Source organism: Musca vetustissima, unplaced genomic scaffold (assembly GCF_032173495.1).
Source record: "Musca vetustissima isolate MV318-11 ecotype Yass unplaced genomic scaffold, APGP_CSIRO_Mvet_v1 utg19615, whole genome shotgun sequence".
Taxonomy (NCBI): Eukaryota; Metazoa; Arthropoda; class Insecta; order Diptera; family Muscidae; genus Musca; species Musca vetustissima.
In genome coordinates this window covers 318689-432877 of record NW_026883489.1, presented here as the reverse complement: position 1 = coordinate 432877, position 114189 = coordinate 318689, and the positions used below count along the sequence as shown (strand labels likewise).

The window sequence follows — 114189 nt, the reverse complement described above, 5'->3', positions numbered from 1 at the left end:
TATCGACAGTAAGTGTTTTTACTATCTCGGCCGCTTCCAGGATTCTATGATAGGCAACATACTCACTATGTTATGTTGAGGATACTAGCGTGACCATAGTTCAGCGATTTCCAGACATCCGTTTCTCGGAGCCTCAGGGGACATCTGGCCGCCCGGTAGTCAGGATCGAAGCCGATCGCTGTACTGAATTTAATTTTGTCAGCAGTATTTTTTTGTTGACACCCTGCAACCATACAAGGCAGCAATATGTAAGAAGGGGGAGAATGACCGTCACATACAGCCAGTGTATGGTCTTTGGCCTTAGTCCCCAGCTCTTACCTATGGAATTCTTACAAGAGTAGAGTGCTATCAGTCCTTTCTTAGAGCGTTTCTCAACATTCCTATTTCACGTTAATTTACGGTCAAGAATTGTAGCAAGGTATTTAGCTTCTTCAGAAAGGGTTAGGATCACTCCTCCCGACGATGGCAAGCGGAAACTAGGAATCCTATGTTACCTAATGAAGATCACCAATTCTGTCTTAGTGGGTTTTACACCAAGACCTTTGGCGTATGCCCAGTTAGACAGAGTTGAAAGGGCACCCTCCAAAATATCTTAAATTGTCATTAGAAAAGTACCACCAACCACCAAGACTACATCATCAGCATAGGCTACAACCTTTATTTTAAGATGATCGAATTTCAGCAGTATCTCATTTATCACCAGAAGCCACAGAAGGGAGATAGTACTCCCCCTTGTAGGGTGCCTCTGTTGACAGATTTCCTCACGGAACTCTCTCCTAAGTTTGAGTTGATAATTCTGCTTTCCAGCATTCTATCAATCCAGTCCGTTAGAAGTTAGGGGTTACCTGAGTTTACGAGAGCAGAATGGACGGCGTCTAGCTTCACATTGTTAAAAAATCCCTCAATATCGAGGAACGCTGCCAAAGTGTAGCCAGAGGACTCAATGCGTCCAGCCACCTTATGTACGCCTGTATCCACTGATTTGCCTTTGATGTATGCATGTTGGGAGCTGCTAAGTTTGCTTTGATCAATAGTATGTCTAATTTCTGAGTCTAGTAACCTCTCTAAAGTCCTTAGTAGAAAGGAAGAGAGACTAATCGGTCTATAGTCCTTTGGTAGTGATGTGAGCCTATGTCGAATCAATTAAAACAAAAAAATTCTCCCAGGGGCATTAATCGTCTGAAAATACAAAACATTTTGTTATGTTGAGGTGTTTTGGTAAATCTCCGAAAATGGAGCGAAACGGAGATTTATCTCTAATTGTTAGTATATGGGTTCTCCGATGAATATTACAACGTGCTGCAAAATGGTGGACAATATAAGAAGTCAATTAGGCCGTACTAAAAAAAGGTTACGATAAATATTTATTTCTATATATAATTGGCGGTCAAATGTTTAAAATCCTTCATATATTTTATTCCATTTGACACAATGTAGGGTACCTAAAGGAGGTACACATATCATAAAAATCGAAACTTGTATGACATACAGAATACAAATGTTAGTACTTTTGCCACTAAGACGTTGTGTCATAATATATGTACACATGTACGTATGTACGAGTTTGTATATTAGCACGTACGTCTGAGTATGTTGTATGTCAAAGCTTGTTTCAGTTTGTCCGCGTGCTGACAATAGCAAAATTCAGCTGATTTTGTTGAGACATATAATTCTCGTTGGTGTTTTTTCGTTTTTTTTGTTTTTTGCAAAGACAGCAATAGCAACAACACATTCGAAACAAAAAGTAAATAAATAAAACATTTTGTTTTATTATGTCATTAAACTAAATTTAGCAATCAATGTATTGAACCAAAACGACTCTCACACACAATTTTGTGTTGTTGTCGGTTGATTAGATGGAGGGATGGATGGATAGATCGATGGTTGGCCATACAGTAGCGGCAACGGCGACAGCATTTGCATTTGTAAACATGAATTCAGTTTTGTAGGAAACAATAAAAATGTTCTCACTTTGATATTCGTCGGATTTGAATTAAGCTTCGTTCGGAATGAGACGACGTCATCATTTCACATTACGGCTGTTGTTATAAACAATCAACTGAGATAAACCCGTTAATTGTATTTTTATTTACCAACAATTTGGCGATTCTAACGATGTTCACGCTTGTTTGTTTTTGACTTTCACCACACACACAGACTGAACACAATTTTATTCCTCTTGAATGTGTACAAAGTTCATAGTGCCATTGAAAAAAATAATAATAAACTAGTTTAACGGGTTTTTATGAGCTATCATACACTATGGGGACAGAATACACATAAAAATTATCATTGATCGTACTAATTTAGGTCTAAAATGTATTAAATTTTATTTATAGGGTTTGCCTGTGGCTATCGAGCCAATGCAGCAGTTCTCAGGCCATTACAATTTAATGTCTATCCGAATGTATACTATTATGTCAATAGGATATAGCATCCGATTCTGATCAGTCGTATTGCTCTTGCATTGTGAAACGAAATCCATACTAGAGTTGAAGAACAAAACGAAATGGACGGACGGACCATTATAATTTGTAAACACAATACATGCCACAGTTATGGGCCAATTTTGCATGAAGGATGGGTTCTGGCCAATGAAGACCCCTATTGTTTTTGGTAAAGATCGGTTAATTTTTAGGGGATGAAATGGACCAAATACTTAATTTTTGCCGCAATTACGGCCCGAACATCGCGAATTTTTAAATGGAGAAGGGGATTTGGCATACCTGATTTGATAAGGATCGGTCATTATTTAGCAGGTCGAATGGACCCTGAATTTTGTGTGAAAAATTACAAATTTAGTATTCTATGGCATAGAATTAAAACATTTACTGTGGTAAAAATTTTTTGTTCAGCCCTCGATTCGTTTGAAGTATTTTTGAAATTTTTTTAATTCAGAACATTTCGATATACTGCACTTAAGAAATTTAGTGTGAAAATGGAAAATTACTGCATGCAATTTTTCAATAAATAACGGTTTTTATGAAAATACATCGACTACAAAGTGGCCATATAATTAAAACATTGTGTGATTTTTTACTTTAATGTATTTTTTGAAAATATTTTTAAAAAAGCTCTTTAAATTAGTTAAATTATGTAAACTAAGCACCGAAAAAATCATTTACTGAAAATTTTTTTTGAAAAAATCTGTAAAATCTATCAAAATTGCCAAAAATTTGTACAGTACACCTTACATTCAGAAAATAACACTTATTATAAAAAATAAAGGTCCGAATGCACCAGCAATTGCTAGAATTAGTAGAAAACAATAAATAATTCTCAAAATAAATAAATATTTAAATTAAAAACTGAAAAATGGGAATTAACCTAAATGAACGATTCGATTTCGATAACCTTTATTGAAGAAGGCCGGAATATTTTTGCAGTATGTGAGGAAATATCGATTGATATTGGCATTTATTATATCAAATCGATTGTTCGAGTTGTACAGAATATATTTTATCAAAAAATATATCAGTCACAACAGATTGAACAGAGATCAACGCCTATATTGTCGAGTAAAAGTTTCTGCCACACAATTGCATTTTTGATGCTCAACACAAGACTTTAAATATTTGTCAAATTGTAAAATTTTTATTTCTTTTAGGCTAAAATAGATTAAATGGAAATTATTCTATTCAAAAAATATTATTTTGGAAAAATATTGTCATGTTCAATAGATTTTAAGCGTCAAGAGTTAACCATCAAACGTGCTGCTGTGTGCCAGAAACTTTTACTCGTCAATATAGGCGTTGATCTCTGTTCAATCTGTTGTGACTGATATATTTTTTGATAAAATATATTCTGTACTACTCGAACAATCAATTTGATACAATAAATGCCAATATCAATCGATATTTCCTCACATACTGCAAAAATATTCCGGCCTTCTTCAATAAAAGCTATCGAAATCGAATCGTTCATTTAGGTTAATTCCCATTTTTTCAGTTTTTAATTTAAATATTTATTTATTTTGAGAATTATTTATTATTTTCTACTAATTCTAGCAATTTCTGGTGCATTCGGACCTTTATTTTCTATAATAAGGGTTATTTTCTGAATGTAAGGTGTACTGTACAAATTTTTGGCAATTTTGATAGATTTTACAGATTTTTCAAAAATTTTTTTCAGTAAATGATTTTTTCGGTGCTTAGTTTACATAATTTAACTAAATTAAAGAGCTTTTTTAAAAATATTTTCAAAAAATGCATTAAAGTAAAAAAATCACACTATGTTTTAATTATATGGCCACTTTGTAGTCGATATATTTTCATAAAAACCGTTATTTATGGAAAAATTGCATGCAGTAATTTTCCATTTTCACACTAAATCGATAAAGTGCAGTATATCGAAGTGTTCTGAATTAAAAAAAATTCAAAAATACTACAAAGGAAACGAGGGCTGATCAAAAAATGTTTACCACAGTAAATGTTTTAATTCTGTGACCACCACTGTATATATTTACTCTTGAAGAACACCGACCCGAAAAGTTGACAGTATATCTAAGAAGAGTGACCTTTAAATTGTCCGTGTTCGTGGTAGTTGTGTAGAGTATCGCATGGTCGACCCCGTCCGACTATATCATTCCGCTCACTGGTTCTATAATAAAATTATTCAAATTTTAAATTTTTTAATAGGATTCATCTAATATCAATACTCATCCGAACTTACAATGTTGGTGGAGTCGGACGTACCTTACATTCGCTTACATTGTCGGTGATTTCGGACTCATATGAGGGCCTAGGCCATCGCTGTGTAATTGTAAGTGGAAATTGTGTACAGGCCTACATTGTAAGTGGTCTCAGTTGGAAGATGTATGTGCAAAAAAATCCGCAGGGTATATAGAAGACCGGTATTTTACACCCTCTATACGACATAAATATCGTTATATATGCGGATGATTGTAGTGATAACGTTGGGTCCTGCCGTTAAGAACGCACGTGAAAGGTTGAACATCTGTTTCGTTGATTTAGTAGACTTTTTCCACTCGAGTAATATGAAAATATGCGCAACAAAATCTTCGGCCACATTTTTAACCACTTAGACTACGAAGATGGAAATGCACACAATTCCGAACACTAACTACCCCAGCATGTACGGCGTTTTAATCGTCAGCATGTTTAAAGCATTCGCGCAATTTATTGCTATATGTGATAAGTTAAAGTATAAATAAGACCCTCAAATAGATTGTCGACAGCACTTGGGTAGCATACAAGGAATTTTTCATTGCATTTTATAAAACAATAGATCGGTTTGTGGCTAGCCATATGGTTCCAGAATTATCTGCGAATATATAATAGTGCTACGCAATGGAAAAGTATTCAGACTTATCATCTCTTCATGACATCGGTGGACAGACATTCTACATGATTTGTAGTACCCGCTCGGATGGATGTCATCCCAACCATCATATCGAGCCATATTCGCCAAAAAAAACGTAACACTCAAATTTGAACTATAGTTTAAAACAAAAGTTTATAACAAAACTATAGTTCTAAATTTCAAAATAATAGCTTTATTAAATCTGAATTTATTAAAAGAAACTTTCTACTGTAAAATTTCAAAATTGAGGGTTACGTTTTTTTGGCGAATATGGCTCGATATGACGGATTGATTTCTCCTACCCACGAGTTTCGATACGAATCTGCCTGATCCGAAGTGAGGTCGTCAGCAGCTACCTTGGTCGGTCTGTCATATGGCTTCCGCTGTCTCTGACTACGAACCTTGGAGTTTGGCTTTCCAGAGGAAGTTGATGCCTTCTCTTTACTAGGGGTTTTCTCCGCCGTTTGTTGTCCAGCGACAGCCACATATGAGGTAGACGGGTCAGCCAGACGCAAAGTCATCGTCTTCTTGGGTGAGGGTTGCAGACCTTCTGATGAGCGGATGCGCTTTACAGATTTGCCCTGTGGAGTGGCATTTGCTCTCCCAGGAGACGATGGTTCCTTACCGGATTTTCCCTTCTTCCAATTCCGACCACTGGTGGATACACCCAAAACTTCACCTTTGTCGCCAGGTGTAGAATCGGGCTTTGATCAACCTTATAGGTGACATTTTGTGTCGGGATGTTCTTAGTAGCCTTTTCCTTTGTCTTTTGACTAGGGTAAGGCTTCGATCTAGGCTTCAGATCAGAAGTCGGCTTAGCACCTTTGTGGGCTTCGCCGATTCCACTAATTCACTCGATTTAGAGGTCTCCTTGGAGATTTTTAATCGAGCAGTTGGATTCGGGAGGGAGATCCTATCCATCTGAAGTTCACGATGGAGAGTGTGGAGATAGATTATTTCGAACTTCCTTACGAATCTCATCTTGCCCTTGATGAGAACCTCCCTCTCCGAAATCAAATTCGCGTCTCGCCCCACGAATTTGCGGAGATACGAAACAGCACGTTTGTAGTGCTACGCATAAGTAACTTTATTATTTTTGCTCTTTTTACCCATCGTAGTTAATTAATTAGGGTAGTGCCCTTACCATGATCCATTTTGATCCACGAGGGATCCAAAGATCCCTAAGGTTTCCACGAAGTGCAGAGAAAAATGGACTTAGTTGACCTAGGTCAGTTTCACTCCACCCGGGATGGGAAGGGAACATATTAAATAGGATCTCTGGTGCATATTTCGAGGAGTTATAGTCGGGTTGACATTGTTCGAATGAAGATGTTCAAAAAACATGTTTCGTAGGTGTCTCAATCGGTATAAAAAAATGTATCGATTGATTTGATTGCCCGGAAAATTGTATTAATCATGCTGGAAAATACTTTCAGAAACAGTAAAACCATTATTGATTATATAATATACGCATTTTAATTATTAGACCAGATATAATACCGACAATAAAGTTTTATTTTTCTGCATTCACGTGTTTCTCGATGTCGGATTTATGCTTTTGTTGATTTAATAATGGGCAGTATTACCCCATAACAGCCTGAAACCCACATTAACAACAAGTGTCAGTTACAATTTTATTATAGTGGTGGTTTTGGTTTTGTGAAAGATATATTTATTCTTATAAATCTGTGCTAAGTTTTTTAATGTTAAGTAGTAATGTTGTTGTAGGTTTTAATTACAACATTAAGCTTTTATGATTTCTAAAACTTCAATAAAATGTATTATGGTAATATATATTTTCTTTATGATTAATTATAATACTGACAGGTATTGACAAGGGTTGTGGGTTTCGTCAAAGACCGCTTAGATACAGTAGCGATCAAAAAAACAAAAATTAGTTGAAGGTATTTTTCACACATAACACACACGTTTTTTTTCTATGCCAAAAATATGTGCAACAACAACAATAATATTATTTGAATTTAGAAAAAAATGTGACTCGAAAATTTTGTTAGCGCTGTGACGTATTTGTTTCCCCCTTGTTTGCTTTTAATTTTTTGCAAAACCTATGTAAAAAACAAACAAAAAGTTTTTTGGCAACAATTCAAAACACCGTCGCACCGAAAAACAAGTAAAGACGACACAAATTAAGATTTTCTAGATTTTACGTAGAAAACAAAAAAATAGAAAAACTTAACATCAAATAAAACTAAAAATATAAATATATTTTATGGAATAGATAAATTTAGTTCAAAATTATTATTATAGCAACAATCACACTTCGAAAGATGTTAATGACTTTGTGAACAAACATTAGGTAAAGAGAAAAAATCGAGGACAAATTTTCCAATATTTTAATCTTTGCAAAAAAAAAGATGAACATGAAAAAAATAAGCTACTATATTTACTGAATTTATTATTCTCGTTTTCGGCCTAAACAAATTCGTTTTTGGCCTAAAAAGTCATTGAATAATTTCTGTTTTACCACGTTTACTAGGGTAGGAAGAAACAGAGGAGAGCAGCCTTGCTTTACTCAAGATATACCACCCCCTAACTTGAAAAACTGGCTAATTCAGAAGAATTATATCTCATCATACTACTTTCACCAACAGACAAGGTTTTGGAAGGACTATTATTACCAAGCATGACTGAATACATATAATTAGCAACCGATTTGCATGAATTCCGCAAAAGCTCATAGTACATATCCTTTTTTCATGTACAATTTGGCTGCAGGTCATCTTAGTCCTAAAGATATATTCCAATATTATGAGGGTTTGGATTAAAATATAGTGGTTAAATATTTCTGCAGATCTCACATCAGACTTTGTGAACTCTCGCTAGTACAGGGTTTGACCTTATTATTCCAAACGTACACTTCCGGAAAGAAGATTTTTCGACCACCTTCAACAGTGTTAACCAATAAGGAAAGTAGAAAAGTCGGACTGGGACGACTATATGATACCCTTCACCACTTTGGGTTCTGCATATGTCTCCTAACAGACTCCGATTTTTCTAAAGAACATTGACATGAAATTGAATAAACTTGAATATGTGATCTGTATGCCTTTCTGGGACGTATGCTAAATTTCCTTTCACTCGGGCAAGTTTAGAGTAGTTTACGTACAATGTGACAAATTTATGTAAATCAATTTACGCAAACTTGATACACGCTATTCGGTAGGCCGCACTCTTCAAAATTTAATCTCAATCAGACAAACGTTTGAAATATATATATATATATATAAGCGGTATCTGCATCTCCACCATTTTCAATAAAACGCAATAACGTTATTCTAGTCTCAATTCGATACCTTGTGCAAAATGGTGCACAATTTACCAAAAAATCCAACGAAAATATATATGGGAGCTATATTTAAATCTGAACCGACTTCAACGAAACCTGCCAGGGATTAATTTATATTAACATTGGATATTTAGTGCACAATTTACATAAAATCGAAAGAAAAAGACATATGGGAGTTATATCTACATCTGAACCTATTTTCACGAAACTTTTCACACATCATTCTAGACGTAATTCATTACGCTGTGCAAAATTTCGTGGAAATCGAAAGATATGTAGGGTCTTTGGTACACCATTTACATTAAATCGGACGAAAACATATATGGAAGCTATATCTTAATCTGAACCGGTTTTTTACGAAACTTTACACACATAATTCTAGACTTAATTCAGTACGCTATGCCAAATCTGGTGCAAATCGAAAGATAAATAGGGAATTTTTTTCAGCATTGTCCTTATATCGGTCGAAAATATATATGGGGTCATAAAAGTGACCTGTACTTTGTTTACAATTTAACATGGACATCCAGACGGACGGACGGACGGACATGCATAAATCGACTTAGAAAGTGATTCTATGCATATTCTCAAAAGGAACCATGTGTCTATCTCGTTTCCCTTTGCCTGTTACAAACATATGCACAAAGACATAACACCCTGTACCACAGTGTGGTGAAGGGTATACAAATTCAGCGATTTATAACCCATATGCAACGCCAATGTAGTGTCAAATGTAATTAATATGTGGTGAAACACTGTTCCGACACCCAAGAAAGTCGGCCTTGGACTTGTATAGAGAGCCTTCTTATAAATCATCAACGATCATACCAGTTCATCAGAACAACAAAATTATGTAGAATCAGCCTATACAGTTTACACAGTTCCTGAATATGGAAACAACGAGGGGCTTAAGGCTAGATTGCTACAACAAAAACTCTGCTTTGAAAATGACTGCCTCGCCTCAATGAAGACAAATGTCGAACCTTGATAAATTTGAATTTAATTTGTAGATGCAACTTCGCATTAACTGCGATATAAATAAAGTTTACCAACATACGGCCTTATAAAGTCCAATATGCCTGATGAACCCCTTTACCAACTTGGATCATCAAGTGAACATTAAAAGGCATGGGAAAATATAAGTGTCTCAGCGGACGTTTGGAGGCGCATATCTCAGGAAGTATAGATTTCCACAGGACTATTGTTTCAAAACTGTCCTACGCTACGTTTTCAAGGTCCGCAGCTATTGTAAGCAGAAGACAAATATTCGGGTATTGATATTTTCTTCTTTGAGATATGTTCGATTCATTCTATTACATATATATGTTTCCTCCAATTTCGTATTTGTGCTACACAATATAAATATCCTAAGTGGCACTAGGTATCATTCATATATTCAGCTTGTGCCATATTTGTATTTTCTCTATTGCTTTATTTCAATTTATCAATTTATTGAGGAAGACATTTCCATTTTTTTTTTTTTTTGTATTAATCTGTACAGTTAGCCGACGTCGACATTAATAAATAACCTCCCACTCCTACTGACGCCGTACGGACTTTGCCGATTAAATTTCATTCAGCATGTCAGAAAGCAACAAACCATGAATGGAATTTTGCAAAAGATATCTACTATAAGGGAATTATTTGCGATTAAATCACCTACCTACCTATCGGCTGTTATCTAAAATAAAATGTGATACAACCACAAATACATACATAAAGATATGTATGTAGTTCCATGCTATAGGTACTAATTAAAATACAATTAAATTGATTAGATTACAAGTGGGATAGTAGTGGCTGATATCTAAGGCTGAGGGGAAATAGCAATAATGGAAGAAGAATGCGAATGAAAAATAGAAAGTAAGATAACCACTAACTATAGTATGTAAATAACAACGTAAATGTAGGTATGTATGCTTGTTCGCAACACAAACAGCCAGCACAATTGCATGTCGGAATATGCAAACCAATGTACAAACAAACAAGCTCACAACCGAGAACAGTCATTGAGAGGTGCAACAATAGAAAATGGAAATAATCGGCAAATAATCTACTTAAGACTCACAGAAACAAAAACAGAACCAAACCAAACAAACCACAAGCCATGGCGTAAAAGAGAAAATATGCATAGATAAGTAAAAAAAAAAAACAAAAATTTAAAGCCTCCACTATTGCGTCCATGTTAACCTACATTCATCATCGTGGTAATACTGTTGCCAGCGAACGAAATATGGAAATGCAAAAATCCTTTCACAAATCCATTTCACCAATATATTCATTCCCACACATACCCAGCCAGCCATCTAGCGAGCAGCGACCGGTCCGGTATTATTAGTGTTTATGGCTTTGAACTTGTTTCAAAGGTCTTCACTTTCGAACCGAGAAGTGGCCAGACGGAGCAGCAGCAGCAGATACACAATGGTCGAACATTTCAAGTTCATAATGCAGTGTGACACTCAACACAACCACTATCCTCACAATGCATTACTGCCAAACAGAGATCCCCTTTCCAAAACAAAAACAATAAACATCAAAGTCAAGTTGGATACGCTTGGAGCCTTATAACACACAATCGTTCATATAAATGGCCATTAAAAAAAGAAGACAAAGACTTACCCTGAATATTTTTGATTAAGGAACAATTTTTGTTTTTGTTATAAGTACACGCACACACGCACAACTATTTTAGAAATTATTTAATTTTTTTATATATCTTTTTTCAAAATATTCATATGTTTGTTTTTTATTTTTTTTTTATAGTTTCAGATTTATTTGATATATTTCTGGAATATTTTTTAAACAATTTCCTTGGCTTTATTTGAAGCATCTCACAATCTTACGAGCAGTCAAATATACTATACCGCTCTCAATTTGCAGTTGCTGAGAGAATACGGCATGAAAAAAACGTGCTGCTTTTGACAGCTAACAGATGGCAAACAATATTGCCAAACTCTTTCAAAAAAAGGTTGCAAATCTTGCAAATTTTTTGTTATCGATAACATGTAACGGATATTTTTGATTTGAATTAGTAAATCGAAAAAATTAAAATTATTATTAACGATATTTTCTCAAATTAACGGACATGGCATAGTTATACAAGGTAGTCTCATGCAGTCATATGTTTCCAATTTTTTCATAAACTTGCTTTTTATAGTATTAAGCTTTCAAAATTTAAAGGGTCGTACCTAATTTTTTGCGCTCCGTACAAAAATACTCACCTTTATAGGTTTGTAAGACGTCCGTATTACCCAAATACGCAAGGACTTTATTTGCATTTGTGCCAATTGAAAACGGCAAAAATGGATGAAAACATTTTTTTAATTGATCGAAAAATGTTTACATACATAGAAAAACAAATTTTCCAATGACTAGAATTCTATTTTTAAAAAACAAGGTGTATTTAATAAGGTGTATGCATCAGATACAACAACAAATATTTTACAAAAACAACATTGTTCTTATAGAAATTAAATTGTCATGCTGACAATAAGTTTTTGACAAAAATAAACAAAAACAATTATTAATTTATTTTTGTCAAGAACTATTCTTTTAGGAATTATTAATGAATTTGAGTATTCTTGGGTTATTGGCGGTATTAAGCGAATGAAAAATAAAGTTTAAGAACTGGTCGCGATTAATTTTAAATTTCCCACATGCAGCCCATGGCTCCTTGTGATGTTGTTTATATATCTATTTTATATATGGAGTGGCTTCAAATTTTGCCTTCTTAAAGAAAATTGTATGTCCTTCAATTTCAATCCCCGGCCAAAGACTAAATCATGGAAATTGTGTTAACCGTATAAAATCTTTCTATAGGAGTATTTAACATCCGCCGAGGATTGTGACAAGCACCAAGGGACCGATTCCAATATAGGCTAACATAATCTCCTCGATTTCATGAGTAGCTAGGATTAATGGACAGATTTCCACACATAGCATAAAATATGTGGACCAATCGGCGAACGGGTTATAACTGATTTAAGCATAGGTTTCCTTTCTTTAATTTTTATTATTAAAAAATACTACATTTAAAAGTCGTACCTAAATTCATGCGTATGCGTACAAATTTATTCACCTCAAAAGTTAAATACACGTATTTCAATGAATGTTACCCAAATACGCATTGCGTATAAAAATACAAGTTGAAAATTTTCAACATTGACAATTGAAAAAAATTGTTCTCTATACATGTAAACATTTTTCGATCAATTAAAAACATATTTTCATCCATTTTCGCCGTTTTCAATAGGCACAGATGCAAATAAAGTCCTTGCGTATTTGGGTAATACGGACCTCTAACATACCCTATAAAGGTGAGAAGGTGAGTATTTTTGTACGGAGCGCAATAAATTAGGTACGACCCTAAAGACTATTTTTGAAATCGAAATGTAATATTGAAAATGTTTTTGACAATTTACTTTACAAACAAAAAGGAAAAAAAAGGAAAACATATTTTGTTTCATTTATTGAAAATATGCCAACCGACATACATACAATTTTATGAAATTTATTTTTCACATTATTTAAAACTGATAGATGAGTTTCAAATTAAAGAGGGTTGCCATCATAAAATTCTCAAATGATTCCACCTTCTGTAATTATGTCATGATTAACGGAGTACTAAAATAGAATGTAAATAAAATAAATTATTAGCGACACAAAGAAAGACCCAAAATGAACAGTGATCATGGTATAATTATTTCAAGATGGGGCATAGCCATAGTACAATACTGTGAAAAAAAATTCCACTTATTGTACCATGGGTTCTGGAACAGAGCATTTCTAAGAAATTGAGTTACTATTATGGTACAATTCATGGTATAATAATAGAAGGTAACAGCAAGTGTTGTTGTACAAAAAACGATACAACAACCACATGGAAATTTGTTGTTGTAAGTTCTACTAGTGTCAACTCATTTGACAGAAAAATGTAAACAAACAAACAAATTATCATCAAATTATCTTTATTTTGAAAATGAAATATTTTCGAATTCTCAAAATAAAAATTGAAAAACATGAATGAAAATCTATCAAATTTATATTTCTATCGCTTCTACATCTTTCCTATAATTGAGCCATAGCCATATATATGTTTAACACATATGAAAATGCAGGGAATAGCGAGTTGTTCCTTGAAGAAAGATTTGCTTCCTCAAACTTTCCCAGCAGGCAGATTGAGTAAGTTGAATGCGGGAGCACATTTAATAAAGAACAATTACAAATTGTATGCGTTCCCAATTTTCCTGTTGGGTGATTTTTAAAAACATAATGTTACGAATATAAATTTAGATTTAAGTTACTTTAGATGAATTCCGTTAATTTAAGAATTTGAATTGTAACGTAAATTTCTACTACGCAGTTTATTTGAATAACTTCACAACAACAACTACTGTATAGATTTTTCTACATCCTTCCATTTCCTCTTTTATTTTCTATTTTGTTATTGACGTACAATTCTTGTTAAACGTCATCATTGATGATCGCTTAATTCCTCTTTCTTTGTTACCCCCTCACCTGTATATGTGTTGTTATTGTTTACTCAATGTAAGTATGTGTTGTTGTTATTGTTTACTCAATGTAAGTTTGTATGTGTGTTTGTTGCATGTGTTGTTGTATGTGTTGTTGTTATTGTTTACTCAATGTAAGTTTGTATGTGTGTTTGTTGCATTGTTCGTGATCTAGGTGTTACCAGATCGTCTAGAAACTTCTGTAGCTACAAGCAAGGCTCATATAAATAGGGGAAATGGAAAGGCAGTGAGTCAGTTGTGAATCAGATCGCGAATTGAAACCGTCGTGTAAAGTAAAATGCAAAGTAAAGTTGTGTGAATAAAATCATTGTAATAATCGTAATCCGAAAGAACCCGCGTTTTATTTGGTACGAATTGTATCGGGAAATAAAACAACGTCTACACGGGAATAAGTGAAGTCCAAGAACGTAACAATTGGTGTCGGAAGTGAGATTACGATAATACTACGATGAAGTTTAAGGATCTACGAGTGGAAGACTTGAAGAAGGAGCTCAATAAATTGGAATTGTCCTCTACTGGTAACAAGGCTGAGCTACAAAAACGTCTGTTGGATGAGTTCGAGCGCCGTGGTATGAACATCGATACATATGAGTTTGACAGTAAGGATGAAGTGGATTTATCGGAAATGGGCGAATCCAACGGTGGGGAAGTCTCGTCAGTAGCTGCCAGGGGTGACGATTTCAGAGAAATGCTGGCTAAAATGTTTGAGGAAAATTCCAGAATGTTAGTAGAAAACACGAGACGAATGTTCGAACAGAATTCCAGGAAGTTAGATGAAAATTCGAGAATAATGAACGAGAAACTCGAGAACATTACAGAAGTTATTGGAAGGAGAGTGGAAACCGTGGAGGTCCAAATTAAAGAGTTGGATAAGAAAGTGCAGTCGGTTGACGAGAAGATTCTGTCTGTGGATGAGAAATTTCTGGCCCACGACCATAGGTTTACGAATCTGGAGAAGAAAATGTCGGAACTGGAAATTAAAGGTGGTCCGGTGCGAGTTCCTGATAACACACTAAAAATCAAACCTCCTGTATTCGACGGCTCTACGTCATTCAATGTTTTCAAGTTACAGTTCGAGACAGTGGCTTCTAGAAATTCGTGGAACGACAGCGACAAAGCGGTTGCACTACTTCTGGCATTGAAGGGCAGTGCTGCTGATGTTATACAGAGTATTCCTGTCGCTTCTAGAAACAACTATGAGGATGTTATTGCTGCACTGGAACGTAAGTACGGTGGCGAACATAAACAAAACATATACCTTATGGAACTAAGGGGAAAAGTACAGAGGGCAAACGAGACGTTACAAGACTTTGCAGCTGAGGTGGAACGTTTGGTGCTAATGGCGTATCCAGGAGAGAATCACCCATTGGTGGACCGTATTAAAATCGAAACCTTTGTGAATGGCATACGTGACCCTGAGATTAAATGTGCAACATATGCGTCACCAAAAGCGTCATTTGCCGAAACCGTGTCGTTTGCCTTTGCCCAAGAGACGGCAAGAATGATTGTTAAGCCCCAGACCCACAAGATTAGCCAACTGGAGACCGAATGTTGCGAACACAAATCTCTCGTTAACTTGATCAAGGACACCATGAGGCGGGTAATAGAAGAAACAAAGTTTGTAGGGATGACTAAGCACAGGGTTAGATGCTACAACTGCGATAAAGCAGGTCATATTGCGCGCGAATGCAGAGCTAAGCGCAAACGATCCAGGTCATCGTCACCACCTCCAACGAAAGATGGTAGAAGAATGTCCACCAATGAGTCACCGTTAAACAGAATCGAGCACAGAGAAGGCGGAAAACACGGTAATGCTGATGCCCTGTCTCGTCGGCCATGCAAGGTAGAATACAGCCACTGCTCAAAGGCTGAGTGCAAAGAGAATATCGTGGATGTCCGACGATTGCAGTTTGAGTCGGGAGAAGATTGGTCGACGGAACAACGAAGAGATCCCATTCTGGGCAAAATAATTTCGGCCATAGAAACGGCCAAGCGACCTAGTCGCAAAGAAATTACCTCCGAAAGCCCTCTTTTAAAATCTTATTGGGCCCAGTGGGACAGTCTGCTTATAAAAGATGGTTGCCTATATCGCAAATGGGAAAGTGAGGACGGTAAATCTCACCGGAATTTGATCGTCGTCCCAGACTCCAAAATAAGATATGTCTTGTCGGAGTTTCACGATGGGCCAAGTGGAGGACATCTTGGCATAGCAAAGACGGCTGAAAAGGTAAAGCAGAGATTCTACTGGGTCGGCTGTCAAAAATCCATTGCCGACTGGATCGCCAATTGTGAAAGGTGCATAAGAGCTAAAGGTCCAACACGGAAGAGTCGAGGCTACATGCAGCAGTATAATTCAGGAGCCCCTTTTGAGAGAATCGCAATGGATGTGGCTGGACCGTTCCCAACAAGCGACTCTGGGAACCGGTATGTCTTAGTGGTCATGGATTACTTCAGTAAATGGCCAGAGGTTTATGCTATTCCAAATCAAGAAGCCAGGACAATTGTGGATGTGTTCAGCAAAAATTGGATTTGTCGCTATGGTGTTCCATCGGAGGTTCATTCCGATCAAGGTAGGAACTTTGAATCAGCGATCTTCAAGGAAATGTGTGACTCCTACGGAATCAAGAAAACCAGAACGACGCCTCTACATCCACAATCAGATGGCATGGTGGAAAGATTCAATCGCACCCTGGAAGAACATCTACGGAAAGTGGTGGACAGTGGCCAACGAGACTGGGATGAGTATATTCCCAAGTTTTTGCTGGCTTACAGATCGGCCATTCATGATTCCACATCCCGGACCCCAGCCAAAGTTCTGTTCGGAAATGAATTAAAGCTAACTGGAGACTTGATATTCGGTGCTACCCCAAACGATGTGAACCAAGATGAAGACAGTCAAAACTCTCTTAGTAAAGTCCACGATGCAGTCCGACATCGAATAAAAATGGTTAGCAACCGCATGAAGGCAAGGTACGATCGAGCGGCAAATACCGATGGGTTTCAAGAAGGGCAACTGGTACTATTGTTCAACCCACAACGAAAGAAAGGACTATGCCCCAAATTGCAAACGCACTGGGAAGGACCCTACAAGATTGTCACGAAAATAAATGACGTCGTTTATCGCATCCAGAGTAGCGACAGTCCCAGGTCGAAGATGAAAGTTGTACATTTGGAGCGGCTGACCCCCTACGGAACGGGAACTGTGCCTATTCGGGACGAACAGGCTTAAGCGGGGGGCAATGTTACGAATATAAATTTAGATTTAAGTTACTTTAGATGAATTCCGTTAATTTAAGAATTTGAATTGTAACGTAAATTTCTACTACGCAGTTTATTTGAATAACTTCACAACAACAACTACTGTATAGATTTTTCTACATCCTTCCATTTCCTCTTTTATTTTCTATTTTGTTATTGACGTACAATTCTTGTTAAACGTCATCATTGATGATCGCTTAATTCCTCTTTCTTTGTTACCCCCTCACCTGTATATGTGTTGTTGTTATTGTTTACTCAATGTAAGTTTGTATGTGTTGTTGTTATTGTTTACTCAATGTAAGTTTGTATGTGTGTTTGTTGCATTGGTAGATTGTTCGTGATCTAGGTGTTACCAGATCGTCTAGAAACTTCTGTAGCTACAAGCAAGGCTCATATAAATAGGGGAAATGGAAAGGCAGTGAGTCAGTTGTGAATCAGATCGCGAATTGAAACCGTCGTGTAAAGTAAAGTGCAAAGTAAAGTTGTGTGAATAAAATCATTGTAATAATCGTAATCCGAAAGAACCCGCGTTTTATTTGGTACGAATTGTATCGGGAAATAAAACAACGTCTACACGGGAATAAGTGAAGTCCAAGAACGTAACAATAATTTGTCAAATTCATATTGACACTAGTATTACGTTGGAATCAAATCAGCTGGGACTTGCTGTTACCTTTTATAATTGTACCCATGGGAACACATACAATTTGTAATTGGTCTTAAATTAATGTGCTACCTTGATGTTGCTGTTACCTTCTATTATTATACCATGAATTATACCATGGCATAATTACACAAGATAGTATCATGCAGACATATGATTCCAATTTTTTTATAATTTTATCTCCTTCGAAATGTACGCACAACACGTGTTCAGTGGCAATAAATACAAAATATTTATTATCTTGAAGTTTCCAGCCTCTATAAATACAATTTGTAACATCTATAGGTATAAAATAAGAGCATGCCATAATTATACAAGGCGCAGACATATGTTTCCAATTTTTTCATAAATTTGCTTTTGAAAACATTCAGCTTTCAAAATTTAAATGAAAATATTTTCCTTCGAAATGTACGCAAATCTTGTGTTCAGTGGCAAACATTTTTGAATCATTTATATTTCTTAAAAAATTAATTTGCCTGCCTATAAAACCTATAAATATAAATTGCAGCATTCTTAGTTAAATCCTGAGAACAATATGGAGCCTTAGAAAAACTATTTTTTTTTTTAATTTGTTGAAAATTTACCTATCGCCATGCGTAACATTTTATGCAATTTATTTTTCATTTTATTTCAAATTGATATATGAATTCCATATTAAAAAGGGTTGGTCAATTTCTCAAATGAGACTACCTTGTATAGTTATACCATGTCTTAAGAGCAATATTAGTAAAAAATGGAGATATTTGTTTACATATCATATTATATCATTTATATAATTATATTAATTTATATATAATAATTATATTAATTTATTATATTATTTATTCAAGTGCAACTTATGGTGGTACTTGATTTCCGCACGGGTGCTTCTTCCGTTCTCTTCTGACTCCTTTGATTCGTAGGGAAATAGTTCCGTTTGGCTCATCTGATATTGTTGTTCCAATTCGTCCGATTTTCGAACTAAAATACACTAAGCCTAATCTTTGTTTGTTTGTTTTGATTCTGGCTTTATCAGTTACATTTTAAATCTATTTCGTCCAATTCCGTGACGCCGTCAAAACTTTAAGAAACGCCGGCATTAAACGGCTGTGTTTCCAATCAGAAGATTGGATCGTCCGCAGAAATGATTGAATCTACAGACACTCAAAATCCCGCAATCAACAATACTTTATCCCCAGTATGGTGTAAGTAAACCAAACTTTTGCAATTGTTATTTTGACAGTGTCTCTTTTTCTGTCCAGTTTCACCAAGTTCCAACTCGAAATCCCCTGCTGACTCCAATGTACTGGCTTGTAAAACACGTTTAGAAACTATAGCAAAGACTGCCGTGGAACATTTTCAAAAATGGTGCCTCACAGATAAACGTGGTCTACAGTTGTGCCTACATATAGAAGCTATAAAAACCAAAGTATTAGAACAAATGACTTCGACCACCATGGAAGCTAAGAGTAACGAGGAATTTACCCTGTACCCAGCATCGATGAAACCACACTGTAACAATTTATTAATTATTGCAACAATATGCAGAGATATTTCCGTAAAGACAAAGGAATCAGTTAAACAATTAAAAGCCTTAAGTAAACTACCTGGGAGCTCTAATGAAATATTCTACCGCTCATGGCAGTTAAATGAGTTTGTGGAATTTTTATCAGAACTAGCAGAACGTTATGAAAAGGAGGCGGAAATTCGATTAGCAGTGGCGGGTAAGACTTCCGAAACCTTTAATATGTCTATTTCAAATAATGCTTTGTATATTTTTAAACTTAGAAAATCTTCCCCACTGTACAACAAGAGCTGATCTTATACGTTGGACGTCTGCCTGGGAATATCCCCAATATGTTGATGCCTATGTCCATAGCTTATTTAAATTTTTTAACGAAGAAATAGAAAATAAAACAAAAAATTAATGACACACATGTACATTTATTTCTTTGTTTATGAAACATTAAAAAAATTTATAAAAAACTAGTTTAAAAATTAAAAAAAAAAACATTTAAGCAGTACAAAAAGCTATTTCGAACATCTTTCGATATTTTTTAGTTTAGTTCAAAAACAAAAATTAATAAATTCATTTGGAGCAAAAGCCTTGTAGCGAGATGTTTTCTGTGGTAATACAAATTCGTTTGATTTCAATCTTTTAGTTTTGTGCAGCAGCCAGTGCCATGACAGTGAAACGCAACTCCTCGGGGTCGCGAGCCATAAATTCCTTGCACACACGGGCAGCATCTTGCACAAAGGTTTCTGGTGTAGTGGCACCATGTTTTACGGGGAATGATTTGCGACCATCTAATTCGTACAAAGTTCCATCGACATTGACCAAGGCAATGAAATGATGATAGACCTTTTCCTCAGGATTGGCTGTTGTCTGGCCCTCCTAAAAATAAGGTAGGTATCTATGTGAAAAAAATTTGCAAAAATTCTTGTTTTTCATCAATTCGAAAGTTTTGGGTACAACTTTAAGATACCGATGAGAATTTAGACCCTTTTTCCGCTAAACAACCCCATCCCAACCATAGATAGAATTTATTTTTAAACATAATTATATTAACATTATCATTTCTCAAGAATATCCGATACTTACATTTGCCAAAGCTTGATGGTCCTCAGCCACACCAGCATCATTCTCCAAAGTTTTACCTCTTTCTTCGGGAGATAAATCTTTGGCTTTTTCCAAGAAGTTTTTCAATGCGCCATCTTCAATTTTAACGCTGTGTGGGAAAGGTAAAGTACAATAACAAAAAAAGGCAACAATATTTCAACACCAGCAACATACTCTTCGTTATTGGCCACACTATGGATAAGGGCAACGGTGCCACAAGCATTTGAGGTGAACTGACGCATATAGAACAACGATTTGGGATAATCTTGTGCCTCTGCGGCCAAACGTTCATGTTCTTCGGCCCGATGTTGTTCATATTTCTCCGAACATGGGAACAACAGTATTATCGATTTAACGGGCTTTGGAATCCATTCCAACATTTCCGGTTCCAAGCCAACAACATCGGTAAGGGCCCATTCCTTGGACACTCCCAGTTTGTGTATGTATTTAGTTAAAACCTACAAATATTAAACCGAGTCAAATTATTTTTTTTTTTATCGCCATATGACTCATCATGGTGTTTAAGTAGTGACGCCTTATGGTCGCCAGGCATTACCACCAACCATAATTTTTCTTTTGTTAGGATTTTTTAATACCTATCTACAACAAATATTCTACAAATAATTTTATTTAACTTACATCGGGATTCGATTCTAATGGTGTCCAAACTGAAGACATTTTCGATTAGATCAAAAGTTTCCAAGTACAAAATTTCAATAAAAAAAAGAGTCCTTCCAAAAAGATTTTCTTTTACAAGCAAGAAAAATGCCGGTTTTTCGGTGGGAGTTAGGATGATAAGTAAATCGACTTTTGTATAGCAGCTACTATTGTTCTTGCATTTTCTTTTGTTCGGAAAGCTTTTTGTCGGCGTTTCAACTAAATTGCAGCGTTTGGCGAAACTGCATTACGTCGAGCTTTTATGGCCAGGAGAGCGATACCCAAAGGACGACCTTGATGGAATCATAATAGAGTTTTAAAATTTTCCACTTTAGCATCGAAAACGGTCCACGAGTTGATATATATAAGTCCCATCTCATTTTCGGTATATTGATGGTTCTATGCATATTTTTCAAGAAATGTGGCGATAATTAGGCATTTCTGGGTTTAAGATGATATTCGATTTCTTGTCAGAAAACGTTTAATATAGATCCCTTTTCACACGCGGTATTGCATTAAATGTTTCAAACTCGTCCTCGTCCGACTTTGATTTTTTTTATTTAAAAATATTTATCTGCTTACAAAAGGAGTAAAAATTAAAGTCACCGATTGTTATTACAGCTAATCGTATATTTTTGTTGAAGAAAACAACATAACTTCATTACCGAAGTTACTCTACGGATTTGGAATATATTCCAAATTCTGAATGGTCTTCCAAAATTTGTTATGCACCGCGAGAATGATCCCATTATTCGTAATCCAAAATCTCCGCGGCAAAGATAAGTTAACCATGATAACGACATATATTACCAGATTCCGCTTCAGCAAAATAAAACGAGTTCGATTTGTTTCTGCCAATAATAAAACAAAATAATACCATCGGTCGTTCCAAGGCCTATATAAGGTCGGATAGTAAGCACAGCTGAGTATAAAGTTTGCTGTCAAATCATATTTTGAAACCTATACATACCATGGTCCAAATATCAGGTCATCCAAAAGGCGAATTCATTTAAACGTACAACTCTGCACCTAAATCTATTGTCAAAAGTTGTGCTTGGAGCTAAAGTCCTATTTTGAAATTATTGTTTAAGCGCGCACAACACAAATTGGCCACCATACACTTTTTCGTAAACAATTCAATTTGTTTTCAAGATTTGAAATCTATTTTTCATATTTTTACAAATTTATTTTTGACATTTTTGTGTATGTATACTATGGATTTTTATTGGAATTCAAATCAAAACAACATAGTTTGACAAAATATGTAGATATCAGCTGTCCTTACTGGATACCCTATTATATAGGCCTTGATACATACATACAAAATTATGTTAGATGTCAAAACGAAAATATATACGTCACGTTAATCGTGTTCACAAATCCAGTGGATTATATTGAACGTATACGCAATGGAATTCACATTTTAGATCGAGTGGATTTCGTAAATCTAAACGTACCTTAAGTGTTTTTTGTGTTTTATGAACTTGCTTGCGAGCACCCTGCAAGGGTTTTGAGCTGCATATTCCCGCTAATAAATTTCCTGAATAAGACAAGCATACCCGATTAAAATTTTTGAATCCTCTAATGGACTTTTCTAATAAAATTTTTCACGAGTGTTATAAAAGTGAAGTGATTTTTTTCTACTGGTGGTTCGCGTAGTTACATCCATCGTATTAACATCATCATAAAATTGCAACATCCTCCTCATAAATTTCATCATCGTCAACATATCATAACCTGCATATTCCCGCTCATACATACAAAAGTTCTAGAACTTTCAAGCGTTCGAGGATAACGGTTTGTGGCGATCATACGGTCGCATCTTTCTAATTACTGTACTTTACGTTTGTTGTTTGTGTAGGGGTACCGTCGTTTTGTATTTGTTGCAGTAAAGAGAGTATGCGAGAATGGAGGAGGGAATAAATATTCCCACTCCACCAAGCAAGCCTGATTGTAGGCAGGGGAGCAGAGACAGAAGTAGGAGTAATAACAGAAATTGCAAAGTGGCGTCAGTCCAAGTAGTTCCGTCAAGTCAACCAGCAATGAGCCAAATCAAGAATAATTATAGTTTTAGATATGAGCGTGATCATGTGGTTCCATATTTAGTCTATGTTGACCGCGTTGATGCCGTTGGCCGTTCAGCGCCTATAAACACTATATCTCTAGTGCAAATGATGAACGAATTTGGAATTCCTGGTATTATGAGTGTTATATCTGCAAAATTTTTGCAGATATAAAAAAAAAATAGTGAAAATAGTTTTTAAAGGTCTAGAGCTTCCGAAAACGATGCGTTTTTTCGAATATATTAAGAGAGTAGTCAAGCACTTCATCTCCTTCAGTACATGCTACATATAAGTGTTACCGGCATAATCATTTTGCGGAGCACTGCAAGCACTTATGTCATGCAGGAAAGGTTTCGCTATTCATGAAGAATCTGAAAAATGTGCAGAAGAAATCGTGTCTAGCAATTGTAAGGAGATGCAGCATACTAACTTTAGAAGATTTTGACTATTGAAAATTTAACACAAGGAGGCACAAATCAAGTATAAAAAAGGCTTTACAAACAAGTTTCAAATTCTGGACGAAAATTTGGATGTGGCTTTCCCTCCTTTAAGAGCAGATATGGCAGGTTAAGGAATAACGCTTAGTAATGCTATGGAGTCAACCAAATCATTGCATAACTTCAGCTCTTTTGCGAAGGTGGCCAAGAGCAGTCAGAATCGGTCAGGAGAGCTGGCGAACGCGGTAAAAAAACAGGTAGGCGTTGAGGTCTGGTGAGATCTACCAGATAGGAAACGGAGTCAGGAGAGAAATCCCTGACTAACAGTCAAGCGAGAGTCCTGAATGCAATTAAAGATAAACTTGTCAGACAGATTATTATAAGTTCCAGTCTACATGACAATGAAGGAGCTGTTGGAGTAAGTTCCTTAATTTTTAAATCTTAGTCCAAATATGCATGTAGCATGAAAATACTGCAATATAATATCCAGCAAACGTGAAAATAAGGATATGCTGGAACTTTTCTTAGAATATGAAAACATCAATATTGCAGCAATATCTGAAACCTGGGTTAAAGATAATTTCAATGGAAACTATAATTTCGTCAGTAAAGCTAGGTATGGAGGAGTAGGGATCCTACTGAAAAGAGAGATAAAGTTTGCTTTAACCAACATAAACACCAAGTAGGTAGGTATTGTATGTATTAGCACAATTAACCTCAAAAGAAATGTGAATGTAATATCAGTTTACATTCAACCTAATCTGCACCGAGACCATTATCGGCAATAGCCTAGAGTGTATTCGACTCAGCTTCCAGAATTAGTGAAGTCACTATCATAATTTGTGATTTTAATGCGAAAGCAACGTCATGTGGTAATTCGGTAACTGACACGCAAGGCGATATCGCTCTAACACTAGCAAATGAGCACGATTTTAGCTGCATAAACAACGGGGACCCTACTTTTTCTATCAATACCTGTCAATCTGCTATAGATCTCACTTTTATCAATACTGCAAGTCTTCAGGTCAGTTGGATAACGAGAAACACGAACATTTCAAAGAGTAATCACCATCCAATTGTTGTCACAATTTTCAATGATTCAAACATACTTAGACATGCATGCAGTGAAGGTTCTTTGCCAAATGAACACAATGACTATTGGAAATAAATTGGAAGATTTCTACAAAAATGTTAATAATATCGTTCAAAGTAACGAAATTCGTCTGGACTATAGAAACAAGTATGTCCCTAAGCCCTGGTAGGACGAAGATATAAAGTCGGGTACAGGCAAGAAGAAAGTACGAAAGTACAAAGGCTTGGTCTGAATCTCTGGAACTTGCCGATATTGAGAGATGACTTTTCCGCATGTGCGAAAAAAGAAGAGGAAAAACTTCAGGACATTTCTTAGCCAGCTGAACAATCCTATTTCAAGCAAGGAGATGTGGTGTAACCTTAAGAATGTTAAAAAGTGTGGAAAAGACAAACCGGTTAATGACTCATGGAATCATGAACAAAAGGAAGAATTTCTTTATTTTTTTAATACAGCAGTCCACCTCTGGTTGTAACGACACACCCATAGTCTTCGGAAACTTTATAAGCCAAAGGCCTACTTTGGATATTAAGTGTTTTGACGCTAGGAGTCCTACGACCGCAGCAGATCCGGATGGTGTATCGTATAAAATGATTAGCAGTCTAAATGTAAGTGAGAAGCAAACGTGTTTCAATATTCGGTTGAAATATGGAACACAGGTAGTTTTCCAAGTGAATGGAGGAGAATTAGGGTTTCTCCGATCCCAAAGAGGAACAAAGACCCAGGAAACATTCAAAATTATCACCCAATTGCACTTATGTGCACATCACAAAAACTTTTGGAGAGTGCCACCAGGAAAATGATTCTTCAGTTTACCGAAGATAATCGGATAATTTCCTCTAGGTCATATGCGTTTAGACCGGGCAGATGTATGTCCATGTGCATCAATGATGTGATAAACACCATTCTATAAAAAATCTGGTAATCAAGTGGTTGGAGGCATTGAGAAGGCGTACGATTATACAAACATAAATCAGTTGGCGACTATACTTTATCGTAGGAGGTTCAATCCACATATAATAAAATATGGACATCTTCCAGTTTACGGATGATTTTTTCTTGGTGTGCCACGACAAAAACTTTCAGAAGACTAGTGAAATTCTGACTGAAAGTATCAGCAATTTATATGAAAACTGTAAGCAGTTAGGTCTGAGTTTTAATATGAATAAAATTAACACCATTCACTTCTCAAGAAGACCTAAACAAATGAGTATATGCATAAATGGTATTTCGGTCATACAGGTGGCAAACATCAAATATCTGGGTCTCTTAATTTCTGCTGGGGGTTCTGCTAAGATACATATCGAGGAAGCTACATCATTAACAAATAATGTGAACAATTTCCCCACAGCACATAAACTATTTGATCAACGGACTCATTGATATCATTAATACAGCGGGTATAGATTACAATTCCATTACATCCCTGGTCATGCTGGGATTGGACCCAATGAACTGGTGGATCAGGCAGCGAAGAATTCACTATTTATTGACACTTGCCTGAATTTAAGTGGCAAATATAGGATGCTATTAGCAGAATTCAATCGTCAATTTGTGCAGAATGGGCTGTTGAATTCAGATCCATAGCTGAACGGAGCTCCTCTCATTTTTTTAAAATTTTTCTCAGCCTGTCGCTTTTTTACTTGTTTTCCAGGAGACTTGCCAAAATACTTAAAGATAAAAAACGTTATATTGTTTTTGTGAAGCACATTTGGACTATTTCAAGATTTTAAAGAACATTTTGAAGTGAATTATCTTACAAAATTATAAAATGTGTTGTGTTTTTTATTTAAAGGCGGATTTTCTTCTTTAGTGACGTATTGTAACGGGTTGTGTACATATGACAGACGTCAATTTCTTCAAAGGAGAGATCAGCATCCTGATCATTCAAGCAATACACAATGTGTGGTTGACTAGATTTCTTTTCATAGAACGTCTTCATCCTCATCAACAAATCTTCTGCTAAAAGCCAATATCCAATCCCAATACATTAAGTTAATATATTTTTTCATTTTTTCAGACGGGTCTACGATCCAAGACGAAAAATATAGATTTACATATTTGTTAAAAAAAACTACAAATAAATTATATTCTTAAAATATTAATCACATTTTATTTGGAACATGTTTTTTCTGTAACAATTATAATTCATAATCTTAAAACCTAAAAAAGTAATAATTTTAGTGAATCTCATTTGTACTAAACGAATGATTATGATTTAAGTCTCTTTCAATGACTATAGCGTGTGTCTTTTTATTATTAATTACGAATATAAACTGGTATTTATTAAAAATATTTTTTTTTCAATTTGTCAATATATATAACATGGGGGATATTCTATTTGGTAATGTTTAACACTACAGGTACAATTTATGTTCATGTATTACTTTCGTAATTTCCAATAATATACAGCCATCATAACTCCCAGTGCTGTTACAGAACCCATAAATATATATGATGTCCATTTATAGGATTTTTTCGATTTCTTTGTTTCCTTTGCGTTTAATGAGGATTTTTTATATTTATTCGAAATTATCTGTAAAGAAAAAATATAATAAAATATTTGTAATTAAATGGAATAAAAAAATATTTAAGAAATTGTTTCAGAACTATCTATCTTTAAGTCATGGCATAATTATAGGTTCGTTCGTTTACTCAATAATTTGTACGAATTTGTACAAATTATTACAAAATGTTGTTCGTTTACCCAAAAGTCCAGTAAAAGAGAGTGAATTGAGAGAGCAGATTTGACAGTTGTGTTACTGAGTATTTGCAAATTCTTACAAGGAAAATTTACTCAGTAAGAATTTTCTTGTACCATCAGCTGATATTTAATCAGCTGTTTTGTTATGTTTTGTAAACAAACAAAAAATTGATCTCAAGAAAATTGATTGTTCTGTGAATTTTATTTTGATTTTGTATCATTAAATACCAAAATGGATGAAGAAAACGCAAGTATTTAAAAATAAGAGTAATAAGAGTAATTGGCGAACGATTTTTTAGGTTCCAAATCGAAACAAAAAAGTGTGCATACCTAACATGTCTGGAACACCATCGGTTATGTCCACCCCCATATCAATTGCAGATACAGGAATAACAGGTCACAACCCTTTTAAATGTTTATGGGGAACAAACAACATCAATTTTCCGCTTGTTATCCATTTTTCTAATAAAAATGCTGTTTTATAGTTTGCGCCAATTTGTTTGTTGTTTTAATCAGCTGTGTCGAAACAATCTTTTTACTGGATGTTGTTCGTTTACTTTTTGCAGTTTTCTCTCTTGAAAAGGAAAAATTCGTATTTACTCTCTGCAAATTCTTACTGAGTAAATATTACTGGGAAAGTAAACGAACGAACCTTATATCTGTCATTATGCCATGCTTTAAGTGAGAAAATATTGCTAATTGTGAAAGCGGGAAGCAAGTGTTTTCATGGTTTGGAATATGACAAAAGAAGTTAGTTATTACTTACTAGAAGGAACTTTACTCACCTTATACAATAGGTTCGTTCGTTTACTTTCCCAGTAATATTTACTCAGTAAGAATTTGCAGAGAGTAAATACGAATTTTTCCTTCTCAAGAGAGAAAACTGCAAAAAGTAAACGAACAACATCCAGTAAAAAGATTGTTTCGACACAGCTGATTAAAACAACAAACAAATTGGCGCAAACTAAAAAACAACATTTTTTTTTTAGAAAAATGGATAACAGCGGAAAATTGATGTTGTTTGTTCCCCACAAACATTTAAAAGGGTTGTGACCGGTAAGTTTTAACTATTTAATGATACAAAATCAAAATAAAATTCACAAAACAATGAATTTTCTTGAGAACAATTTTTTGTTTGTTTACAAAACATAACAAAACAGCTGATTAAATATCAGCTGATGGTACAAGAAAATTCTTACTGAGTAAATTTTCCTTGTAAGAATTTGCAAATACTCAGTAACACAACTGTCAAATCTGCTCTCTCAATTCACTCTCTTTTACTGGACTTTTGGGTAAACGAACAACATTTTGTAATAATTTGTACAAATTCGTACAAACTATTGAGTAAACGAACGAACCTAATATATTACAAACGAGAAAATAATTGGACTCCACTAGGAAAGAATTTACTGGGAACACACACAATAATTTTAACTGATTTCTCGGAGTCATATGTTTTTGGTGAATACCCCTAATGTTTACATCCATATTGTCATGTATTTTATTTGTCTAAACCTTGGCAACCATAACCATTGATGTCTTATCACTTTGAATTTAATCTTGTTACTGCTGACCGATTCTACTCTTAATTTCATTGTTAAAGATGTTATATTCCGGAAGAAGATTTCTAGTTCCCATATTAAAAAAATGCACACGAGCCTATAGCGATAATGTGACACCAGTAAAAATGGCCTATAACCTGTTCGAAGGATCCAATACCGACATGTCACGACCACCGTTGGTAATAATGCATGGTTTGTTTGGTTCGAAACAAAACTGGAGGGCAGTTGGAAAAGCGCTGCAGGCGAAAACAAATCGCAAAATCATTACGGTTGATGCCCGCAATCATGGTGATTCTCCCCACACCGCCGAACATAGTTCCATGCATATGGCTGCTGATATAGTTCATCTTATGCAACAATTGGACATTAAGAAAATCTCCGTCATGGGACATAGTATGGGCGGCCGAACAATGATGTATATGGCTCTCAAATATCCCGAATTGGTCGATAGTGGTGTTATTGTCGATATATCGCCGCTGACATTGCCTAGAGATTTCTATGAAATGGAACAGATTTTTAATGCAATGTTAAATTTGCGTGTACCCACCGATTTAAATATGGCCGATGGTCGTAAATATGCCGAAGTGGAAATGAAGAAGGCCGTTTCTTCGAAGGAAACCATTGACTTTATATTATTAAATTTAAGAAAGAATCCTGATGGCACTTTCCGTTGGGCAGCAAATGTTCAAACTTTGTACAATCATTTGAGATTATTTTCGGATTTTGAATCCCATATTGCGGGGCTGCAGCCATATAATGGTCGTACGATGTTCATTTGTGGCAATAAATCAAATTTTGTTGATCCCAAAAGTTGGCCACAAATACAAAAAATATTTCCCAATTCTGATATACATTGGTTGGACGCCGGTCATTTGGTGCATTTTGAACAACCGGCTAAATTTGTTGAATTACTGGTGAATTTCTTAAAGCAATAAAATTTTATATCTGTTGATTTTTTGTATATATTTTTCTTTTAAATAAAATTAGTAAATATTAAAAAAACAAAAATATCTATAAAACTCGTGTGCGTTCATAAATGTTAAACTATGGCCAGACCGTTACATGGTGCATAAGTGAAAATTGTCTGTAAGTCGATCTATAATTTCTAGGAGGCATTTAAGAGACAAAATACCCAAAAACAAGTCAAAAATAATTTAAAATGGCCGGGCAGAACTTTTTAAACATTTTATACAGGTCCACAATAAAAATTCCAAAATTCAATCGAGACCTTTTTATGGGGACTATTGTCTGCTAATCGGTTGTTTTACGCTCTAAGAAAATTATATACCAAATTGCAGACTAAGGTTGGGATCCTGACAAAAAAAGGACAAATTTTCTACAAAGGATTTTTATCTTTCTAAAATGTGGAAGGTCAAATTACAGACATTTCGATGGGAATATGTGGCTTTATCCTTCTAACTTTATACTAGGTTTTAAGTCAAACCATGGACTTTTATGGTTCATTTCTACACATATTCACTAAAATTTACTTATTTTAATATTTATCGACCGCATGGGCCAAAAATGTACTTTCATATAATTCTGCAATTTTCCCGGATTATCTAATAAATTTAAATGAACAAAACAAGTCTTTTTTTACAAACCTCTTCTATGCTTTTAATTTCCTTGTCAATGTCATCGGTAACGCCATACAACTCATTGAGGGCCTCCAACACAAAACGGCTGGCGAAAGATTTCTCACCCACGATAACATCATCCGGAGGCATAATTTGTAATTTATAATTTGCAGCCGCCAAAGCAGAACGCATTGTTTCCAAATGCTGGTTGGCATTGTTAAGGATTTTGCGATTATAGGTGTAGGCTTCTTTCAAATGGCAGATTCTTGAAAGAACACAAACAGGCACACAGAATATTAACTATAAATATTATTCTAAATAAAATTACAACCCAACTTACTGTTCGTATGATGGATCCTGATTGGGCAATTGTTCAAAGAATGCCAACAATTCTTCACGTTGTTTACGTTTATTGAAGCCCATCAATTCAAGGTCATCGTGAGTCAACGACGCCAAATCCCTATAGGATATATCCTCGGCTATTAACTTTTCCACAAAATCACTACTATTATCACCCTGGGTAGCCAGCAATGTGGTCAGGATTTCACGATTTGCCTGAGTGTCACCTTTGGGCTGGATAAACTTGTGGCGGTAACGTAAGAAACCACTATCGCCATCATAAAGTACTCCCTTAGTCTGGAATTCTTTGTTCGATTCGAATTGTACCGCCGGTACATTGACCGAAACCATTGAATTTTTAATTTCCTCCATTATCGATAGAAATGGTTTACTTAAATGTTTTCGTTTTTTTCGAATGCAGGCTATAACAACAAAAACATCGAAATTTTTTTGCACAAAACAAATGGTGGTGATACAGGGTTGCTAAGTAAAATTGTTGGTGCATTGTATGGGTCTATTTTTCAATTATTTTTGTAAGGTGATGTAGTAAGGTGTAGGTTAAAAACGCAAGTATTTGATACTTGCACCTCTAAATTGAATGTTGAGTCTGCTCTGAGGATGGCTTTCACTCTGGCTGTATTAACTGCATCAGGGTGTACACTATTCGGATAAGATCGATAACCGTCTTGATCTAGAGGCTCTATTTTAAGGGGGAAACACATACAAGGCAATTCGGTTTCGAAAATATTTTTTTTCATTTGATGTCAATAGTTTTTTCACATTTAAATAAATATAAAATGTCAACAAATACGAAACACAAAAACGAATTGCCAGAAAATTGTCGGTACGAGCAATTTTTTCCATTCCCCTTGCCCCTCTCTCCTACAGTCAAAGACTTGCCGAAGTAAACTCGCCTAATATAAATTGGGACTTACACAAGGTAGTCTCATGCAGACATACGATTCCAAATTTTCCATATTTTTTTGACAACATTCAGCTTTCAAAACTTAAATGAAAATATCCTCCTTCGAAATATACGCACAACACGTGCTCAGTGGCAATAATTACAAATGTTTATCTTGAAGTTTCCAGCTATAAATATAATTTGTATCATCTATAATTATACCTTAAGAGCAATATTAATAAAAAATAATGGAGACATTTTTAATTTTTTTCAAGAAATATGTCATTTGACATTGTCAATTCCTGAAATTGAATATTAGGGTTGGCCATAGATTTTTTAGTAATATATAAAAAAACATTAAGCAAATCCCCTAATGTCAGTTCCATTACATATACGTAAAATATAATCCACTGGATTTGTGAACAGGATAAATGTGACGTATACGCAATGGAATTGATTTTTGAGACCGATGAATTATCTCGGTAAAATTGCACAATTTAAAAATATTTATTTCGGTACGATTTGGCACCAAATATTGAAAACATTTTTGAAGTAGAGACCCTGAAAATTCTTTTTGCAAAAAAAAAAACAGGCAGAAACCTTGTTTTCTGTTATTCTGTTGCTGTTCCTGATTGTGTTCCTACAAACAAGTCGAATTATCAAATAGACGATTTACATAGCCCTGGCCGGTGTTTATTTAAAGTTTTTGTCCGAATTTAGACCTAGAGATCCCCGTATTTAAAACACTTTTGTTTTGATTCTGCCTTATTATCAGTTTTGTTTTGCTCCGCATTTCTTCTAATTTTACGGCGACAATTTTTGAAAATCCCGGCTATGTAGTTACTTTTCAAGATAAGAATTTTTTTAAGCACACGTCTCCTTCTACCCATTGATTAATTGGTGTGTTCTTCCGCTTCTTCCGCGGCTGTAATGGACTACTAATTTAATTAGCAATCAAAAAGTCTACATTAATAATTGATTTTTGAATAAATATCGATAAAGGATGACATATATTACGGTGGCCTTAAATGGCCTAATTGCGGTTGGAGCCTATTTTATGGCGGTACGCATTATACCCCGCTTCAAGGATATGTTCATCAAGGCAAATCTCTTTGGCAAGGATCTATGCAAGAGAGACAAAAAAGAAATGTAAGTATTGGAAATATGCGGGTAGAGGAGAAGAGTTTTGTAAACAATGAATCTTATTTTTACAATTTGACAGACCAGAATCTTTGGGAGTTTTGGTGGGCTGTGTCTTTTTGGTGGCAATGTTTTTGTTTATACCCGTACCGTTTACATTGGAAGAAGCAGCTGCTATGGATGTAGAAACTGGTGGAAAACCGGCCACATTTCCCCATGAAGAATTTGTTGAGTTGATTGTCGCCCTATTGTCAATATGTTGCATGATTTTGTTGGGTTTTGCCGACGATGTCTTAGACTTGAGATGGAGACATAAACTGTTGCTGCCCACAATTGCCACATTACCATTATTAATGGTATATTATGTTAATTATAATTCGACAACAATTATAATGCCGAAGTTTGCAAGAGGCATTTTTGGTTATTCCTTAGATATTGGTAAGTCTTCTGACCTTTAATACCCCTTATGAAAACATAAACAATGATAATCGTTACCTATTTGTTGTAGGTGTTTTGTATTATATTTATATGGGAATGTTGGCTGTGTTCTGCACCAATGCCATTAATATATTGGCCGGCATTAATGGCCTAGAAGTTGGTCAATCTCTGATTGTTGCTGCTTCAATATTAATATTCAATGCAATTGAATTGTGCCTGGGACACCAAGTCGATGGTCATAAGTTCAGTGTTTATTTAATGCTACCATTTTTGGCTGTATCATTAGCTCTGTGGAAATATAATAAGTAAGTAGAATTTCTCAGTAATGTCAATAGATAAGGTAATGTTATCGAATGTTTTTTTTTTTCGAAATTTTATCATTAAGAAGTTTCGATGGTTTTTTTTTTGAAGGTTAATGAATCATTATTTGCTTCAATCATAACTTTGTCTATAGTTTCTTTAATGTGAAGTTGAAAGTTAGCATAGCTACACATTTCCTGTAATTGAGCCGTGGCCAGGTGTATGTGCAAAACATATGAAAATGTTAGAAATTGAATACGAAATTATATTTAATAAAGAATAATTTCGAAATAAATGTGTACCCAATTTTCAGGCTGGTCAATTTAAAAAGCATAATTTGTCATATTAAAATTGCCACGAGTATTACGTTGGAATCAAATCAGCTGAGTATTGCAGTTACCTTGTATAATTGTGCCATGAATATGAAAATATTTTAATTTAATTTGATTTTAAAAAAATGTAATCAGCAGGTACTATTAACCTACCTCCTGTTATTGTACCATGTTATTAGATTTAAGGATATTTAACACTGGGTACCAATGGCAAACCTAAATTTGTAGTTCCATAAATGAATTTTGTGGTTTGTTATCTACCTAGTGGTAGAGAAACACTGTTCTTGCATGAATGCACTATCTCCCTTATCGTTTCTCTCTTTACATATATCAAATCATATGGTATGTGGCAAGGTAGATATACAAGGTAGCCGCATCGGCGAATTTCTACAACAAACATCGGTTGTTGTATTTTGATATGTCAAAAATATTTTGCCAAAACAAACGGATTTTTTACAAAAATTCTTGTAGAAAAATTTTAATAGAAGTATTGCCAAAAAAGCTCTTCGAAATTCGGAGATTTTCATTTATAATTTTGTTTTTTAATTTTTTGGTTGAACATTACAACAACATTTTTGACATTTATTTGTCCAACAGCTGGGCCGATGCGGCTACCTTATTAAATATACCTTGGTATGTGGTGTGCTAAAGAAAAACGAAAAAAGAGAATTTCAAAAATATAAACAAAAAATTAAGGGTGGATTTTTTATCCAAAATGAAAACAAAAATCAGCTGTTCGTTGAAATCCAACTCAGCTGTAGATGTCAAAAGTCAAACATATGACATACACTTGTCTACCAGCCACATTCAACCCCTCCTCAACACAGATGACTATAGAGACATCATACGGACGGTCGTTAATAAAACGACCCCCAACTGCTGCTGATGAGACCAATAAACTTCTGACTGCATCATCATCCCCATCCCCCGAGTTCAAAACCATATGATACTCAGACGACGAAGAAAGAAGATACAACTGAGAATGTAACGACGAAAAAAAGACTGATAAAAAGAACCTGCAAAGAATCAGCACATATCGAGCTGGCTGGTTGGTTTGTTGGTCACATCGCACAAAAGCAACGGAAAAAAAATTTCCTTTGGCTAAAGAATAAAATGAACAAAACGTAGAAGAAAAAGTTTCTTTTACTTTGTCATTACTACAACTACTACGACTGCTGCTACATGGGTGTGTGCTGGAGAAAAATTTATACAAATTATTTTTTGTAGTGACAATTTCATCGGGGAAAAATGAAATGGATTTAGTAAAATAAGCGCATAAAGAAACCTCTAAGAATTATCCATCTCCGAAATATAAATGCATTTACGTTTGGCTTCGAATCACCATCAGCAGCAGCATGGGTGTGATTTGGTTACTACAGAGTCGACAACCGAGTACCGAGCAGATACAATGCAGTTAATTAAGCAACCCTTGGCAGGGATGTCAGGTGGACAACAGCAGTACCAGCAAGCACAACATCTTCAACACCAACAACAATCTATACCGAAACGAACAAAACGATTTTTTCTATGGACGATACTGTTAATACAATTTGCTTTTATTTTATGTTTTTGGTTAATGCAATTGGGTTTAAGTGGCCGCCTTAAAGAGAGCACAGGACTGATGATGTTGGTAAAACCAACACCACACAATGTAAACGAGGAGGAAGAGGGACGTATCAATTTTATAAAACCTGCAGCAGAATCCTTAAAGGATATCAACAATATAGTTAGTAGTGTAGCATCAAGCAATCAACACTTTCAATGGCCTTCGAGAGATTTGAAATTCCAACAAGATTTTGAATTGCAAAAAGCAACTGCAAGGTATAACCTTACCGAGGCTGAAAAACTAATGTATGACGAAGCGTCGTTGTGGTGTTTCAAGGAGGGCACATCAAATGATACACAATCCGCTGCTAATAACAATGATGGTGCTAATGAAACTTGGCCAGACAATTGCCCCTGCCTAGCCCAGTGGCATGGCCAGGATTGTGGCCAACCTGAAGTAATATGGAGGGCCCTGCTAACAGCCAAAAAATCATTTAAATTACAAAATCCCACCCAGTCCGAAGCCCACCGTTTAGTCTATATGTTGGAAGGTCATTTTATAAGTATGGATCTATTGGAGTTGCAAATACAAGCCGTCATAAAGGTTGTGGACTATTTTATAATACACTATAAGCAGCAATTGCCTGTAAATATGAACCATTACAAAACAATTAAATTTAAACTAAAACAAATGTTACCCGAACGCAATTACATGCTGTATCATTGTAAGTTGCCAAAACTTAAGAATTGTTCCTCGGCCGATGTGTATCGCCAGTTTAGACAACAACAATTGTTAAGCAATGCCATTAAACCCACAGATATATTTATTTACACTGACGATAAGGTCATTTTGAGCCATCGAGCACTAAATTTTCTCAAATACTACAGTTCCAATGTACCTTTAATACTACTTCGTTTGAAATTAATTATCTATGGATTTTATTGGCAACATCCGGATTTAACCAAACTCGACGGTCTCATAAGCTCGTTTCAACAAATCGATAACAGCAACACCGATCCCTTAAAATTGAAAGCCACGCTACTTCACAACCGTATCAACACGAGACAACAGGAATCGCTAGTAATTGGAGATTTGAATCATTTTGGTGGCTGGTATTGTAAATATTGTCAAGAACCGGAAGAAGTTATCACCGAATTACAACAATCTATCGAAGTGACGAACAATACGAACAGTAACACCCCGCCGCAGATATTGGAAAATCTTGTAACATTTCCCAAGGACAAGAAACATTCGCTGCACATTGACTCGACATATATACAACAGTTAATTTCCACTGGCCTCTATTTGAATGATGGCTCAACGCAATTGGTCAAAGTTCGTCGTTTTGCCGATAAATATTTTGCACCCAGCTATGCTGTACAACAGAGTTGGAAATATGGTCATTTATTGGTAAATATATACGAATCATTAGACGATGTCTTAGACGATGATAATGAAATGTTTTAGTATTTAAGTATGAATACAATAGTTAAATTTAATTTTATGCAATTCAATGGAAATTCTATTATGTAAAATAGAAGAAGAAAAGGAGGGTGAAACGAAGAAGGAAAAATGAAAACACTCACTCACTAATAGCAAAGAATTTAGTATTGAATTATAGTATTTTCAAAGGACAGTTGTGTTGAACAAAATTTGTATTAACTAAGTGGACACACTTCAATAATTGAGAAATTGTTATCAAAAGCAAATGAACGTGAGTTGATCGTTACACAGATGAGTGGGTTTAGTTTAGCAAATTACGGTGTAAAAACATTTTTAAGGCCAACGTAATTCCTTCTGGTCTCTGATTTCTTTTTATTGAAGGACTGTCCTATTTTTATATCCTCAGCCTTATGGCTGAATATATTTTCACCAAGCCCGTATAATGTGTCAAGATGTGACTTGTCGCTTCAAAACGTGTACTACCAACACCAATAATGGACTAAAATTTGAAATATTTGTTATTTTCATATGAGGGGACCGGGATTACCTTTTGCATCCAAACTTTGCACATTGTAATATTTTTACGGCCCACACCGTCTGATACGTCCTCTAATAGCAAAGGGTATATATTTTAAAAACTTCTAAATAACATATGAAATGAATGGAGAATCTGATTTGAGCCTTTTTGTCGACAAAAATTTAATGGCAGTTATGTAGAATTGGGATTAGTATCAGGTTTTCGTCATAAGGCAAAGCCATTGCTTTACATTCGATATCCTTTATTAAAAACGTCTCCTCATTGTTCGTATTTTTCGCATCAACCAAATATATTTTTAAAACGTTGACAAACTACAGAGTCTTTCTCGTCATGTACAAAATTTTATTATTTTTATTGGTATATAATTGTTTATATGATATGAAGTGCATGACATTGGATCATCGATCGTCTCAATAGATTTTATATGGAGAAGGTTATGTACATAATACGATACACTATTTGATCCAAAAATTACCAGAAATTTTTCGACAAAAAGATTAAGTAGTGATTGTGAAGTTTCAATATTGGTTTTGTATTTCTTTGGACAACACATCCCAGTAGTTCGAGTAACTAGTTATGAACTAGATATTTTACTAATTACCTGTAACTACCACTAGTTACCACTTCATACCCTAGACTGGTGAATTTAACATGGGTATGTCATTGGGGAAGTCAATTGTCCCCTACCTACGTTACCATTAACCAGCAATTTCGGTAGATACAATTTTAATTCTTCTTAATAGGATTGTGTTTAAAAAAAAACTAAAGTGAGTTTTTCTTCCTTTAGCGAAACTCGCGTAACAAAATAAAACGTTAATTAAAGTTTGCTGCTAGAATAGAACTGAATCTTTATTTGTGAATTTAAGTGCAATATACATAATTGTTTACTTTAATTTTAGATACATCGTATGCTTATTGTAATATGATTATTCTACTGGTCTTTTGATTCGATCGTATGATTATTGTAATATGATTATTCTACTGGTCTTTTGTATGATTTTGAAATACGATCGATTGTGTGATTTGCAAGAAGGGTGTGGCTTTTTTTTTAAATGACAGATGGTACGATAATTGTAATATGAATATATTGCCAAGTCATTGGAAAGGCATTTTGGTTTGGGTTATAACACCCCCGGACGAAGACTCTTTCCCGTGTTCCAAAGGAGCTGAGGGGAAGGGGATAGTTACTTTTACTGTACTTGATCTATATTTTACATACAGATACAATGCTATAATAAGTATAATTACAGCTGTCAAGACTATTACTGTGTAATTAGTTACTTTCTGTTCAAATTTATTAATATGATGACACTGTATTTCCTCTAAAGAATCATATGAATCATTTATCATATGTACGTCTCTGTAGGGATTTGGAATTATTAACATGTTTTGAAACATTACTTTATTGTACCATTTGTCCAATTTTACTTTGCAATTTTCTATGATCAGCATGTGATTTCCAGATAATTTTAATGGGTATTTGTTACATGTATGATTAACAATTTGATTAGTATTTATAGCAATTATAATATTTAAGCCAATCTCGACAACTTCTGGTTTAGTATTTTGTATATAATGACATTTCATGAGCTTATAATTAAACAGATTGGATATACAATCATCCTCAACTTCCCTTAGATTTGGTGTTTCATTAACATCATAATAAATTTTGATATCTTTTGTGATATACATTTTTTCTGCAATATTAATTTGCATTTTTTCTTTATTAGGTATTGGTTGGATATATACTTCTTGGAATATTTTAGGATTATATTGGGGTACTTTTAAGACAAATACTATATTATTTTTGTAAAGGGCTAAATTAATCTTAATTTCTTTCATTTTTTTCATGGTTATATTATATATTCTAATTTCTTCATCACTCAGGATATCTCGAGTGAGAATATTTAATTTGGAAGCCAAGATTAGGTCTCTTACTTTATCTAATAATTTGCCCATATGATCAATTTGGTATTTAAGACGGTAAACTTTATCAGCTTTTGCTGTGTTATCTTTAATTGATTTAACGTTTGACATGCTCTTAATCAACAGTTTTGTTTGGTCATTATATAATTTTGTTAAGTTAGCTAATTGATTGTCAAATTATGTATTTATGTGTATTTAATTATTAGTTTGCGTTATTATATTATATTCATTCTTCTCCAAATTTTGCAGTTGTCTTTCAATCTCTTCTCTATCATTATTATCCATTGTACCATATAGATATTTTAATCCTGTACCAAAAAGATTAATTAAACCTCTTCTACTTCTAGCTTGATGGGGAATAATACTTTTAAATCGTAAATTCATGTGCTCGATTTCATGCGATAAAATAAATCATTACTACGCGAAACTTCCTCTCCCAACTCATTCAAAAAATTCATATATTTTGTGGTGTTAAATTTGTGAAGAATTTTAATATAGTCATCTATTAACATTTTGTCATTAAGTTGTATCATTGCATATCCGTTGCCTTCATTCAAATCGACTACCTCGAGCTTCTGCGCTACCACTGGGGATATCATCAAGAAAATCGCCAGCAAGGACTTCCAGAGACCTGGAAAGAAATTTCCTTTTAATGAACTGGTCTTTATGAAGTATTGTATTGCGGTTATCTAATTTATATTTCTTGTCATTAATTTTCCGTGTAGTCAATTGTTTTATTTTAGTCTCTGTCTTATGAGGGATTGCTGTTCTTCCAAATTTATTTTCTTTATTTCTGTATTTTAACATCTTTTCTTTTGCTGTTTCAATTCCATTATAAACTTTTTCCATTTGAATATCTGAGTTTTAAAAATGAAGGTCAATGGGTTTCTGTTTCGTAGAAAGATGTAAACTATTGTTGTATGCCTGTAATGCTTGTAAAGGTAAATCATAGTTGTATGCTACATCATTATTTTCCTCCCTAATTTTTAATATTCTAATATTCTCATTTAAACTGCTATGAAAACGTTCAATGTCCGAATTACCAGTATGTCTATGAGGTTTTGTAAAGTGACTCTGAATATCATTATCTTTAAGGTGTCCCGTAAATACTGGATTAGAAAACGTCGGGTCATTATCCATAGTAATCTTTTGGGGTTTCTTCATGATTATGAACATTTTATTTACAGCTTTTGTAGCCTGTAATGGTGTTTTGACAGATAATTTTTCCATTGCTGCATATTTTGTAAATTTGTCAATCATGGTCAAATAAATTATTTGGTTATTAAGATGCCAAATATCCAAGTGGTAATGAACATAAGGTCCATGTGGTGTTTCCGTTTTCTCGAATGGTAATTTGACAGGGTTTCTTTCTATTTTGAAATTACATATAACGCAGTTATTTATAATTTTAACAATTTCCTTTTTCATATTCGGATAATAGTATTTTCTTTTTAATTCAATATATGTTATATCTATTCCTGGATGATTGTTTTCAAATCGGCGGTGTCTATTTATGATTTCTAGGAGTTCTTCGTATCTAACATCTTGCAGAAATTTAGTTGTTAAATTTATATTTCAAATTATTTTGTATTTAAAGGATTATCTTTTGTGGTTATATATTTTTCCTGTAATTTAAATAAAATTTCCGTATCCTCACAATACAATGCTGAAAGATTATTTTCCATGGCTTCATTCAATATTCGTGATATTAATTCGTCGTCGAATGTTTCATAAGCGCATATTTTCCTATTTCTATCAAATATCCGTTCATGTGTCGTCTTATTGTCCTTGGAATTGTCAATTTTTATTTGGTTCTTGTAGTGCTGAAGAGGTTTCTCTGATATCTTAAAGAAATTATGGTCATCTTCGTCAGCACTGTGTATTGTAGAAGTAGGTGAAGGTGGTCTTTTCTTTAAATGTTCATTTAAATGTTTCCTAAGCAGATTCTTCTTACTAAACATTTTATTACATATCTCACATTTATGTTTTCTTTTATCTGTGATTGCATTAACTTCTCTAATTCTTGAGAGATCATCAGCTACTTTATTATCCTTTCCTTCTACATGTTTGATGTCAAATTCGTATTCATTTAACCTTATTTTCCAACGGATTAGTTTGGAATTAGGGTCCTTAAGATTTGCCAGCCATATAAGGGGTTTATGGTCGGTTCTTAGCTCGAATTTCCTACCGTAAAGATAATGTCTGAATTGCTTAACTGCCCAAACAATTGCAAGTAATTCTTTTTCAACCGTGGAATAATTAATCTCATGACGGTTTAAAGTGCGTGAAGCAAATGCTATTGGTCCATTGATTTGTGACAGGACGGCTCCTAATGCATAATTACTAGCATCGGTAGTCAGAGTAAAATTCTTTTCAAAATCCGGGTATTGAAGTACCATATCGGACATCAGAATCTGTTGTAACTTCTTAAATGCTTGTACATAGACAGTATCTTTAGTATTAATTATTGCATCTTTTTAAGTCTCATGATCAAGGGTTTTGCAATTTTTGCATAACTTGAGATAATTCTCCTTTTTTAACGTAATTTTGTTAACTTGTTTCTTATTTACTATTCACTAAAATGTTTCTTTAATCACTAAGTTTATTGTCCCTTTCCGGAGGACTTATCCTTTTACCTAGGATTTCCACTTTATTATTGTGTCCTGTTACGAATGACTTATCCTTTTACGTAGGATTTTGTTTCACGGATACCAATGATCTTGAAATCCTACCGATCGATCCTTCTTAATAGGATTGTGTTTAAAAAAAATAAATTGAGTTTTTCTTTTTTTAAATGAACAAAATAAAACGTTAATTAAACTTTGCTGCTAGAATAGAACTGAATTTATTTGTGAATATAAGTGCAATATACATAATTGTTTACTTTAATTTTAGATACATCGTATGATTATTGTAATATTATTATTCTACTGGTCTTTTGATTTTATGATTATTGTAATATGATTACTCTACTGTATCTTTTGATTATGATTTGAAATACGATCATAGTTGATTTGCAGAAGGGTGTGGCTTTTTTTAGTATTATTCCTTTTATTGTTTACATTATATAGTACATATATATATATATATATATATATATAAAAGTTATTTTGAATACATATTTTTTTATTTATTTCATAAATATGTTGTGCAATATATATTTTGATCATAACCATATCTGATTTTTCACACCGCCATTTTGCTATTTCTTTTGTCTTTCGACTGTTTTTCGCATCTGTCCTCTACGAAATATTGAAGCATCTGAAATAGAAAATTACAAAATATAACTAAAGATATGGGTCTCTTAAGTAGAAGCTTTTGGAGAATATTTACCTATGTATTTCAAACTTTTATTTGTTCCCCCAATCTGTTGGATTCTTCTGACTTGACATCTATTGAAAATCTGTAGAATAATTTTGTTGAAAAAAATTACGTATGTATTTATTGTGTCGCAAAACCAGAACTTACCTTAGATTCAACATATGCATTTTAGATTCTTGAAATTTTTATTTAAACGGCACTTCAGCTTCAACATCGTGAATATTGATTGCTTATATTTTTGTATAAAACACACATTTTTATTATTCACAATTTAAAAAAATATAAAGTCTGAAAAAAATGACAATTGTTTTTTCTGTTTTGCTTTTTTTCCGATTCATTACTTTTCGCATTACCAGTAACTACAGAAATAGAAAACGTTTTCAATCAACAATGATGTCAATAGTATATTTTGTGTTCCATTTTTGGGTATAAAGTAACTAGATAACATAGTAACTTGTTATATATCTATACATAAGCAGACAATTGATATTTATTGAACAACTGGGATCATTTTATATGCACAATGCAATAAAAGAAATACATAATACACATCATCATACACATTATCTTTCAGAGCGACAATCTCTGTATAAAGCAAGAATTGCCGGAACTCTGTGGCAGTTCAGTAACTCATCTAAAGCTCGCGGCTTTCTAGCAAAACTTGGGTCACATTTTTACGCATTCCTTGTAGTTTTCTCGATATATTTATTATATTACTTTTCTGTATTTTAAAATTGTTTTTGTTATTTATAAGTCTTAACAAGAATTTTCTAGTTACCCTTAAGTCTATTAGGTGCATAGAATCTAATATTATTTGTGAGATCATTTTAACGTTTAGTTTCTCCAAAGGTGATTTCTGCTTCAAATATACTTTTGAATGACATGGATACTTCCTTGAACTGAAATCTTCATCAGATATTAGTGTGCCTGATGTCGTTGAATATGTTAACACATTATCAATCTTATTCGCTACTTGTATACATTTTGTACAACCATGCCCTGAAACGTAAGAAGGAGTGCCAGCACATCACATATCAACGTTCTTAATTTTACGTGTATATTTTTACCCTCTACATCCATACCGTTCTCAATATATCTCGATAGCTCAGAAACTAATTTATTTAAGAATTCATCGCAACTTTAGGGTTTACAGTGAACAGTAAAAAAAAAAAAAAACGACCGGAAAAATTGGCTTTCCAAATCTGTCTCCCAGGTGATATAGAAGTCTCTGAAGAGAAAATTGAGATTTAGAAATAACAAAAGTTAGACGATTTATATATGATCATCGAAAACTCACTTATAGAAAATCTGTAGAATATCTCTTTAGCATTTATTGATGTATTTCGGACATCTATGGAGAGATACATCTTCCTGTACCGTTACTAAATGTCTACAGAATACATGTAAAATCTTGTTTGAAGGATCCGTCCCTAACCCTTTGTGCGTTCTCTCAATCTGAAAGGGCGAAATTTTTAGAAAATATGCAGTGAAGCCCGTCGATGAATTACATTTATGTGTGTTGTGTTACAAAATCAAAATTTACCTCAGATTTATATGTATTTCGTTCTAATATAGAAATTCAAGTTCCGCATCACCTAATAAGGTATATCACAAATATATTTTTACGGAAAACAAACTTCTATTAGACTTTTTCTTTTAGAAATCCGAAAATTACTAAAAAGTCTTAACAAAATGACAAAACAATTGCTCTGTTTTGTTTTCCGTTCGATAATATATATCTATGTATAAAAATCCGATTCATTACCCTTTGTATTACCAGTAACTACTGAATTTCAATGATTAACCTAGAAAACTTTTTCAATCGAATAATAAATCCAACAATCCAAAAATGGAAGATAAAATAGTCCCATTTTTGGATATAAATTAACTAGAAATCTAAGTAACTAGCTACATAACTATGTAATAGAAGATAATTTATATTTTTTGAACAACTGGGATGTCTATACACTGACACTCCGCAGCCCTTGTGTCGACAACATTTTAACCGTCGCCTAATAATGTAGGTGGTTCACTGTTTTTACTATTAGTCCAGGTACGTGTTTCTGGTTATCATATACAACTAATACATAACTATTTTCATGATATCTAATACGATTAACACATTTTGAAATTATGTTGCACACATATAACCCAACAGGAGTAATTTTGGATTCACCATATATCATCCTAATAGAATAACGTTTGCAGCATTTTTCAACATTTTTACCAATACAGTGTCGCAAAACCTTCCGTTTAAAAATTTCCATTTCACTGATCAATACAGGGGATATTCTAAACCATATTGGAAAAGTATACAGTAATACCGGCTGGATACTGGTTTTGTATCAAAGTAGCTTAGTTCTTTACTAAAATTATAGAAAACGATCCTATTACTTTTTATGCTTTCGCCGAAACATGTCGTGCATGTTTATTAAGTTCTAGTAGATTATTAAAAGTAAAACGACATTTACATTCGAAATTTTTGCAGGGTCAACCTACTTTATGAGGATTTATTGGACAAATGGGAATTGACAATTGAAACATACTGGGTTAACTAAATCCGGTACAATGTAAACGTACTATAATTCCTAAATACTTCATAGTAGTTCCTATTGGAATTTCAACCCCATTAAAAATCAGTTTTAGGTTTTTATTTTCCGGAACTACAAATTTTCTACATTTCCTGGACATGATAAAATAGATCCTTGGGGCACTCCACAACTAACGTTATCTGGATCAGAAAAAATGGGTTTTTAAATTCTATACAACACTTTCTATTTGGAAGAGTTTAATAACGAATGGATCAAAGTGTAGTTAAGCCATTTTGTAGAGAATACCTACCTAAGTGTGATGCATGATCAAAAGCTTTTTCAACATCAAGTGAGATCGCTGCCGTACATTTTCGTTCTCGTAAATTAATTACAATATCATTTTGAAATATAAGAAGGGCGTCGGTCGTCGAATGCATTTTTTTAAATCTGAATTGACGTTCTGGGATATACGATATTCCTATCCCGTAATCCATCTTTATGCGCATAATTCGCCTCAACATTTTACCAAAATTGGATAACATGGAAGTAGGTCTGAGATTAGAAATATCAATGTTATTTGGATTTTTTAAAATTGAAACGATTTTGGAAATCTTCCATTTATTAGATATGATTGTAAGAAATTCGAACGCTTTTGTAGGGAATTTCTATATTATAAAATTAGATAATTTATTAATATATGATTTACGCTTGTAACCAACAATATTTTAAAATTGCTTATAAGCCATTTTACCGGGTGTTATTTGTTTAACTCTTTCGAAAAATAGCCTAGCTTGTTCAATTTCAACTTCCATTTTAATCATGATACTTAAAAGCTGCACTTGTTTTGATATCATACGATAATTTGGATCGGACCTGTTTCGAGTTTGGCTAAAAATTCTTTTCAAATCCCGTTGCCATATGTATTTTATTTTATAAAGATTTTTAATTTCATCAGAAACTGTAATTTTCCTTCCTAAACGTACATTTTCCGAATGAGTGGTGTTGGCTTTATTTATCACATCGGAAAATTTGTCTATATAATAATTTATCTCAAAATTAGAAAGATTATTTTTTGAATCTGGGAAATTCTGTCAACGCCAACAATGGATAACTTTCAAATTTGATTTGGGAATTTCCCAATAAACTCTTTGTTTACAAATATATCTTTCAGTCATAATTTCATCAACTGTTTTACCGGGTGAAAGCGTAATAAAAACAAACATGTCTCTACGTTATTTTTTCTAGAAAAATCGGTTGAAAATTTTGTAACAGTATCTACTATGGAGTTGGGTACAAATGTATCAATATCCTTAATATCCTTTAATGCCATTCTATAGTGAAGCCCTCTTAAAAGTAATCTGGTACTTTTAAGTTCTTTGGGGGTATACGTGTATGCCGAAACTTCTTTGAGTTTAAGGAGATCGTCCATAATTGCTGAGTGAACAGAAGGTTCTTTCAAATACAGTTTACTTTTCTTCTGGCACGTGTTAACTATATTCAAAAGTACGTTCTTAGATTTTAAAAATTGCACAAGGTCTGTTACGTTTACATTAAAAAGAAAAATAGAGGGATTTCGATGCCAATTCATTTCTAGGAGCAGCGACAAATTCCTGATCTACATTTAGTTCGGTAGATGGTTAAGATGATTGTTCTTTGGAAAAGATGGTTCGAAAATTACATCAATGTCTCCTAGCAATGCAAACTTATTTTGAGAGATGATTTCATCCTGATGTCATTTCCGATGATTGGCATGGTTTAAGTTTGATACAACTTCCTGAGCTCAGTCGATCACGGATGCTGATTGACAGCTCGGGTATTGCCTCTGCATATATACCAAAGGGCAACGGTTGTTGTTGGTTTGCTCCCCTTGCTTGACACTCTCTCACTGGAATATGCATATGTAGTTGTAGCTGTACCAACACGAAGATCATTAAGATCCCAACGATCCTCTGCGATCACTAAGATCCTCTGCGTTCACTCACTTGCTTACTAACCCTTGTCGAGCTAACATCTACGTGTTAGCACAGGCCTCTGACGCCTCCACACCAAATTACAAAAGGTAATTTATTTGTTTCAAGAAAGAAAGAATCACCAATAAAGCCAAGAACTTAGAATATATTTACTAATAATCTTCCAAGACTTTGAAGAATTATGGGATGTTACAAAATTTCCAAATGATTCCTCTGGAAATGAGTCTTTGGGCTTTTGGTTGATTCTCTTATTTTCCTCGTGTATTTCCTGCTTTGTCAGGTGGTACATTTTCAGATAAAGACCGTTCCTCCGCCGACATTGGATTTTCCAAATTGTTATTTATTGACAATATGAAAATTCAAGGGATAGAAATTCCAGAAAATTCATAAATGAAATAAAAAAATAATAATATTTAAAAATGTATCGTCCTTACGAATTGTGTACTATTTCTGTAGATGATGAGTTGTGTGTCACTTGCTGGTTTTTCCTTAATCAATGACACGTTAAATGTGCTCGAATTAATGCAAATGTAGTAGACACAATTAGGGATAATACGGGTGTCGGTTGGTGCGGCGTTCATTGTCGAAAACTCTAAGTCGAATTTTTTAACTTTGTAAAAAACTTGCAGTCGGAGCTTGGTTTCATGAATAGGGAATTTACATCGTCATCAAAACTTTTAGAGAATTTTTCCATTTTGTTTGAAATGTACCAAGAGCTTGATGAATCGTCACGTTCTGTGTCTGTGGCAGAAACGCAAAAGGTCTGCGAAAAAAGGCTCGCAATGAAGTTGAGCAAAACAACAGTTTCTATTAGGAATATAGTGCCACAATCACCATTCGTCAATATCACAGATACAACGGAAACTAATTGTGTCCCGACTTATGCCACATCCGCCTTCGGAAATCGCTAAGGATTTAAATGAAGTGATTAATCCAAAATCTGTGAGTATTAGTAGTGCTAGTCTGGAAAAGACTTCAAAACCTACTCACGGACATCGGGAATCATCAACTCAAACATCTAATGCGCCTTCCGTAGCTGACACTAGCAATTCCCTCCAACTATCGATGGCTCCCACCATGAAAATGGTATTTGCATCTAGGTTTGTACCATATACCTCGGCTGAGGATATAAATTATTACATAAAATCAAAAATCGATGGAAATTTCTTTTGGTTTTAATTATAATGTTATAGTATTTTCTGAAACTTGGTTAAATACATCGTTGTTAAATGTCTTCGAATATCAAATAATTAGAAAAGATAGAGTTGTTTAAAAGGAGGTGGCGTCCTGATTGCAGATGATACCAAATATTCCAATAATTTAATTGAATTAAACTGTTTTGATATCGAATTTATATGTATATCCATTGAATTAAAAATTTTTAAATTATTTGTGACTTGCTCATACATTCCTCCCTCATCGCAAATTGATGTTTATAATCAGCATGTGTTAGCAATAAATTCAATCACTTACAAAATGAATGACTCTGACAGAATATTAGTTCTCGATTTCTACAATTTAATCTGCCGTTCGTAAATTGGCTTTCATTGCCAGATGTCAAGGGTGTTAACATCTGATGCAAATGTAAACCTATATGCTTTTGAAATTGTGAATCATTTTAGCGACATAAATCTTTATCAAATAAATAGTAATGATCGAATTCCAGATCTAGCATTGGTAAATTATACACAATATTTTGAAATAATTAGAATACTTCCAGTATGTATTCCCGAAGTTAACTACCATCCTATATTATGCATATCCATGGTGCATAATAATTTAGCTACAAATAAATATGTGTTTATTTAAAAATATGATTTTCTAAAATAAAAAGGCAGTATGTGATACATTCATCTCATCCTGGCCTTGATCGATCGAAAAATATTTGAGTGCCTGCATTGAAACCAAAAGCCAATTTGAAGCAATTTTTACATATTTTTTAAATTCTAATAGGTGTCTCTTGCTACAAAATCTAGAAAGGAAAGGAAAGTGAAAGTGTTCATTATTGGGCTGATTAACGCATCCGTTAAGATCTTCCGTATATGTTATCGAATTTATTTTTGTGTTATTACAATACAATTTAATATTTTTCGAAATAATAATACATTACATGGTTTCAATACAAAATATTCAATACAACTGTCCTAAAATATTTGGGGTTTACAAATATTCCAACAATTTATTAACAGGAAAATCGTGCATATTGAAATATGTAGAACATGTGAAATAAATTTATCTGAGTTTTAGTTTAAGGCCTCAGTAGCCAGAGCTGTTACTACTATTATATTTGTAATTATAACTTATAAATATAATTGTTAATAAATAAATTAATAAGAGTGTCTGGTAAACCTCATTTAAATAATATCCTATACTAAACAAAATTCAATATTAAATACCATTTTTCTAATAATGTTTCCATAATGCTGTGGCTCTGTAACACTAAATCAATTTTTGTATTAATAATTTTTTACAACAATTGTTAATTTAATTTAAAAGATATAGTAAAATAACGTATTTTTAGATAAGTAAAAAAACAACAAGAAAAAACAATCTTATAGAAAAAGGTTCCTTAAACGAATTTGTAATGCAATTATTAATTGAATGTAACTCATAATAAGGAATTCATTAAACGAATTTGTAATTAATTATATTAAGATAATTTATAAAGAAAGAAAGAAAAAAAAACAATATCATCATTATGTAATTTATTCATTGTGCCTGCTAATTAAAAAAAAAAACAAGTAAACTATTGAGATTACCTTATCATGTATAACAAAAAAATCATCAACTCCATTATTCGATTATTTTTCTAAAAAAAAGTTTTGTTATGAAAAATGGCGTTATATACATATAAACATTTTTGTGCACAAATTAATATCAGAAAATGCCCATGGCTAAATTATAAATTCAAAATCTTCCATAAGTTTTAATAACCACCTCAGGGGTGTGGAACAAGATTTTATTTTTTGGTGAAATAGTGAAAACAAGACTCAATTTGAGGAGATTTGCAAACATGTATTTCCCTAGTTTTAATAAGACCAGTTCAAAATTTTCGAATTTCACATTATGTATGTGTTTATATCGCCTTTTTACATACATTTTTTTTCATTTATTAAAAATGTTGGCTTATATCGCTTATTGATTAAAATCTTATCACATATCATTAAAAAGAAATCCAAACAAAAGCAAATAAAATCACATGTATATTAATTGAAAATGAATTACAGAAAAAGACTAATGACATCACATTTATTTCAACATTATATATCAATCACCATCATCAAACTTCGAATGTTACTAATATTATGAAATTGAAATTTACATGTAATTCATCTAACAAAGTATAATCTATATATATAGTATTTATTTCTATGTTAACTGATTAAGGGACAACATTACAAGAACAACAGCAACCTAATATCGGCCTTAAATATTTTCAATATTTTTTAATATTTATTTATGTCATTATTAAAAGTTATTGGCAAAAGGACTGCATTTTACACGGTCATGACAGTCCAGGTAAGAAAGATTTCTCGATAGCCTTTTTTTCTTATCTTTTCATTTTCCAATTTGAGGGTTTTGAAACTTTTTGGTAGTCCTTTAAATATTGTTTGTCTCCCAAGTAAAGGCTTGACTATCCCCATCGACATTGGAGTGAAGTTCTCAAGCGCGAAAATTGTCTATATCGGTTCACGTTTAGGGGTCGCACCCATTTTCCGTATTCTGGACACAGTTTCCATCCTTGCCCTTTCGGGCTCTCGGGTGTGTATAAAACATTCAAGAGAAAAATGACCACGTTGTGGTGTTTTAGCACACAGTCAAAATCCTTTATAACGGTGGTATCCAAATTTCACGCAATAAGTTCTGCTCTTTATTTGATAACGCGTGTAGCGACCGATTCAAATTTATCGCCACCCCCTCCAAAGAGCTTGGCGTCGGACATATATTAAACGTGAGACATCTATCTAGTCGATATATGGTAACCTTCTTCCGCGTGAGTAATATCAAAATATCCGCCACCCGGTTTATCACATGGACTTGTAACAATATATGAAATCGCTCAGCTAAAGCCAAGGAGTTGGTACCTCTTATTTATTTTTATAAATTCATACCATAACACAAAAAACTTCAAGACCAATAAATAGTTGTAACACTGGCGGATTCACTCTAAGCTTTAGCACCATCGCTTCACCTTTGTCGCTAGGCGTAGAATCGGGTTTTGAGACAGAGCCCTCCACACCCTCCACATGGATGACCTTTTCCTTTACCTTTTGACTCGGCTTAGGATTCGAGCTGGGCTTCGGATCGGAAGTCGGCTTCGCACCCTTGTCAGAGACATGGGGCTTCGCCGATTCCGCCGATTTTTGATCGAGCAGTTAGATTCGGGAGGGAGATCCTCTCCATTTGGAGCACACGATGGAGAGCATGGGGATAAATTCTTTCGAACTTTCTTACGAATCTCATCTTGCCCTTGATTAGGTGAACCTCCCTCTCCGAAAGCAAATTCGAGTCTCGTCCCACGAATTTGTGATGATACGAAACAGCACGTTTGTAGTGCTTCGCATCAGATACTTCTCGGGAATTTCCGGTCTTTGAGCCGCTGTCTATTGCTGGGGTCTCGATAGATTCCCCATCATCGGACGTCGCCTCTGTCGCAGCTTGCCTCTGAAGTTTATTGTCTGCAAGTGCCGACACAGGACCTGTTGGAGTCAGACTTGAAGTCGGTCGGTCAACTAGGTCTACGCTACCTTCGTTGAGGTTACAACAATCCCCTTGTGTGGACTTGGCCGGAATCACCGTGGTGTTCAGCTCATCATCAGTCAGGTTAAGATTTAGTAGCAGTTCCTCCGGAAGCGTATCCCCACATTGCTCTTTAGGTACAAGCCTGTCTAACTGGTCGAAGATTTCCCTACTCTGTCCTCTAAACTAACGCGGATGAGTTAAGGGTCCCGTGTAGGTCGTCCCCTCCCAGAACTACAGTCCTGTCAGTCCTGACTTGCTCGTTTGCCATTAGAATTGCCGGTTCGTCAACGTTAGGGTTCGAAATTGTTGCACTTGTAACAGATACAGCTCGAGGTCCCAAGGCATCCACACCTAAAAGAGACGGATTTCAATCGCTTGTTCTCGGTGACACGTGGCTTGTGATCTCACCAACGATTGCCGCCGGTACTGGGTTATTAACTCCCTGCACCGTAACTTTATTCTTTTTGTTCTTAATTAATTTAAGGGCACTAGCCCGATCCATTTTGGTTCAGGGGGGATCCGAAGATCCCCAAAGGTTTCCTCAAAGTGCTCTGAAAAGTTGACCTAGGTCAATTAAACTCTGCACATCATGGAGACCCCCTTCCCATCCGCCACCCGGGAAGACGTGCCTAGTAGGAAAATGATTTCATTAAGAAATCATTTTGTTCGCAAATATTAGTGCTAAGCAACATATTCAGATCTGTCAAATCATCGTCCTGCACTGAACTATAACAGGTTGCCTTCTCACAACACCTGTGGACCATCTACATCTAGAGACGAATATCTTTCGTTGCAATACCTATTTAGGTGCTTCCTTCGAAGTGAGATTTTATGAAAAATTTCCATCGCGGATTTCAATATCTCTTTGAAAAATATATTCGTTATAGGTGCACTTTTTTTGGTATATCCCGTCGCCTGGTCTGATGTTGAAAACATTTGCTGCAATGTCATTCAGTGTTAAATGCAAACTTTTGCACAAATTATTTGTTTATGTGTGTGTCAAATAGATTTTCAAACTTGTGTCAATACTATTTCTACATCCACACAATCCATAACACTACACAAATACAAACCACAACCACAAAAATAGATAAGAACATTTTATAGAAAAAATATATATGAAAATAGGACCAACCAATCAGAGAGAGATTGTTTGCAACAAACTTTCCACCAAACAAAATAACAGTAACAATAACTAACTTTGAAAATTCATCAGCCGAATTTTTTTATTCCATAGCGGCTAATGGTTCCGAAATTATGGCCATAGCAACTAATACTAACTCTGAAGTCAGGCTGAACAAATGTTTCTTGAACGAAAAAATGAGAGTTTTCTTGTGTCTAAGAGAGAATGATTTTCCTTTAAAGGACATTTACAATGCCTTACTTCGGAGCAACATAATAATGAAATAGACTCAATACGAAAGAAAAAAATTATATGATGAAACAGAGAGATAGAGAGAGACAGAGAGAGAAAATAAAGATTGTTAATGCAACAGTATAAAACAGATTAAAAAATATTGCTGTGATATATCGAAAATATGACACAACCAAAAAAATAACAACAAATCAATATTATTTTGGAAGTAAATTCTGGATATATGTATGTATTTATGTTGTATCCATTCTCCCCATTAGCCACTTAGACTAGATAATTTTTTTGTATTTATTGTATTTTTTGTCATGTTATTTAGTTAAAACGCATTTGTTATTTTCAACACCCAAATTGAATCGTTTAAATGTAACTGACAACGCTGCTACTAAGTCTGACACTTTGTATAAACAGTTACAGTTAGCGAATTAGTAAATTACTTCTATTCAATTATTTTAGATATGTATGTCTTACCAATATAAGCAATGTCGTAAGTACGTCTTAATCGCTTAATTTAAGTGATAATTGTAAACAGAAACAGAGAATTTGTGTTATTAAAGAAAACGAAAATAAAGAATCTTCTTTTAAGACAAAAAATAAATAAATAAAAAAATAAAAAAAACAGTCACATTTTATTTACAAGTAGCGGGCTCGGCTTGCCTAGCAATATTATTGATGTGTAATTTTCGACATTTTGGTTTGTTTTTATACCCTCCACCATAAGGCGGAGTATATAGATTTTTGCAATACAATGGTATTTGTCAGAGCACACATAAAGTAACATTACAAAACTGAATATCTAAAATTGTATGTTTATGAGCGAGTTTTGTTGCTCCCTCCACGGTTTAAGATAGAACTTTGCTCATACATTTCTACTACTCGTAAGATATTTGGTATTGAACATGTTAAATTTTTGGTTCACTTTTAGGGTAGCTCCCATATAACGATACCCCCAATATTCAACAGAATTGCTTCTAATTAAATATTAGGGATATTTATTGAGCAGAAAATCTCCTGTATACAAATGTTTGGTATTCCCATTGTATTATAACATATCATTCATATCACATATCATTCCGGGATATTGAAGGGTAAAACACATTTTTGCGGAAACATTTCTATTTAGGGCCAAGTTTTGATAAATCTCCTACATACAGGTCCAGCCCCATTTTCGGCGTTGTAAAGACTTTGACCGAATTTTTTAATGGAATTGACCTAATGTATTAAAAAGGCGCCATACATATTTCCCGTTTCCCGTTTCGGTATGTTGAAGTTCTTACCCCCGTTTTCCAATGTCCTTCGCCTTTTATCAGCTAGAATGATAATATTATGTCTATCAGATGGCATCCGATCCAATGCTATTTTGACCATAATTACAAACTTTTTATTTTCATGTAGAAACATTTGTAATGTAGAAACATTTGTAATTCTTGTGCTCACAATGCTAAATTATGAGCACAACAATTATCAACTTCCGCATCTTAATTTCCCATAAAATAAATTTGTAGAAATTGGTGATCTGCATCAGGTAGTGGTAACAGTGCCCCCAGTAATTGATAAATATGTCCTTGTATCTATAACATTTAATTGTTGTCCATCATTTACTTCCGACATTTATTTTAGTACAAACTGGATTATTATAAAAATATATATTTAGGTTTTATACCTTTAAAGTGGGCTTGAAATAGTCCTGTATAATATGTGTAGCGCCAAATGACGTCATCTGGAAACAGTTATTACATTTCTAAATATTGGGCCAAGAAGTGCTTTGAATCAATTTCTACCCCATAAACTAATGAGCGTAACGGATTTGGTGGTAGGGGACTAATTGTGGCAATTTTACATTTCCTCCAGGACAACAATATTTACAAATTATTTTCATTTCCCCAATTGCTACCGATTTGTCAGCACAATAATCAATTGCGGGATCATAGTGGAATGTAGCTCGTTCAACATACGCAGAAGCACTGGGTCTGTGGATTCGCTCTATTTCGTTACGTCGTACTTGCTGTTGATAAGTTTGATATGCACGAACGCGTTGCATCCTTAGCCTATCTTATTCATTGTGACTCACTAAAAACGCAATTTTGACATAGCAATTCAACTATTTTCTAGATCTGTCTCTATCTGATCATCAGTGCGGTTGACACTTGAGGTTTCTCTTCGCATATTTGTATGACAGTGATGGCCTAAGTCAGGTCGTCAGCCGTTCTCGAGTTTTAGCGAGACTAACAAACAGCAATTCATTTATATATATAGACTAGCATTATAAATTATATAAAATTTATTACCATTTAGTACAAATACGTACAAATTTCCACTACTACCTACATCATGCAATCCAATGCGAATCTTATTACCCAATGCCAGGATTCCAGCTCTATCGGTATACTCTAAATCCAAATTGTATGAAATTTAGTGCCACATTAGTTGACATTTCCAAAATTTCCTACATACCACAATCCAACACCATTGCTCTATCACATTAGTACGAATTTCTAGAAACGTTCTACATAGATCAATCATACACCCCAACAGTGATCCTAACTCCAAATTTCAGAATCCAAGCTCTATCAGTTCACCGAAATCAAATTTTGGTACCATTTTGTACAAATTTCCAAAACTTCATAAATACCCCAACCCTACACCCCAACAATAATCCTAACTCCAAATTTTAGAAACCCAGCTCTATCAGTTCACCCAAAATTCAAATTGTACCAAAATTTAGTACAATTTAATACCCATAAGTACGAATTTCCAAAACTCCATTAATACAGAGACCCCAACTCCAAATTTCAGTATTCCAGCTTTATTGGTTCACCCAAAATATAAATTGTACCATATTTAGTACACGTTAGTACGAATTTCCAGAAATTTCTACAAAACCCAATCCCATACCCCAACAGTAATCTTAACGTCAAATTTCAAGATTCCAGCTCAATCGGTTCACCCAAATTAACATTAGGTATGATTTAGTACAATTTCCAGAACTTCCTACATTGATTCACTCAAAAATTCCTAAATAGTTAATTTCAACCCCCCAACAATGATTTTAACTCCAAATGTCAAGATTCCAGTTCTATCGGTTCAGCTAAATTCAAATTTGGTACCATAAAATTTCCTACATACGCCAATCCTACACCCCAACAATGATCCTAACTCGAAATTTCATTTTTCCAGCTCTATCGGTTCACTCAAATCTAAATTACACCAATTATAGTACGATTTAGTACTTTCCGTACACATAAGTACAAAATTTCCAAAACTACGTACATATCCCAATCCCACACTCCGACGGTAATGTTAATTACAATTTTCAGGATTCCAGCTCGATTTGCACCTTAAATGAAATTTGTACCCAATAAATTACCATATAGTACTTTTCGTACTCATGTGCACGCTTTCAAAACCATCACCTTATATCGAGCCTATTTCTCAACCCTAATTTGCCTTTCAAATTTCAAGTTTTTAGCTCTTTCCATTCACATGCAACGAAATTGTACCAAATTTAGTACATTACGGTACTTTGCTACATATATTCTACACTCCATCAGTGACCCTCATTTAAATAAAATTTGGATATATGCTAAATTGAATACTGCCAAACGCCAACAGTGGGAAACCGAATAATAAATTATTATTTTATTTCGGCAGATTGCTGTGATGATAGATTACTCGTAAAGTATCGTTCAGACAATTTCAGAATTAGGCTCGTTGGAAGGGTGACATTACGCAGTAAAAAAAAATAATTTGCTGTTTTTTGTTTGGAACATTCAGTGGTGAGTTAGAGGGTGTTAAAATGGAAGTGAAAAAAGAATTTTCGAATTTTCGGTACAGGCTTTCTTTGACAAAGGCGGAAATGCAAGTCAAGCGGCTAAAATTATGAATGGTGTTTATGGTTCCGATACTGTAACAGCCAATTATGTGCAATTTTGGTTTTGTAGATGATGTTAAAGATACACCTCGCAAAGGTAGGCCGGTCGTCGAAAATGTCGATAAAATCGGAGAAATTATCGAAGTTGACCGGCATGTTAGCAGTCGTAACATCGCCCAGGAGCTGAAAATCGACCATAAAACTGTTTTAAACCATTTACAATTGACCAGAAACGGCCAGAATTGGCCAATTGTCGTGTTCCGCCAGGACAACGCTAGGCCACATACACATCTACAGAGACACGCTGCAGCCGCTCGCTATATACTTGCTGGTCGTATACCCGAATTAAGACCAAACTTCCCAGCAGAGGCAACGGGATTAGCGAATGAGCGTGATGAGCTTCGTCGTACTAGCCCTACTAACCCCAAAATCAGAGGACTGACGTTGAAGGTGAACAGGTTAGTCGCCGAGCAACGCAGTGGAAAAGTCTTCAATCCTGCCAGAACGACGCCCTCAGGACTGCAACAGGGAGGAGACGAAGATTCTTTCTGTACGTCAACACAACAAGATGTTGTCGATGCAATATCTGTTTGGGTGTTATAGAAGTAGCCATTTTAATTGTAACCTAAAGAATAGGCACCCACTACCTAGGCATGTCAGGAAGGATCTTCATGATCTGGAGAAAGAGACCTATCAAGCAGGATTGAATCGTATTCACATGGATGCAGTTGAGGAAGCAATTCGAGAATATCGTGTGAATACAATCTATGATAGCTGCAGAAGAGCAGCAGCTACTTCGGCAAACCGGAGTGGTCTTGGCACAATTAAGATCAGGATGGTGTAGCCGCTTCAATTCATATTGGGCACGAATTGACGGAGAGGTCGACTATATCTGCCCGGCATGTGGTAATGGACCACATGGCACGCTACACTTATTGAATTGCCCAGCCAAACCCACTCACCTAACCCCATCTTCAAGAAGAATCAGATTAAGAAGATTAAGAAGAAATACACAGCAGTACAAGTTGCTACAACAACAACAACTGTGACTCGCTACAAACATCGGGAGCTTGGTTGGGAAGTTTTAATGCATTCGCCATACAGTCCGGACTTGGCACCAAGCGATTATCACATTTTTCTTGCATTAATGATAACAAATTGGTATCATTATGAAGTTACATTTAAAATGGCAACAAATCATACAACAAAACGGCGCATGCTTGATGCATCGGACATTCCGAAGCATGTTAAATAAAGTCCTATAGTTCATATAAAAATAATGGATTAAATCTAATATATATTTCTTCAAAGGGAATGTAAGGATTGTAAATATACAAAATTATATTTTTTTTTACAAACAATGAGATCCGAATGAAATAACCAGTTGCGCCTTATATAACGAACTCTATATAAAGTCTTCAGGTCTCTTGAGATGAGGTTTTAGTCAAGCTCGTCAAGCTACAGACTAACCAAAAAGAGAATTTAAATAATTTTATTTGTCAAATTCTAAAATAAAAGAGAATCAATTCCTCGTAGGATCAACAATAGGGTGTGAAAAACCTGGCGATATCGTATTCGGATCATTTATTAGTTGCAAAAATTGTCGTCACGTAAAGATGTAAAGATATTCGGTCGATGGTCATCTGAAGAACATCTTCCTTTCTGACGAAATCGATAAAGTTAGCAGATCAGCAAAAAAAGTATAAGTTACGGCCCGATCCCAAGAATATTGCTGACGAAACCTGGATATACATTTTTAATAACTGTTAAAAAAAAACTATCCAAAGCTTGGATATTTAAAATATTTTTTTCCATCCACGTCCACGAACCTGCTTTATTGATGCTTCATTAACACCTTGGATATACGTTAAAAAACAACGACCTAAATGTAAAAGCCGAGGACAACACCAACAAATCAGACAGCCTTCTTTAATCTACTATTAAAAATCTATCTACACTTTAGATATGGTCTGTTCCCGTACTGCAAGAATCTACTACTTTTTACTACGATAACGAATTTTCCTTTATGATATCGAAGAAAATAGTAAAATCTAGAAGATTTTTGCAGAACGGGAACAGACCATATCTAAAGTGTAGATTTTTTTAATAGTAGATTAAAGAAGGCTGTCTGATTTGTTGGTGTTGTCCTCGGCTTTCACTTTTAGGTCGTAGTTCGTGGGCACTGGGTTGGGCGCCAATAAAACACGCTCCAACGTTGGGTGTTAATGAAGCCGGCCTCACGTTGGGAGACAATAAAGCAGGTTCGTGGACGGACCTGGTATGGCTGCATCCGAAACAACAAGATTTAAAATAATGCTTTATTCCTTGTTTAGGAACTACTTCCAGTTTATGATCTGAATCCATCAACTTGGGCAAGCGTGGGTAATGATCTTAAGCCTTCAGTGTTCGGTAAACGAATTAGAGCTTAGATTGTGCTTAGGTACCACTTATGCGAAGCATTAGTTGTGTAAAAAGGTAGTAAGGTCAGTGATGTAGGTTTTGGTACTATTTACAAAATATTTACATAGTTTACCGTTATACCGTTTAGTATTCAATTTTTTAATAAAACGTATGTGTTTATACTATATCAAATAAAATATGAATAAAACCGCTTCAAGATGTATAATGGTTTCTGGAACCGATCTTGGTCTTGTGGCTAGGTTCCCATTCGTAAAAATAGATTGAAATTGAAAATATCAGTTATGAAATACGCCAGGGTTCCAAGCTTCACATCCAACTTCACTTCACATCATTTAGAAAAATAGTTAAAATTGCAATTATACCAAAACTTATTTTAATGGCAAATATTCACTCTCTCTCTTTCTCTTTTTCAGATATCCCTCACAGGTGTTTGTCGGTGATACGTTCTGCTATTTTGCTGGCATGACTTTCGCCGTTGTCGGCATTTTAGGTCATTTCAGTAAAACTTTAATTCTCTTTTTTCTGCCACAAATCATAAATTTCCTCTACTCCATACCACAACTGTTTAAATTTGTTCCCTGCCCCCGGCATCGTTTACCCAAATATGATCCACAAACGGATCTGCTGCACATCAGCACAACGGAATTTCGTAAAAATGAACTGAATATTTTGGGTAAACTAATGGTTACCGTTCTGAAGACATTCAAATTAATCACATGGCAAGAAATGCCCGACGGTCGGGTAATAACGAATAATTTCACCTTAATTAATTTCGTATTGGTGGTATTTGGTCCGGTACACGAACGCGTAGTGACACAAATGCTGATGGGCGTACAGATTATTTGTTCGATTGTGGCATTTGTGATACGTTATCCGCTGGCTAGTTATGTCTATGATACGTAGCTGGAAATTGAGTAATTAAAGTGTGTGCGAAATTGACAAAGCGACGAATAAAAACCAAAAAAGAGAATTATTTGTTTATTCTAAGTTATTTAAAAGAAAATAAAAGTACAATCCTGATAATTGTCATCTATTAGCTATTAACGATTATTAAATAAATTTGGACATAATTTTTATTAAAATGAATACGTATTTTTTTGGTGTTTTTGGTAAGTAATGTGATCTCTAGCATAAAGGTGTTTTGATTTGCAGCCAGATAAACGATCTTCTTGTCAGTGGACAGTGTACTTAATACATCAAAGTATCTTCCTATAATCCACAGAGCCCTTTGGTATGGTACAGAAGGATGTTGACTGAATGGGAAAACAGATTTACCTACGACGGCAGCCTTTTGAGGGAAGTAACCATGGAGACCAAAGGATGTAAGAGTGAATAATCCATGGAGACTTTGGCGTTGCTTGTTTCGGCACTTAAAACTGCTAAGTCCAAGCAAGTTGGTCTCTGATGACAATGTATGTATAAAGAAGTATAAAGTGTCAGTCGTTCTTGCCGACAGATAATTATTATACAGGAATTATATACAGATTTTATTATTAGCTTTATATAAGAAATATGTTTTTATCAAAAAGGTTTCGGATTTAATGTTGATCAAATCGGTTATTCAATTCGTTTCATATTAAAGTTTTTTAAAGGAAGGAGTGAACCAATGGGTCTCATCTTCGGACTTGATCTAGGGATTGCAAAGATAATCAGCCTTACTCTGGATATTCGCTGGGAGATATCTCACATGTAAAAAAATGTTCGCTTTCACATTCTCGCCTTATTCTGAATGAATAGGGAGACGCAAAAATGTGAGATGCGGATTCGGGTTTTCGAAAATGGCGGTTGAAAAATAGATTCGTATTGCCATATTGTAATTCAAGTTGTAATGTGTGTTGCCATATTGTAATTTAAGTTGCAATGTGTGTTGCCCCATTGTAATTTAATTGTGTACTATTTTTCAATATTTTATTTATTGATTTTTTATTAAAAATGTTTACTTTTTATTGTTATTTAAACATTATAACAATACAAATGTGAAATATCAAAAATCTGCTGTATAAATGCTTTGTAATTAAAAGAAAATAAATTAAAATTTAAAAATATGGCAACCTACAATATGGCATGTGAAACAGCTTTTCATTGTTTTGATGCAAGAGATTACAAATAAAAGAACAATTTTTATGATGGCAAAAACGCAACGAATAATGGGAAGAAATCTGCGATTGAATTAATTCACAGTTTATTATTTCACTACATAATTGTGTGCCCTTTTATTTATTTTTTTTATCGTACGTTGCCACGCCTCACTTTCCCACCCCTGCCGACCGAGGGGGCGACCTCCCCTTTCGTAGGGATCGCGTACACACCATAATCCGCATTATGATGGAATATGTGAAGGGATAGAAGACCAGCTACAGAAATCTACTTCAACAGCCAGTTTGTTATTAAGTTGTATTATTCATTTAAAAATATGATTATATTAGATTTTATTAGTTCTATATTCATGCAAAAGTCTACGTTAGAATACACAGAATTGAAATCAATACACATTTTACTAAGTGGATCTCCCATAGAATATTTTCGATATTTTATCTCCTCAAATTCTTAAAGTGGCCAGTTATGATTTGCTCATACTCTTTTACTTCTTCCTTCAAATCATGCACACGATAATTTTGAAAAATAAAAAAAATGTAACTTTATGTTTGTTCTTTCATAATTTTTATTTAAGTTTTCCCTGTTAAGTGGCTCATCAGGCAAATTTGGTTTTTCCATAATTTTTAAAATTTTTTTCTTGAGAGACAGATTCTCATCCAAAATATCTGTATTTCGCCTTCAAAATGCATCAAACTCGACATAAATATTCCTTATTACCTTTATACATTCCTTGGCAATATTTGGTTCAGCATGCATCGTTATTAATAGGATTTCCAATGGCATTTTATTTGTTTTCCAGTTAAAAATTTGCTTACTATCATTTATAATATTCTAAATCGTCATAGAATAAGTATTGTGTAAATATTCTTCATAAAAATATTTTTATTACTTATGTTTTTGTAGTCAGCTCTCTTTGACAGAAAAATGTAAACAAAAAATTATTCAAATTATTTTTATTTTGAAAATGGAATATTTTCGGAAAATAAAAATTGAAAAAGATGAATGAAAATCTAGCAAATTTATATTTTTATCGCTCCATAATACTTCCTGAGCATCGAAAAGTCGTTATATGAATGAAAATTTTTTTTATACCCTTCACCACTCTGTGGTGAAGGGATAGACCCATGGTTCCTTTTAAGAATATGCATAAAACCACTTTTTGATTCGATTTATGTAAGTCCCTCCGTTCATGTATTCTTGTGAACAAAGTACAGGTCGCATTTATGATCCGATTTGGATGAAATTTGGCACATGCCACTTAATTGGCCCAAGGACGAACCCTATTGAAATTGGAGAAAATCGGTTTAGATTTAGATATAGCTCCCGGTAGTACAAAATGAAAAAATTCACTGTGAAAAAAATTCATTTCGCCCAGCGTACGTCCATAATAGCTGCCATATATATTTTCGTCCGATATTAGGTAAATGGTGCACGAAACTCTCAATATTGGTCGGATTTAAACAAAATTTTGCACAGCGTACTTAATTCAGTTTAGTTTGACATCTATGAAGTTCTTCATAAATTCGGTCCAGATTTAGATATAGCTCCCTTTATATTTTCGTCCGATTTTAGGTAAATGGTTCACCAAACTCCAAATATTTGTCCGATTGAGACAAAATTTTGCACAGCATACTGAATTAAGTCCAGTTTGATGTGTGAGAAGTTTTGTTAAAATTGGTTCAGATTTGCCGGATTTCATACAAATGATACACCAAAAATTCAAGTCAGGATATTGTACACATTATCATCGTTTCCACGACAGAGGGGTCTACGATCCGAGTCTTACTCTGCCAACGTGTGTCACCTCAGCCCATTGTGTAAAGATAATAGGGCTGCTACAACAACAACAATACATTATCATCTCTTGTATGTACCCAAAATGGTGAAGGGTATCATATAGTAGGCCCCGTCGGACTTTTGAGCTATCCTTACTGGTCTTTTATTTGCCTGTTCGTCAAATGTACCGCCATGAAAGGTTTCGAGTAGTCGAGTCGAACTAGATTAGGGAACGAATAATAATTTGATAAGTAACGGTTCCCTAGGTCTCTATATCCCCTCGTTTTTATCAAAGATCGATTTATCATAATCATTATCTCATGATAAGCAGACTGATGGACGATGTAACTTTTTAACAACATTCGATATTGTTTATTTTACAACAATTTCATTTGTTTGTTTCATTGTTTTTTACAATAACAAAAGGAATTTAAACAATATCAAATGTTGTTAAAAGATACAGGAGTTTTTGGACAAAAAACCTTGCTACCTACCTACCTTAAATATACTTTCCAACAATGAAACAAAAACACAAAAATGCAATGGTTTTATGTGGTATGTGTGTGTGTGTGTTTTGTAATAATTTATTGTTTTTAAATTTCATTTATCAGACACAAGATGTTTTTACTTTTTGTATGTTTTTATGTATATTTTGCTGTTTTTTTTAATTTCATGATTTGTTTAATTTTCCATTTGATAGAATAATTTGCTTCGTTTCATATTTTTTTCATTTGTGAAAGGTAATCTTGCAGAATATGTGAAATGTTTTCTGCATTATCATATTGTGGAGAGGAAAGGGAGTGGGGTATGTAGGGGAAGGGATTGAAAGTTTTTTTTTTTGTATTTTTTTAATATATAATTTATTCTTTTGTTAAAAACGTTTCGTTTATTACTTGTATTTTTCATTTTTTTCATCTACATAAATTAATCAAAATGATATACATCATACATACTTATATAAGGATGTTTGTTTTGTTGTTCTTTTTTTTTCTTTTCTACTGTATGTTTGTTTAGCAGCATGTTTAAAAAACGGGAGCGCAATTCTTTATTAATTTCTTTGTTTTTTTTTCTTTTTTGCATTTTGTTTGCTGTGATTTTGTTGTTGTTTTTTTATAATCAATTTTACACAAGCTTACAAAATGTTTTGGAACTAGATAATTGAAACCCATACATTTATGTGAAAATAGAACGAGATACTGAATCTCCGATCGGTTTGTCATAATTGTAAAACAAAAATAATCGGTTTATACAAATAAACAAATATTATAATTAGTTTAAAAGAAAAACCAATTAATTTAACTTGGCATAACATTAGAGACCCTTCTTAACGTGTACCTTTGGCTGTTTGACATATAGAAAAAATAGCCACTAGTTCCGATAAAATGTAATGTAAATAGAGTCCACAACAGGTCAATTAAAGTCATGTTGGAAACTTTAAAGATTCAAAACTTAAAAGATTTGGTCTACTATTTTCCTGTTATTTGAATATTACTGGACGAAAGAAAAATAGTTTTTACCAAATCGATACAAATCCAGTACTCAAAATTTACTTCAACATAGTAGTATTCTTGTTGTATAACTACAAACAATTCCACTATAAAAAGCTTGGATGTTGATACATGTTTGAATGCATGATGATATAGCTTAATTAAGTAGAAAAGGAGTTTGAATTAAAATTGAGGGAAAGAAATCCATTTTATAAATATTTTTTAAATCAACCGACGTCAATTCTACACCAATTTCCTGGAAAAGATATTTAAAAAAATAATTTAAAATAAGAAGAAAAAAATCTTACGGAAGAAGGTTTCTTATAGAAAAACCAATATATTTTTTCTTTTAGCAGAAGACAAAATCGGATTTTATGGATGTCTACATAAATATGACTAACTGGGTATTTTTATAAAAGACGAAATTAGGTTTTTTAAAATAAGAATTAATATCAACATTTGTGTGGTTTTCAGCAGACCAATATGTGCCATCTTGTAGATAAAAAAATCGATAATTTCATAAAAGGTGTCCTTTTAAAGAAGTCCAAATTATAAGAATACCATATATATATGATATGGACGTCCAAAATGAACTTAGTTTATTGGACACAGAAAGAAGCTTTCACATAGAATATAAATACAGTATTCTTTTAGTAAACGAAATTGATTTTCTTATAGACAATCATAATGGTCTCGGTCTCATATAAGACCCATTTAATCAGTTTAATCTGATTATAAGAGGCAAATATATTCTCATTTTATTGACCAAATGGGCATACTTCAGAAAAGGGAAACCTTATCAAATGTTATTTCATTGCAATACGAAATTGTCTTAATATAGAATTTATGATCCTATTTAAATTTAGTGAGCATCAACAACCACCTGTGATGAAGCATAGGCTTCCATGACACGGCAAGGAAAGATTTATTTATCATGATATCACACACCCCGGCAATAAGTAGCAATCTTTGAAAAGGCAGATCCCGATAATTAGCAATTTATAATTCGAGAATTCATGATCCTATTTAAAGTTAATGAAACGGCGGCAGATGTGACCTCGGTATAAATTATTTCTCCTTAAATGTAGTTATACAATATTACTACATTCTTTCTCTTTACCAAAGCTGGAGAAGGTAATGCAATACCATTTGGGTTTCTTGAGAAGATCCATAGACCATTATTTGAAAAGCCAAATGATATTGTTTAAGAATCTTAAATGGATTAATGTGCCTTAATAATTTCTTCTTTGAAGAAACAGAATTCCCCTTGGCTTCTGTGTGAAGAATATCATTTGTTCATCTATGAGAACATCTTTTGTACACCTATGAAAAGATCTAGCCAAAATATGAAAAGCGAAAAGCCAAAATGATCTTGTTTAAGAAGGTTGAATGGATTATTTTGTGTCTTAAGAATTTCTTCTCTAAAAAAAACTGAATTTCATTTGGCTTCTGTGTGAAGAATATCATTTGTACATCTATTAGAACATCTTTTGTACTTCTATGAAAAGATCTATCGATTATCTTTAAGCTCTTCTCTCGTCTTTTAAGGAAAATGATGTAGACATTATAAAATGTGTGTGTGTGTTTTCTTTGTTGTCTTCTTCAAAGAACCAAATAACCCTGCCACGGTTTACAGCTAAAATGTCTAAATATTAAATATATTCGGCAATAATGATTTAAAAACATTACATTTATATATGTAAAAAATCGATATATATATTTTTTAAATATGCTTATAACAAACTACGATTTACAAATGGTACAATGTTCATTTTATTGTTATCAATTTTTATTTCCACTGTACAAAATGTATAACTCTTTTTTTCTGTTTTGGATTTTTATTAATAACTCAACTATGTTGAGTTGGTTGTTTGTAAACCGCAGTGGGGTCTATCTGTCTCCATAACATGTAGTAGAGGTTCATTACAGCAAATATATCAATAAATAATAATCATATATATATATATATATATGTTGTTTTGTTTTTTAATTATTTCGTTTCTCATTTGTAATTATATACGATTTTTATTCATAAACATTTTCAATATTTTTTTGTTTTTTTTTTTGTTGATGAAGAAAACAATTCTACTTATTTTTCACATTATCTGGCATATAATCTGTTATACGATAAGGGTTTACATAAGTGTTATATACTTATAAATTACATTCAACTCCAATAATAATATTATTTTGTTTTTAACAGAAACCAATCTCTAAGCTTTTTTTGTATCTCTCAAATGGTTAATAACATTAAAAAAAACGTTTGATAGAGGAAAGGTGGGGGCTTAAAGGGGTTACTTTCTTGATCTATGAATCCTGAAAATAATAAAAAATGTGTAATTAAGGGACAACACCTCAGTTCTAATAACCTGGAAAGCAGAATTTTTTTTAAAGTATATCATATACTTGTGTTAATAGGGACAATTCGAAAAAAAAAATACTAAGAAAATGTATGCTTAGTAGTGGACCGATAATGAAACCCCATTTTGAAAGAATAAACAATTTGAATATGGTGGTATTTTTTGGCAGCTATATTGTAGGCCATATACAAATATAAATTAGCAAAATAATATGGCTTCACATTTGTGCAAGCCTTTCTCCATATATAAAACTTTGGCCTTTTTCAGGAATGTTTTCTTCCGGCTAAAGACGTAACCATAGAATTTCCAATTTTCATAGAACAAAAAATAAACAACCTCTAAAGATAAAAAGGGGAAAATGGACTGTGGAGTAGGAGAATAATTATTCTAAAGAAAAAAATATAGCTACACTAAATTTTAACACGGTGAAGAAGGAGAATTATTATTTGTAGGATATGATGAGTTACCCGATGATGACGTAGAAGAAGAGGCTGATCCAGATGATGTAGAGGTAGAGGACGATGATGATGGCATAAGAGATGATGATGATGCCGATGGTGAAGTTGTGGAATTGGTGCGAATTTCACTATTATTATCATCTGCATTATTTGAACTACCAAAGCCTGAACTACTAAGTGAATCGTAGGGTACATTTGTTGTACCACACAGCTGTTGTTGTTGTTGTTGTTGTGGTACTGTTTCTAAATTATTATGCATAAATCTATTGGTAACAGTTGCTGCTGCTGCCGCCGTTGCTGATGACGATGTTTCAATTTTCTCGGCTGGTCTAGTAATGTCTTTTGATGTTGTTGTTGCGGTTGCTGCAGCAGCTATAGCATTAACAAGTATGGATTTGCCATTTTCATCTAAAATAATATTAAGTTTATCTTCCATAATTGGCTTGTGGTGTAACGGTGTTTCACTTTCCGCCTCCTCTACATTGGTGGGAACATTTAAACGCAGTCCCTTCTTTAGGTCTTCCGTCAGCAGTTCATGCAACGTTGTGCCATCCCGTTGTTTTGATATTTTATAGATAGCTGGGCATGATTTTGATGATTTGACATCATTGGTATCCTTGATGTCGTGCATTTCATTTAATTCCATATTACTGTCACCGGGTAGATTATCTACAAGAAATCAGTATTTTTGAAGAGGAAGAGAAGGGGGTAGGTAAATTAAATATTATTTATAAACTGTATGATTTACCAAATAACTTAACCCAATAAAAGCCAAGACATTAAAACAAAAGTAGAAAAATACAAAAAATAAATAACAGGTAAAGTTGTGGAATTGATGTCGGTGCCCCTACATCACCAATCCCTAAGTTCTAGGTCACCTCCATCCTAAAGTGACGCTGGTGGGCTAGACGACCTTGTGACTCAGTGTTTCACAATGTGACTGCATTGACACCACCAGTCTCGACTTAAAAAAGCGTAGCTTCAACAATCAATTCTACCCCCAATGGATTGACCACATCCAACGATTTAATGAACTTTTGTATATGCACTTCCAACTATATTACACGGATCTTCTCCTCAATCTAATTGAGTAAATCGGTTCTTTCCGTCGCTGCAAAGAGTCTTCTGATCCACCTGTGGGATAATTCATCATTGACGGCGAATCATCTCGAGGAATTGTACAAATAGCATTGAAAGTGACTTCTCGATTGAAAGAATTCCGACATCTCTGTAAAGGTGGCTCAAATTAAACCTTTAACCGAGTAGATACAATGTACGGTCTCGAGCATATGCTGTACCCGAACACCTCCTTGAAGGGAACAACAATCCCAGATATAGCTATTGTCCAAGAAACCGGTCACTGTAAATATTATGTTACTGCGGTCAAATACAAGAACTGTACTATATTCCCTCAATTAATTATAAGTCAAAATCCGATCTTTGAAAACCCAACGAAGCCAAAAATACAATGAACAAGAAAGCGCATTTGGAGAGAATTATTCTAACAGATCAAAAGAAGAGCTTACTTTTCCCAGGCTCAAGGTAAATTTAAACTATATTATAGACTGCTAACTTATCCACAAAATTTAACCCCTCCACATGCTGTTAAAATGTTCAATCTTACCTTCATAAAACGCTGAATGCCTTTGGGCTTTACCACCATCCGTTTGAAATTTATCCGCCATTGTTGCTGCATAATGATTATCTTCAATACTGCCAGCACCCACCGGATGATCTGTGGTTATTTGTAGCTGACACAATGCCAATGCCGTATCATCAGTCAAGCCAATATTTAAATTATTGGCCAAATTATTGAACGTTGTTGGACTTTCATCATCCTGAGACATTCGTTGAGGCGTGTTGATCAACAGTGGCTGCTGGGTCATCAAATTGAAATTTTCCAATTCGTGTCGACGATGATCGACGTTCTCATTTATGTAATTAATGTGTATCGGTGATGTTTGTAAATTCAATTGGGAACGACGTTTGTTGTGTTCATCCTGTTCCTGCAGCTTCTGTTGTGATGGTGCGGCGGCATAGCAAATGGAAGCTTTATTTGACGGACAATTGGCCAACAGTTTTGATTTGAGTATTTGTAAATCTTTGACATCTTTGGAATTATAGGTGCTGGGTGGATATAATGATGCCGTGTTGCTGCTCGTATGGTGCGGATCATTTGTGGTGCCCATTTTTGTCTTGAAATACATATCAATGTCTGTAAGTGAAACAAATACAAGAACAGAAATGGGATATATATGAAATTTGGTATTTTCTAGAGTAGCGCTGGCGAAAAAAATTGGTTGGAGGGTGTGCGCAGCACACTGCGTAACCCTACCTACACACACACATTACCTTCGGCATAGTCTTCTTCACCGCGACCACGACAATTCTCAAAATAGAAACTGGGTAAATTCTCAAGAACTTTATTCAATGTCTGCTGTTGATATTTGTAACCTTCGCGTAGACGCAATACTTGATGGGCGCTGAATTTGCGTATTTTATTGCGTTGGAAGACATAATTTTCGCGTACCCAATTCAATTGACCGGTGGAATATTCACGAACCTTTTTCACCTAAATCATACATATATACACATACATTTTATATATTTTTGTTGTTTTGAAAAATTTACAAAATAACTGAAATAAAAATATATCTAAAAATATTAGATTAACAAAATAAAGATAGATATACATATGACAGTGGCGGTGAGCGAGACGCTTATGCTGCGGTGTTCAATTTTCATCGTTTTATTTATTTTTTTTTCGAAAAACCAATTTTTGTATTTTAAAAATTTCCTTTTTTGTTTTGATTTTAAATCAACTGTGTGTGCGAAACATTGAACACTCCTTCACCTGGGCATGATGTTCAAAGGTGATGTTTGAAATGAGTCATGCCCAATATTTGTTTTGGTATTTCGGCACAGTGGCATGCATTTATTTTATGTACCGAGATCAGGTATGGTACCAAAAAACCAGATTTCCTTTTGAATGATCCTTTTTGAAGATATGCAATATTAATACTGGGAAAGAAATAATGGTCGATTTGAGCATTAAAGACCATTTTAGAAGAGTCTTCTTTTTTTATACTATCCACAAGAATGCCTTTTTAGAATATCAAAAAAGTCTTGTTCATTTTTTTTGGTCATAGTAATTTGGTCTTTTTAGACGTTTTAAAAAAAATATGGAAGGCCAGAAAAGTTGTTCTCGGGAAACCAAAGATATGATCCAAAATATTCCTAATAGAGGATAATATCAAAAGTACTTCTCTAAAATCTTCTTCTAAAGGATTATAATGTAAAGAAGATAAAAATTACTTTCCACATATTATTCAAAATGTACAGTAATAGAGGGCAGTACCAAAAGTACTTCTGCAAAATGAGTTTCTAATGAATTTAAGCCATGGCTTTCTGAAAGGAATTTTGTGAACTTCTATTAATGACTTTGTCTATACAAAATATTTTTGATTTTCATTAAGAATTTCCTGCGGAAAAGAACATCTAAAAGAAAGCCAGAAGGGTATTTTCAATAGTTTGATTTGGATTTTCTTATAGAAGCCTAGAAGTTTTTAGAGGGTCAGAAGTGTGCTCTTACAAAGTACAAGAAGAGTTTCATTATTAAAAACAGAATGGGGCTTCATAGAGATGAGCAGGTGGGCAAATGATGATCCACATATGACCCAAAATTAATAGAGGTGGTATCATCCTGTACAAGTACTTCTCCAACCTATTCTTCTAGAGGGACGAAATGGTTTTCTAATAAAATATTGCCATGGACGTCTAAAAGGACCTGTAAGAAGTAGGTCTTTATAGACGACCATATTTTTGATCTTCATTATAAAAGCTGACTGGGCCAAAAACGTCTTCTTAAAAATATTCATGATTTATAAGAAGACGCTGATTCTCATATTCTTGGATCAATAATAGTTTCTTTATAAGATACCATAACGAATATATTTATAGAAAAACCTAGAATGGTTTTCTTACCAGAAGGCCAGAAGAATAAGGGAATATCAGAAGAAAATATCGATAGGGTAATCCCATATATTTATTTATATACACATTGTAATATCAAAAAAGTCTTTCTATAGGAAATCTTCCAGGTCAAAATCATTTACATTCCTAAAGGTTTTGTTTTCTTGATCACCGTACATAAAATAAATTCAGCTCTAGCACAGCCCCTCGCTGTGAGTTCTTTGTTTGTTTTCAAAGTTCAAAGATTTGCATATTTGCAAGTTTTCCACTTTTGTTTTCTTCATTTGTGCGTGTTTTTACAAACGAAGAAAAGATAAATTGAACACAAATATATTATGAAATACGACGTTACATCAGTTAGAAAATGTTCCAATTGTCAAGTAAATTGGGACACACGAGAAGATACGGCAATGCGTTATTTACGAAGAATTACACAAAAAGAGACAAACGTCATACAGGATGTCAACCAATACATTCAGCAACCAACAACAATGACTCTTTGGCTGTTAAATGTTTAGATTTTGTCGTGTTTTGCTCAGAAAATAATTATGGGCAAATAACTAATACGCAAACAAACAACATTATTATTATTATTTTTTTTTTTTTTTGATTATTTTTTACTTGGTAAGATTTGTGTTTAAATATGCTCAACACACGTGCAGCCTGTTTTCTTGTTTTGTTTTTTAAGATTTTAAGAGAGGTAGCAGTTCAATGTAGGATATACCAAATCATGCGAAGAAATAATTATCATCATCGGTTATTGTTTACTACGTCGACGCTTGTAATCAACAAAAACACATCAACTTTGTTTTTTTTTCATTATGTTTGACCGATTTGAATTGAATTTCACTGGTTTATTAACATTGGAATTGAATACTTGTTATTTCAAAAATTTGCCCTCAGTCGATGTTTTGTTTTATTGTAATTTTTTAACGAAGAGGAGTTTCTCACCAATGTCGTCATCCTTCTCATGTTTTTTTATTGTCTTAACGTACCCATATATAAAATTATTCGTGTATAATTCGTTTCTTTTCTAGCTGCAACGAAGTCTTCATCTGAGTTCGTGTTCAAAAATAAAAAAGTAATTATAGAATTTATTTGGAGGAAACAAAAAAGGAATGGGAACCTAATGTATACTCAAGAATGTTGTAGGGAATAATAATTTTCAAATAAAAAAAATTAATACATAACAAATTATAATTAAAAAAAAAATCCGAAACTGAATTACAAAAAATGCTTATAGGTCTGTACGATAATTTTTAGGAAACATGAGCAATTTTGAAACACTTTCAAAGACAAAACCAAAATCCGTTGTAAGGTCAACAAATTACTGAGGGTTTAATTTGTAGGAAATGTTAAGGCTTCTTGGAATGTTTCAATGTTTTTGATATATAAAGACAAAAAAAAAACAAATATCAACTTTTTGGAAATACTGTTGAAATATAACCTGGAAAAATTTAATATAGCTTCAATAAGACAAACTCTCCTTCAAAGAAAGAACATATTTTTCTTCAGTCCGAATGGATATGAGAAAAAATGGTATTAAAAACGTAATATTGGAGACATAAGCGACTTTACCATATGAATCTAAAATTAATAGTCCGAATATATTTTTGATTTTTCTAAATGTGAAAAATTAAGGGGTTGCGAAAATGTGATAGTCTGTTTATCTAAACAGTAAATTTTTTTTTGAATATGATGTGAGAGGAAGTTCTAAATCATACAGTAAGTCTGACCACTGGTTTTTATAAAGACTTGAGATCACGAGTATTTTATAAAGGCCATTTTGTCTTCGTGATAGACCATATGGTCTGTAAAGGACCAACAGATCTATTATAAAGACTAATTGTTCTGTGTATAGAGACAACAAATCTTTATACCAAATTGGTATGTGTATGTAATTTTTCAGTATAATATACTGGCCCATATACAGTCCAAAGTGAGGGAAAGGTAATGATTTTTAAATACACCAGAAGATGGAGAATCTGGCAAATAGGTAAGAGGAATATTCAGATTAAAGGAGAAGAATCAAGAGGAAACAAATTTGAAACGTTTGTGTTATTTAATTTTATTTCTAAACAAAAAAAGTTGTCGACTACAAACGCCCTCTTATAATGTGCAATCAAGGCTACTATAATACATAAACCAAATTACATTTGTACTCACAAACAGAAACATTTTTTTTTATTTTATATACAAACTGAAGATCCGCTATTCTCTCTTTCCAATTAACGAAAATGTATTTAGATTAGATTTAAATTAAAGCTATAATTCCAATTAGTTACATAGTGCCAAACTGAAGATCCGCTATTCTCTATTTAGATTATATTTGAATTTAAGCTTTAATTCCAATTAGTTACATAGTGCCTTCTTTGGATCTAATCTACCTTGAGATTTTATTTCGGGAATATTTGATTACAAACCCACCCCCATGCCATTATTTGTGTGAAAGTTAATTTTTTCCGTAGCCTGTGTTTTTGGGATCAATTATTGATTTGATTGTTGATATATATGTATAAATTCTGATTTGAAAATAGAAATGTAATAAAATAATTTCTACAAACCATTTCATTGTATTATTGTGATTATTACTTATTATCCCATATGTTCGTACCTACGTACAGACATACATATAAATTACCAAACAACGCATACACTCTGACAATGTTCTGTCTTCAGTGACATCCTATTGACGCTCCACCACTGCTACACACATATATATATAGTCATATCTTTGTTGCAAAACAATTCGATATACCTGATCATAATATTGATCCTTAAGCGCTGTCAAATGATTTGAGCCCATATCACGAAATTCTTTCAAATGTTTAGCCTGAGATGAGTAACTATTTTGTATCCATTCAACTTGTTGTGTACAATTTTCACGTATACGATGGACCTAGGCAGCAACAGCAAATGCAATCACAATAGAAAACATTATTAATAATAATTCAGTTATTAAAAAACAGGGATTGAAAGAAATAGCAACATTGAGTAAATAGATGTGTGTGTCAAAATGTGTGTATTACTTGCTGAGCATAATTTTCCCTTAAACGTTCCAATTGTTGACTCTTATAATTCTCAATACTATCCAACATGGCGTAGATTTGGCGAGCTCTCGGTGATTTCTTGTTACGTTTTGCACAGCAAGTGAATTTATCAAATATACCAAATCTACGAAAAGAACAAAAACAACAATAATAAAGCAAATCATAAAATTCGTATTTGAAAATACTTGGATTTAGCTTACCTATTAAATATTTGCCTAAAACCTTGAACAATTAGGGTTAGGAGTAAAAAGGCGGTGGCTGCTGCTGTACCCGATAGTAAACTACCGATTTTAACGCGATAGAAAATAATGGGATCTATTTGTAATCTGAAGAATTAAAAAAATTATATTTATTTATTTTTTTAATTTAGCTTCCATAATTGCTTACCTTATAAAAGCCGATGCATTACCCATAACATTGTAAGCATAACAGGTATAAAGGCCACTATCACGTCGTGTTATATTGTTTATCAGCAATGAACCATTTTCAATTAATGCCACACGTTCCTTGGCATCTTGTCGCTGCAGGCTGACATTCAACGTTGTATCTTCGTTCGTCAAAGAGTTAAACTCAAACTTGCCCAATTCTTTGTCATTGTGATTGATAATAATTGGCCGTTTATCTGGATCAGCATGATAACGTAGTATCTTGTTAGTTGGTGTAACCTTCATGGGGAACAATCACATAAAAATAGAAAAAAGGAAAAACATTTTATATAAGAAAAAGACATACGTTTTAATGTGAAAATAACATTCATCATTTTGGATAAAAGTACGTCAGAATATAATAATGCAAAAGAAAGCAAAAATAAATAAATGTTCCATTATTGTGCACGTTTTACATACACGGGATTTTGCACGAATCACTGAGAAACATCTAATTCTAGAAGCGAAACAGGCAATAATTTTCTACCACATACTCATGACACATGCGGATCATTTACATCGTTCTTTTAGTCAGCATAGCAATATGCTTCCGTTGCTGTACCTTTTTCAAACGAACTAACTATCGCAGTTATGTCCCAAGAAGCCGCACAACCTAGAAGTATATTTCGGAAGAATATATGACCGTGAGGCCAAGAGTCGTACTGCTTTGTTTACTAGCTAATTCAGGTTTTATTTGAAGCAAATGCTGTTTTCCATATATTTTGATAAAGTATACAAACGAATCATAAAAAATTAATGGGGGAAATTTTCAAATGAACTATCTGGCCTGATGAGCGTCAGATCCCGACACACGCCTGGATATTTTTTATTCACAATATTAATTCAGCATACTTTTTCTGTCAATTTAGTAACGTATTTTTAAAGAAAAATTCATTTCAGCAAAGTTTTTCAATATAAAATGTCCATTCAGTAATCTTTTGCTGCTAACAGCAGCTAACATTTTCCATATAAAAAGTCAATTCGACTAACTACTGATATAGAAAACTCTTATTCAGCTAAGTCTTTCTCTAGAAAAGTCTAATTAAGCAACGTACAATTTATAGAAGAAGTAAATTCAACCAATTTTATATATAGTTGAACCAAATTCTGCAATGTTTTTATAGAATTTTTCAAATCAGCAAATGTTTTCTTTGAAAGAAGTCAATTCAGCTAATCGTTTGTATAGAAAAATTCAATTCTGCTAACTTTTACTATGAAAAAAAGAAATTCAGCTAAGTTTTCCAAAAGAACATTTTATTTCCATTGGAAAGGTAATAATCACAGGGTTAATAATCTCTTAATTAATGAAGAGATGAGGCCAGTACATGCTGAGTCAAGGGGTATTTTTACATTGCAAGTCATTGGGTATTTTTGCATTAGGAGCTAGCAGAATACATTATGAATTATGTATATTTTTCTAGGTGAAAAAAGGCGGTTAGGGTCAATTTGGATATGTTTAATTCTGCATGTTTCCCAAAGAAGTATCTGAATATATAAAATGCTAAAAAAACACTGTTTAACTATCTGAATTTTTTACAAAACACTATCCTCTCCAAAAATGGGTATATACATAGATTTTAAATTTGTTCAAATACCAAAGCACATGCCACCCTTTTCAAAATTTAAAACATCTCAAAATACTTACCCAAATAACATCTGGCGCTGGACTGCCGGAAAAACTACAATCTAATTTTGCCGTCGAATGCAATTCATGCATTTTCAAATCGGTCGAATTCAACAGCGCCGGTTTCGTACAGTTCAACGACTTCAATATTTGTATCATATCACCGGGATAACCGTGTAGACACTTCAGTGAGGATATCAATAAATCTAAATCTTCAGCCTTTTCCGATGAGGTAAATTCTTCGTCGCTATCGACATCACTGATGGGCGGGCTGCTATCGGCTATGAGGTAATTACTGCTTGACGACGACGTTGCTGCCCCCGTCAATGTATGTCGATGTAAACGCAGTGTATTATTCGTCGATGTTAGCCACGAGGCAAGCCAATATAGCTTGCAATTGCAAATGTAATCGTTATTTAAAATGTTTATAAATCGTAGATTTGGCAGGTATCTTAACGATTCGGGTAAATAGGAGAGATTGTTGTGTCCCACATTGAGACGTTCCAGATATTGGAGATGGGCAATTTCTGGGGGTAGTTGTTGCAGCCCATTGTGGGCGAGTAGTAACACCTTTATGTTTGGTGCATTTAGGAATAGAGTTTTGGGAAGTTTCTTTAAATTTGGATTGTATTGCAGCGAAAAGTGTGACAAATGCTTCAATATTGTCGGATCGACATGTGAGACATCGGTGCGTGACACCAAATTGTTGAACTTTTCGATTGGCGTGTGTTCCAAACGGAACGAGATTAGATTTCGCTGATGCATCAGTATGCCACTGGGTAGTTGGGTAAAGCGATTATTACTCAAGTCCAAATGCTGCAATCGTTGCAACGGATGGAATAGTATGGAGGAAATTGTTGTTAGGTTATTCGATGATATGTTGAGAGTAATTAAATTGCTCAACGACTCGAATGCTTTGCGATCGATGCTTGTGATGTGATTCACCGATAAATCCAAGTGTAACAGCTTCTGAAGATTGTAAAAGGAATTCTTGTTGATACTTTGCAGGTGATTGCGCTGCAACAGCAACAGTCTCAGCTCATTGTTGAGGGCGAAGAAATTGTCGGGAAACGATAACAGCTTGTTGTCGGCCAAATTTAAGATCTGCAAGTCTCTCATCGAACGGAACAGTTGGAAGGGCAACACCTGTAGGTCGTTGTGAGCCAGGTATAGTCTTTGTAATTTGAAAACACCATCGAAAGTGTTGCGCGGCAGATCAACTATTTGGTTCTGCGTCAAATTCAAAACCTTCAATTCGCTTAAATTATTAAGGAATGCCCCGTTAAGGGTACGCAAACGATTGTTGTCCAAGCGCAACTCTCTCAGCAGATTGGTGTGATGAAGCGGCGAGAAATTACACTGTTGAGAATCGATACGATTGCTCGAAAGCTTAAGTACTTTTAAACGTCTCGAAACATGTGCTCTTATCCAGCTAATGCATTCCACCTGATTATCGGATAGATCTAAAACTTCTAAATATTCAAAATTTGATTCATACCGGCTGAAAAGATCTTCCAATTGAGGATCCCGCACTGCGCTCGATATCCATTGGAAATTTTGGACACTTTCCAGCTGTTGCAGTTGGAGCAAGTGGCCACCATCTGTTGCACTGCCGCCATAACAATGCTGTAGGGTGATATGGGTATATTTGATATACTTTTTCGCTTTAAGCTCTTCGTTTATGTTCGACACGGAAGTGTTTTCACAGAATAATTTGAAAACATTTAAATCACCACCGTCGGCGGCATTCGAAGAACCCACAAACAGTGGACTTATAAAGGCCACATTATCATCTTGATAGTCGGCCAATATGTCGCGTTCTTGTATCTCATCGTTGGCATCCTTGGACGACGAAGACCGGAAACCAAAAGCCTCAAATGGATTAAAGATATGTGAAAAGAATCGATTAACCTCTTTGATGGGCTTTTGATGACTGGACGTGGATGGGTGTTGAATAAATGTGGTGGTTGCCGGTTCATGGGCCAATTGCGATGAGATACATGATGTTGTTAGAGTATCTGGTGGTTGTGGTTGCGGTTGTCGCTGTAATTTGGTAATTGAGTCTTGGACTGCTTGTACTACAAATGAACGATGATAACGTTGAAGTTTGGGACCACTGGCCACAACTTGATTTACATCATCATTCTTGTTGTTTTGCAACAATTGTAAATTATTTATGTCAATAGTAAGGAATAGAACCAATATCAGGGAGATCTGGGATATTGTTTCCATTTTTCTGTTTGTAATTTTAGAAATGTATGTGGCATAATTTTATCATTCCCGCTAGGCATATTATTTCTGTAAAAGAGAGAGAAAAAAAGAAATGAAGAAAAATGGGAATATCGATTAGTCAGATGTTATTGTAAAAATAGATAATGGATTTACATATATTTTATAAAAATAATTATAAATTATTAATAATATTTTTTTTTTATTTTTTTATTTTTATCACATTGTCTATCAGCTAAAATGATTTTGAAATTTAGGAGAAGATGAAGAAGATGATGGGTTTCTTTTTGATGCAAGATTGATAGATGTGGGAATGTATATTATCGGAGAGATGAGCTAAATTCAATCAGAAGCGTCTATTGGTTGCGGTTAGTGGAAACCCCACTATATTTTATTTGGTAAATAAGTATTCGCAGACAGTCAAATATTCATAGAGGTGCATAGGGCCAATATTGGCGTTGATGGAAAACCCAACTCCTTGGCAAAATGTGACAAGCTGATGCTTCCTTCCATGACAAGATGCATGGATATGGATGCTTATGATTTCCCCATTGTTGAAATGAATGATCGACACTATCATCCACCAAATGAGCTAAGGCCAATGAGGTACAGCTGGGAGAATGGAGTCAGGGATCTCAACTCTACCAAAATCTTTGAGGGGCCAAGAGGATGAAAGGAGATACGTGTCATCGTCGCTTAGTACAATCTTGTATTGAGATCGTCCAGAGGAGAATCCGTAAAATTGTCTCTGAAAAGGCGATCACCGCACAAAATCCTTTCGAAAAAGTCACACCTAACAATCTTCTAGCTACTGCTACACTGTCAAAACCCAGAACCAGGGTTCTGACAGTGAAAAAACTGCTGTACAAGTCCCACAATTAAAAAAATGTGGCCAACCCGAAGCGGGATAAAAAATGTTTATTGACTTATTTAATATTTTGAAAATAAATGTATGCTTAGTAAATTAAAATTGTAACAGACTTTAAAATCCAAGGAAGGTCATCAGTAGTACAGACCAATTAAAAAAAATAACGTGAAAAATTAGTTGGTTCTTGAAATTACATTATTATTATATTTTTGGTATAGAGTCCTATTATTATCCTTAATTCCCTTTAGTTGAAAACATTGCACATACAATATTAACAAAATAATGCTTAAACAATTTTCTAATTACGCAACAACTACCAGCAATTTATTTTTGTGTGTGACCATAAAAAGGAGGAATAGGTTTAAAAAAAAAATCATATAGAAAAAATGGGAAAAACAAACAATGTGACTTTTGTTACACGTATTGATATTATTAAACAATGCCAATAGCAGCTGCTACGTTGCAGTGCAGAGATTTTCAATATTCACTTTGGGGGAAAAAATCACTTGCCCGCAGCAGCAGCATTGACCACATAAAATTTATGACTGTTTCACATCGATATGATTTTGGTGGCCATGGCCAACAACAAAATAATGTTTTTCTTTCCCCCAAATAAATTGACAATCAAATATATATTTACAAACAATCTGCAACACACACGACTACATTATTACATACTAACTATATATCGTATAGAAGAGTGTAGCAGTTGAACTGCATGCTTCCCCACGTTGATTCCCAAAAGGATTTAAACGACAACCACAACTAATTTATTTATGACACAAATTTTGGTCGTCGAAACGTTTCTCTACAATTATGGTGCGTTTGTGGATATCTCACACCAAACTGCTACTAAATAATAATATAATAACAAAACCAAAAAACTTCACTTAGTAGAGAATCCAAACCACAAACACGATGTGTAATTAAACTTCCGTACACACCTTTTAATTTATTATAAATATTAATTTTTTTTTTTATGCTTCTACTAATAGGAAAGACCAAAAACAAATTCGAATTAATATCAATATAATTACATAGTTGGTATATGCAGGGCTAGCAACTTAGAACATTGGCGAAAATACTATTATTGACCTTTAAACGAGAATTGATTATAGATACCATGGTTCTTTATAGACAGCACAGACCTTCATAAAGACCACTTGGTCGGTATAAGGAGCACAGTTCCTGATAAAGGCCAAATGATCGATATAGAGACCGTACGTCTTTATAAAGACCAATTGGTCTGTACAGAGACAAAAGGTCTTTATAAAGACCAATTTGTCTGTATAGAGACCAAAGGTCTTTATAAAGACCAATTGGTCTGGATATCGTAGTCCTATTTTGAAATTCATTACTTCGGGTCTAAAAATCGATAGGAATGAATTAAAGGTTTAAATCCATCTATCGGAAAAATAAATTTTGTGTAACTCGTTTCGAATTTGAAATTAGAAAATTATTACCAAATCCTTCTGTTATAAATGACCCGAAAAATAATATTACCATTAGCTTTTTAACACAAAAACACACTCACACTTATTATATTACACAAGCACAGATGCACACACACACACTCTACCTACCTGCCCAAAATAAAATAGAATTTATATAATAGTTACCAGGCCGCCACCACTACAATGTCCGTTGATAGAACTGCCACAATACTTGGCCTAACCACTCCTATTGCTAGACTAAAGTTATCCAGTTTTATTTGTGGAGCAGCAACTGGCGACAGAATGACTATCCTATATAGCAGCGGTAGTAGTGGCAGTAACTACAAAACCAAAAACACACATGGCAGGCAGGCAGTAGTAGTTGTAGAAATAGAAGAATACGGCGAAAGTAAAATAACAACAAAACAAAAAACATGCTGTAGTTTCCTTTGCCACTGCCAAAGGATAATACCAACAACAACACTCGCACACAGCACACTCAAACCCAGAGACACTCAGGAGAGCGTCACAGCAAATTGTCCTTGAACTTTTTGTGAATTTTGTCGAAAGTGAAACAAAAACAACAATGCAACAATAACATCTATCCAACCATAAGACACACTCCATAAAAATGCAGACACAAGCTAACACACGTACACACACACACTATTCCTCCTCCATAGGTACTGTCAGGGACTTACTCCATCCTTAGCAAAAAAAATTCAGGGACGTATATTTTAGCTCCATTGCAAAGCGGGTGGGGTCTGAAGATATTTTTTTTATTTCACCTTCAAAATTTTCTAATTTATTTTCTGTTTCTTCTTGTAAATTGACTAGCGCCATCAAGGATAAACATGATTTCGTGCAGTTGAATCATTTGGGCAAAATATATAAAAAGAAACTTTGCCAAAGAAAATAAATGCAAGTGTTTTGAATTCCAAGACTTAAAAATGTTATGTTAGGGTATTTTATTAAAATAAAAAAAAGAAAGAAATTAAAAGCCTCGAAACTTTCAAAAATATATATGGAACCATCAAGTGTATATCTTAAGAGGTTGGAGAGGGTCAAAATTAACTTTCAAACAAATTTGGAAGGATCATCCACATAACGTTGGGATTTTGTTATAATCGCTCCAGGTATTTCTGAAATATGAGATATCAATTTTTTTAGAAACGATATAGAATTAAAAAAAAAACTCTGAACGGAGCTCGTCATATCTAAGAGTTGTCTGTCGCAACCTGGCATCTCCATTGGAAAGTTAAACGTTATTCAACATACACGTACTCAGTACGGTTGAATGTACGACCATGTGTTGTGTTGTTTACAGTGGACTATATAAGTTTCCCAAAAAATTGATCATTTTTTCACAACTTTGACATGGATTATCGCGGTAAGAGTGAATCGAAGAACTTATATCCCTGTACGCCGATGAAACAGAGAAAATGAAAACTATGGCCGTGAAATGTGTCCAAAAATGGCCATTAAGCCACAGAATATTGTTGCAAAGCGAGATCGCACGAGAATCACTTCGAAGCAAATGGTCGCCTGTTTCTTCGGCAAAACTGGTCATGTTGTGACTTTTCCGCTGGAGCAGCAGCAATTATGATTAAGGGGACAAAAGGCTCTCAATACGAATTGTGAACATTGCTATACCCTGATCTTTGTTGTGTCAGATTCGAACGGGTTTGCTTAGGAAAAAGCCTCTCACTGCCGGAATTTGTAGCCATTTGTGGCTTCGAAGACCGCCTGTTTATGCAGGGATTTCATCGCGTTCGCTTGGATACCTTCACGATAGCGCCCTGACGAATGTGTCGCGAGGTGGATCAGCCATCAATGTGTGATGATAGGTATGACTGTTAACAACGCATTATGTTGCTTGACTGACAGCATTATGTTGCTTGACACCATTTGGAGGTGATCGACGCTCGTTACCTGGGCACACCCGGCTGCAATTAGGAGTGCATTATTTTGAGTAGTTTGCAAGGATCTCCATTGTGTGTCGCTATGGAAAGAAATCCAGACCGATGCAGCAAAATTAATTATGGAACGACGGATGACTTTGTATGTCGTTATCTCTTCCTCAGGAGGTGCCAGCCAAAGCTTTAAGAACGTAATTCCCAGGGGGGGGGGGTGTTAGGATTTCCAATATGTAGCGGATTTATCTGGTTTTAGAATTGGAATCATCCGGTCAACTTTCCAAATATCAACTGTGACATCGATAACCCCGCCCTATGCACCAAGTTTCTTTAACATGCACATGGAAATGCCGCCTGGACCAGGGGCTTTTCTTGGCTGGGATTTAGAGATAATTGCCTCTGCCTGACTCGCTTATATTTTTGTTGTTGATTCGATTCCCACACGGCAAGTAATTACCGGCCAACCAACCAAGGTTTATTTATTAGGTTAACAGGGAGGAGAATTCGAAGTCTTCATTTACTGTCAAATTTGTTGTTTGAAGAATAAATAAATAAAAAATATTTTTATTCAATCCAAAATATTTGTTCACATTACTACCATTAGGTTTTTTAAATATATATTGAGTTTTTATTCTTTTCTGGTTGGTATTTCGCGATTAAAATGTTTACAACAAGAAATGACTAAGGCATGAATTCTCCACCCGGTAGACCTTATCTAATAGGCCATGGACTAAACTATTGATTTGGTATTCTAATTCCACACGACTTCGGAGGGATAGTCGCGTACGGAAACTACTGCTGTTGGATCCTTATTCCCTAGTGCGAATCCTCCTATCCAGCATTGTACAAACAAAAAATATGAAAGCGTCACGCCTCTGTAACACTGACAGACGTCACTGTTAATGCATATTAGAATAGATTGGCGTTCTTCTTGCACATTTCATTTGCTGTAACAAACATACGAACCATTGGGAATTGTCATGGAGATGAATAGTCGATGAAGTAGAGGCATTACAAAACCCACACACTCAAACATTTATAAAAACTTGGTAATATGTTTTTTTTTTTCAATGGATGGATATACAACATTCCGTGTGTTATACAAGGTATTACTAGAAATAACTGAACAGCAGAACAGAAGTGACTGACGACGTCGCCTTTAACGAAGGAACAAGGCACAAAACACAAAACAATAACTATTTTCATTTTTATAATTAGTTCGAAAGTGTCAACGTGAAGAAAGAATGAACGGAAAGGAATAATTGAAAAGTGGGGATATGCCTTAATTACCAACCATTGTTGTTGTTTTTGTTTTCTTTTCTTTTATTAAGTGCAAATGGAAACCGCTTAGGAAAAAAGTAATTTAATGATTGGATGTTTTATATGCAGCCATTATTTAACAATAACTTTATGATTTATATTGTAATTGATAATTTATTTATGTGCCTTGATTAATTTTCTGTGTGCGTGTCGTGTGTGGGAAGTTAGATTGAAATGACTACTTTGAAATAAAAGAAAACACTTCTGACTTTCTTTATGAATGAATAACGCCATGGTGTCTAATAACACCTTGCAACAAAAATAAGTTCATGGTCGGAATAATAACAACACAGGAGCACAAATTCGCTGCATGCCAGCTATCGTCACAAAATTTTGCATGTACATTCGGTTAGGGTCAAAGAAGACCCCTATTGTTTATTTTGTTGTTGTAGCAGTTTATAAGAATTGTATATTTTTCTGTTTAAAGTTCCTCCAGTTCTGTCTCCAGATTTAGAAATACAGCTACCTCCACTGGCTGTAACCACAGATATTCTGGAGTAAGATGAGTGGATTTGGCTAGGCAATTGAATAATGCAGTGTGGTATGAAGGCCCGTACCACATGCTGGGCAGAGATCCTGCACCTGGTCATCAATCCGTGCCCAATACGAATTGGGACGACTGCACCATCCGACTGCTGCCGGTAAGCGACTTGAGGACCTTGTTTCTACTTTTCAACTTATCGCAGATAGCTGTGGAAATATTTTCAAGCTTTAGAAAGTTTAGGAATATTTTCAAGTTTTAGGAATTTCGATAATTCATATTTTATATCGAATTCGTAGGTCTATAATTTTATGAATATAGACGATAGAAATAGAGACTGGTTGACATGTTCACTGCTCAAAAGATGAACAGTATTTTTATGCGTAAGGTTTCAGACTAGCCGATTTAAGTCTTTTTAATAGCTGACTTGCCTGTAAAATGGGGTTGTAAATGAGTAACATTCATCCATGCAAAATTTGTTCATTATAGAGCCACATTTTTACATTTAAAATTTGGTTATCATCTTGAAGGCCTTAATAATAACATAGAGTAGTTAAAAGTGGACGACATCTTCAAAATTTTGTTAATTTTGTCGTTTTGGCATTTCCCCTATGAACGGTACACTATGTAACATATTTTCGTACATCTTTGTTGCTTGTATATAAAATATAGAAATGCGGAACGGAGTTTTTTTTTTGAATTTTCCAATTTTTTTTAAAAGTTTGGCCGATCGAAATTCGACGTCAAATTTATATATACATGATACACACGTCCCATACACGTTCCATACGAAAAATCAATAATTACAGAAAAAATATCTGTTAGGATGGGCTTTGAAGATGTGTATTCCTCAATGCAAAATATTCTGTCATTATCCTTCATTCTCACAATTTTCAGTAATACGGAGTGATTTGGAATGAAATTGGAATATTTGACTCAAAAAGCTATTTCAGTTATCCGATATTTTCAGTTATGCGAGGTTTTACTTATGCGGAGTAAGTTGTGGGCGATTAACATAAAATGTAATGGCGCAGGAAATCAATTTCAGTTATCCGATATTTTTCAGTTAAGCGACTTACAGTAATGCGGAGTCGACTGTATTTACAGAGGTCTACCTATTCTGATATTGTTTTGTATTACCATTAACACAATAGGTCTGATCGCTTTAAAATGTTGATCTAATGAAGTTAGATTCAAGGACGATGCCTATAATTTTCGGTGATCAAATGATATTTATGTGATAAAATGGAACAACATTTAATTTTTGCTAAAATCACAACGCATTACCAGGGAACATCAATTTGGACATCTAATTAGAAGCATATAAAATGACACAGAACCTCTAATCCGTTAAAAGGGTGCAATATCGCGAAATATTGCCAGACTCGGAATATAAAGTCCGTAGAAAATTAGAGTTGCATTGTAGTTGTATAGGGTATCAAAAGTTCAGCGCCGTCCGACTATACTGCTCCACTTACGGGTTAAGTCATCGCTATACGTCATCGGACGATTGATTGATCGATTTGCAAAAATCGATAGTTATTCTTCAAAAGTTTTTCAATCAATAAAAAATAAGAAGCTATTATTATTAGTAGGAAGGTGGGCATAGTTTCGATGGCTAAAGAAATTGGACTGAAAAACATATTACGTGCTAAGGTTGCACTTTCCTAACCACTTTAGGTTTCTAATGATGTAGATAAAAACAGTTTCCATAGTTGAAAAGAATCTTAGAGAGGGTGGAAAGTGAGCACCCGCTAGTCTGTGCCGTCTGTAGGCCAGAACTGGACAGCCCTGATATTGCAATGACCAGTAATAACTTCCTGGTACCCAACACATCCGATAGCTGTAAGTGATTTTTTCCAAAACTACTCTACACTCGAGGACGACCTCAGATTTGATTTGATGGCTTTAAGAGCCGCCTGACTATCCACAAAGATAGTCACCGGTTCAACGATCTCTGCACCCTGACTTTTTATATAGTCGCTTAGTTTTACGCGTTGGTCCATTGTCATACCCAGTTCGTTCAGGATACATCCATGCCCGTAGGTACAATTTCACCATAGATTTTGTTCATGCAGCCTTAGGGCACTACGCGCTGCCTGACACCTAATGCTGAGACACAGAGGCTTTAAGTTCAGCATTGCGTTCAGAGCTGTTTGTGGGGTGCTTCTCGCGGCTCCAGTTATTAAAATCGAGCCGGCTCTTTGTACCTTGTCTAGTTTGCTGGATGTCGACTTGTGGCGCAAGCAATGCCACTAAACAAGAGGACCATAGGAAAGAATGTGCCTTACCACCGTGTTATACAACCAGTGTAGTTCTTGCATGCATAGAGTGTAATCTGCACTCTATTCGCCCGTTCCCATTTCATCGTAATTGACAGTCCAGGATTGTGCCAAGGTATTTTGTTTCGGGCGACAGATGAAGTTGCACTCCATCCAGTGTTGGCAAAGACGCCGAGCTTACGTTTCCTAGTGAACATTATCAGTTCTATCTTTGTTGGATTTACTCCAAGGCCCGGCGTGACAGCGTCGATAAGGCTCTTTGAATAAGCTCCGATACAAAGATGTAAGTTCATCGATATATTCTTGTCGTGATTATTCACCTCGAAATGATTTGACAAACTGATTTTTCATAAATAACACAACACATGGTGGTACGTCAAACCGCACTGATGTTTTTCAGATGACGTCGGAAAACTTTGCAGTCGGAGTCGAGATATTTTTCCCGACTTCAGTAGAATTGGATGGTGCTTCATCGGATACAAAGATTCGAGTTTATCGATGTACTCTTGTCATGATAATTCACGTTGAAAGTTGTAAAAACTGATCGCACGAAAATTTTAAAACTTTCCAAGGAACATTTTTTAATTCCATTTTGTTGGCAAATTGATATTTCAAGCCACTGTAAACAACACAACACACGGTGGTACGTCAAAACGTACTATGTACGTTTATGCAAAAAAGTATAGCATTCTAATAGAAATGATACAGATTGTGCCACACCTCAGCCAGTTGCTCTCGTATTTAATAAAATATATATCCACAACGCAAGGGGTTTCAAAATAGGTCTCCCTGTCATATCCAACGGCTTGATATCTATGCATTTTGCAAAGTTTATCTGGGTGCATTCTCTTTTAATTTTTTTACTAATGCCTCAAAGTTTAATTTGTCAATTTACAATGTCGAAACTATTCGATCAGAAAATAATTTATGTGTAATGCATGAACGTATGTCATTGAAAATATTATGAAAATATCATCAATTTTGTCGAAGTACCAATATATACACAAATATTATTGCAACATTTTCAAATAGTGAATAGTCGGCGGGGGTAAAGAGTGTGTGGTTTTTCGACCTATTAAAAAAATGTTTACCTGTTTACAATGTATGGAAGGAAGTCTGCCCAATAAAATATCTATTTTTAAAATTCGAAATAGACATAAATAAAAAAAATTTCCGATATACAATAAATTAGACAATTGTGATGAATGAGTCGCTAATGATACTATGATTTGTAAGTGGGCGATAAGAATTTTATGAAAATAGATAAAATTAAAGATAACAGGAATAGTTTTTGAAAGGGGCACGTTTTATTGGGGTCTCGTGGTTGGATTCAATATGGGTACATTTGTACCTCCACAATAAATGAAGTCAGGTGTGTCGTCAATGATTTTGAAAATTAAAAATAAATAATTGCTGGCGTAATTATTTTTGTACACCACCATACCTGAACTGAATCAAAAAATTCTTAGAGCTAAGAAGTTTCGAAGAAGTCAATCTTCATTATTACGAACTTCCCTACATTATAGAGAATTTCGACTGTATTTGAAATACTTATCTGAATGGACCATCTCTCTAATGATGCGAAAATGATTTGTTTGCTTAATGAGTTACCTAAAAAAATTGTTTACAACACAGTTTTTGCTATTGATTTCTTTTTTGTTTATAAACACTGACGAATTTTCTTAAGTGTTTTTTTTTTGCTGACGTAATATTTTAAGTAATTTCAGAAAAACAAAAATATACTGGCGCACAAATGTCTATCAATTTTTTGGCATACGAACTGCAGCAGGCAAATGTCATCAAATTGCTTTTTTAAGAATATTTTAAAGAACAGTTGTGAACATCTATACATACATATTTCATATTATTCACATTATCATAGTACTATGATCAGCCATACCAACCCATATAGGCGGTATTTCGAAGGTGTCAACCACATTTTCCAGCCGAGTGACCGTAATTCGTATGTAGGTTTCGGGGTTAAATTACCTTCATGCAAATGTTCAATGTAGGTCTTTGTTTTCATTTTTAAAATGTCGTTTTCGTGGTTTAAAGGTCCTTTGCAGATTTTCCCCACTTAAGTGAATTTGATATGGTGGAGGGTACATAAAGTTTGGACCAGTTTTATTGTTTTTCGAAGTATTCTTCAGTATGATTGTACACATTTTTATACGATAAAACAATTTTTCGAATTAATTTTTCCACCCCGATTAAGACACCTCCAAGTATGTTTTTTTTTCGAACGCTTCCACTTTTTCAGTACATAAAACCGTTTACAAAAGAAATGACAGACGACACCTTATTGGCCTGGACACTTACTATTGGTCTGTTCCCGTACTGCAAGAATCTACTATTTTTTACTACGATAACACTTTTTTCCTTGATGATATCGAAAAAAATAGTAAAAAATCGTAGATTCTTGCAGTACGCGAGGAGACCATATATGTCGTAAAAATCCATGTCTAAGTCTGTAAAAAATTGTCACACGAAAATATAAACAACACAACACATGATCGTACGTCAAACCGTACTTAGAACTTTTATGCTAAAAAATGTCAAACATTCCAATTGAAATTTAAGCATTTATAACCCTTCAAAATAATTTAAAATATATTACTTCTTACATATGGAGACTTCGAACAGAATTTCCTCCGAAAGTGGAAAATAGCATCAGATCAGTTTTGGAAAGAAAGAATAAGAAGCTATTATTATTAGGATGAAGGTGGGAATAGTTTCGATGGCTAAAGAAATTAGACAGAATGACATATTACGAGCTAAGGTTGCACTTTCCTAACCACTTTATGTTTCTAATGATTTTGTAGATTAAAGCAGGTTCCATACAGACAGTGGAAAGTGAGCACGCGCTAGCCTATGCCGTCTGTAGGCCAAAACTGGACAGCGACACAGGAGATGCTCAATTGTCTCCGTCTCCTCCTCGTCAGCATAGAGTCTGCAGTAATCAATAACATCATGGTCCCATTTACTGATAAAGGCCCTGATATTGCAATGAACAGTAATGACTCCTGTCATTACTCTAATTTCTCTTGTTTGACAGACTCGGCAAGATAGGGCCAGAGAGGTTCGTTGTGCCAAATTGGCACACGAAAATTAAAAAGACACAACATGTGCGTGAAGATAAATCGTTTTTAACTAGCAAAGACACAAACCAGTATGTGTGGTTGTGTTCAGTATAACAGTTTTGTAATACGGTATAACAGAGTTCACTGAAAATAAATTCTGATTTATTACGAATTTAAATATATATAATTTAAATTATATTCAGAATATATTTTCATTTTGTGAATATGAGTTATGATGTATTATGATAAAAAAAAATTGTAAAAAAACAAATAATATTGTCTGAAATAAAGAAAAAAGAACAATATATGTTTTAATCCACTGTGCGGGATCTATAAAAGATACGCCTGATCCGAAGGTACCTTATGAAAGCTTGTCTCCTCTACTTTTAGAAAATATTTTTTCAGAATTTTCTGAAACAGAAATTTTGAGAAAAAAATTTTGAAAAAAATATATAATTTTAAGGGGCATTATATTCACAGAACCACTGTTCGGGAACTATAAAAGATACGCCTGATCTGAAGGTACCGTATGAAAGCTTGTCTCCTCTACTTTTAGAATATATTTTATTTAAAATTTTCTGAAACAGAAATTTTGAGAATTTTTTTTTTTAAATATAATTTTAAGGGACATTATGTTTAGAAAACCACTGTGCGGGATCTATAAAAGATACGCCTGATCTGAAGGTACCGTATGAAAGCTTGTCTCCTCTACTTTTAGAAAAATTTTTTCTCAAAATTTCTCTTTCAGAAAATTCTAAATAAAATATTTTGTAAAAGTAGAGGAGACAAGCTTTCATACGGTACCTTCAGATCAGGCGTATCTTTTATAGATCCCGCACAGTGGTTCTCTGAATATAATGCCCCTTAAAATTATATATTTTTTTCAAAAATTTTTTTCTCAAAATTTCTGTTTCAGAAAATTCTGAAAAAAATATTTTCTAAAGGTAGAGGAGACAAGCTTTCATAAGGTACCTTCGAATCAGGCGTATCTTTTATAGTTCCCGCACAGTGGTTCTCGTAACATAATGTCCCTTAAAATTATATATTTTCTTCAAAAAATTTTTTCTCAAAATTTCTGTTTCAGAAAATTCTGAAAAAAATATTTTCTAAAAGTAGAGGAGACAAGCATTCATACGGTATCTTCAGATCAGGCGTATCTTTTATAGATCCCGCACAGTGGTTCTCTGAATATAATGTCCCTTAAAATTATATTTTTTTTTTAAATTTTTTTTCTCAAAATTTCTGTTTCAGAAAATTCTGAAAAAATATTTTCTAAAAGTAGAGGAGACAAGCTTTCATACGGTACCTTCAGATCAGGCGTATCTTTTATAGATCCCGCACAGTGGATTAAAACATATATTGTTCTTTTTTCTTTATTTCAGACAATATTATTTGTTTTTTACAAATTTTTTTATCATAACACATCATAACACATCATAACTCATATTCACAAAATGAAAATATATTCTGAAGATAATTTAAATATATATAATTTCGTAATAAATCAGAATTTATTTTCCGTGAACTCTGTTATACCCTATTACAAAACTGTTATACTGAACACAACCACACATACTGGTTTGTGTCTTTGCTAGTTAAAAACGAATTTATCTTCACGCACATACAGATGGGTGGTTTGATTGAGCAATAGATTGCAAGATATGTAGATTAACATCCTCGTCTAGCTAAGTCGTCTGCCATAATGTCACGGTGTCCTGGTACATAACACAGCCGATAGTTGTAAGTTAATGTTACCAAAACTAATCTACACTCGAGGACGACCACAGATTTGATGGCTTTAAGAGGCGCCTGACTATCCACAATGATAGTCACCAACGATCTCTGCTTCCAAGCTTTTTATCCGCTGTCTTCCAAATAGCGAAGAATAGCAGTTGCTATCCAGCTTGTAGGTAAATTCAAGATCTAGCTTGAATTTGCTTGTGGCGCAAGCAGTGTCACCAAACAAGAGAACTATAATAAACGCGTGACAGTAAATGCGAGTCGGAAATCAGATCTGATATTACTTAGAATGGCGGATGAGTTAAGAAACAGAACAAAAAAAACATTCCTAAGTTCGCAATGCGGAATCTGGCCAAGCTGAGCCGTAAGAACAAAAATACAAAGCTATTAAAAATAATCTGAATTTTCTCTGAGGTTCCTCGTAAGACACGAAGATGATTAGATCTTTTTTAATCAGAGAGCGCAAGAATTCGCTCGCGAATGATTCAAAATATGCTCTTTTCGTTTGGACTCATTTGGCGATTGAACGTATCGCCATAAATTCTTTACCAAACGAGCATTCGCCAAACGAATGTTCGCACTGTCACATCAAACGAGACTGAGCACACAATAACGATCGTTCGTTTCGTTTGGCGACTGAAATTCGTTCTGACATTCGCTGTGTGTGTGTTTACTTTTTTATGATATTTTTGTTTGTTGTTATTTTTAATAGAGCTCGCAAGCATTCGCAAACATTTGCTTTTTGAGTTTTTCAAATGAATGCTCCTCAGCAACGAATGCTCGAAAAATATTGAATCGACGACGCGACACTTTATCGTTCGTGAATTTTTCGTACAATGCGAACATTCGCGATAGATTGCAAATGATTGTTCATTCATTGTAAGTTTATAATTCGCGATAAATTGAAAACAATCGAATTCTTGCCGTGAGCATTCGTAAGAAAGCGCGTATTTGTATCGATTGCCGCACCCTACATTTAATAGATTTATGTATTATGATTTCATATTATCATTATCAGGCCATATATTTAGCTCGCGACTACGTATCGTATCGGAATGGTGATGCAGTTATTTCATTTACTTTACCGGAGAAAATCCTCCCTAATAATGATTACAAGGACATTTCTACCATGGCAATGCGAATTTTCATGCTGTCCAAATAATTTACTTTTAATTTATTTTCATTTTAAGGCATTAGTTATAGAAAAAGTTACATCCAAAAACATTTCTTCTATTACGGAACCCATACGTATTTTTGATGCTGATTTGTTTTAGAAAAGTGACATCTAGTAGTACTAAAAAACAAACGTAAACTGCTGCCAAATAAATTGTTTAATTTTTTTGTTGTATTTTTTCCCCTCAATTTCTTTAGGTTGTGTAGTATAACCTTCACCGTGACAGAGAATCTGTGTTGTGTTTTTTCTCGATTTCTCAAGCATACAAATTTACGAAAACTAGTCCGCCGCGTTCATTCATAATGGGACTGAGTGAGTGGCTGAGTGTGTGTGATAGTTGGCTGGCTGGCTGGTAGGGCCAAAGCATCCGTGTTAGGAGGTATCTTAAGTTGAATGAATAAATTGTCGGTATGTCTGTCTGTTGCTTGCTGTACTTAGTTCCTACTGTTCGTAAAATACAATTTCTCCCAAATAATGCTGCATAAATCACTTCAATTAGAATTTTTTGTGTGCGGTTGAAATTGAAATTTCAATGCTTCCAAAGCCTGATGCTGTTTTTGGCACTTGAATGCGGGACATTGTTTACAACAAATTATGGTCTTGGATTACATGATGTTTTTGTGGTTATCGGCTATAGCAGCACCAGTAATAGTTCAAAGACAAAAGAACAATTTGTTCTACTTCTGTCGGGTTTAAAGAGTTCGAATGAAAATGTTTAAAATTTGGTATGTAGAAAAATAGGATAATTTAATATTATTTTTCTACAAAAGGCAATATCAAATATAGAAGTAAATTACTGTGGTAAATTGCGCGATAACACAAAATAAGAATGGCTGGAGCGCCACCCAGAGAAAAATGGCACCACTACTTAATGAGCAAAGACCCCAACCACTGCCCAAATTCAAGGAGGTGTTATTTTCAGATTGCGATAGATGACCCGCCGATCAACTAACTCAAATTGCACGGGAATAAAAATCGTTTGGAAATGTGGAAGTCATTAAAATGGTCTCCGAGGGAGCTTACTGATGTCTCTAAGGAGCGACGTGGATTGTCACATTACATTCTGACGATTTTGCGTTGATTCCCTCAGATTTTCGTGTTTTCCCTGCTTTGTCAGATTGAAAAACTGATTTTGCTTTGAATCTCCCATCCTCATAACCTTCCAATGCAATTCCCTGTGTGTTTGAAATCTTTGTCAAATACGATCTCCCCATCACAGTAATGCATTATCGACAAAATTAACATGCCGCTATAATTAGACGAGTAAACACATCACATTAATCGTATGTAAATTATTTACACGTGATCTCAACTGACAAAAGACCTTACTATAAAAAAATCGACTATTCCGATTAGCACATTTTGTGTTGGGGATGCAAAAAAATAAAACATATATACGTTTATAGTAAACAAAATAAAAAATGGGTAAACTTAAAAAAAAAAACAAGCATGATTAAAGCTTAAGAATAAATATTTATTAAAATAAAAATAGATTGTTATCAACAATTAAGCGAGGGAGAGATAGGGATAATTAAAATAGTAAATATGCAGAGAGATGCGGAGGAGGAATATCTGGAATTATATGGATTTTGATAAAAAAAATATGTGTACGTAAAACTCGCAATATGATATAGATAATATACATTTAAAAGCAAATCATTTCTACAAGATCAGATCAATACCCGAGATTATACCTAATTTCCCAGTCGGTGTAAATTGCATAGGTGGTAAATTTAATTGTTCCATCCCCTACAGATACCATGTAATGGAGCTTACGCAGAAGACTTACAATTGGTTAGCGGAATAAATTATCAACCCACATGTGTCAAGTCACTTTCGAACCCGGGAAGTAAAACTGATAAGATCGACCCTTATTCACATCTATCGACGTAACGATTTCCGACCCGAAGATGTCAGTGTTAAGCCGTGCTTAAACACTGGAAAAAAGTTGATAAGATCTCTGTCAAATTTAGCAAGGCAGTGGTGACCATAAAATCCGAAGAGGTCATGGATCTTATGTTGAATAAAGGCTTCTGAAGTATTGCAACATAAAAATCGGTATAAGGAAACTGTGTGGATCGCTCTTGAACCCTAGAAAGAAAGCTGATAGAACATCAACCGCATTTAGCGAGGCAAAGTAGAGATCAGGGAAATTGATCTAAAGATCAGCAGCTTCGCCGCTGCATAAATGGTAAAATCAGCTGAAGATGGAATATTTGAGACGGTTCGAGTGTACTGTGGTTAAATAGTAAATAAAGTTACGGTGCAGGGAGTTAATAACCCAGTACCGGCGGCAATCTTTTATGAGATCACAAGCCGCGTGTCGTCGAGATCAAGATCCGTTACAAGCGCTTCATTTTCAAACCCGAACAACGTTGACGAACCGCAATTCTATTGGCAAATCAGTCTCTGACTGACAGGACTGTAGTTCTGGGAGGGGACGACCTACACGGGACCCTTAACGCTATTCACGACAGTTTAGAGGACCAGTTAGACAGACTTGTACCGGAAGAGCACTGTGGGGATTCGCTTCCGGAGGAACTTCTACTAAATCTCACCCTTACTGAAGGGAGCGTAGACCCTGTTGACCGTCCGACTTCCAGTCTGACTACAACAGGTCCTGTGTCGGTACTTGCCGACACTAAACTTCAGAGGCAATCTACGACGGAGGGGATGTCCGACGATGGGGAATCTGTCAAGTCCCCATCTGATGCGAAGCACTACAAACGTGCTTTTTCGTATCTTCGCAAATTCGTGGGGCGAGACGCGAATTTTCTTTCGGAGAGGGAGGATCACCCCATCAAGGGCAGGATGAGATTTGTAAGGAAGTTCGAAAGAATCTATCCGCACGCTCTACATCGTGAGCTCCAGATGTATAGGATCTTCATACCGAATCCAACTGATCGATTAATAATCTCCAAGGAGACCTCTAAATCGAGTGAAGTAGTGGAATCGGCGAAGTCTCTGATAAGGGTGCTAAGCCGACTTCGGATCCGAAGCCTAGCTCGAAGCCTAACCCGAGTCAAAAGGCTACTGAAAAAAATGTCACCCATAAGGGTCATCAACGTGTGGAGGGCTCTGTCTCAAAGCCCGATTCTACGCCTAGCGCCAAAGGTGAAGTGGTCAAAGCTTTGGGTGGATCCACCAGTGGCCAGAATAGGAAGAAGGACAAGTCCAGCAAGGAACCATCGTCTCCTGGGAGAGCAAATGCTCACATTTCTCAACTTGGACATCCATGCAGAAGTGCTACAACAACAACCTTTAAGTTACGTAAAACATCCCTCCTGATCATTGCTAGGACTTTAATCGACTAAAGTTTTCCGTCCCCTCCCCCACCCCCATTAGTTCATTAAATGTTTTAACAAAACAAATCATTACCACCATTCATACTCGCGTACGTCATTCATGTATGGAAAGACCATCATATACCTGAATGTGATTTTAAAAAGGTGCGACAACAACAACAACAACAAAAAAGGCCATAATTAAATTAGTTTGAAAGCTTTAAACAAATCAGCCAACCAACCATTCATTTTGCAGTCGTCATCATCATCATTATCAAGTATGCCGTAAACAAAAAAACAAGAAAAGTGCGACACTGGCAAAGTACGGCGCAACAACAGTCCATGCAACATGTATGGCCCCGGGCTGGAGGAATCGTTTAGATATAGTTCAATATTAGTGTTTGTATAATTTGTTTTTGTTTTTATCACCACCTAACATTATCGCATTGTGCATTTTCAAATATTCATCAATGGGGGAGAGAGAGGGGAGGTTCGTCGGCCTCTACCCTCTTGCCTCGACATTTGTTACTATCATTCACAACAACAAAATCAATTTATCGATTTGCTATCGGCGCCAAATTCATAACGTAATACTTAATGTATGTACGTACGTATCGTAGTACATGATGGTGATGATGAATGATTTATCTATCGATATAAGTTGTGAATAAATGTATAGATGGTTATGTATGTATATTCATAGATTCAACTAGAAATGACAAGTGGGTGATTGTATTAGTGGTGCTGCTGCTCCTCCGATCCCCACTACCATCCATCGTAAAACAATTGTTTTGCCATTCATACTTGCAAGTATTCGTTTGTTGGTGTTCGACAGTTTCGTTTTGATTTTGTTGATGTGGCGTTATTTCAACGCCATTTTTTACATACATATTTACCATCTTCACACAACAGTCAGTCAGTCAGTCAAACTCTTATATCTGCCACCCACACCACTCGTCGTCGTATACGGACTTTGTGCCATTTTAGCAAACAAATCATTAAAATGTCGTAGTCGTCAGTGTAGATGGTAGATTAGTTACAGTGGTTTCATCGTACAATGTACATTTTTTGAATGTGATATATTTGAGAGAGTAGTTCGTCACATATGGGATCAAAAGTTTATGAGAGGGGCCATTTTAAAAATAATAATATTGGCTCCCAAGCAGGGATCAATAGTTTTTGTGAGCGTTCATTGTGAGAATACATATTATTGGCGCCCAACAGGGTTAAATAGATAGCCTATAATAAAAAATACATGATGACTATATATTTGAGGGAACGATTGGTCACAAAAGCGATTAAGTTTTTTTTTGTGATAGCCCAAGGTAAGAATATATATAAAAAATACATGTTTGGTGGTTATATATTTAAGGAGCTATAGATGAATAGGATCTCCTATTCGAATCCAACTGCTCGATTAAAAATCTCCCAGGAAACCTTTAAATCGAGTGAAGTAGTGGAATCGGCGAAGTCCACTGTCTCTGACAAGGATGCTAAGCCGACTTCTGATCCGAAGCCTACCTCAAAGTCTAACCCGAGTCAAAAGGCAAAGGAAAAGGCTACTGAGAAGGGTGATCAACGTGTTGAGGGCTCTGTCTCGAAGCCCGATTCTACGCCTAGCGACAAAGGTGAATCGGTTGGTGCTAATGTTTTGGGTGGATCCACCAGTGCACTATAGGTAATTTGGGCCGTTTTTTAGGCAAAAAATCAATTTTTCAATTTTGGAAAATAATATCTTTTTTGATGGCAATAAAAAGAAAACATGTCAAAATTTATGATTTTGTAAGATTTTTTGCGTAAAAGTGCATTAAAAGCGGTAAAAATCGTAGGCAGACTCTACACTTTGAAATTAAGATTAAAGAAATAAAAAAATTTAAAAATCAAGGCGTATTTTAAAACGTTTAAAATCGCTAAATGCAAAGCATAAACATAAAAATTAAACATAGAGAGTATTAACGGTGGTGTGGTATTTGTTTGTGTAGCGATTCAAAATTTACATAGTTGACTATAATAAAATAAATGTAATTATTTTTTACGCATACGTCATTTTAGATATGCTTTTACTGAAATGTTTAAATTTGTCTGATCTTTTGACAACAGAAATATATTAACGAAAGCCTTTTAAATTGCTTCCAATAGGTCTCAAATGCGAACTTCAGAATAAAAAACAATATTATTTTCAATATTTTTGTTCAATATTATTGTTCACAACGTCCCCACAAGTAAAATTGTCAATAACAACAATATGGACGAAAAATACGTCAAATTAAAATAGGAAATTAGGTAATTTTTAGGAAGATAGAACTTTTCCATGAAAAAACCGAATACACACGAATTTTTATTACAAAATAAATAACGTGACTCAAAAACCGCAAATATGTTGTCGAAGGAAAGATTATGAGAAAAAAAATTTGTTCAGTTTATCCAGTGTTTATTATAATCGTGTTCGACAGTAGTAAGCATGGTTTTTCTCACTTTTACATATCATTGACCTTAATGAGTATAAATGGGTACTGAATTAATCGTTATTAATGCATTCTGCAAAAACATACGACATTGTAATAATTATTCGTTTAAAAATCTAATCGCGGGGTCGACTTTTAACTTACTACCCTAATCGTTTTCAACCGTTTGTTGTGTATAAGACAACTAATGAAAATATCTGAGAAAGAATTAGCTTTGTTCGTTATATGTGTAGTTGCTTATAACCGTTGTTCGTTATATCCGGTTTTTACTGTGGAAATCTCCGTTTTCTCTTTCTTTTTTGACTTTTTAAATGATGTATATGTTATTAATTTGTGGCTCAAAAACAGGGCAAATTACCTATAGTGCAGTGGTCGGAATAGGAAGAAGGGCAAGTCCGGCAAGGTACCATCGTCTCCTGGGAGAGCAAATCTGTGAAGCGTATTCGCTCATCCGAAGGTCCGGAACCTTCACCCAAGAATACGATGACTTCGCGTCTGATTGACCCATCTACCTCATATGAGGCTGTCGCTGGACAACAAACGGCAGAGAAAAGGCCTAGTACAGAGAAGGCATCAACCTCCTCGGAAAAAGCAAACTCCAAGGTTCGTAGTCAGAGACAGCGGAAGCCATATGACAGACCGACCAAGGTAGCTGCTGACGAAGACCTTCAAGGGGAGAGGGTTGTAGAAAAACAGTTATTGTCAGAGAGATAGTTGAAGAGAACCAGTTATGGAGAAGCGGTGCGATCTGTGCGAATATAGGTACTGAGGAGAGGTATAGGGAAATTTTGATTGTTAGACGGCAATATTTCCAGGTGGAAAGATGAACAAGGTGAATTTTCCGAAGCTTATAAAAAATCTCTAGCAGCAATACGAGCTAAGAGAAAAAAATTTGTAGAGAGGTAGAGGGAGTTGTAGAAAACCATAATGGAGAACAAGAGAACCGGTTATGGAGAAGCTACTTACGGTGCGAGCTGGGAGAATATAATTTTCAGTGAGATATGCACAATCCTAAGGCAAATTCCATAGATGTAGCAGTCCGTACTAATTGAACCGAAGCCATGAATATATAGTTTTAGGGTCCGCCTCTGCACATCGCTCTCCCTTCTCCTTTAATGCTCAGCTCATTTATAAACGAATCTCTCGTTCATGGAAAAATTACATTCGGTTCAGCTTAAGTTCGTTTATGAAAGACCCCCTATGCCTCAGTTCTTCTATAAAAGACTAAAAGATTCCACTAAGCTCATCTAAAAGACAAGAATAACTGTTGCGTTCTCTTGGCCATCTTGGTACCTCCCTTGTGAAACTGTGTAATAACTACAACAATTTCACTCCTTACCACTGTGTTTCATTTTAGTGGGCATTAATGGAGACAGCACTTGGTTGCTAGCTGCCATACAAATAGGAGGCGTTATATTTCCATTACAAATGTATATTGGCGCTAGGTTTTCAAATGAACGAATAAATAGAAGAATAAAGTAGAGAAGTAGAGAATTGTCGCCGTCTCTGCAACATTTAGTGTTCAAAATGTGTCAATATTTATCGTTCGTGCTCATTAGTGGTGGTAGTGTTGGTGTTGGCTTGATGCGTTGTCGTAAATGAGTTGGTAATTGGAGCAGTAATACTCCACGAAAAAAGAAAAACTAATGACAATGCGGACATTTTTTGCTGACACAGTGACGAGGCAATGTTTGGTCTACCCACCACAACAACCGACTGAGGTATTAAGTGTTGTTGTGTATTTCCATGAGTTATTTCTTTTTTTTTCAAAATACTGAATGATAAATGAGATTTTGCTGTATTAACTAAATGTTTAAGGTTTAGGTAAAGTTGTGTTATTGGTTGCCACTTTCGTGTTATATCACAAAATTTGTTAAACGGTTTTAAGAAAATATTCCAAGTCATTCCATCGGACGTCAATAGCGATGAGATCCATGCATTAACAGGCTGTCTCCAAAGTCATAAATGGCTAAAAAAAAATCCTACTCCATCATGCTCCTGCAATTTCGGACAGTGAGTGGCTTCTTCCTAAGATCAGGGTACAGAAATGATCACAATTGGCATCGAGAGCGAGGTTTCCTTCATGCCGGCAGAGCCCTCGCGAAGCATACGCCGTCCAACCCACAAGACTAATGCCCATAGAATCGGACTTTGAGACAGAGACCTCCACACGTTGATAAACCTAATGGATGACCTTTGTCTTTTGACTCGGGTTAGGCTTCGGGCTAGACTTCGGATCAGAAGTCGGCTTCGCACCCTTTTCAGTGATAGTGGGGCGGGAGGTCTCCTTGGAGATTTTTGATCGAGCAGTTATATTCGGGACTTCCGAACTACCTTACGAATCTCATCTTGCCCCTGATGAGGTTAACTTCCCTCTCCGAAAGCAAATTCGCGTCTCGCCCCACGAATTTGCGGAGATATGAAACAGCACGTTTGTAGTGCTTCGCATCAGATACTTCTCCGGTATTTCCGACCTTTGAGCCGCTGTCCGTTGCTGGGGTTGCTGGAAAGATTCCCCATCGTCGGACATCGCCTCTGTCGCAGCTTGCCTCTGAAGTTTATTGTCGGCAAGTGCCGACACAAGACCTGTTGGAGTCAGACTTGAAGTCGGTCGGTCAACAAGGTCTACGCTTCCTTCGTTGAGGCTACAACAATCCCCCTGTATAGACATGGCCGGAATCACCGTGGTGTCGAGCTCATCATCAGTCAGGGTAAGATTTATTAGCAGTTCCTTCGGAAGCGTATCCCCACATTGCTCTTCCGGTACAAGTCTGTCTAACTGGTCGAAGATTTACTTACTCTGCTCCTCTAAACTATCGCGGATAGCGTTAAGGGTCCCATGTAGGTCGTCCCCTCCCAGAACTACAGTCCTGTCAGTCAAAGACTGATTTCCATCAGTCTTGACTTGCTCGTTTGTCAATTGAATTGCCGGTTCGTCAACGTTATTCGGTGTTGAAATTGATGAGAAGTATTGTCACCAGCACATACACTGAAGAGAGTTCCGTAAGAACAGATAAGATATACAGTCAACAGAGCTACACTGCAGGGAGGAGTACTCTCTCTTATGTTGTGACTCCTGGTAATAAAATCCATCCATCTGGAGTTCGATAATCTCAAAAGTAAGAATGTAGCTTAAGGCGATGATTACGGCCTTTGGAAGTCTGTCACGACAATGGTCTTGGGGTCAACTCCACGAAGACCGACCTTTCACTTTTCAATAAAATCCCAAATTCTCTACCAGTCTGTTTTCACTGACCACTTGAAAAGGAGATTTTAGAAGAGTGCAAAGGAAGGATGCCATAGTATTTTTATAAAGACCATCCTGGCTAAACATAAATATATAATTCTAAATTAAATGAGCACAACGAGTCATAGGTTTCCGAGTGAAACAAATAATTCATAACTAGCAGTTGCACATCCGATTACCTAACCAATCATATGACTATTGACTTCAACTTATCTTCCCCGTTGACAATCTGAACATTAACAATCCAAGCAGAATAGACGAGCTCTCTCCAGCGATGTGAAATTTTTCATCTAAGCTGCATGCTCTCATCATATGCTGCAATCTAATGAATGAATAAATAAACGAATGGTGGGTAGGAGTAAACCCAAAAAAAAAATATAGATAATTTAATGAAATTCATTTGCGTGTTTTGAGAACAGAGTATAGAGTCAGTTCTATTTTAGTTTCTTTTTTCAAACAAAAGCCGACATTTTCCATTTTAAATCGTAATCTTGAAAATGTATAATCGGCAAAATAAACAGAAAACGATAATGTTGACTTCTGCAAAAAAAAAACGAAACGAAAATGTGCAGTAATTTATATTTTTTCTGCATTCCATTTTGGTCTGTGATTTCATTTCTGTTGAGTTCAGTTTTTTCTGCTTCTTCCTCATGCTCCCAGGGGTAGCCAGCCATATTTGAAAAGCTTGGTTTTTGTGTTATTCTTTCTATTTTTTGATAAATTCGTTGGAGGTTTCTGTTTACAATAGATTTTTTGTTCGTTTTGCTGTTTGGTTTTTTCTAGTGCGATGGTTTTCTGCAATGCTTCTTTCTCCTCCACACAACACATATGGTTCGTTAAATATTTAGAGTAGAGGTCTGTCTGTCCGCCGGCCTCCATTGGGCGATGTGGTGGTGTTAGCTATTTTCTTTTTGTGTTTGTTTTTGCCTTTCTTTCTTTTTTGGGTTGAGTTTGCTTTGCTTTCCTAATGTATGTTCGGTCGGGGCTGCTATTTGGGGTCTGTAACAAATTAAGTTTTGTTTTTTTTTTCTCTGCCAATTGATAATTGTTACTGAAACAGTATTGTTGTTGGTACTGCCTTTTTTATAATCACATTCAATTTATTTGTCAACAACAACAAAAAGTAAACAAAAAGAAGTAAAAATTCAATGTCATTAAAGCTATGGGGTAATAGCATACAGCATACTGCTGCAATCTACAGCCTCAAAACTTAAGCAGCAGTCTACTACAAAAGAAATACACACTCTTATTTGTTAGAGAAACAAAAAAAAAAAAAAATATTCCGTAACACATGTCAAAAATGTTGTACGTTACATAAGTCTTCATGTTGTACGTCACATAATTCTATACAAGCAAAAAGCCCATGCAAGATGAATACAGTTAATTATTGCAGAAGAGAATTTTGTAAATATGTAAGTGCGGCAACAACAAAAATTGGTAAATCATTACACATCCGTCTGATAAAATTGATAATTAAATGCACCACCACAGACCGACCCACCCTCAACCTCCTTCTTCTCAATGTCTATGGGGAAATTTAGTTTTTGTGACAGAGCTTATTAAATTTCATTATCAAATCAAACAACCCGTTAAAAGCTGTTATCTTATCACTGAAATTATTTCAAATTTGAGATTTATTAAATGTATGGTCGAAAAATAAAACAAATAAAAAATCACGTTCACATCTAAAAAGACAGTAAGGAAAACGGAACGAAGTCAAACGGGATCGAAAATAAGAGATGATGGTATAGAGTGTATACCACCTAGCCAAGATGAGGTCAGGGTAGATACTATTCGACTGAAGAACATTAAAGCAGCAGGTGCCGATGGATTACCAGCCGAACTATTCAAGACCTGTGGTCAGATGTTGGTCAGGAGCATGCAACAACTCATTTTTACAATTTGGATAGAGGAATGGATGCCCAGTGCCCACAAAAAAGGAGGCAAGACGATATGTACCTACTATAGATGCGGCTTCAGGTCTGGCAAATCCACCATTGACCAGATTTTCACTCTGCGCCAGATCCTGGAAGAAACCCACGAAAAACACATCGACACATTCCACCTATTCCTCGACTATAAAGCTTCGTTCGACAGCCCTATCCGTTCAGAGTTGTTTAAAACCATGTCTGCATTTGGCAATCCTGCAAAATTAATACGGCTATGCAGGATAACTTATACTGGTGCAATGTCAGCAGTTAAAGTAGAAAAGGTCCTATCGGAGCCCTTCAATACCGAACGAGGATACAGACAAGGTTACAGTTTGTCGTGTGACCTGTTCAACATCCTGCTGGAAAAGGTCATAAGAGATGCGAATGTGAACAGAAATGACACTCTGTACAACAAACAGCATATGTTAGTCGCCTACGTTGACAACATCGATATAATGGGTCAGCCACCCTTGAACGAATTGAGGAGTCTGCCAAAGTGGGACTGGTAGTAAATGGCGAAAAGACCAAGCTGATGATATCGACGCGCAAGAGGTCCTGTAGACTCCGACCAACTGTGGAATTTAAAAATACAGCTTCGAGGTAGTGAACGATTTTATATACCTCGGTACCGCCATAAACAAAACTAATAACATCAGCTTTCAAATCCGGAGGAGAATAGTGTTGGTCAACAGATGCTACTATGGTCTAAGTAAGCAACTTAAAAGCAAGACCACCTCTCGCCAGACCAAACTCACACTCTACAATACGGTGATATTACCCGTGCGTACTTGCGCAAGCAAATGAAGAAGCTATTGGAGTGCTGAGAGAAAAAAATCTCCAGAAGATCTATGGGCCGATCTGCGTCGATTGTGAATATCGCCGTCGAATGAACAATGAGATATACCATCTACTCTGACATCGACATAGTCAGACGGATCGATCTGCAGCGACTACGTTGGCTGCAACTCGAAATCGCAATGTTCTTTCAAATTGGATGAAATGGGCACAAACCGACGCGCCTGGAAATCTTTTTTGAGCTTGGCTTATGGAAGAACAGTTCTGTCATAAGCCAGTAACGTTGGAAAGATGGGTGGTTAACACCACCCCATGTTAAATATTATGATATAAACAAAGCCTTTCGTGGCTTGTTGTGTGCTCCACATAAGGAAGGATATTAGAAGAAGTCATCTTTAGATTTGGTTTCTCTCATCTTCTATGAATTATGTTTTGTTCGTGAAGTCCTTTACAAAATAGGCTGATGTAACAGACCTTGGCCGAATAAGAAATGTGGCATGTCGGATCGTAGACCCATCTGTCGTGGAAACGATCTTGTGTAAGATTTGCTTTGTCTTATTCTCATTGGGGTCTCGCGACCATAAGGACCGTCCGCAATTGGTTTAAGAAATTTAGAGCCGGCAATTTTAATTGCAAGATGAAGACCGCAGCGGCCGCCCAGTAACGACGGATGCAGAACTTATCAAGACTCTGCTCGCTGAAAATCCGCGATATGGTGTGCGCGAGATAGTGGATGATACTAACATTCCCAAGACAACGGTACATAGGCATTTGCATATGCAAATCGGTATGAAAAAGGAAGAAACTTATGGGACAATATAATATTACTTTTAAACATAATCTCACTGAACCTACTGATTGGGAACCAATATGACCTAGTACCAATTAATGTGCAAAAAATATAAGAGTTTGTCCATCGATCAAAGTTTTTAGATTCGAAACATTTCCCTCTCAGTTGGCTCTTTGCCAAATTTATCTGTCAATTATTGAGAAAAATGCTAAAATCAAGGCTTATCTCATATTTTAGGAGTGTGACGTTTCCCGCTAATGGAGATAAAGACATTCATAGCTCTTAAAAATTTGACAACGCAAGCAACCAATCATAGCAAATCAATAATTGCTAATCCCAGCTCAATTATGTTAATAGTGCGAACAACGCTGTAACGGTGTTGACATTACTCAAATGCGTACTGTCCGGAGATAATAATCAAGCTAAACCGTCTACTGATTAAGACTAGACAAGGTTCGTTGATCTTTATGTACATATTTCAAGTTCAATCTTATCAATACTTTCTAATCGAAAGCTTTTAAAAAATAATTTTTATTTTTGTGGCATGAAATCATAGAAGGCATACCCCAAAACCCTATTTGTGGATCCAAGTGTACTTAGAAACCGTAGAAAAATATATAAATCATTGTCTGGATTTTTGTTTAAAAAATCTCAAGAAGTATAGAAATAAATTTAAATGCCAACGTCTATTGTGAAGAATCCAAACGCTATTTAAAGCAAACAAAAAAAAAAAACAGGCGAACAGTTTCAACCACTCGAAATTGACATATAAAGACCAGTGACTGTATAGATATCGATATATAGGCGCTCTATTATATACTCGAACTTAATTTATACATTATATATTACAGTATACCTTCTGTCGTTCTATTCATATACTAAAAGCATATTTGAAGTAGATGTACAACAAAAATTGTTAGCTATATGACGTGGGCAATAACATCACCATCATCATCATCTGCCACCAACCATTCGCATCAGCATAAAACAATCAAACGCTATTGACATTTTTTCCAATGTTTTAAAAGAGAGAAGAAACTGTTATAAAAAATACACACAACGGCACTACACTACGGTATTCAAAGTTTCGGCTGAAACTTGGGGAGTGAGTTTGTTCTGTTGGTTTTAATTGTATTTTTTTATTTTGGAATGTCATAGACAAATCTTGCAAAAAAATACTAAAACAAAAACAAATGTTAGCAACAAAAAGAACCATTTTGCGAACACCACAAAAAACAATGAAGATACCAATACAATAAAACAACAGCTGCTAGCAGAACATATTTATACTAGATTTGTAGCTATGAACAACAGTAGATAAAAGAACTCGGCAATGAAATGAGAAAAAATGCATTAGTATCTGTAAGAAAATATTGATCCCATAGGTTAAAATATTCTTTTAGTAGTTATAAAAAGGAGAAATAAAGACTTATCTATTATCTATCCATATGACTGCTAAAACAATCTCTGATTTAATGATTGTTCCGAAATTGAACATATTTTTTTTTAGTTTGAGCTGGTCATTTTACAGTAGTGTCATATATCAACGATTTCGCATAATGTATTCATAATAATTGGCCATATAAGGCTTTGTGTACATGTAAGAGTTTAAATAAAATAATTATAAATACAAGCTGGGGTATACCAAAAATTTCTCATTTTATATGTAGGCCAATAAATAAAAATAATAAAGTGTTCCAAAAAGTCCTCGAGAGTCCTCAAAAAAACAAATTGTTCGCATAATTAACATAAAACCGGACGAAATTATGTATTCGAACCTTGGGCCGATTTAAAGCCAACTTGACAAACGACATGCAAGATTTTTTCCGGAAGGGTCTTTCGTGCATCATTTATATTAAATCGGGCAAAAATATAGATGGGAGCTAAATCTGAAAATATCTAAATCTGAATCAATTTAAGGCCAATTTGGATTTACGTCATTCTATACTCAATTCAATATGAAGATTAAATAGTTCAAGTCGAACCACATGCTAATTGTTTTGTTAATTTTACAAAAGTCCCTCGTGCACCATTAACATAAAGTAGCACTGAATTATTTATTGGATCTCTGATCTAAATCTGAATCAATTTAAAGCAAACCTAACAAATGTCATTAAAAACTCAATTCAGAACGCCTTGCTAACTTCGTGTCAAACGGGAAAACGTTGGGAACTTGGTGAACGTAAAATCCGACAAAATCGGGGTAAAAAACAAGTAAAAAAATGTCAGTCGGTGTTGCCGACAGATATATACTCCAGCATATGGTTTGCGGAGGACTTCGGAATTACACACAGATTTTATTATTATTAATGTTGATAAAGTATTTACCATCTGTGAGGGAAGTACCCGAAGGAGTGGATTACTGGGTCCCATCTTCGGAATTGATATAGTGTTGATAAAAGGTTGTGCAAGGTTTGGTTCAAATCTGAAATTCAATTCGCCTGATATTGCATTTTGACCATTTGTGGAGAAGGTACCAGAATGAGTGGCCAAATTGGTCCCACCTTCGGACTTAATCTAGACTTGGTAAAGATAATGGGGTGTGCAAAGTTTGTTTCACATCGGACATTCCATTCGCCGGATATTGGATTTACAATTTGGCCATTTGTGAGGGAAGTACTAGAACGAGTGGACCAATGGATCCCATCTTCAAACTTGATATAGGCTTGGTAATGATAATAGGTTATACAATGTTTCGTTAAAATCGGATAGTCCGTTTGCATGTTATTAAAAAATTAATTTGTAGCACAATTTTGACCATTTTGTGGGGGAGGTACCCAAAGGAGTGAACCGATATTCCCCATCTTCGAAATTCCCCGATATTCCCCATCTTCGAAAGTTTGGAAGAAATATAAAGATGTGCAAAGTTTGAATGAAATCGGTGGCTGCCTTCAAGAGTTATCGTGCGCACCAGCCAGCCATGCAGACAGACGGACAACGGACGCACGCACATGTGTAATCGACTCCAAATTTTCTGAAACGGATTTGCTGCAAAGAAACATAGGGTTCGGTGAGGCACATTTTCACCGTATCAAAGTGTATAAAAATACATGTAGTGAGTTATAAGGCCAACGATATGATTTTCCTGAGAATTGGCCTCCAATGTTTCGTTAGGATTTTGTATTATTTACGTATTCATTTGAAAATTAAATGAAACAGTATGAACATTATTTTTTATGTCATTTGGTCTGTTCCCGTACAGCAAGAATCTACTAAATTTTACTATTTTCTTCGATATCATAAAGGAAATTTCGTTATCATAGTAAAAAGTAGTAGATTCTAGCAGTACGGGAACATACCAATTGTAAACCAATTTTGCAAGAAGTCCTTATTTCCTAAAACATGGATGTCCATTTCATTTCGTTTATTTCACATGTAATTTAAAAATTAATTTACTTAATGGTATTAATTTTTAGCAGCTGCTACAAGAGGATTGATAATAAAGCTGAAATGAAGGAAAAAGGTACAAAGAAATATCGTTGAATACAGTTCTACATTGGTATTTAACGCAATAACATATAAGAAAAAGCTTGAACAATATGGTCGTAGAGATATCATTAGAAATTTGGGGGATAGGTGCCTAGTACGGTACAGTAGGGTGGGTGAACCCTTCAGCGTCCTCCGAAATGATAAAAACTAATTCAAATCTACAAATCAGTGATGTGACTGTACGCCGAAGATTGATCGAAAAACATGTATATGCTAGAAGCCCCAGAAAGAATCCCTTTCGACAAAGAAGCATGCCAACGCTAAGTTGAGATTTGCAAAATCTCATGAGGGCTGCCCACTTGAAAATTGGCGTATGGACAAATTAAACAAAAATTGTCTCACATGATGGATACACAGTCAAAACTATAAAGCATGCTGGGTTGAGTATAATGGTTTGGGTCAGTTTTTTCAAATTATAGGTTAGGGCCAATCCATATGATTAATGGTATAAGGGATAGAACAGTGTATGTTCATAAACTTAAATGAACATTTGAACAAGATTAAAATACTAAACATACGAGCAAACTCGCAAAGGACTGATTTGTATTCGAAAGGATTGACGTAATTCCATGGCCTGCGTAGTCAACGGATTTTAATCCGATAGAGAATTTGTTACAGATGTAAAACGAGGTGTGGCCAATGCCAAACCATCAACAAAAGCCGAACTATGGGATGTAGTTCAATAAACCTGGACCAGATACCAGAAGAGCGATGCAAAGACCTGATCAACAATATCCGTGCCGTTGCGAGGCTGTAATTAAAAATAAGGGATTTACCACAACATATTAAATAAACCAAAATTATACGTGTATAAAGATATTGCTTTTATTGATTTTATTAAAATTTTTTGTGTTATTTACTATGAACAGAGCAAATTAATAGAAAAAAATTCTGTAATAAATGTGCTTTAAAAAATAATAAAATGAAATGAAACTATTTATTTGCGCAATTTAATTAGAAAAAATAAGTGTTTCTGCATTTTCACCAATTTCAACAAAACGCAATAACGTCATTCTAGTCTCAATTCGATACGTTGTGCAAAATTTCATGTAACTCGGTGCACCATTTAATTAATTTATATTAACTTCAGTACATTGTACAAAATTGTGTGCCAATCGGATCTTTAGTACATAAAATCAGGCGAAAACATAAATGGTAGCTATACCTAAATCTAAACCGATTTTCAGGAAACTTAGCACACATCATTCTAGACTTAATTCAGTACGATATGTTAAATTTCGTGTGAAAATATATCTAATATAGCTATATCCAAATCTGAACTTTACACACATCATTCTAGACTTAATTCGGTACGCTATACCAAATTTCGTGCAAATCGAAAGATATCTAGGGACTTTGGTACACCATTTACATTAAATCGGACGAAAATAAATATGGGGACGAAAATAAATTTGAACCGATTTTTCCCAATTTCAATAAGGTTTGTCCTTTGACCAAATAAGTGACATTTGCCAAATTTCATCGAATTCGGATCATAAATGCGACCTGTACTTTGTTTGCAATTTAACATGAACAGACGGACGGACATGCATAAATCGATTTAGAAAGTCATTCTATGCATATTCTCAAAAGCAACTATGTGCCTATATCGTTTCCTTTTTCCTATTACAAACATATGCACAAAGACATAATACCCTGTACCACAGTGTGGTGAAGGGTATAAAAATCAAAGGTCTTCCATTTTGCTAATTTTTGTGCGAAGTCATAATCCTTTCTAATGCCGTTCGAGTTTTCGGATTCCGATGTTCCAGTAAAAAGTTTTCATGCCCCCATCAAAAATAAGGATTTTTCTTTAAGAAACACAAGAAAAGCAAATATAACCATATATGTGCAAAGTTACAAACCTTAACAAGCATTGGCCCCAAAAGCAATTTTCGAGGCCCATATCTTAGGAAGTGTGGACTTCCACAAGAAAAAGAGTTATATTCTTGTTGTGAGGACAACAATCCACGGCGGGGCTTTAAATTTGATTTAAGCCAGCATTTCTGCAAGCCATTGACAACAAATGTAAAATGCAATTTGTTGTATGATCTCTTAAGAATATTCGGAAGGTATAGATACCCGTAATATAAATTTTACACCATTTTCTAATGTATGGCTGGTTTGAAATTAAATCCGCCTAGTATATAACAACAACAACAAGCACAATGTGGTACACCTCCTATTTCTTCAGTTTCGTAATGGACTTGTATACTACATATATACATTCCTATAACAACAAATACAGAGTTAAAACAATAACAAAAGAAAATCTAATAATACATACGTAGCTATGCACATATACCTATATGTATATATATATATATATATATATGTATATATATCAAATTGTTCCATGAAAATTAAAAGATGGCCTTTTTAATGTTGTGTAAATTAATTTTGCATAAAATAATTTAATAACAACAAATGCATGGAGCGAAAAAAACTACGATGTGTATCAGAAAATGTCACCACATTTGCAATAATCTGAATGTGAATGTTATGTCGATAGATAGAAAGACGGGCAGCAGAGCGAGCAACTGCTGCTGTCTGCTGTTGGTTGGGTGATACGTTTCGTTTCCAATTACAGATATGGTCGGGCGTAATCAAATCAAATAAATACCATCGATACACAGTATTTCCATTGACGTTTTGTATTTTGCATTTTTCCCTCGGTTCCCACATATAATTAAATTCAATTTAAAGAAAACGAGAAATAAAAATAAAATATAAAAAATGTAGATTTTTTGCACTTACCATTTCTTCGCCATAACTCCAATTTGTTGTTTCCCCGTTTATGGCCGTTCTCCTAAGATCCCACTAGGTTGAAAATTATTATCCATATACAAAAAAAGAAGAAAACACTTTTGTTGTTGTTGTTGATAATGTGCAGCCCGTGATATATAGAAAATGTATTCAAAATCTTTTTTCTTACTAGATTTGATTTGAGAATAGAAAAAAAAAATATTTGATTAAATTATAAAAAAAATAAATTGGTTTCGATTGATTTTTTTTTTCTTTGCTCTTGCTGCTTCTTCTTTTGTCTTCTTGCTATATATTCACATACTTATTGAATATTTATTTCTATTTCACCCTTCACATCCACGCACGCACTGAACACTCAAATTTTCTTCTGCAATAAATTTTCTTTTTTATTTCTTTCGATGTTATGTTGTGGCTTTTTTATTTATCATTTAATTCAATTAGATTTCGTTACACATCTATATATGAATCTTTTCTATTATTTTCTTATTTTGGTTTAAATATTTTTCTTCCATAAGCATCCCAACAAAATTTTTCAGGCGAGCGAGCGAACGAACGAGCTATATGGTGATGGGTAAATGAGAAACAAAAAACTAAAAGACACTTGCACAAAATAGAAGAGAAAAGGCCAAAAAGTATACGTCGTCTTCGGCATCAACGACAACGAACAATGTAACAAAAACAATGCAAACAGATGTTTCTGTCAAAATCTACAATGTTTGCATCATTTTATTGGCTTTCTTATAGCAACACATGGTTGATGGTAGTATATTTGTTTATATATTTAATTAGTTAATTACTTGTTTTTATGAAAAAAAATGAACGACAGACAATTGGATCAATTTTTATTCGCACTTTGACAGACTATCTTGGGTAGGGATAAGTAAATCGACATTCGACTAATCGATTTATCGACTTTTTGTATTGGAAAGTCGAAGTCGACTTTTGATTTTTCAGGAAATCGCAAAGTCGACTTTCGATTTTAATAAATGTTTCATAAACACTTGGTTTATTATCACAAGGCCCAAGTTGCCTACAAATTACACATTCCTGTACTGCAAGAATCTACTAGTTTTTACTTTTTTCGATTTCATCATTCACATTTTTTGTCGATTTTGCATTAGTCGGTACAAGTCGAAAATTGATTTTGAAAAGGTTTGACAAAATCGGAAGATCGAAAAGTCAACTTTATGCGGTGTACACACTAGCATTTTTGAATGGCACTCTTGCTCAAATTTTGCTTGTTTGATAGTGTGGCCTCACATGTTTGTCATTCATCAGGCAACCACAAAAATATTTATGGTTGTTGGACAGTCAGTAATCGATAAAAAAGCTGACAGTCAAAAATGATAGTGTGTACACCGCTTTACACTCAAAGGCAAAGATCGAAAAGTCCAAAAATCGACTTTTTGGTCAGAGGCAAAAATCTCGACTACGTATCCCTAATCTTGTGTATCAGTGTTGGGTAAATTAGTCAACCCTATAACAAAAATGGAAAATAATATAGTTTATACAGTACTCTTGTGTCAGCCAACAGTGTTCACAAAATACAATTGTGTAAAACCATTCTTGTCACCATTGTGTAAAAGCAATAGGGCTGCTACAACAACAACAAAATACAATACAAACCATGGTACAAGGTAGGCCTTAAAGCGGATTTACATATAACATTTGATCGTGATTAAAGGACGAATCAGGGTTTATTTTCTAAATTTACCACGATTTATCATACAAAATTAAATCATCG

At 34.7% G+C, this 114189-nt stretch overlaps 7 protein-coding genes across 7 annotated transcripts; 4 read left to right on the top strand and 3 right to left on the bottom strand.

The window, feature by feature from the left end:
• The first annotated feature begins 19205 nt into the window (after positions 1 to 19205).
• On the top strand, positions 19206 to 19990 carry LOC133330376 (uncharacterized). The gene is made up of 3 exons (XM_061538830.1): positions 19206 to 19266; positions 19324 to 19785; positions 19850 to 19990. The coding sequence occupies exons 1-3, from the start codon at positions 19206 to 19208 to the stop codon at positions 19987 to 19989; spliced, it is 663 nt and encodes a 220-aa protein (XP_061394814.1). The 3' UTR covers position 19990.
• Positions 19991 to 20213: 223 nt separating this feature from the next.
• LOC133330379 (ubiquitin carboxyl-terminal hydrolase) lies at positions 20214 to 21375 on the bottom strand. The gene is made up of 4 exons (XM_061538833.1): positions 21321 to 21375; positions 20856 to 21139; positions 20664 to 20790; positions 20214 to 20456 (listed from the first exon to the last, which is right to left on the bottom strand). Exons 1-4 carry the CDS (start codon positions 21357 to 21359, stop codon positions 20220 to 20222), a joined length of 687 nt encoding a protein of 228 aa, XP_061394817.1. The 5' UTR covers positions 21360 to 21375; the 3' UTR covers positions 20214 to 20219.
• A 7860-nt stretch (positions 21376 to 29235) lies between these two features.
• On the top strand, positions 29236 to 30129 carry LOC133330375 (protein ABHD11). Its single transcript, XM_061538829.1, has one exon. The coding sequence runs from the start codon at positions 29236 to 29238 to the stop codon at positions 30127 to 30129; it is 894 nt and encodes a 297-aa protein (XP_061394813.1).
• A 636-nt stretch (positions 30130 to 30765) lies between these two features.
• LOC133330373 (uncharacterized) lies at positions 30766 to 31482 on the bottom strand. Its single transcript, XM_061538828.1, has 2 exons — positions 31112 to 31482; positions 30766 to 31036 (listed from the first exon to the last, which is right to left on the bottom strand). The coding sequence occupies exons 1-2, from the start codon at positions 31480 to 31482 to the stop codon at positions 30766 to 30768; spliced, it is 642 nt and encodes a 213-aa protein (XP_061394812.1).
• A 1531-nt stretch (positions 31483 to 33013) lies between these two features.
• LOC133330356 (UDP-N-acetylglucosamine--dolichyl-phosphate N-acetylglucosaminephosphotransferase) lies at positions 33014 to 60844 on the top strand. Its single transcript, XM_061538815.1, has 4 exons — positions 33014 to 33163; positions 33237 to 33592; positions 33663 to 33897; positions 60320 to 60844. Exons 1-4 carry the CDS (start codon positions 33018 to 33020, stop codon positions 60807 to 60809), a joined length of 1227 nt encoding a protein of 408 aa, XP_061394799.1. The 5' UTR covers positions 33014 to 33017; the 3' UTR covers positions 60810 to 60844.
• On the top strand, positions 35540 to 37237 carry LOC133330361 (beta-1,4-mannosyl-glycoprotein 4-beta-N-acetylglucosaminyltransferase). The gene has a single exon (XM_061538817.1). It carries the CDS (start codon positions 35540 to 35542, stop codon positions 37235 to 37237), a length of 1698 nt encoding a protein of 565 aa, XP_061394801.1.
• A 7177-nt stretch (positions 60845 to 68021) lies between the features above and the next one.
• Positions 68022 to 79299, bottom strand: LOC133330372 (uncharacterized). The gene is made up of 10 exons (XM_061538827.1): positions 79292 to 79299; positions 77177 to 79088; positions 75494 to 75771; positions 75307 to 75432; positions 75086 to 75230; positions 74815 to 74955; positions 70437 to 70656; positions 70243 to 70299; positions 69709 to 70185; positions 68022 to 68753 (listed from the first exon to the last, which is right to left on the bottom strand). The coding sequence occupies exons 1-10, from the start codon at positions 79297 to 79299 to the stop codon at positions 68044 to 68046; spliced, it is 4074 nt and encodes a 1357-aa protein (XP_061394811.1). The 3' UTR covers positions 68022 to 68043.
• Positions 79300 to 114189: the final 34890 nt, after the last annotated feature.

Excerpts from the sequence above, each read along its gene's own strand:
- LOC133330356 (XM_061538815.1), top strand. The coding sequence starts at position 33,018 with ATGACATATATTACGGTGGCCTTAAATGGCCTAATTGCGGTTGGAGCC. Across the intron at positions 33,164-33,236 it reads AAGAGAGACAAAAAAGAAAT|ACCAGAATCTTTGGGAGTTT; the intron begins GTAAGTATTGGA and ends ACAATTTGACAG. Across the intron at positions 33,898-60,319 it reads GCTCTGTGGAAATATAATAA|ATATCCCTCACAGGTGTTTG; the intron begins GTAAGTAGAATT and ends TCTCTTTTTCAG.
- LOC133330372 (XM_061538827.1), bottom strand. Across the intron at positions 75,772-77,176 it reads CAGCGCCAGATGTTATTTGG|GTTACACCAACTAACAAGAT; the intron begins GTAAGTATTTTG and ends TTCCCCATGAAG. Across the intron at positions 70,186-70,242 it reads AAATGATCCGCACCATACGA|ATTTACAAATACTCAAATCA; the intron begins GCAGCAACACGG and ends AAGATGTCAAAG.
- LOC133330361 (XM_061538817.1), top strand. The coding sequence starts at position 35,540 with ATGCATTTACGTTTGGCTTCGAATCACCATCAGCAGCAGCATGGGTGT.
- LOC133330373 (XM_061538828.1), bottom strand. The coding sequence starts at position 31,482 with ATGGAGGAAATTAAAAATTCAATGGTTTCGGTCAATGTACCGGCGGTA. Across the intron at positions 31,037-31,111 it reads CAGGATCCATCATACGAACA|AATCTGCCATTTGAAAGAAG; the intron begins GTAAGTTGGGTT and ends TGTTCTTTCAAG.
- LOC133330379 (XM_061538833.1), bottom strand. The coding sequence starts at position 21,359 with ATGTCTTCAGTTTGGACACCATTAGAATCGAATCCCGAT. Across the intron at positions 21,140-21,320 it reads CATTAGAATCGAATCCCGAT|GTTTTAACTAAATACATACA; the intron begins GTAAGTTAAATA and ends TAATATTTGTAG. Across the intron at positions 20,457-20,663 it reads ACCATCAAGCTTTGGCAAAT|GAGGGCCAGACAACAGCCAA; the intron begins GTAAGTATCGGA and ends CCTTATTTTTAG.
- LOC133330376 (XM_061538830.1), top strand. The coding sequence starts at position 19,206 with ATGATTGAATCTACAGACACTCAAAATCCCGCAATCAACAATACTTTA. Across the intron at positions 19,267-19,323 it reads TACTTTATCCCCAGTATGGT|TTTCACCAAGTTCCAACTCG; the intron begins GTAAGTAAACCA and ends TTTTCTGTCCAG. Across the intron at positions 19,786-19,849 it reads AATTCGATTAGCAGTGGCGG|AAAATCTTCCCCACTGTACA; the intron begins GTAAGACTTCCG and ends TTTTAAACTTAG.
- LOC133330375 (XM_061538829.1), top strand. The coding sequence starts at position 29,236 with ATGTTATATTCCGGAAGAAGATTTCTAGTTCCCATATTAAAAAAATGC.